Source organism: Anolis sagrei, chromosome 2, assembly GCF_037176765.1.
Source record: "Anolis sagrei isolate rAnoSag1 chromosome 2, rAnoSag1.mat, whole genome shotgun sequence".
Classification (NCBI taxonomy): Eukaryota; Metazoa; Chordata; class Lepidosauria; order Squamata; family Dactyloidae; genus Anolis; species Anolis sagrei.
Window position 1 is genome coordinate 57,548,117 of NC_090022.1, and position 144,179 is coordinate 57,692,295.

The 144,179-nt window shown below is 37.8% G+C and overlaps 1 protein-coding gene across 50 annotated transcripts; it reads right to left on the reverse strand.

Moving 5' to 3' along the window:
• Positions 1-418: 418 nt before the first annotated feature.
• Positions 419-118,036, reverse strand: SLMAP (sarcolemma associated protein). Of its 50 annotated transcripts, none has more exons than XM_060766111.2 (25): positions 117,944-118,036; positions 116,550-117,692; positions 62,784-62,931; positions 59,737-59,809; positions 59,304-59,340; positions 55,793-55,855; positions 51,827-51,922; positions 51,218-51,289; positions 49,318-49,458; positions 47,042-47,179; positions 44,355-44,523; positions 44,217-44,267; positions 43,039-43,089; positions 38,099-38,161; positions 33,402-33,458; positions 26,506-26,586; positions 26,262-26,321; positions 21,329-21,451; positions 20,664-20,738; positions 19,666-19,986; positions 15,263-15,380; positions 10,746-10,917; positions 9,161-9,295; positions 1,756-1,845; positions 419-711 (listed from the first exon to the last, which is right to left on the reverse strand). In XM_060766111.2, exons 2-24 carry the CDS (start codon positions 116,745-116,747, stop codon positions 1,762-1,764), a joined length of 2,526 nt encoding a protein of 841 aa, XP_060622094.2. In that variant the 5' UTR covers positions 116,748-117,692; positions 117,944-118,036; the 3' UTR covers positions 419-711; positions 1,756-1,761. The 50 variants fall into 50 exon arrangements, with proteins under 50 accessions (XP_060622094.2, XP_060622091.2, XP_060622090.2 ...); XM_060766108.2 differs by having other exon boundaries at positions 33,402-33,461; positions 62,778-62,931; XM_060766107.2 differs by having other exon boundaries at positions 21,329-21,454; positions 33,402-33,461; positions 62,778-62,931.
• Between the last annotated feature and the right edge of the window lie 26,143 nt (positions 118,037-144,179).

Below are 144,179 nucleotides of genomic sequence, written 5' to 3' on the forward strand. Positions count from 1 at the left end.
TGAATTGTACTATTTTCCAAGTCATCAACAAAATAGGACCTTTACTGAAGAAAAATATTTGTTTCTGTCAGAAGACTTGGAAAAAAAGAAAATTGTTCCCAATAGCTCAGTGACTCACAGCAAGTAAAAAATAAGAATGGTATGTTAATATACAAATAAAGTCAAACTGAAAGGCACTGAGCACACTGCACCTGCTTCTGAGTATTTAACGAGTATTTGGCATGGGAGTCCAAATCAGAGAAATAATGCATTGCTTTCAACCTGGCAATCAGATTTTTAAGTAAATTATCCACACACCTAACCACCATAAATAATTTGGTACCAAGAAGCCTACTTTAGGCCACCATAACAGTATTTAGAATTCAAACATACTACCTTAAGAATTACATGAAAGTGTAAGCAACAATATTGCTCACAATAGAATGAAGTAATAATTTTATTCCCTCTTTATAGACAGATACATTTTGTACAATTTAAAGCAATGATCCTACTGCTGCTCTGAAGCCAAACTCTGTGGTACTAAGGTAAAAAACGGAACAGGATGAATCTGGTTTCCCCCCCAGTATGTGAATGATGCCAGCTTCTAAAGGGAGGACGGTGTATGGATTCAACAAACAGTTCTCATGGAGAGGCTCTGGATAGGCCTGGGTACAGCACCAGGGCTGTCACAGCGACCAAAGCTGCCATCACAGGCATCCAAGGCCATTGTCTCTGTGTGGGGGTGAAAAGAAAAGAAAACAGTTAGTATCTCATTCTCTTTGGTAGATAGCACATCCCCCTTTAAGTATCCAGCAGTCCCTAAAATGGTTCCCATGTGATCTAGGTTTAGATAACTTCAACTGGATATTAAGGAGTTAAGGAATTCAATGCACACATGTCCCCATGATGTGACTTCTTCAGAGTGTTAGCTGTATGATGTCATATTTTTAATAAAATTGCTTCCAAATAAACACTTTGTAATCTAATTCACTAAGAGCATTTCTTCTTTTCACAAAGGTAAACTGAATACATGCCATGCCAAATTATGACTCCTCTAAACACCTTCCAACATCCTACAACAATACAGAGATTAATTTTGCTTGCTATTATTTAACAATACTTTTCTTGTTTTGACCTCATTTTAAGGGAGATCGAACATGCAGGAATGTTAATCTTACATGTATATTTGTCACCACAGCTGCCTTGTAACATACATTTTGACATATAATTCCATATAGAAGGCTATATTCTTGCAGAATGTATTTTCAAATGTTATTAGAAATCAGTGCAAACATCTGTTGATTTCATCTTGTCCCCTCCCCCCCAATACCTTCTTCATCTCAAAAGTGAGAAAAATAAAAAGCATTCAGCCCCAAGAGAAATATTTGAATTAGTTGAAGATGGAGAAAAGAAAAGAAACCCCAGGACCAAATGCAAATATGCAAACACCTCATGTGTTACATTTACTTCTGTTAGATTTTCCTCCAAAACCTCTCTTTGCAGCATCTTACAAAAGACAAATGTGTTAGAAGAAGAACAGTCAGAAACACTTAGGTTATTAAAGGAACACGGTTAGCACTAGCACAAGGATACCAGACAGATGTTAAATGATTAGTTTGCTTGTTTTGCCAGTATTACACATAATAATGGCTTATTAGATGAAGGATTGTGTCAGGTACATAAAGACCTGTTTTTCACCATGCATTTTTACAAAAAAAAATGGCACAAACAGGTGACAGGGACGAACATACATGGACTGAATAGTGCGTGTAGTACCTTTCTCTACCACAATGGGCTGTAACACCAAAACAGGAAAGCCAGGATTAGGCCGATGAATACGGCTGGGACAGGTGGTAATATGGAAGGCTAAAGGGAAGGGAAGGGATATTAAAATCATTTTGTGCTATAAAATATCAATTAGGTAAAAATGATTTAGATAGGGGGAAGAGTTCAAAGATCACGTTTTGTTTCAAGTGAAACACTAAAGACATCTAACAAGACACAACTAGTCTGGTATACAAAGTTAGTACACCACTGTACAAAATAAACATGGATACTGAAGATAAAGCATTTTTCTTCTAAGTCAGTCACTGCAGTATTTCATTTAGTAGTTTAGAACAAAATGAGCTTAGACTCATTTTGGGGCAGAAGGATGCCCTAGAATAGAGTACAGCTATGTATTATATGCACAATCCAATACAGAAATTCAATCTATATTCAACATATAATTCAGGAAAAAATGCTAATCAGGTTTTTCTATCCTTTTTATATGGTATCATTTAAAATGTTCTTCCTCAAGTATACCTTCTTTTCCATCTTAGAGATCTAACAGAATGCACTGTGCTTAGTATTTTTTTTAAAAAAAAAACAGGGCCATTTCACACAGATACATGTATCATCTCCATCTAGGAATACCAATAGTGACCACTATCAATTGTGAAAAACAGACACACTTACTGAAATGTCTGTGCTCATCAATGTTCTTAACAAATGAGAATGCTTCCTTTATATTCAGTACCTTGGTGTTAACTGTTTGTCAACTGACATTCAAGTTGTTTAAAAAAATCTTTTCCAGGCCAAAGAACAGCATACAATACATTATGCTGTGCCTCTGATATGCCAAGGACCACATTTATGTCAGTATCCCAATAACATTATTTTTCTGTTTGTGTACTACTTATGTCCACGACTCTATTAGCGTCTGTTTATCTGAGGCTGAGTCTAAAAGAGTAACAAATTATTCAACTAACTGAGACTACAGTAAAGTGTGAAACAGTCAATTTTTCAAAACACTCTGCTATCATCAAAAGGCTTTCATGGCCGGAATCACTGGGTTATTGTAGGTTTTTGGGGGCTATATGGCCATGTTCTAGAGGCATTCTCACCTGACGTTTCGCCTGCATCTATGGCAAGCATCCTCAGAGGTAGTGAGGTCTGTTGGAAGTAGGAAAATGAGTTTATATATCTGTGGCATGACCAGGGTGGGACAAATAACTCTTGTCTGTTGGAGCTAGGTGTGAATGTCAAGGTGGTCAGTTGAAACATTCACACCTAGCTCCAACAGACAAGTGTCTGTTGTCCCACCCTGGTCATGCCACAGATATATAAACCCATTTTCCTAGTTCTAGCAGACCTTACTACCTCTGAGGATGCTTGCCATAGATCCAGGCGAAACGTCAGGAAGGAATGCCTCTAGAAGATGGTCATACAGCCTGAAATAACCTACAACAACCCACTCTGCTATCATTTGTTTGTGATCCAACAACTCCGTCACCAGGTCTGAACCTTCCTGAGCTTTTCAACTGCTTCTACAAGTAAAAAGCTAGATAAGACATTTAAATATTTCTCTTTCACAGAAGTCAACAGGTAGTCCTGCATACCTGGTAGTCAGAATTGTTGTCCATGACAGAACTACTTTAAAAGGCAGCGGTACATGAAGTATTCCATGCTATCAGGGATAGCACTTATTATTTATTGATGATTGGTCCAAATCCTAACCTTAGCTCTTGATTACCATAATGAGCTCAAATAAAATGAGCCTTTTCAGAAACAACAGTACTCAGTTATGCCATTTTTTGTGTGGATGTTCTAATTTCCATGGTTTCTAATCCTATCTAAATCCTATCTAAATTTCTTCTAGATGCCTTTGCAGTTTCTAATCCTATCTAAATTTCAATAGAACCCCTCTGGTGGCATAGCAGGTTAAACCAGTGAGCTTCTGAACTTGCTGACCGAAAGGTTGGCAGTTCGAATCTGGAGAGCGGGGTGAGCTCCAGCTGTTAGGCCCAGCTTCTGCCAACCTAGCAGTTCGAAAACATGCAAATGAGGTACCGCTTTTGCAGGAAGGTAATGGCGCTCCATACAATCATGCTAACCACATGACCTTGGAGATGTCTACGGACAACGCCAGCTCTTTGGCTTAGAAATGGAGATGAGCACCACCCCCCAGAGTTGGACATGACTAAATTTAATGTCAGAGGAGACCTTTACTTTATATTACAAATGTTCAGTTAGTTTGAAAAACAATCTCTGTTATGTATTTTACTTTCTTATCATGTCTGTTTTAGGCCTACTGCTTTGAAGCAATTTCTGCTTTCAATTCACCATTTTGTAAAGATTTTGGATTGTGTGCTTTTCTAGATCATCCAAACCTTGTTTACCCATAAGGTGATTAATACATTTAAGAAAATACAGAAATTAACAGCATGTACAATGACAACTCTATTTTATACAGGCATGTTTATATACTCTCTGAGTAACATCCTCACATAAATACTGCCTTAAAATAATTTGCCCAACTATCATCAGAGTAACACAGAAACTGAAGTTATGTATCATAAACTCATGTAAGAGCCAACAGATCCAAACAGCAAGAAGATCTCAGATAAAGAAAAATGAACTTGCCAGCAAGACTAACAGCAAGGGATTATGTGGCATGTGGACAAAAGAGAAAGTATGGTGTAGTGGTCTAAGCATATGACTCTGAAGACCAGGATTCCAATCCCTGCTTGGCCATGGAAACCCAATAAGTGACTTAGGGTAAGTTATGCTATCTCAGCCTCAGAGGAAGACTAAGGCAAACCCCCTCTGAACAAATCTTGCCCAGAAAACCCTTTGCTCTGTCAGATTTGCCTTCGAGTCTCCATAAACCAGAAACAAGTTGAACACACACAAGTATGGAAATAACCAATAACAATTCCAGAAAAGTAGGTAATATTTACTGGAGGAATGGGCTGGATCAAAATATCACATATACATTGTAATTCCCATTCAATTTCTCTATGTTATCACCTATATAGGGAAAACAGCACACAAACTCAAGCAGGGAATTAAATGACTTGGAAAAACTCAAAGATTGCACAAGTACAAAATGAATATGTAAGAAGATTTTTTAAGGGAATCCAAGAGCAACAAGTGAAAACAGCATCCTTGGGGGGCACTATTCAGAGGGAAGCCCTTGCAAATTAGCAGTAGCTGGAGGACACATACATTTTAAAAGAACAAAAAAAACCTAATGAGTAGTATCTCGTTAGCTGGTCCACATGGCAAACTAAAATGCCCCTTAAAATCAGTGGAGAAATGCATGATTGTAGAAATGCTAAGCTACCAGCACTGGAATTCTCAGTAAGGTAAGCAGTATGTATAAGAAACCTAACTCTGTTCTTACTTGGTATGAAATGTTGGAATGTAATCCTGTTAATGTGTCAGGGGGACTTTGATTGTGCTTTCCTACATGGCAGAGGTTGGACTGGATGGCCCATGTGGTCTCTTCCAACCCTATGATTCTAATGATTCTATGAGAGCAAATGCAGTTCATTGTCTTCATACTTCAAACTGGAACAGGCTGTGGCTGGGACAGCAATTTATGACAGCCCTTCATGTCTATCATGTATATTTCATTGCTGTCCAAAAACACTAGAATGTCAATCTACCCAAAATGCCATTCCAGACCAAATCAAAGATTCAAATGTATGTAGTCTTGTGTTAAACTAATTTGCATGCAGACTGTATAAATATTCAGACACTTTAAAACAATTCTATACTTGAAGTAATACCAATTCTGGGTATTCTCCTGTCTTTGGTGATTATTTTTCAAGTGCAACATGCAACAGATGCTTACCAGGCATACATTTTGTGGTTGGGCCCTACCTATTCAGGTTGCACATGTAGGGAAAATGGCATGACTTATCGATAACAGAAAGGAATCAGAAAGCTTAACCAGAATTAATTGACTGCTAAGAAAAGAGATTGGGAAACTGAGGAGAGAGGAGTGCAGTTTACCTTACATAATTCAAATTTACATTTTGAAGACTCTTTATCAAGAATTGTGATTCCAAACACACTAGTTTTCTGTGTAGTAGAACATTTTGACACTTAGGATTATTTTTAGGAAAAAAATCTTATTTCTCCCTATAGAGTCAATGCAAATGAGCTTATTTTTTAAAAAATCAGTGGGACACTAAAGTGTCTTTTTGAGCTGCTTCCACATTTTTTCAACTGTGCATTATATACCATGTACACAGGCTGAAATGAGTATGTAACAAATGATTTGAATATGATGGATTTCATCATGAAGTAGCAGAAGTGGAAGTCAGCACAGGATGGATAAAAACATGTCTTCTGTGAACTCAGGAGTATGTGTTAAATGTTCCTTATGCATATTGCTATCTCTAGGAACTTGTCACTGGATTACAACTTTGTAGTGGCAAGCCCTTATTTTGGATAGGTCTGGGAAGGTGTAAAGTCATTTCCCAACACTGACTCCCCAAATCCTATGTCTGTTCGTCTTCCAATAATTTAACTCAATTTTCCAACCCTGCAAATCTATTTTGATTTTTATCTGAGCCTCAGGAGAATGTAGGGCTTTTTATGTGGAGGTGTGTATCATTAGCCCCTAAAACTTATTCTCAACCAAAATCAGGTTAGCTTTGCCAGCAATCCTACACATTTATCTTATATACAAGTTTTTATTCTAGATATATACAAGTCACAGTAGGTAGGTATGTTTTGTACCATAAAGACTTGTACATGGCTTGATGGATCTGGACCAAACATGGCACACATACCCTTCATTATCCAACTTAAAAGAATTGAGGGGTCTGAAATACAAAATTGGCCCCTTTTGGGGGCAAGGCTCCCAAAACCAATGAAAGATGCATGCAGTCCTCAAAGGGCCAGAGCACTGCCATGGAGACATTTGTGAGGAAAGGCTTTTCCGAGGGTCATGCAAATGTGTGGAAGCAAGGTGGAGGAGGCAACCAGATAGCAGACCCTTTGATACCCAGGCAATGTCAAGTATTATGTGCTAGTTATTTAATATAATTCAAATTTTGTTTTTGTCATGAAAGTTTAAAATGAAAGATGCACTGAAACTTCTTGTTACCATTCCTAGCATATGGAATAGTGCTAGTAATCAATATTCCATGAGAGGGATAAATATATTCAAAAGAATGAAATGATGGGGAAAAGCCAAAGATTACTTTTCTCCTTACTCCAAGCAACCAAATAATTAATTATATAATCGGGATCTTAAAGCAAATCAAAATCAAATGCCATATATAAATTTCCTCTCTTCTTTTACCAAAAGAAATACCCTTTCAACCACATGCAAGGTGTACAGCTGTACCTCCCCTCAGTTTTGATGCAAGAATTAGTGTCACATAGTAATAAAGTGGTCTTTTGAATCTATTTCTATCTTGAAGCATATTGAGAAAAACATCAAAGAGGAAGTCTTTTTGAGCTCAAGGTTTTTCAAGTAGAGAAACCTAAATGCTACATGTTTTGATATAAACTCCTAAGTTTGCTATCAATCATTATCTTATTGCTAAATATTTTTCAGCTGATGAACAATCTCCTTTATGCCTCACATTTAGCTTCTTTAAATTAGCCACTTTCTCTCTATATAACCTTCCTCATGAATTAAGTTTAATAATATAGCAATCCACATTTCAAAATATGTGTCACATTTCTACAGTCACAGGTATAACAATCACTGCCTATACTGAAATGGGATCCAAGAGAAAAAGGCAGCAGATGAGAGTCCATGCTGAAATTAATTTTGGTTATTGATACTTTAAAGGTACTTTATTGATTTATGATGACATTCATGGTTGTTCTATACCAGGCATGAGAAAACTGGCTCTTTGGGTTGCTTTGGACTTCCCTTCAATATGTAGATGCAGTGGCCCACCGCATCCCCAGACTAAGAGGAGGGCCAAGGCAGAGACATGCCTCTGCGAAGCGCTCTCTGGAGAGCACTTGGCAGCGGTGTACTTGTCCCCCTCTAAGCCCAGGAGAATGTAAACATGCCACTGCCAAGAATATTTGACAGTAGCGTGTTTATCTCCCTCCTCTGGGCCCAAGGAAGGTGGGCCACTGCCTTCCCGAGGTCCAGAGAAAAGCCGGGGAAATAAACCCGCCACTGCCAAGCGTGCTTAACAGCTGTGTGTTTATCTCTCTTCTCCGGGCTCGAGGAAGGCGGGCCACTGCCTTCCTGGGGCCCGGAAGAGCTGGGGAGAGAAACATGCTATTGCGAAGTAGCAGCAGCGTGTTTGTCTCCTTGAAGACAGACCTGCCATTTCCCTCTCCTGGCCCCAGCCCCTCCAAGGCCTCAGCTCCGCCCTTCCACCCTAACCCCGGTCCTTTTGGCCCCGCCCCCACCCCTTCTGACCCACAACCCTGCCTCTTCTGGCAGGCTCAGCCCTTGCAGCCAGATCCACAAGGCGACCCCAGGGCAAAAAAAGTTTGTCCATGCCTGTTCTATACCTGTTCATTGTATTTTTCAAATAGCAATTAGAGTTAATTTAGTGCAAAAGCAATCAAGAAGCATTTCTAAAGAAACGCTGAAACCGCAAGCTTACAGGGATGTGAAGTACATCCCTGTTCCCAAGTACGTACACAGACCTACACCAGAATACAGCCATAAGAGGACTATATTAAATCACCCATTTCATGCATCCTTGGGGAATAAAGCTCTTACTATTGATTGAATCCTCCCTGAATAACGTTAAATTGCAAGGAGATCATTCTAGATACCGGGGAGGAGTCTAGTAGACTCAGCTCTACTTTCCCTGATATAAAGCAATCACTCATTCTTCCTAGAAAGTTAAACTGCTGTCCAAGAAACAACACTGAATACATTTCTTTTTTATATCATGGTGTTTGTTTTTTGCTTACATATTATAACATCCTGTGAAGCAAAATTTTGAGTAACTGTATATAATAAATTGTACACATTCACTGGCCACATTCTTGGCCTTTACAGGGATACAGAAGCGCAAGAGGAGAAATACTGGTGAGGTTCTCCCAAGTCAGGTTCAGCAAAGAAATCAATGTGCTCTTTAGACCCTGTTTCGAAAGAGGTGAGATTTGCAAACATCAGAATAGTTTTATCTGCAAAGAAATGTTAGCTGAGTATAACTGAGATGTGTCTCTTTTCATCACCAGGGGGAAAAAAATCAGAGGTCTGTAAGGGCAAAAACCAATGAAGGAGAAAGCCATCCTCAAAGCCTTCGCTAAATTTTTCCATCTGTAACCAGAAATCACCTGATAATACTATGGTGCCTAACTTTGCAAAACAAACACACAAATAAACATCCAAATCTTTAGCTGGTCTAATATATAGGCTCACAAAACAAAAATGAAATTACCAGAATCTTGCACACACTTTACACCAACTTACATGGTTTCCTTTTTCTTGTAGCAGCTTCAGGTTTTCTTTACACTGTTTGAGTTCATCTGTGATTGATTGCTTTTCCTGCTCAGTGATTTCAAACTTCAACTTCAGTTCTGAGAGTATGGTCTGTGTCTTTTCATACTAAAAGGAAAGAAAAAAAATCTATAGACCTATTTAGAGTAGATATGTAGTTATAGCATCTTATGACTGTGTTCCTAAGCTTCTCAATGTATTTCTCAGACTGGGTTTTAAAATGGAAATTTGTGGCCACAGTTAAAAATGTATTTATTTAGAAATATGATGTCTATTTGCAGCTGGGCAATGTTGTGTTTATTAGACACAAAAGTCAAGATGAAAGCAAATGTTGGTGTATTCCCCTACATAGAGATACTGATTTGCTAGAAGTGTTGAATAAGATTTATCTCATATTGTTATTTTCCAACTCTATGATTCTATCTTATGGGGTAAATGTGGGAATTGAGTCTTACAGATGAATTTTTCAGAGATGCATATTCATATTTCACTTACTTAAGAAGGAAGTCAACAAAGAAATATAGACAAGTTCATAATCAGGTTTTACAGCGAATAAACAATACTCAGTTTTAAAAGTACTGGACAATATTTCAATAGGTATAAAAGCATGTTTGAGACATAACACAACAATCCCCTTCATATATGTTTAATCGGATTTTTAGACACCCATCCCTGGACTTTAGACCTCCTCTTTTATAATAGCTGTGACACACTACTGCTTTATTTTTTATTCTGAAAGAAGTACACTGGCATTGCTCATTTGCAGTGTTAAACTATGGTTCAAAATGGTGTGCCTAAGGCTCAGAAATTGTGTGCTCCTCCTGTTCTTGTCCTCCTATCTAGCAAGGTAATTACAAAAAGGCTGAAGGCTTCTGGTTCTACATTTTAACAACAATTACTTGTTAAATCCAAATAAAATATAGACAGACTGTAGTAAGTCTTAATCACTGTTTACTTAAACATAGTATGGCTTACCTGCATGACCTGTTTCCCTAAACCATAGCATAGTCTAACTATCTTCAAATTTCATTTTAAAAATTGAGTAACTAGGATTGAAATCAGAAACAGTAGCTTCTGAACTTTTGTTTATGATCACATGAGCAGGCTAGAATAGGATGGGAGAGTGAAGAGGCCTGGGCATGTTTTCTAAAACTAAACAACGGTTCAGTATTATACCCAGGCAATGAGCTGACTGGATAAGGAGTGTGAATCCTTACTGGATTACCACAATTTAGGAAAACAAAATTATTACTATTACTATAATTATTCAGATTTTATGACATTATATATACATATATATATATATATATATATATATCTGGCTACATTTGTTCAGTTTATTGATGTTAGGTTTAATTTGATGTTAGGTTTTATATTGTTTTCATATGTGGGTTTTTTATTTTACGTCGGTATTTGTTTGTTTTATAGAGGCATTGAATGTTTGCCACTGTATGTTGGAATCTTCCCTGTCCCCCTGGGGAGATAGGGCAGAATACAAATAAAGTTGTATTATTATTACTATAAACATCCATATAGGTGAAATCTGTTTGAAGTCAACCTCATTTTGAACATCCTTGGCTTGGTTTTCTGCCTCATGAAGAAGAGTTTTTAGACTAGTGGCATCTCGCTGATGTTCTTCTTTCAAAGAACCCATTTTATTTTCAAGCTCCTTTCGGGTCAGTTCAAGAATACTCAAGTCACTGGTAAGTGCCAGACTATGTTGCTGAGAGCTGGAAAAGATAGAAAAGAGAAAATCTCAAAGGAATTGCATGAGTAGAAAGAAATACTTTTAATTTATTTATTCAATCAGCATTTAACAATTTTCCATCCTCAAAACTATGTTTAATATGCTAAACAATCTTTATTACGGTCATAGACCAGCATAAGGGGAGAAGGGTATAGTTTCATAGAAGTATTATACATTAAAATCATTATAGTCTAGGCTAAAAGCTAAAATACAAAGGTGTATTAAAAGGCTAAAACACAAAATATTATTTAAAAGAAAAAATCATATAAGAAATGAAAAGGGAAGAGAGTCTGGAGGGAGAGGTAGGAGCATTCAGGGAGTATGAGGGAGCATAAGGAGGGAATGGTACAGTGAGGCACAGGGCTAGGGGATGGGAGGACTAAATATCTATAGTTTCAATTTACTGGTAAGTTAGAATGCTAATTTTGTATGTTTTATAACCTCTGTAAAGTACTAGGAATCCATAACAGTCCCTAGATGAAATAGAGTATTGATACATTGGTATACTTTACACAAAGGAAAAAGCAATATTCTGTGGAAGGATTATGCTTGTGACAAAGTTAGAATAGGCTACAACACTTGTTATAACAATATACATGCAGTCCTCAAGCTACAAACATTCCACTTACAAATAGTTAAGAACTAAGCTCAGGCAACAGGAAGTGAGGGAGATTGGTCTGTCAGAAGGTAAAGTTACTCCTGAAAGAGTTATCATGGGGAAAAGGTGTCTCCACTGAAGCTTTATCATCAATCTTCAATCAAGCCAACTTATTCAAAATCCAATTATATTATTGCAGGGACAGAAGATGAGGTGAAATTTGAACAGGGGCACAGACAGCAAAACAAACAACCTTCCCTATGCTATCAAAAGCTAACAAATATATATTTTTGGTTGTGAATACACTTAAAAAATGTACCTGTTCCGACTTACATGCAAATTCAACTCAAGAACAAACCTACAGAATCTATCTTGCTTGTAACTTGGGGACTGCCTGTATATTCTATGAGCAAACTTCCCATAGTAAAATGAGACAGCGTATCAAGTCATTGTAATAATTCAAAGATTATCCAACTAAAATGAACGAAGTACAAACTTTGGTTATTACTTTCAAAGGCCTATATATGTGAGTCTAGGTTACATATGGAATTGACTCTTCCCATATAATCTGCTTCATACACTGAAGTCCTCTGAGGGCATTTACTTCAATCAGCCAAGACTATGTTAGCAACTATTACCCAGATAACTTTTCTTCAACCATACTTTGACTGTGGAACAACCTGTCAGAAGAGGCTTGCCAACAAAATATGCTGCCTGAAATTAAAACATCATCTCTTTCAGCAGGACTAGCTAGCTAGATAATTTTTAAATTATGGATTTTAAATAATGAATGTTAAATGTGATTTAGAATATGATGGTTTAATGACTGTCTGTAATATTGATGTTGGAAACCGGCCTGAGTCCCTCGAACGGAGGTGAGAAGACCGGTATACAAAACTGCTAAATAAATAAATAAATAATTGACTGATTGTTTTAATATATATTTGTCTTATATGTTCATGTAAACCAGGGGTCCTCAAACTTTTAAAACAGAGGGCCAGGTCACAGTCCCTCAAACTGTTGGAGGGCCGGATTATAATTTGAAAAAAAAAATGAATGAATTCCTATGCACACTGCACGTATCTTATTTGTTGTGCAAAAAAACAGTTAAAAACAATACAATAATTAAAATGGAGAACAATTAAAACAAATATAAACTTATTAGTATTTTAGTGGGAGGTGTGGGCCTGCTTTTGGGATTGTTGGGATAGGATTGTTGTTGTTGTTGTCTGCTTTCAAGTAGTTTCAGACGTAGGTTGATCCTGAGCGAAGGCTGGGTAAATGACCTTGGAGGGCCGTATCCGGCCTCCGGGCCTTAGTTTGAGGACTGATGTTATGTGTTTTAACTGGTTCGTATGTTTTTAACTGATGTTATGTGATACATTAATCTGCTTTTGTTCACCATCTCAACCTATGCAAAATGGCACAAGTTCAGTTCTTGGCATCTCAATAAAGGTTAGGGAAAAACAAGGTATGAAACCTTGAAGAGTGATGGTCAATCACTGCAGACAGTTGTGAGAAAGAGGCACCAATAATATGATCCAGTATGAAGTAACTTCTGGTATTCCAGTTCTGATTTTCTGTAGCAGCTACTGAGTCTAATGCCCTTATAGCAATAAAGGGCCAGGCAGGCAATTCTTTGAAATGTACGCAAGATTCATATAACCTTTAAGTTATATTAAAAAAGATAGTCATATGGAAAATATTAATAGCTATTGACCTCGGCATTATTTGCATTTGATATGCTAATGTTTTATATTTTAATTCTACAAGTGCATTTGAGTAGCATGAATGATTTATTTTATTTGTCGTGTCAGGGCAACCAGTCAATTGTATTACATTTCTAACAGAACAAAACAAACAAGCAAACAGACAAAACACAAAATTTGCAAGTTTGGTAGTTGATTAAATGTCCTTTGACCAGTATCTGGCCACTTGGAGTGCCTCTGGTGTTGCTGCAAGAAGGTCCTCCATTGTGCATGTGGCAGGGCTCAGGGTGCATTGCAGCAGGTGGTCAGTGGTTTGCTCTTCTCCACACTTGCATGTCGTGGATTCCACTTTGTAGCCCCATTTCTTGAGGTTGGTTCTGCATCTTGTGGTGCCAGAGCGCAGTCTGTTCAGCGCCTTCCAATTCGCCCAGACTTCTGTGTGCCCAGGGGGGAGTCTCTCATTTAGTATCAGCCATTGGTTGAGGTTCTGGGTTTGAGCCTGCCACTTTTGGACTCTCGCTTGCTGAAGTGTTCCAGCGAGTGTCTCTGTAGATCTTAGAAAACTATTTCTAGATTTAAGTCGTTGACGTGCTGGCTGATACCCAAACAGGGGATGAGCTGGAGATGTCTCTGCCTTGGTCCTTTCACTATTGGCTGCTACTTCCCAGCAGATGTCAGGTGGTGCAATACCGGCTAAGCAATGTAATTTCTCCAGTGGTGTAGGGCGCAGACACCCCGTGATAATGCAGCATGTCTCATTAAGAGCCACATCTACTGTTTTAGTGTGGTGAGATGTGTTCCATACTGGGCATGCGTACTCAGCAGTAGAGTAGCATAGTGCAAGGGCAGATGTCTGAATGAATGATTACTTTTTCTGAAGTAAACTTAAAACATAATCTTCAAATTCTATCGCTAAATAGGTAATTTTAACGTAATTTTTTTTTAAGTTAGGAAATATTGGCCTCCCCCCAACTTCTACCTTTTAACGTTCCAGCACTTTCTGATGCCTATGAGCAACTGTCCCTTCTAGCCATTCCCTCAGCCCTGAAATGCTGGCAAGGGCAAAAAGAAGATTCGTGACGTAGGTCTGACAGAGCACATGGCAACCTGATAAAAACCCCTAAATGTCATGATATGTGCAGAATGCAGAGATCACTGTTTGGGCTCCTCCTTATTCCCACCTCCTCCAGCTAATCTGAAGACCTCCCCCTACCCCACCATCATGCTATCAAACCTCCAGGTCTTCTAGATGCCTTTGCAATTCCTGCTTTCTTATTTATTTATTTACAACATTTATATGCTTCCCTTCTCAGAGCGGCATATAAGGGGCAGCATAGAAGGGACTCACAGCAACATAGAAGGGGATTCAGCGCAGCTTACAAGTAATATGTAAATACAATATATTATTACTATAACACAATATTAGTATTATATATATATATATATATATATATATATATATATATATATATATCTTGATAACTTTATTCCTAATTCCCATCTCTTATTCACAATCCTAAAGAAATGACCAAGTTAATATTTGTCTCTGAATCCGGCTAACTCTACTAACATCTCTAATTCAGATTTTGAATTCCTAATATTGACATCCATATTTTACCTGAATTTCTCTAGTAAACATAAAGGTTGAGTTTTTTAAACAGCAGTTTATGTAATCACATACGGCCTAGATAAATGCTTTTTGTTTGTTTCTCTGTTCTTTTCGTAGAGGGATGACCAGTTTCCAGAACTGAAAGATTTCTTTTTTTAGCCATTACAACTGTCACTGTCATTAAAGAAAAAGGATCTACTGTAGCAGGCATGTAAATGTTTGCATGTAAAAGGGTTTGGGAGAGAGAAGACAGCAAAAGATTTGCAAGGATAGACTTTTTCCTAAAAATAAAACAAAACATTTCTGTGGAAGCTCCCTCTGCCCCCAATATAGCATTTAATAGATAGTGTAAGACTCTGTTTCACCCAGTCAAATCTTGTTGACTTCTCCCATTAGACTTAGAAGCACTTACTTATGCAGCTCCTTCTCCTGTCGCTGAAGTTCACCCGCAAGCAAAGAATTCTCCTTTTTTAATGAAAGACACTCAGTTTCAAGAACAGTCCACTCCTTTTTCAGCTTTTCAAGTTCACCTACAAGCAAATAATGCTACGTTATCTATTAAAACTGACAAAGAATATCTTCAAAGGTCTCCAGTTATGTGTATTTTGTAGTTTTTAAAAGACTGAATGAGTAATCAGTATCATTACCTCATGCATGTTACCACAGAAGAAATAGCACTATTATGTGCTGAACAAATTTTCCAAGTGAAAACATTTACATAGGAATTAACAATGAAAAGTTTATACATCTGATAAAAGGACATGATAAATCATAATCCCACTCTTCAAACCAATCTGAAGTGGAAAAGGTTATGAATCAATATAAGAGCATAACCAAAATAGGAAAAATAAACTATTAGTAAGAACTTGTATCCTTAAGTACACATACAAGTTGATATCTTTAGGGTTTCATCAATACTATAATAGAAAGAAACACACATTTAAAGTATGAGCTTAATGACATAAGGCAGCCCATTCTAAAACTAATATTTTCAAACAGTATTCAGACCTCAAGCATCAGTCTTCAATGCACTTATGGCATAATTCCTATGAAATAAACTACAAGAAACAATTGCAATTGATTTAATATACATAAAATGTACACAGGAGCCAAAGTATTGGAAGCTCAAATACTATTCAAAAAACACAAATCAATTTAATTTGCAATGATTGAATTTTAAGAACTCTTGAGTGTGGCTACAATTCTTGGAAAGACTCTTACAACTAATGAGCACAAACAGAATGTTATATCAAGAGCTCTAGAACAGTATTACCAATCTCAGTATGCCTTAAATCAAGAAATAGTGTTCACTTGTAGGAACACCTTAGCAAGAGAGAGTCCAAAAGTGGCAGGCTAAAACCTGGAATCTCAATCCATGGCTGATACCAAATGAAAGACTCCCTTCTGGGCACACAGAAGACTGGGCGACTTGGAAGGCACTGAACAGACTGCACTCTGGCACCATGAGATGCAGAGCCAACCTTAAGAAATTGGGCCACAAAGTGGAGTCCATGACATGCAAGTGTGGAGAATAGCAAACCACAGACCACCTATTACAATGCAGTCTGAGCCCTGACATATGTACAATGGAGGACCTTCTTATAGCAACACCAGAGGCACCCTGAGAAACCAGCTACTGATCAAATGACATTTAATATAATGCCAAGTTTTCAAACTTTGTGGGTTTTTTGTTTGCTTTTTAAATACATTACAACTGTACCATTGGTTTGTTCCTGATACAATAAATAAATACACCTATCTCAGTTTTTCTGGTGGTTTATCTTAACCAACAATTCAGAATCAAAGTACTTCACAGATTATATGAACAGTTAAATTAAGAATGCTTTGTTGCAGCCTTCTACTATAGCTTGAGTTAACATTACATGTTTTTTCATGCACCACATGGGCAGCTAGTAGAAAAAGGAGTGTTTAAGTCGACATGCATAACTTAATATGCAGTGCTATAGGTGAAAATATCTACACAGAATGGTCAGCTGGATGCCCCTAGGAAATACCTTGGTACAGGCCCGTAGCCAGGATTTCGATGGGGGGGGGGGGGCTGAGTTTGTTTCGGGGGGGGGGGGGGCTGAGTCTGAGTGAAAGAGGGTCTACCCTAGCTAACCTTTTGTATCGTTACCCCAATACATCCATGCATATGGGATATATTGAGTAGGGTGATCAGATAATGATATGAATAAACATAACAGTTTAAATAATGCACCAGTAAGGCCTTTTCGCGAACCACCATGAGAATTTCGGGGGTGGAGGGGCTGAAGCCTCCCAAGCCCCCCCCCCCCCCCCCCCCCCGCTACATGCCTGCCTTGGTAGGACATGAAGGCAGCAGTGCTATTGTCCCTTGTTCCTGGCAAGTGGAATTACCCAATATGCCAAAGATGACCAAGAAGTCTCCTGACTCCCTCTAGTATTACCTGAAAGTCAATACTGGGCTCTCCGACTCCTTTTTCTGTCTTGAAGGCTATCTTGACTTGAATTTGTACTTAAACCTTAACAAACCCTTGAAATCCTCAACCTAAAATAACCAAGTTCTATTACCTCATCTGTCTCATTAAAATCCTGATAAGTGTCACTTTCCAGCTCCTTTACACTATCTCCAGAAACTGATTCAAATTTTAACAGATCTAAGTTGCTGTCAGAAACCTCCCTATTAATTGCACAATAACTATATCCTTATCTTTCTTCTGTACTTCAGAGATTTATTAGATGGATTAACTGCATGTCTTCCTTTCTCTCCTCCTTTGAAGTCATTCTTTGTTCCTGCACCTGCAAACTCAATTGCATTTTACTATTCTCATTGAATGAACTGATTTCTAACCTATTTACATTTTCATTTAACAATGAACTTAATGAATCAAAATGAGAAATGAGATTAATCAGATCGCTTTAATTATTCATATTAGTAAAATTGTTAAAATTACTTCTATGTCATAAATTAATGTCCCTTCTTCCTTTCTTCAGAGCTGCCTGCCTCTCGGCATAAGTAAAAGGTTGTTGTGGCTCAGTTTGATTTTGATTCTGAGTCTGAACCTGAACCCTGTGGGTCTTGTGAGCGAGAGTTCGAAGAGGATGATGGGATTCAGATTTCTGGGCCTGTGTCTGTGCCTGTCTCAGACAATGCAGCAGGAGAGACAACAAGTCAGTTCTCAAGGGAAAAGAATGCCAGTGAGCTATATAACGCCCAGGTGGAGTTGTCTTTGCCTGCTCAGCCTTCCCATGGTAATTTGGTCCAACTGGACCAAACTGATAAGAAGAGCACTGAAGATAGTGAATTAATGAGCAGGCAAGAACGCTTAGATTGGAGGGTCAGGAGAAGTTCTCGCTTAGTTAGTAAGAAAGAAGCCAAGTCTGTCAAAGGTCAGCGCAATGCCTTCATGGTTGCTAAGGGTATTTAGGTCTCTAACTGACAAAGAGAAATTGTCAGTTCAACGTGGCTCTTTTCATGCAAGCTTCTATGGATTAACCTCGGCTTTAATCAGCACGCTTTTGGCTTCCTGAATCTGGGATTTTGGATCTTGTTTCATTGTTTTACCGTGGACTCCTGTTTGATCATTGCCTACAGGATTATGCTTCTTGTTTTTGCCTTTGGAACTTGAGAATTGTGTTTTTGCATTTAACCTTTGTCTTTGGAACTTTGCATTGCTTACTCTTATGTTTTGACTTTGTTTTTCTTCAATAAACTACAAAATCTACAGCTCTGGCGTGGTGGTGTTTTGGGAGCAAGATGAAGCCTACGCTGAGTTGCAACAAAGGTAAAGCTTTCCCCTTTACATTAAGTCTAGTTGTGTTTGACTCTGGGGGGTGGTGCTCATCTCCATTTCTAAGCCAAAGAGCCAGCATTGTCTATAGATACCTCCAAGGTCATTGCGGCCAGCATGATTACATGGAGCGCCATTACCTTCCTGCAGAAGCAGTACCTATTGATCTACTCACATTTTCATGTTTTCAAACTGCTAGGTTGGAGGAAGCTGGGCCTAACAGTGGGAGTTCACCCCGCTCCTCCCGGCATGGAATATGAATTTACAAAATGGCTTCCAAATTTCAAATCCATGCTTTTGAGATGCCAAGACCCTTTGCCACTCTGACTGTATTTATAAGATGTGGTTTTATTTTTAAATGTAGAGTTGTTTTTATTTTTCTTCACATTATCACTCTCGCACTACCCACTTCTGCAGAAACTGGTTCTCAGTTTCACTTACACCAATTGAAATCTTCCTTAATAGCAACTCCATCCTGAATTGGAGACATTTTGCTCATTTGGCAATTAATTTTTAATATCGCCCACATTGTGCTGCTCACTTTCCGCAATCTGCTAACCCAGTCTTAGAGGGACTTAAAAGAAATTAAATCAGGTTCCAATTGTGCCCTTCTCTTCTCAGGATGTAAGCAGGAATCTTCCTAGAATTTGTCTGCTTCCTTTTTTTTCATGTTGAATAAATCAGTAGCAATTTCTAAGTATTATCTTAAACCATAATTTGAGAGCTATAATTAATTTGAAATATAATTAATTAAAGAAAGGAGAGGGAAAGAAAATCACTTGATCAGTTGGCAAGGCAGGAATTTTAAAGCCAAGGGGAGAGAGTATTTGGAGACAATGGATTAGAATTTTGATGATCACTGCTTCTAAGAATTTGGCACAAATGACCAAACCACTCATGATGGATTGTTCCTTTAGCTTATCTGAGAATGCCATCTTGCCTCCTTCTTGATTTACACTAAAGATATAAATGAAGATAATGTCATCTGACTATTTAGTTCTGAAAAGTACATTTCATTAATTATGAGGCACCATTGCTATACCTTGTAAACGGGTGGCTTCCTCTTTCTTCTGCTCCTCGCACTGCTGACATCGTAACTGAAAACTGGCCTGGAGACTCACAATCTCTTTTTCATATTCAGAAGCCTCTTTGCGCCACCTTTCGAGCTCCACTCTTACTTTTGTAAGCTCTTCTTGTAAAGAGGTGACATCTACTTCCCTTTCTGACGCAGCCTTTTCAGCCACTTCCTGCAGTAACAGGATCTTACTCTGAGCACTAAGCAACTCATTCCGTGTACTGGAGATCTCGTTCTCCTTTTCCTTACGAACACGTTCAATGTCTTCTTGTAGCCGAAGCAGCTGAGCTGTGAAAATGTGTAAGAAATCAGATTTTATAAAGCAATCACTTTATAAAAGACTTAATTAAAAGAAAAGGGGAAAAGATCCATATAGGGAAATAAGGTGCAATGTATTTCCATTTATTCTCCCATAACTAAATTAGCATTCTTTCAAGTCGGGTAAATTATTATTTTGCTCAAACACACGTTTCTGACAAGACTCCTATGATTACATCTTCATGGTGCTGAGATTTTTCATATTGATTGACAAACTGAATATTCTTGTGATCACAGAATCATACAGTTTTGGCAGGTGTCAAAGAAATGTCACTGCTTGCCTACTTGAAGTCCTGGGAAAAGGAGCCTTCAATACTATTATAAATAACAATAGCTGTTGAGAACAATAAAGGGGCAAGAATGATATTTGCTGCCATTTTTTAAATCAGGACACAAGGAAATGTGATAATATGCCAATCTACAGATGTCTTAATTGTGTGTCTTATTACTAATAGAAAGGTATCAATACCACAAATCAGTAGGTACTCTTTTTTTTTTGCAACCACTCCTATACATACATTTGTTCAGTCATTCTTCAAGAGAAGCTTTGTTCTGTTTTCAAAACAATGTCTCCAATCCCTGACCTCTTCAGTGGCCTCAACCCCATAGTCTTTTTGTGTGTATGTATTTTAGATTTTTTTTTTTACCTTGGAGAACTTGAATTTGCTTGGTGGACTCTTCAGCTTGCAACTTGTAAGCCTTTCTTTCTTCTTCTAAAAGAGCTATAAATAAAATGAAATTATCTTAGCATTTTCATTTGTTATTTTTACTGTTAGGTATTTTTACATTAGACATTAGTTTTTAGACAAGTTATTCCAAGTTTAGTGGGTTATTAACAAAGCTAAGAGAAATAAATTAACATATTTAAATGACTGAATTATTTTGCTAGTAGTTAATAGTTTTTTTAAGTTTTCTGAAAATTAGAACTTCTTTTCTGTGCCTCCATGATATCCTTATACTATGGAACATCATAAATCTGATCATAAGAAAAGTGTCTTATGCTGTTTCTACTGCTTGCATGATAAATGCTTTTAAACTTAAATTACAGTGCAATCCTATGCATGTTTACTTAGAATTAAGTCCCACAAAGTTCACTAGGGCAAAGATTTATATGATCTGAAGAGAACCAGAGTAACTAGGACTAACTTCTAAGTAAGCCAACAAAGGATTGCAGTGTTACACTTTTTCCCCTTCACTAAAAACAGATCATAAAAATTTACTATGGAGATGAAAGCATCTGTTTCTATCACTTATGAACTTGGACATACATTTTCTGGGATATTCTGCAGATTCAAATGAATCTTAATCTCACCTTGCAGTTCAGAGCATTTTTGTTTACTTGTCCTAGCTAGCTCTTGGGCTTCAACCAGTTCCTTGTGCAGCTGTTGAATTTCTTGTTTAGTCTCAGTTTCTGATTGTGCACCCTGCAATTCATCTGCTAAAAGAACATTTTTCTTTAAAGCATCAGTTCTAGAAATTGCTTAATTTCTATTAACTTGTTAAGACAGGATCTTAAAGATTCATGCAAAATGAGTTAGCTACAAAACACTGAATTAGACAAAGGTTAAGAGATAAAATATTATTATGAAATCAAATACCCGTACATTCAAGTTCTGCATGCAAAAAAAGGTGTATTTCAGCAAGTATAATGAAGACTGATAATGCTGATCACAGTGTATTCTTTAAGATTTCATACAGATGTTCAAATTAACCTGAAAAGAGCTAATATTTCATCTCAGATGTTGAAGTTATTATTATGATCCAAAAACAGCACTAAGCATGCCAGATACCAGGGAACATCCTCTGGATTGCCAAAATAGGCCTGTTCTTCACCCAACTCCAAAATAGGCATAACACCCAATAGAAACAGTGGGTCCTTGAGGCATTTTAGAAATGTTTCCAAAATATGGAATTTTGAAATTTTGAACATTTTTATTGTGATAAGTGCATAAAAAACAGTGCAGTATTTCCATTTTGGAAATAGTACAATAACATTTCCAAAATGGAAAGACAGTGTTTTTCCACTTTTGATTAAAAAATTTAAAAAAATTAAAGTTGGGGAATACATGAATTTTAGGTTAAGTATGCATCCAAAAGGCATACTTGAAATCATTTTATCAGAATGTGTGTCACTGACTTAAGCAGGAAAAACACAGCGGAAGCAAATTACACTACCTATCCACCCCAACATCAAGTTGCATAGCTTCCAGTAAAGAAGACAGATAACAAAACAAGTAGTCAATAAACAAAACAAAAAGCCATCGAAATTTCATCACACTAGAGAATGAATCCACTTTAAATCCGGTTTTTGCCTCCCGCAAAATTCTGGGGTTTGTATAGTTTAGTGAGGTTGTTAAAAGCTCCTCCTTAAACTAAAAACCCAAGAATTCTGCAGGCGGCAGCAACCAGATTTTAAGTGGTTTCATTCTCTAGTGTGATGAGGTCCTTAGAGGGAAACTGCTATGTACTCTCATCAAGGGGGAGCAGGAATCATAAGGAAATATAATACCAATTCAAATGCATTTAAACTAGTGAAATCTACTCCCAAAGCAATGTTATTTTCAGAAGACAGCACAAAAATATTTGTCAAGCGTTGCTAAAAGCCACATCTATGTTGAAGTGATTTCTCTAATTCAGTAATCAGAGGAGGGGAAACAGTAAATCACAAAGACATTACAATTTTATTTTCAGAAGAAAACTTCAAATTATAGCTGCGATTTCTGATTACATTGCAGATCCTGCTATCTTAAATGCAGAAAGATAAACGATAATTTTAAATCTCTTCTTTGGCAACCTGTTTGGGACATGTGAGCAGCCACAGAAATCACATATCATGATCTCTTATTGCTTGACCAGGGACAATTTAGAATTAAGACAAATAGCCCTTGAGGGGTATATTTTCCAATTGTATTCCTTTAGACAAATATTTGAGAGATTTATGATGAGTTAAAATTTATATAGCTTTGAACCAACAAGACTGAATGTGAGATGAAGCTATGCAAGGAAGATTAACATTTAATTGGTAAAATGTATAAACCGTGATGGCAGTTGGTAAGAATGTAAGGTATAATGGGCACAAAACTTTGGTTACAATATGTATATTTGGAACAATGAGGAAAATGTGGACTAAGGGCCTAAAATTTATTTTTTGTTCTGATCTAAAGGATAATTTTATAAGAGGATTGGTACTTGACATTGGTACTTGACACTTCATTGGCTAAAAAACTGAAGTGTAAACAATAAGGCATGGAAAAATGGACAACAAGAGGGGATTTTTTAACCATATATGGTGGATTTGTGAAAATGCAAAAATAAAAACATACATTATTATATTATTTTACCCACATTATTTTACCCACAAGATTCTTTTAAAAAAATTCAGTTGAAACTAGAATTGTTTTCACTGGGACAGATGGATGATCAGTTAGAAAACAAATGATATATGGGCACTGCAATAAAACTAATATACATATCACAAAACTTTGAGATTTAACTCAAATGGACAAGTTACCTACTTTAATGAGAGACAAATCTTTGGAAACCTTTGTAAAAGCCTGGCCACCATGAATAGTCAGGTTTTCTTGGCAGTGTTGGATAATATTTTTATATGAGTTTTGAATATTAATTGTAATGTAAGTAGTAGACATATGAAATATTGTTGATTAGAATACAGGAAATAAAAACCTATAGCATTTGTAACTATTGCTAAAAAATCAGAAGTCAATGTTCAGGGTTTTTTTTTCCTTCTTTCTTTTCTTTCCCTTCCTTTGTATGTAGTCTATTCTACATGTTGCTTTCTGTTATTTATTTTTAATCTTTGTATCATATTTTAATATAGTTAAAATAGTTAAAAATTTTAAGAAAGAAAAAAAGGAAAAGTAAGAGAAACATCTTGGTATAAGCATACTTAGCTTTGTGTTTGTACTGAATGTTTATTTTACCAAACAAAATGCTAAGAAAAAAAACAACTGCCATTCAAAGTCCAGACCAATAATCCAACTTGGATAATGGAGTAGATGGCATGCTTATCAAATTTGCAGATGACACCAAATTGGGAGGGATATGACAGGATTCCATCCCAGAGAACAGGATCAAGATCCAACAAAATTGAGAGCTGGTCCAAAACTACTAAAATGAGCTCTAACAAAGAGATATGTATAAGACTACACTCAGACAGAAAAAAACCAAAATGTACAGATATAGAATGGGCATGACCTAGCTTGAAAACAGTCCATGTGAAAGAGATCTAAAAAATTTTAGCTCCTGAATATGAGTGATGCAGCAGCCAAAAAAATCCCAATGCAATTGTAGGCTGCATCAGTAGGAGTATAGTGTCTGGTTCAAGGGAAATTATTAGGAGCGGCTTAGAGTGCTGGGGATGTTTAATGTGGAGAAGAGAAGGTTGAGAGGAGACAAGATGGTCATATTTTAATATTTGGAAGGATATCATATTGAGGTAAGAACAAGCTCATTTTTTGCTAATCCTGGAACTGGGCCACAGAGCAACGGATTCAAACTCTAGGAAAAGAGATTTCTTCCTAAACATTAGAAAGAACATCTTGAGGGTAACAACTATTTGGCAGTGGAATATGTTGCCTTGGGAGTGTGATGGAGTCTTCTTCTCTGAAGGTTTTTAAGCAGAGGCTAGATGGCCATCTGCCAGGACCACCGTGATTCGGTTTGCCTTCACTGTAGGAGTTTGAACTGGGTAGCCCTTGTGGTCTTTTCTATAATTCTATAATTTATGATCTATGATTCTATAATTCTATAATTTAACTAACTTAACATTATCTCAGACACTAACATTCACAACCAATGCACTTTAAGGTATTCATTCAGAAGTATAAAACCTGAAAATTATCACTCATCATTAAAATGTGCCACATGCACAATGGAGGACCTTCTTACAGCAACACCACAGGCACTCCAAGTAGCCAGCTACTGGTCAAATGACATTTAATAGAATACCAAGCCTGTAAACTTTGTGGGTTTGGGAGGGGGTTGCTTGTTTGTTTTTTTATTAAATACAATACAACTGTCTGGTTGTCTTCTGATACGATAAATACATTAAAATACACTCAAAATCCAATTGGCTGAAAGTTCACAACTCCATATCAATACATACAGACAAAATAGATGAGACACAGGGGAGACATTTTTATTATCCTGGTCTCTGCTTCAAAATAAGTGAAGAAGGGGCAGGGGTTGAAGTTCCTGCATGAAGGAAGGATTTCAGTTCTTTTCCCTCAACAGCTGCAAAAGGTACTTCCACTTGCCTCCCTTTTAAAAGTAATAGAAATCTTCAAGGTCTAAATTGAGAAATGGTATATGTTAAAGGGTGAATCCCTCTCATGAAGCAAAACAGCTGCACTTCAATTTGTGCTTATTTCATTTTGCAGATGCCCTTAGGCAAAGAACAAGAAATTACCAGGGTCAATCAAGGATCTCTAAACACAAATCTTATTTGGCCTAGAGCTAACTGGTAGCTGGTACACTGAAAAGCCTTTCACAATGGGCCACCTGCTTCTGAGTTGGTGGAAATATGTAGTGGTTGAATTGAGCTTGGAGGTTGCCATGCCTTTCCTGTACTAATCATGACTGATACTATGAGAAGTGTCTGCTCTTCAATTCAAGTCTCTTGCAGTAGTTGCACATATATGTACAAATCACTTACTAGAATATAGCTTCATTACATGCTGCATTAATTTCAGCTGAACTTTTATAGGAATGGTGTGCAGCAGCACAAAATCTCAAGAGGAAATTATAGGGATTATATTTTTTGTTTGCAAAATATTAAACTTGGTACTTCAGATATTTAAATTTTATCTGACGTACCAGATAAAATTTAGTACAACATGAAATAAATATACTAATAAACATACTTGGTACAACGTGAAATAAATATACTAATAAATTGGATTTGGTGACCAAACGAGCATCCTTGAAGGACTTTTATTGATAAAAATATTAAGAAACTCTTAAGTTACACTGTAGTAAGCTGCAATCACTTTGGTTAGTGAAAACCACTTCTACATAGATTCAGCTGCTGTTTAAACCTATCCATACAGTATCTATTATACACCATCAAGAAGCAATTAAAATTCTTAATTATATTCTACAAGTAAACTGATGTTCCATTTAATAATATTTCAAACTTACTATTCTTCACTATCATAAACTGGAATATTGTATCAAGAAAAAACTACAAGAATCAATCTGAACTGTGAAGAAAAGTAGTAATTTACCTTTTAAGAGAGCTACTTTAGCAATAGGTTCATTCAGTTCTTGATCATCCATTTGAGCATCTAAGTGGAAAAATAAAAATATTGTAGCATTTCAAGTGTCATATTATTTAACACATAATAAGAAAAATAGCAACATACATGTATCTGAAAATACAGCATTTAAAAAAATTATCTGAAATTTAAAGTTTTTGTTTGTATTTTAAAATGACATCCGAGTACATGTAAACATATACCCCAAACATACCTGTAGTGTCGTCACTGCTTTTCTCTTTGCTTGGGCTAAGAGTATCTGACAATTCTGCTTCCTTAGCTTTTGTCTGATTTTCTATAAAAGAAAAAAAATGCCTCTGTTACAATACATAGACATTAAGCAGTACTCCTTGTATTCTTTCAAGTTGTATTTTCGACATGAAAAATGTAAGGTCAAAACAATATAAAAGAACACCAGTTAAAATCAATGTTTTCTTATGTCTTTCCACTCCTGTTCCCAACTGGATTAAATATCTCCAGGTCACATATTTAATACTAAACAACCCAACACAGGATGCAGTTGCCTCATGCATAGTTTAGCCTTTTGTTTAAAACTTGTACTCTGGCCAGCTGGAACCCAGTGTAAAGTTTGTTGTTTTGTTCACTAATTCAGGGAGCAAATCAGGAGAGAGGGACACTGAAAACTAGTTCCAGAACAATACAGATATTGTAACATGTGAGAAAGGAAAGGGCTATTAGAATGAACACTGCTTTAGAGCACGTTGTATTAGGTAAGAAAAGGCTTGCATAATAATAAGAGGGAGCCCTCAAGTACAGTAGCACAAAATTTAAAATAACCCAACATCTGAAGTTATGCAGAACAATATAAACAACTTTTCCAAAGGAGTGTTAATAGGAAATTGTGTTCAAATAATCCTGATAAATCAAAAACTACCTCCTTGTCTCATTCACAACTTTTTATAAGTCTTCCTGCCCACCTACAAATTATGTTTCAAAAATTGACTGAAGCACATAAGATTGATTAAATGTTGATCAATTCTGAGAGAAATGAGAACTTCATTGTGAAGATCATTTTTCATATTATTTAAGTCTATAAATCTAAATGCAGTTTTTATAGCCACATTTCCATTTAGATAGATGCTATAACTCAGCAAGTATGCCTCATCTGGGAAAACACATTCAGCTTTAACAGAGAACTCATAAATGAGTTATCTTAGTGCCTATTCAACTATTTTTTCCTTGTACATAATGAATAACATATTGTATTAATTATAGGTAGTTCCAAGTTACAGACATCCGACATACAAACGACTCATAGTTAAGAATGGGGTGAGACAACAGGACATAAGAGAAATCTACCCTAGGAAGGGAAATTCACTTCTGAAAGAGTTATCAAGTCTCCACTGAAGCTTTATCACTAATCCTTGTTTCCACAACAAGCCATATTTTTCCAAAGTTAAATTATTGTAGAGATTGAAAGTAAGCTGAAATCTTCTGAATGAAGGCACAGACAGCAAAACAAACATCACAGGGGTATTAACTCTTCCCTATGCAATCCAAAGCTACACACACACACACACACACGCTTTGGATCACATAGGGAAGAATTAACACCCTTGTTAAACTTAAACTTAAGAACAAACCTACAGATCCTATCTTGTTCGTAACTTGGGGACTGCCTCTATTTTGTAAGCCTTCTTGAGGCCCATTATGGGAGAAAGGTGATATATAAACAAATATAAAATATTAATAATTACTACTACTACTTCTAGTACTTCTTCGAATACTACTAAGAACCAGTGGCAAATTAGCCACTGTTTTCAAAGCAAGTATTTAAATGTGATGTTGATGTTTTAGAGCTAATGTTTTCATAACATGCAAACACTACATAGAGAAAATTCAAGGACAGCTGTGTTGATCTCCATTGATAAACAAAAGGATCTCATGGCACCTTGTGGACTAACAGAGAAAAAAGTTGGTAGCACAGGCTTTTGTAGACTTAAGTCTATATCATCAGGTGCATCTTCTATATCATCAGGTGCATCTTCTACTACAAGCTTTCATAGACATCAATTCTACGTCTATCAAAGCTTATACTACAACTTCTTACTCTCAGTTTCACAAGTGCTACTAGGCCTCTTTGCATTACAGTTCTTTTTTTTAAAAATCAATCTTAAGTTGTTTAGCATACCACAATTAAAAATGTATCAATTTCACTGAAATACAGAGGGGAAATAACGAAGAGGTACGTTTTCTATAGAAAAAAACTCAAAGAGAAATAGACTGATAAGGACTGTCTAGTAACACTGAGATGAGCAAGAATTGTAGCACATTTACTGTGTTCAGAGATTTCCCAGCTATAGGAGAAAAACTGTATTATTCGTTATTTACAAGAATTGAAAGAAAACATCAAGAAAAATCCTTTCATTTTGCTATATACTCTGCATCTAGTCACTGACAACATCAGATTACTACTTCTAGCCACATTAATACATCTTTAAACAACCAGCCCTTCAGCCCAAATTGAAACAAGCCCTCCCATTGAATCATAAGAATCATAAGAATTGGAAGAGACCTCACTGGCCATCCAGTCCAACCCCATGACAAAAAGCAGGAAAATCACATTCATAGATGGCTATCCAACCTCTGTTTAAAAGCCTCCAAAGGAGGAGCCTCCACCACACACTCCAGGGCAGAGAGTTCCACTGCTGGACAGCTCTCACATTTAGAAAGTTATTCCTAATATTCAGGTGGAATCTCCTTTCCTGTAGTTTGAAGCCATTGTTCCATGTTCTAATCTCCAGGGCAGCAGAAAACAAGCTTGCCCCCTCCTTTCTATGGCTTCTATTCATATATTTATACATGGCTATCAGGCTTGTCAACATCTCCCATAAATTGTGGTGCCCAGAACTGGACACAGTATTCCAGGTGTGGACGGACCAAGGCAGAATAGACTTCCCTAGATCTAGACACCATACTCCTACTTGTGCAGATCAAAATTCCATTGACTTTTTAAGCTGCTGCTTTGCATAATTCAGGTCCTGCCTATCTTTGTGATTGCATCTTCCTCTATGAACCTGCACGGGCTTTAAGATCTGCTGGGTTGATCCTTCTCCCCCTCCCTTCGTCACAAGCATGGTTGGACGATTAGACGAGGACCCACCCTGTCTACCTTCTGTAAAGACTTGAAAATGTGGATGTTTCAATGTGCCTTTGGTTAATTGGTTCTATTGACTAGGCCCCCTAGCCCTAATTTGCTGTCTGGCCCTGTAGCACTTTATTACCAGCCTCGCCCTTACAGCTGTATTGCACTAACCCTTGCCCTGCCTGCCTAGATCTGAACACGCCCATTGTTCTTGGCTACTGGTTGATGGTTATTTATGTTCTTCTGTTTTTATGATGTCTGTTGCATGGTTTTATTGTTTTAATTATTGCAATGCAATGTATTTTAATTGTGCTATATTTTACTTCTGTTTATGTTGGGCTTGGTCCCCGTGTAAGCTGCTCCTTTGGTAAGATGGTGGCAGGATAAAGTTATTGTTGTTGCTGCTGCTGTTGTTGGCTCATATTTAACTTGTTGTCCATGAGGACTCCAATATCTTTTTCACACATACTGCTGTCGAACCAGGATTCCTCCATTCTGCATCTTTGCATTTCATTTGTTCTGGAGTATCTTGCATTTGTTCTTGCTGAACTTCATTTTGTAGTTTTGGCCCATCTCTCTAGTCTGTTAAGATCATTTTGAATTCAGCTTTAATTGGTTTCCTGACCTAATAGAATTGTCTACTGACACGGCTGATACTCCTGTCAAAATGTAGTTTGTCTGTGGAATTCAGAATTGATCGGAATAACTGTAATTTCTCCTAAGCAACTAAACCTCAGATTTCCAAGGAGGGAACAGTATCCTGAAATGCAAATGGAAGAAAAAATGGGAAAGCCTCCTTTTAAAAAACCTTATTAGAGCCTCTCGTGAAGACCTATTAGGTGGCACTGACAGTGACAAAGAAACCTGGTTATCTCCAATGTGCACAGTGCTATCCACCTGATCTTTTTCTAAGCAATGGCAGGTATTCTTTATCGTGGCTCTTAGAGAAGCTCAAGTGACTTCTAAGAATATCCTTCACAGATAAAACTCTGATATTTACTCTAATACAGTTTCTAGTTTAAATTCTATATACAGATGAAGAACACTCCAAGAACTACAAGAACATTGTAGTTATGACAGCCCAAAGATGTGTTAAAGGCACTGAAAACTCATTTTACCAACCTTTTACAATTCTTTGCCATTCTGGACAATTATATCTAGCTAAGAGAAGTGGATACATGTGACCATATAATTAACATTTTTTTCTGGAGGAAGAATTGTTCCAGCAGTTGTGAAGCCTCCCTTAAAGAACCCTTCCTTGGACTGCATAAGTACTACTAACTACTGGGTTATGAAGAATCACTCTTTCTTGGGTAAGCCACTTGAGCAGACAGATCCATCTCAAAAGAATGATTTCTTCTATTTTGGTCACTAACAGACTGTGTGTGTTCCTATTGAGATTTCCTTGACCACCCAGGGCTTTTAATATTATGAAAATGTTACCCTCCTGGATCAATCCCCAGAATATTGATGTGAAGCATTTTATTCAACAGTTCTTCTCCTAATCAAGAATTGAATGATAGAAAACTATTAATTTGATGCCATGTACATCCATTTCTTCAGCATCTTCATAAACCTGCTGGCAGATGTTGTTCACAGTTTTAGAACCAGGTGAAATCAATATTTATTCATTTATTAACCTTTATGAATTGGTTGCATCTGATTAAGTTTACTAAAACAAATACATTTTAGAAGCTACCAGAAAATCAGAAGAAACTTTTTTAAAACATGGACTGGGAGATAGCTCCAGAGAGTAGGTGCTGTGACACAAAAAGTCTTGTTCTGAACCATTCTGTTCTTAGTCTCTGATATCTTCAGCACCATCTAGAGACATGGCAAACACAGCATCCAGATAAAGGAATAAGAGATAAATGATAATTGTTTAAGGCTTTGTGAACAAGTACACAAACCATAAACATATAGAACAAAAAAAATAAGTAGAGAAAAGTACTGGAACTTTAACACTCTCCTTTTCAATCAAATCCAGATACAACTGTACATAAAAGGAGACTGAACAAAGTAACAAATGGAGGGAAGGTTATCTTCCTAGTTTTTCAGTGTCCACAATTCATTAGTTGCTTTAATAGATTCGATGTTTTAAATAGTTTTAGTGCCTACCAATGACTTTTTTCCTGCTGTTTTTATTACTACCACACCCCAGTATTGCATGTTAAAATGCGACTAGATTTCTTGACAGTTTATTATCTTGAAAGTATTAATCTGAATGTAATGCCTTTTGCAGCAGTGTAATTCATATTTCCCTATATGGACAAAGAAGAAACAAATGACCTATCAGTGAGTCATCTGAGACACGGGCATTAAACACAGTGAATTTCATTCTCCTGTCTACTCATTCCTACTCCACTTCCTAATTGTGATTCTAAGCTTCAATATATATAATTCTACAGGAATTTGTATAAAAAATTTAAAACTCAGACTTCATGTCTACAAAAGATAAAGCATCCAGTTTTCAGTTTTGTTAACTATAGTGATAATGACACAAAAACTTTTCAATATATATTGGATTCCCCAAGGAGAATTTTACTGAAGTTTCCTGAATGCCAGCCCTCACGCTGCACAGCAGATAGTGTCTGAAACTAAGGAAAGTAAGAAAACAGTATGTCATAGCAATGTGCTGCTAAAGAGAATTCCACAAGACTACTTGGATGGGTAATTTAACATTTTTTTATTTCAGCCTTAGATATGGGTATTTAATATTTTTACATTTGGTTTTAACAACCCTAAGCAAAGGTTTCAAAAATGTTATAGATGTAATCAATCAAAAAGGCAGCATATTAGTGACACCACTAATTATATCAATATAAGAAAATGCTTTATCCCAAGTTAGACAATTTGCCCAAACAGACAGGCAACAACTCCCTGAAATCTCAGAAAGCGGTCTTTTCTGTTGTTTGTTTGTTTTAAAGTGAAGTGCCAGAGATTTAATCTCACATCACCCCTGCACACAACATGAACTGTTATGGTGGTACCTTTCTATGCAAAAAAACAAAAAAACAAAAACAAAAACAAACCCACAGGTTTATGTTTATTGTATTAGTCAATTTAAATAGGTGACAAATTCATTTTTTATTAGGGAAGATTTTATTTATATTTTATTTTAAAGTGAGATGCCAGGGATTTAATTTCACATCTTCCCTGCATGTTTATTGTATTAGTCAATTAGAATAGGTGACAAATTCACATTTATATTGGTTTCTTCTGTTCTTCTATTTTTGTTTCATATTAAAGTAACTGTGTTATTTTAGATTTTATTTTAAATTTTATTTTTAAACTTCATCGATGGATCTTTAGAGGGTAAATGGAATGCATTACACATCAGTGCAAAAATAGCTCACCATTCTTCAAGATAATACTGGCATGTAAGCATTGAATTACACTTGTGTTTATTGTCTGCATTCTTTTCCAAATATGGCATGCCTCCTGCACTTTGCACAAAAGGAACACACAGAAAACCAATCAAGTACAAGCTTTAAAAACTGCTATTGTCTAAAGAATAAAAATGAAAATATTCATCTTTGATTAAAATAATTCAATGAAGTATTAATAATTTTATAAAGACATACATAGAATTCAAGGAAATATTTATATTTCAAACTATATAGCAAAATTTAAAATCTTGAATATAATAAATTTCACAGTGGTTGGTAAGTTCTACAATGAGTTGATTATTTATCGGAAGGAAATTCATTCGTAGTAGGTAAATATATATTTTATTTCCATATTTAAGCCTGTAATACAGAAAGGCTTCACCTGTAGTCTCAAAGGTATGTCTCGAATATCTCTCCATTATTATTATTATTGCTATCATGAACACTGGCACTGTTAAGAACATTACTTGGAAGTAGGAGTATTTTTTGAGAAAAGGGTGTGAGCAAGTGTACCATATTCCTTAAAAAAAACTCCTCACTTTTATTAAAAAGCTCCAATGCCCAATTCAAAGGTCCATTACATGCCTCAAAAATAAGTAAATTAGGAAGGCTAACCTTTCAGAATCTTTGTTTCATCCACTCTGGAAAGATGTCCTTCGTCTATGAGCTTGTCTGCTGAATAAAATAAGGGTTACTATCCTAGCTGGAACTGTGCAAGCATTTCTTTGTACACGTCTCAACCTACATTCCATGACCAAATTTAAACAAGCAATTACCTCACACTTCTCTGTTGAGAGACTCAGTGGATTTTTTCCAGTACAATGAAACAATTATACAAAATACAGTTTGAAATCTCTAGGCAAAATAAGATTTTAAAAATCATTTTAAATGTTGTGGAAGGATTTGCAAACCAATGCTACTGAATGGAGACATGGGGAAGCCCTGCAGGATCAAATCAGAGGTCTATATAGTCCTACATTCTATCTCCACAGTAGCTCAAGAGATTGCAATAAGCAGGATGCAAGTGCGATAGCATTCTGTATGTTCCCAGAACCTGGTATATAGAAGCATAAATTTATAATCACATTGACTAGTGATTATAAACCTACATGGTTCACCGATTGGTCAAAAAGATGTAGTTATTTATGTATCTGGAGAAAATTCAACAACAAACACAATTCACAAAGAATTCATAACAAGGACATGTAATCATCACTGAAATTGTTTGAACTACAAAAAAGACAATCTCATAGACATTGTTAGTACTGATTCCCCCAGTGTCCTCCTTATTTTTGAAGCATTTTTCTAGGCGCTCAAAATAGATATACAATGTGCATGCATAATATATAGTGGTCACATTAATACATAATATGGTCACGTTCTGTTACAATGTCCAAAAACGAGCAACATGGCAAACTGTTGTGAAGACAGTACAGAGAATGGTGCTATGTCATCTAGCTTAAAACTATACAGAAATTCCGCCACAGACATAGTTCATCTCTGTAACTTTATTGCTCAATTAATACACATCTCTCCTTTCTCCTGACATGAGCTCTAGGGCAGCTAATAATATATCACATTTCTTAGATTCTAAGATGCTATCATGTGAAAGATACACACTAATTTCAGCACCACCAACATGTATGTATATATACACAACATTGGCAACCTTGATTCTTAGATGCAACCTCTTTTTAGAGCTGTTTATATAGTGGGAAAAGTGTGTCTTAGAATAGAAGAAATGGACTATAATGAACCAAAGTATACCTATTTGTCTCATATACCTCTACCACACATTTACTCCCGCCCAACTGTTTCCTCACACTGTCTAAATTTAAAGAGGAAGAGAAGAACTAGATTCCTCTCCCATGTAGCTGCCAATAAGTTGGCTATTCAGTACAAGTGCTCACTATTTTCTTGCAATGATCACTGGGAGGACTAGCAAGTGGGAATGAAAGAAGACTGGAACAAGATGTACAACTCTGGTGGCCTCATACTTTGTTAGCAAACTAATGAGGCAGGAACAACACACAGTACAAGAATAGGCAGGAAAAGAAAATCAAATTAATATGACAATGTGGAAAAATCAGACTAAGAAACCAAATGAAAGCATCAGGAGAAGGAACAAAGATACCAGAAGAGTCATAAACTAGTAGAATAAGAGGTAGCACAAGACAGATGGGGCAGAAAATGAGTTAATCACACATTCTGTACTATCTTGAAGGCAGATACCTTCCTGCTGAACAATAAAATGGTAATGAGAATGTGAAGATTTGTGGAATTCACACAAATTTCAACTGCTTATTTTTCTTATTAAATGTATTTTATTATGTCTCCCTTTTTACAACTGCAACATTACAATGTACATGTATGAACATCCTTCAGACAAAATCTCTGCCCAAATTGTTTTCAATTATGATAGCTCATGTGTCCACTTAAGTAATCAAATGCATTTTGATGTTTCTAATGCTTGTCTCACAAATCTGAACTGAACTACATCATATGTGGGTTGTTGTGGGGGGCTTTGCTAAACAAACTAATGGAAGGTTGATAAGGATAAGTAATTAAGGCAAATCCAAAACGTATGCTCAAGGATAAGACTGGAATTCCAACAGAAACTATGCAACCTAAAATTGACTTTAGATATTTTATCATAAGTGGACAAATTAAGAAAAAACTAGACCAAATATCACCCTATGAAAATCAAAACTGCTGCTTGAAGCTTAGGTTGTGCATGATATATCTTGTCTATGGAAATAGACCTTGCTCAAAATAATCAACTATGTAACATATAGGATATCTGAGAGAAAAGCACAAACTGAACACAGTGAAGTCCATTCGCTATCTGTAAAGAATTTGTATAAAAATGCTCTGTCATCTAAACACCATAACAAAACATTTCTGATCCTCAAATGGCAGGCAATAATATTTCTAAATGAAAGTATGTATATATGTTTTGCATTTTATATGTCCTCATTTATCTATTCTTTCATGTCTATACTGATATACTTTCCACTACAAAGCCATATGGCCAAAGGGGGGGTCATAACTCTGGCAGAGGCTGTGGGAAAGTACACCTCTGGACCCTGGCCAATATTTTATACCCCATTTTAATAAACAGCCTCAAGAAGGCTTAGAGTACAGCTAAAACTGGGCCACAAATCTACTAAAAGCAAAAAAACTAGAACGTAAAACATCACAAAATCATTTTAAGAAGGGCTCTGTGTTGTCAAGAAGTAAAATGTGGATTTTTATGCACCTTAAGATTTCTTGACAGTTAACAGTAAATGCCCAGTAAGCCATATCATACTCTTACATACAATTTTCAGGTATCTGTTTTATTAAGGGCATGCATAAAAGTACAGGTTCCATATCTGTAGATCTAAGTGATTAATCACATACATTTCCAAATATTATTAATATTTGCTGTATATCTATGCAGAAAACTATCATGTGTTAAGTTTATTTATTATGGACTGTCTACAAAGTAAGTCCTACTCAGACATGATTATGCTGAGTGAAAATCTAGCCCCAGACCTTCTGTATTTTAACTTGTTTTTAATATTGTTCTTAATTTGTGTTTTTAAACAGAAATGCAGCTTGTTTTTAACGTTTGTATTAAGCATTTTAAAACTATATTGTGCTTTTAAAGAGTTGTATGCTACCTTGAACCCCATCCTGGGAAGAAGGCAGGCTACTAATTGATTGATTAAATATGAAGTGTGTTCTATGCAGAGAATCATAGTTCTTAGCGATCTTAAGAAACTAGAATGAACTAGACTAGTATGTGCCTATGAATATTAAACAAAGAAAGAAAGAAGAAAAATCAAGACCTAGCTGTACAATTTGAAGATTTTACTGTACACTTGTTCATAAGGAGACAAACTCCACTGTTAACATGGGAAGGGATGCTGTAAATCTTAGGTGTCTCTAGTTAGTGTAAGAGATCTATCAATACTTTATTTCAATGTTGTTTGTTTCATTCTCTTAACTTGGCATTGTTAACAAGGTTGCAATGTCTGAGTTGTGAATAGCTTTCTACAATATTACCATCCCAATCTAACAATTTTTGGAATGTATGTGCTGAACTTATTACTGGTTATAATAAAATTGTGAATCCTTATCTTTTTGCCCAGGTATTACTTATTAAGGTTACACAGAAACAGAGAGAGATGAACAGGGACAGAAGGATAAATGACAAAGACAATTTCTGAAATTTAAAGATTAAAAATTAACATCAACTGTGTTGTGGGGAATACTGTGCCCAATACCCTGTCCAGATTTGGTTTTTTATCTTGTTACTAAAAAGTAACAAGATAAACAAGGACATACTTGATGTATTGATTTGTTTTCTTCTGCACCCTTAACAATTATTTATAGATCACATAGATTCTTCCTCTGAATTGTTCAAAAGCCCATAACCTTATCCCTTCTCATAACTTGTTAAGGCAAGATTTTCCTTTTATTCCATAAAATTTTGCAATAATCTATAAAAGTCAGGGAGGCTGATTTACTTCACACACTTTTATAATAACCTGCACATCTCTTCCAAAGTGAAATCTACATTTGTATTTTACTATGGAGGGATATACATTTTCTCTCTTCACATGCTATACTAAAATAACAGAAAGCAGATGTACAGTTGAGCAAGAACCTGAATCTAAATTTCACTGAACCTAAATGTCTAAATTTCACAACCTCATGCCAGTATTCAACAATAAGACTGAATATATAACCAGGTCTTCCCCAGTGACTCAGATTAATTCAGACACGCAAATAAAACTGCATAATCATGGTAGAGTTCATACAACTCTTTCTATAGAAAAAATATGGATTATTTTGTGCATGGAGTACTGATTCTGCTGGTTCCCAATATTCCCATATTATTGGAAAAATGACTGGAAATTTGTTCCGAAAAATAATTTTGAGGATGCAGGATAACGATTACCCAACTCTTTGAGCTAGATTTACAACTTAACATTGACTTGATAACCTCATCCCACAAAAAAACTGAGAATCTGTCCCATCCTGGATCTTTTAACGCTATTTATGATTGTAGCATCATCACAGTTAACAAAACTATATAACTAGGTATAACTATTTTACAATAGAATAGTAGTAGCTATAATTAAGGTACAGCTTCCAACATGGAAACATGTATTAAAATATACTAAATATGGGATTGATAAATTATTTTTAAAAAGCTGTACTTCTTATCATAGCTTCCAAAAGTACCACTAGAACTGCTCAGATGATAGATGGTAATCTTTTTATAGACTTTTTAGTGAATACGATGAATGCTGTGTACTCACTCTGGCACTCTATGAACTGATGAATAAAAGTGCAGTCCCCTCCACTCTTTGAAAGAAAGAGCTCTAGTAAAGAAAGAAACATCTTTAAGTTCATATCTCCATCTTTTGAGCATTCATAACAAAATTTATAAGCCTCACAGGCACAGGGGAATGGATGTTTCCTCAAAAAAAAGCATAAAAATAAAATGGAGGATTTAAAAAATCTCAATAATAGGCAGCAGTAAAATATGGAATACATTGAAGATGTAAATATACAAATTTTATGATTTGCGTGCTTACATATTAAAATTCATTAAGGCTTACAATTTACAACAATGTTTGTTTGAATTGTTGACAGTTCACATATTCCAAATACAGATTGTGTCAACGGGATACTTCTACAAGTTAGTTTAATGATAGAATATGGGAGAAATGTATTTTTGCCCCAATTCTATTTCATATGCGTAATGAAGAAATATTATCTCCAAATTTGTCATTCTAAACTGAATATTACTTCATCTCACAACAAATCAATGTTCATATATTTGGTTATTACTGGGTTTTATGTAGTAGGTTATACTGATTGTCATTGCTCTGTCCTACAACCTAACAAGCAGCTCAGAAAATAGAAGCATATTTTAATAAACTAATTAATAGTTAAATAAATTATTTCAAATAAACCCCTTCAATGCAGTCTTTAAATCATGATTCAAGAAGAATTCTGAAAAAGTCTGCTGGATATTTATATCCTGTCATCTGTTTTACAGAATATAGCAGTTGTTAAAAACAAATCTCAAGTGATTTGATTCTAGGTATATAAAACTACATGAATATAATATGTAGCTGATGTATCATATCTTCAAATAACTCCAACAATATCATGATAACATTCTCTTAAATATATAGTCTAAGACGTTTAGAGTAAGTGTAATGGTTATTGGTGTAACATTTTAAAACAGCGATGTATTGGCCCCCAGTGGCAAAGCGTGTTAAACCGCTGAGCTGCTGAACTTGCTGATGAAAAGGTTGGTGGTTTGAAACTGGGGAGCTCCCGATGTCATCCCCAGCTTCTGCCAACCTAGCAGTTCGAAAACATGCTAATATGAGTAGATCAATAGGTACTGCTTCGGCAGGAAGGTAATGGCGCTCCATGCAGTCATACTGGCTACATGACTTTGGAGGTATCTATGGACAACGCCGGCTCTTTGCCTTAGAAATGGAGATGAGCACCACCCCACAGAGTCAAGGGGAAACCTTTACCTTTTATCTTTTATGTATTGCCCCTCAATTTATTCCTTATTCATTGCCAAATATCTGCTGGCAATTCTCTTTTAAGACCCTACCTTAGATGGGATCATGTTTTCTGTTTAAGAATTGCACTTTAAATTTTCCACAAAAAGAGTGTCCCTCACTACACCCTAAGAGGGTGACATTCACTAATATATGATATTTGTATTCTTCTCTTGTCTTCAAAAATCTGTTTTAGAAATCATTTTAGAAACACAAGAATCTCATGGAGCCTGTCTGCTTCCATAAGTATAGACTTTCCTAATTTTATCAATAGGATTCACAGGTGAGTGAGATCTGCCAATTAACCACTCAGGCATCAACAAACATTGCCACTACATTTATGCTTTGAAAAGAAAAATAAACTCATTTGATCGTGACTATTAGCAACAGACAGTAACAAACACAGTTCTTCTAATGCACCACTCCAAAGAGATCCATGATATCTTATTCTCTAGTCTCTTCTCTTATAGATAGGGCAGCAGAATCTGCCCTCAAGCAAAGCAGCTAGGAAGGCAGTTGATACTATGGAAGGAACTAAGAAGAAATGTGAGATTTAGGGCAGAATCCTGATGAAACCTGGTAAAACAGGCACACCGCCCAAATGAAAAAGATAGGGGCAGTTTTGAAAGGCAAAGCTAGGATGGGCTATGCCACACTTTCTTTACAGAGAAAGACTAACAATAGGCTCTGTACTTCAAGAGCAACAAGAGAGAATAAGATTGGAGTAGCCTGCCTTTGTTCATTGAAGAATGATGGTCTGTTATAACCTGATGGAATTAGAGGGGAAAAGAAGGATGAAGAAAATACAATAAAGTTTTGTCAGGAAAACAGTGTATTTATATGTGAAGGAAAGCTGCATGGCAAAAAGAGATTCTGATGTTAAATTGTGAAGGAAACATGAAAATTAAGTGATATAAAAAGTTTACAATTATGAAAGAGATGAGGAAAAGGAGAAAAATGTGAAACTAACTAATTAAATAAAAGAGCAAAAGGAGCTTCCTGGCCAGATCAAGAGTGCAAACAATGAGTCCCTATGATAAAAAAAAAACAGACTGCTTTTATAAATGCAACTGCAATTTGGGAAAATAGCGTATGTTTGTTTGAAAAGGAATATGCCTTATAAAAAGAAGAAGAAACAAATAAGCTTCTTAAAATTATTTAACTCATTACAGCTGGATAAACGTACACTTCTTACCCTTCTTGAATAGACAATAAAGTGTATTTTTTTAAAAATCAAGGAAAAAATAATTAATTAGTGGCACAACTTGCCAATTCTGAGGAACAGATATATTATCTCCTGAGATCAAATAAGGTGATAATTGTGACCCTAGGTATCAAAGAGGTACAATTTAGTGCAGAATAGTAACTGCTTGGCTTGCCAAACAGCCTTCTAAGGACTCCATCATCAAACCCCTCCCCACAAAAAGATTTAGTTTTAAGAAGGACTATCACACCCACAGTGACCCCCACGTGTTGTAATGTTATTTTGCATGAACAGGGTGGTCCAAAAAGTCACATTACTATTAAACAAATCAAAATCATCTTCATAATAAGATTTTTTTAAAAAATCTTAGATATTATTAGCATGTCAACCCTAATAATAATAATAATAATAATAATAACAACAACAACAATATAACTTTATTTATATACCGCTCTATCTCCCCGAGGGGACTCCGAGCAGTTCCCAGGTAAAAATCACAGAATATACTAAGTAAAAACAACATAACCATAATATTAACAAAACAAAATATGCACAAAGATTGTCGCCATAACACACATATATTAAAAGTAATCCTGCCTATTCAAGGCAATTTAAAAAAAATTAAAAGGCCGGGCCAAGATTTGTGCAAACCCCAAAATTCGGGGGGGGGGGGGGGTTAAATGCAATGGATTTTTTAATGGAGAAATTTAGCATGGTCCAATGAACCAAAATTATAAAATGTTATTTTGAAAATTGACAGCCTATTATGTGTACACAAAGAGACTACACGGCTCCTCGGAGACATGTCTGGACAAACTGTAATTGTAAGAAACACAAATGTCAATTAACAAGCCAATTTTCCTGGTTTAACCTTTCCAGGTTTTTTCCATGTGGGGCTACCTAAAGAATTATTAATGTTAACAAATTTCACAATATCCAGCAGCAATGTAAAGAAAACATTCAAAAAGAAATTCATGCACCAGGACCTGAAACACTGAACCTTGCCATGAAAAATGCAAGTCAAAGGGTGCAGAGCTTGTGAGGCAGCAAATTGAAGTCACCTGTGCGACATCAGCATTCATAATTTAACTAAATAAATTACACATGTTATATTGCAATTTACAGAAACATTCATTCAAAATAAATAAATAAAAGATATTAAGAAGTTATTCTGTTTTTAAATGATAGTGTGACTTTTCAACCACCCTGTATTTCTCTCTTTTAATCTCTCACACATGCCCCACGCACACAATCCCTCTAGTTGCTTCTCATCTTTTTAAAAAAGGGATAGTGACAGCATGCAGAGGATTGGAACAGCTCATACATCCACCTAGAAGTGTACTTTGATTATGTTTCATGTAGTTAAGTTTCCTTTTTTCTTGTTTCTAAACATGTCCATTATCATCATAATTGTTAGCCCTGGCTAAAATGAAATCTCAGAATGCCCTTAAAATCACTTTGAAAACCAGGTTTCCATAAATCCCCCAAAACAAATATGGAGAGAAGCAAGAATAATTTAAATTATGGGCACTGTCATATAATATCAAACTGGAGAGGGAAGTAGGGAGAATGTAGACGTGAGAAGAGGATGCACAGATTTTGTGGCCCAACCCCTGAGAACTCACTTCTGTTTTTTAATCCTATCTGGTCTGCACTCCAACCACATCTTTACTACAGCTGATGATAAAAAGACTTTTTTTCCATCTTAAATTTGTGTCTCGTTTATTAGGTGTGGTAGTGTAATAGTAAAAAAAGTCCCAGTTGTCCAACAGTTTTCTCTGGATTCCAGGAAGAGTTGCAACGAAGTTAGGAGACCAAAGATTAATATTTTTTTAAAAGAAGCTGCTGTTTTATCTGGGCTAATGGTAACAGAAAACGTTTATCCTCAAAATCAAAACGAACATTTATATTAGTGCTAATAGGCAAACAAAGGAAAGGTGTATAGGGCTCAAAGCTAGTTGGAAGAAGCCTCAATGAAGTCAGCCAGAAATTAACTTCTTTACTCATCCTTATTCATTTTTGGAGATAGTGTCCCCCCAAACAAAATGTTGTTGGTGGTTTGATATTTTTTATAGTAGGCTTTTTACATGAATTTAAAAGGGACACCAGCTGGCATCAGATTAAAAATGTAAGTGTTACTGGGATTATTGTCCTAATTTGTCATGCAGGCTTTATCTGTCTTTTATGCCACAGTTACTTCCCTACAATCTGTCATATTATAGTCATGTAAGCATGATAGCCTTTTATTAAGACTTTTTTTGTTGTTAGAGGAAGATTTCAAATTAGACCGGTGTCGGAATGTGTAGACCCAGTTCACTAGAATTCTACATATTTATAACACCTATCATTTATTCTATAGTACCTTACTCCTTTTCTGTTTTAGAATAAAAATGAGCAAATAACCGAATATGCTCATAACTAAAAATAACATGAGAAGAAAAAACTGTTGTAATTCAGGATACTCTACCTTTTTCTGCGCTTCCATTAATTTTAGGAATGAAGTCATCAACTTGTATGCCTAGAATTAACAAATGGTATTAATTCTGAATATGTAAAGTAAGCTTACATATACAGGTGTCAACTTCCTGTACTGATTAAAACTAAATTAAAAAGCTAACTGTCTTTTGCTACCTCCATTTAGAGATGGCAAACCTTAGGGTGGCATTTGGAATATTTTCAAAGAATAATTTCAATACTAGAAATGCAAAATGTATTATGGTTCTTGTAAAAACTTGATGCTGCTGGCCTTTATTTCTTATAAAATCTACAGAAAATAGCATAATTCTAAAAGGCATAAAAGGGAAAAATGATGGACTCCTTTGCAGAAAGCGACCTTCCTAAAAATTCTCCTTGAAGTAACAGTCACACTGGGACCATTCTGAGGACTAAACTGAGTGGCTCAGAAGAACCAGTAGACTGTGTGCTCCCACGCTTCAAAATTGGGAACACTAAAATCGCTTTGTACCAAGCTTGTCTATCTACCCCAATGCTGCAATCACTGCCTGCCTACCAGTGACTCTTACCTGGAGTACCAAGTTAGGAAGTGTTTCCTAGGCCTATTTGGATAAGCAAGAGACTCACTCCAGATTTTTTTTTTTTTTTTTTTTTGCATTCATCAGCATTATTTTATGTTCTATCATTGTGCCACAGTGAACTCTGGAGCTATTTGCCTACCCAATGCAAAAGGAAAAGAAGGGAGGCAATTACACCTTCCTCTGCTGCTGCGAATCTGAGCCAAATTTTGTAATGTTTGGCCAAGTTCTAGCATGCTTTTATCATCCCATTTATTGGGGGGGGGGGGGTGCACAAGAAAACAGATATGATGAAGCCAAGGTAGAAGTCCAAACAAAGAGTTAATGACATAAAATTTCACCTGGAAAACAGTAATATTGTTGACTTTAAAAAAAATGTCCAATAAGCTCTTTATATAAAATACTCTAAAGCAGTGCCCTCTACTGGCATTTTTATAAGCATTTATTAACTGGTTTATCAATTGTATAGAAATTAAGCTACAATGAAAGGAAAGAGTATTATTAGACATCCTTGTTGCCTATAATCATTTAATGGATTTGGAATTCTAAGAAAGAGATAAAAGTTAATAATAAAAATCCAGCATTAAGCAAAGTATTGTAACGTTAGACCTACCTAAGCTGTTGTGTTCTTTAAGAGCTTTTTCTTGAAGATGTTCTAACCGGACTGTAAACAGAATTCCAAAAAATATATATATTTCACATTTTAAAGGAAAAAGGTGTGACAGAAATATGTTTGGACTACTGAACTGACCTTGCAAAGCAGTTAACCGTTCATTGGTGAAGTCATTATCTGCTTGTAAAGCCTCAATTTTTGCTTGAAGTTCCTGCTCTCTCTCTTCCATCTCTTCTATTTTCTGCTGCAATTCCTTCTTCTCAACCTGCCCCTTTTGCTGGATTTCCTCTTGTCTTCCTTCAGCAGTCTGTATATAACCCAGAGAAAACAACCCATAGATCAAATCATTTTAAGAAAGAAAATGGAAATGTATCTTGTTTCGTCAACAGCAAACTAGAATACCTGTTTTGTTATGCAAAAAATACATTTTATTCATCGAAAAGACCACTGTAGGCTTTCACGTGAACAATGAAGTGCTAGTTTTTATCTGCCCACTGTCATCTTACATCAAAAAGTGGGATATCGGCCAAAGATGTGCATATTTCATAAGGGCCTCTCACTTCAAAACTGTATAGTGGAACTGTCTAAATCAAGTATATGGAGCTTCTTTTAGCCAAATGCCTTAATTAATTTCAAATACATGAGGGGAACATTCCAGTGGTTTGCAGGGCAAAGACAAAATAAGGAATTATAATTATTAGTATAGTTTAGGTTATAGTTCTTGCTGCCTCACAACGAAGTCCTACGAAAAGATGTACTCATTTACACGACTCTAAGTGTAAATGAGTACATCTACAAACAGAATTATTTTACTCATCATATTTGTTATGAAGTGCTTGTGAAAGAAATGGACATGGCAGGTTTCTATTCAGAAAATAACAAATCAGACCCAGTCAACCTTACAAAATTATATTCTGTACACTAGCATCCCCAAACAATACTTTTGGGATATCGTATTAATTATCATACCAAACAAATGCAATGGATCCTTGGTATCCACAGGGGTGGACACCAAAATCCATGGATATTCAAGTCTCATTATGTCACAATAACATAATAAAAAGATGTCCACTATCAGTATTTGCAAACTTCTTGCAAAATCAAAGTTTGTATTTTGGATTTTAAAAAATATTTTAAAGTTGTGAATAGATAAAATCGTCAACGCAGACCTTCCTAAAATAGAAATAAACTAAATTATGCAGACCAGAAAAAGTATCAGATTTGAAAAATATATGTTCTAGTACTTTCCCAGAAACAAAATATTACATATATGTTTGTATGTAATATGCAGTGAAGTTTCCTTCTGCTCTTTGTTCCCTCAGTTCTATGATAGCTAGTGAAAGCTGTAAAACTCCTCCTAGAAAATTGTAATAATGAAAGGAAAACTATTATAAGTATTTGTATGACTGACAACTAAAAAACTAAAACTATAAAATACTCAGGTTTTGTAGAGTTTTAGTTAATCCTAACAAATGTTTTGTTGAACTTATGGATTTTTGCTTTCTTTTGTTCTAATTTTAACAATACCTTCATTTCATATGCCTTTTTAAAAGAAAATGAATTTCTGGATATTAGATAAAGGCATACAATAAAATAAACAATAGGTGAATAAATTATGGCACTCCACATGATCTGGCAACCACTGAGAAAATAATATGATTCTTATTATTTTTTAAACATATCATTCTCAAATGAACAAATAAAAAAGCATAAATTGCTTTGTGAAATGTTAGATAAATAATTGTTTAAACAGCTTCTTCAGAAAATGAATATAAATGGTTGCATAGAACTCTCACCCTTCAGAATACTGTACATGTCCAAAACACAACACAAGGTAATATATAATGGCCCTTAACCTGAATGGCTATGTGCCAAAAATCTTTTAATAACCACAACACACAAAGCTCTCTAAGCTAGGCCAACATTAGCAGTTGTATCGCTTGGGAAACATTGGAAGAGGACAGGCACTGTTGTCACTCGGCAAAAAAATGTTATGCTCCCAACCTCTTTTATTAGAATTTGTTAGATGTTCTTGAACTCCTTCACCAGACTGGCCCACAATCCTCAAGGCTCCACTACTTAGGGTTGTGAACACCACAGAAGAACTGCCAGCAACCTTTTTAGTGATTTATTGGCTTACATACTACACTTTATTAGAGATAATGTTTTTCCACAAGTCCAGTACCTATCATTCTATAACACCAATGTCTTGGCTACCATGAGAAAGGATATATTATGTACACAATAAAATAAAAAACAGTAATAATATGTATTCAGCAAAGACCTTTTTAAAAATTAAACATTTCCTATTTACAAGCTTAGAACATCTTGCTACTTTTTTTTTGAACATGACTAGAAGTTGAGTGATAATGTGCTCTAATAGCATCAGCTCCTGATTCTCATATGTGGAAGCAGGAATTGATATTAAAATGATTACTCACTAATAACTTAGGCACGCTTAACAGAAAGTAATAAAATTAAAAGGTATAGAAGTTCTAAAATCAATCTGTCAATTTTGGCCTAAATCTGAAAATAATTGTTTTGTTTTAAAGTTTAAGGCATTAACTGTCCCAAAAAGGCCCAATGGCACTTGTCATCATACCATACAGCCTTTTGAATACTCTTTTTGTTTTAACAATCACTACTAATTCAGTTTGTGGGGGAAAGAGAAGTTCATAAAGATTACGATGAAATGTAACAGTGAAAGTATAATTACCAAGATTCTCTATAAAAAATGAACAGATAGCAATGAAGTTATAACTAACTTCGAAAGCAACCTCTGCTTCAACAAATAGAAACAAACATGTGTATGTAGCCATCAGTACCTTTAGTTTGTCAGTTAAATCTTTAATTTCATTTACAGCTCCATTGTATTTGTTAGCCAATTCCTGCAGTTCTTCCTGAGTCCGTTCATTCATTTCTTTCAAGTGTGTACATTCATCTTCGGTGTTGCTTAAACTTCGCTGTAAGAAGAAAATTTTCACTTTACAACTAGAAAACATTCTAGGTCTATTTTTAACATTTCAAATAACTTAAAAAAACACTAGAGAGCTCTAAACAGTTCCCAAGGTAAATGTAATGAACAATCAAAGCATTCTCATCTCTAAAAATAACATTTGAATGATGTTGTAGCAAACCTTACAGAAAACTTCATCCATTTAAGATCAAGTGTTTGGAACTACAGAGTACTGGATTCAAAAACACTCTTGTGGACATGGGGCATTTTGACACCCTCTAAAACACTGGAATTATTACTAAGATCAGAAAATAAGCAAAATTAAACCATTTGATGAAATATTTTTTAAATAGTCTGCTTAGATGAGGACTATACAAACATGATTTGGCTTTATTATTTCCCACAGTGACTAGAAGAAAGATATACAGACCATGAGAGTTCAAGACTCACTCCCATTTTCCCTAGATACAATCATTGATGATGTTTATTTGTTCAGTCGCTTCCAACTCTTTGTGACCTCATGGACCAGCCCACGCCAAAGCTCCGTGGGCTGTTGCCACCCCCAGCTCCTTCAAGGTCAAGCCAGCCACTTCAAGGATAATATCCATCCATCTCATCCTTGGTCTGCCCTTCTTCCTTTTCCTTCCATTTTCCCCAGCATCATTATCTTCTCCAAGCTTTCCTGTCTTCTCATTATGTGGCCAAAGTACTTCATCTTTGTCTCTAATATCCTTCCCTCCAGTGAGCAGCCAGGCTTTATTTCCTGAAGTATGGACTGATTTGATCTCCAAGGCACTCTCAGAATTTTCCTTCTACACCACAGTTCAAAAGCCTCTTTCTTCCTTGCTCAGCCTTCTTTACAGTCCAGTTCTCACATCCATAGGTTACTACGGGGAATACCATTGCTTTAGCTATGCGGATCTTCGTTGTCAATGTGATGTCTCTACTCTTCAGTAATTTATCGAGATTGGTCATTGCTCTCCACCCAATTAGTAAATGTCTTCTGATTTCCTGGCTGCAGTCTGCATCTACAGTAATCTTCGTGCCTAGAAATACAAAGTCTGTCACTGCCACCACATTTTCTCCCTCTATTTGCCAATTAATAATCAGTCTGGTTGCCATAATCTTTTTTCGATGTATAACTGCAACTCAGCTTTTGCATTTTCTTCTTTTATCTCAGCTCCTGCTTGCTTTCAGCCATCAAAGTGGTATCATCTGCATAGCTAAGACGGTTAATGTTTCTTCCAGCAATTTTAACTCCAGCCTTGGATTCATCAAGTCCCACACATTGCATGATGTGTCCTGCATACAAGTTGAATAGGTAGGGTGAGAGTATACAGCCCTGCTGTACTCCTTTCCCAATCTTGAACCAGTCTGTTGTTCCATGATCTGTTCTTATTGTTGCTACTTGATGGCCTTTCGTAGGGGCCTGAAAACATGGCTCTTCGAGCAGGCCTTCAACTGAGTGTATCTTGAAACGACACTGGAATGAACTAGGACGATGAATTTTGGCTATGACCCCAGGACTTGACGAAGCGGATTTTTAGTATAAGTATATGTTATGTTGTATTGTCTGGTTTGTATTGTCCTGATTTATTGTACACTGTTCCTTTCTGTTGCTGTTCACCGCCCCGAGTCGCCCTCGGGCTGAGAGGGGCGGTCAATAAATGCAAGAAATAAATAAATAAATAAATAATAAATACTTGGTCATTATACCTATTCATCAGGGGACAGACAAGGTGACTTGTTATCCCCATATCACCAAGAACTTGCCAAATTTATTGTGATCCACACAAGCAAATGCTTTAGAATAGTCAATAAAACAGAAATAACTTTTTTTCTGAAACTCCCTGCCTTCCTCCATTATCCAGCAGATATTGGCAATTTGGTCTCTCGTTCCTCTGCCTTTTTTAAACCCAGCTTGCACATCTGGCAACTCTCGCTTCATGTATTGCTGGAGTCTACCTTGCAATATCTTGATACAATCATAGTAGGAACAAATATACTCATAGCCGTAGATAAACCACTAAATGAAAACAATAAAACAATTCCCACCCTCAAACTAACCAATGTTTTATTTACATGGTATGTAGACAAATAATTTTTGTATTCCAAGAATGTAGGCAAAATACAATTAGCAAATACCTCCACTTCAGAAAGTTTTCTGACCACTTCAATTTTTTCCTGAAGGACCCGCCTCAGGGACTCTTTGGCAGTTGTCTCGTAGTTATGTTTATCTTCTTGCAATGCTATAAGTTCCTTTCGTAAACTATCTTCTGTTTGAGTCTGTAAGCAAAGAAAACAGGTTGGCCAGGATTTAAAACTTGCAGGTTTCAATTACTTTTTTAAAAATTACTCATTTTTGTTTGGAAAATATGTAATTCTATTACAAGTTTATCATGAGATTCCTTAGAATGCTTGAACACTGTCAGGAACTGGCTGTTTTTGTAAAATCCTCTTAGTTATGATCTCTGGCAAACCATTTTCCTCTCAGGGCTTAAATGTTAAACATAATTTCACCTATAGATTGTCATTTTTCACAATTTAGTCTTCAGAATTTATCTCCCTGATTGCAGCATTTCATCCCATTTCCACGTTTTTGCATTCCCTTATTGGATATCTAGCTGATGGACTGCAAATAAAATCTGACATGTTACTAAATGGAAAAAATGGTAATTTAAAATTATTATTTAAAGATTTAAAATTTAAATTGGATAACCTCAGCAATATGGGCTAGTTAAGATTTCCTTTCTACTATATACTACAAACAGAAAGAACAAATCCCATGCTGACATTTTTAAAAGGTATTAACCAGATCATGCTTAGAAATGATGCTGGATTATGGAGGCTAAGTCGCTCAAAATACATTAAGCATCGTGACTAGAACCTCCATATTCAGACAACATACTACTGAATACCAATGCAGAACTGGAAAGAAGCTAACAATGGGCAATGCCTTTGTTACTTGCTAAGGGGCCTGCAACACTGGATTTGCCACTATGAGCAGAAGGATGCTGGAATCACGGGTGGACCCAGAAGCAGAAAAAAGGCCTTCCATTCAACTCAAACTGCCACAGCCCTAACATCTGAAGGAAAGATAAAGCAGGCTCAACTCCATCAATGTCTACACCCCAAAGCAGATGAAAAGCCATCCTACTGTTCCGGCCTTGAAGGAATTGAAAGAGAGGCAAGTACCGCTCCAGCATGCCTAGGCCCAGACACAAATGAAAGCCCTCCCTCCATCCCAACTACAACTACTGTGGCCTTGAAGGAAGGGAAGAGGCAGCATCTACTGGACTTAATCCCACACTACCATCCCCTTTTGTGTAATGTCTTAATTAGCCTGTAAAACACCACATACATCAATGGTGCTATTATATAAATAAAGAATAATAATAATGGTGTGAACAGATCTAGCAAGCTTTCCTTTTATGTGATAGGTAACTAATCAACTGTACAAATAATATGTTCACACCACAGATTAAATAGCTTTTATCATAAATGCTTTGGACCTGAGGTGTTTTAGATTTTAAGATTTTTTAAATTTTATTTTGAAATACCTGCATTGGCAAGTACATACGTGCATAATAAAGTATCTTGAAGATGGGACCCAAGTCTAAACACAAAATCCATTTGTTTTATTTTCACCTCATAAGCATAGCCTGGAGGCAATATTTTTTTATCCGTGCCTCCTATCTTTTCACACATCCTTGGTCTCTCTTCAGCCTTGCAACTTGTTTGTTTGCTACTTGTATTGGGTATGAGATAGGAAGCTAGCAAGAGACTGATGATCTGTGAAACTGTGAGAACCCATGTCTCTCATCATTTCATAGATCTGTGCATTTTTTTTCAACCTTGGGTCTCTCTCCAGCTCATCAATTGCCCACTTCTACCTTGACAGTGAAGGCAGAAAGAGTTGGCTTGTGGCAAAAAGTTTTGATTTGGGTGTCTTTCAGAATTTGAATTTCTGGATAAGGAAGGTTCAATTTATATTAGATTTTACAGGGAAGCAATACCATATATCACAATAAAGCAAGACACTTACTTTTGAACATGCTTGTAACTGGTTTCCCATAACCTCTAACCTTGAGAGTAGTCTATCTTCATCTATCAATGCCTGTTTTAAAAAATCAAAAGTCATTTTAAAATTAGCAACAACTAGCAAAGCAAAGACATACAATAAAAATTTCATAAGGAAATAGTTGTCATGTGACATATGCAAGATATTATTGTGTAACAAATTTGAGAGAGGGAGAACGTGTGTGTGTGTGTGTGTTTTGGATCGCATAGAGAAGGTTTAACACCCCTATGATGATTGTTTTGTTGTCTGTGCCCCTGTTCAGAAGATTTCGCCTCACTTTCTGTCCCTGTGAGAATTGGGTTTTGAAACATTTGGCTTGTCATGGAAACAAGGGTTGGTTATCAAGCTTAAGCGGAGACACCTTTCCTGCATGATAATAACTCTCCCAGGAGTGAATTTCCCTTCCTAGGGGTAGATTCCCTCTCACTTCCTGTTTTCTCACTTCCATTCTTAACTATGAGTCATTTGTAAGTTGGATGTTTGTAACACAGGGATTGTCTGTAGTTCTTAAAACTTTTTGAAATTAAATGTTAGACTTTAAAAAAAGTTCAAAAGTAAGAGCTCACATAATACCTGCCAACTAGTATCGGATGCCTCTTGAGTGACAGCAAGCAATCGCTGTAAGGTGGCCAGCTTCTGTTCCAACATTTGTTCCCTGTGTAAGGCCTCCTTCAACAAACAAACAAAATCAATTAATTCAAAACTGTACCTGTAGGAGTCTTAAATTATTTTAATTTTTTCCTGTACATGTCAACATCCCTGGCAGTTTAGGGGATGTAACAAATAAATAGACAAACATTTCCATTTATGTCTCAACCTTTGGTATTTTTGGCTAGATTCTTACATTTATCATACTAGTGTGAAGCTAGGAACACCAAGCAGATAGCATCATGTGCAGTCCAATCTGTGCCCAATTTGAGCAATTTCTCAGTCCACAATAGGGTGTCTGTTAGCAATAGGAATTACTACAAAGAAAGCTTTAGCTGTAGTAAGTATACGACTCCTCTGGGTCAAGTCTGATTATCTGGAGAAGCACCAAGATATGCCAAGAAAAAAAATAACAACAGTTTTTTAAGGTAACAGCTGAAATAACTTAACTCTAATAAGTAGGAAACAAGTGAACTCAGAATTAAAATAAGCTTTCTGGGAAATTGGGGAAAACCCCTATCAATTTCCCAACAAAACATGCAAAGTTTTCTCAGCAGTAACCACTAGATGGCATATTCCTTCTTTCACCTATAAATGGGCATGGCAGTAAGCAACTGTTTTATCTTATCCTTACACAAGTTTAAAATACAACTTCCAAGAAATGCCACTTGCTAACATTTTTGCACAAAGTAATACTAAAGTCAGAGGCTTACAAAATATACAGCCTCCAGGTTAGGAATAATAATGCTGAATTTTCCGCTCTTGTTCAAAGTGCAGGAAGAGATAGATCAGTTAATGAAAGTAAGACACCACATGTCCACAGGGGATCTGAAATGCATTTGTTCCTCTGAAAAAATATGTCAGAAAGTTCCATAGGCAAGATCTCACAGGACTTGTTATTGTGTATTGTGTGCCTTCAAATCACATTTGACTAGGTTCTATAGAGAGCCTATTACAGGATTTTCTTGGCAACATTTGTTCAGCAGGAGTTTGTCTTTGTGTTCCTCTACAGCTAAGGAAGACTTGCCAGTGGCCAACCGGTAGGTTTCAATGGCTGAGTGGGGAATCAAACCCTGGTCTCCCAAAGTCTTAAGAGTGTAGAACTAATGCGTTTTGATACCACTTTAACTACCACAACTCAATGCTATGGAATCCTGTGAGTTATAGTTTGAAGAAGTGCCAGCACTCTTTCGCAAGACTACAACTCCCATGGTTCCTTAGCCTTGAACCATGGCAGTTAAAGTAATGTCAAGCTGCACCATTTTGCAGAGTAGATACACCTCTAGTCCAACTCAAACCATTATATCACACTGGTAGTAGCTATAGTGGTATAGACTAAAACTCTTAATCCTATTGTCTTAGTGAGTTAATTCATTCATTAGAATGCCTGACTCTTTCACTGGCAGACTAAATAAAATCAGGTCTAAAAAAATAGAATTGGAATCACAGAAAGCATCATGCAGTTTTGTTAACAGGCCACAAAATCCGTTTATTTATCTATTTATTTATTTATTTATTTATTTATTTATTTACTCCATTTATACACCACTTTTCTCAGCCCTCAGGAGACTCAAAGCAGTTTACAATAGCAAAAATCCAATGCTTAAACATCATAAAGCAATTAAAAACCGTGGCATCAATATACAATCATACAAAGTCAGTACAACATAACTCATAGCGTCTCTTAGTTAAAATCAAGATCCAATCTTGTCGTGCAGTCGTTCCATGTTCTGATATTTGTTACACTGCCTTTTCGAATGCCTGCTCGAACAACCAGGTCTTAACCTTCCTACGAAATGCTACCAAAGAAGGGGCCAATCTAATGTCTTTGGGAAAGGCGTTCCAAAGCCGAGGGGCCACCACTGAGAAGGCCCTGTCTCTCGTCCCCGCCAAACGTATTTGTAACGCAGGCAGGATCGAGAGCAGGGCCTCTCCAGATGATCTTAGCGTCCTAGTTGAAGAGCTGGAAAGCAAAGAAAAGTTTAAACAATTGAAAAATACTCTTTCTTAGTTTTTTCTTATCTCTTCTCTGTGTTCTGTTTTCCACTAACCCATTTGTTCAAGATATCACACAATGAAAGTTTCCATTCCTTTACTAAATTCCATGCCTTCCCCATCTCTACTCTACTCAAAAGTAAATCAAACTGAATCCCATTGGAAAGAGTAAATGTTTTAGCAGATTTATCTTTTGGCTCCAACTAAGAGCCCAGTCTCACCAAACCCTGCTGGATTATTCTCTCCCCGTTTTGCTTTTCATCCACCTCTTTCTTCAGTGCATTACACACTTTAAAAGTTTTCCAACTTGGAATCAGAAGGTATCATATAGCTAATTCACAAATGATCAAAACATATGTTCTACCACTGATATTTGCAGATCACATTTTTTGATAAGATGTTGGGGAGACAGAAAAGATGCAGCGATTCAGATGTGCCCAAAGACACATCCAACATTTCTGATGAAGAATTGTCCATTCTTAATTCATTGTTGATCTTTGCAGCAGCCACACATTTCTACACTTGCAGTGAATCCTAGTCCTCTACCTAAAATTAACACATCATTCCTTACTTAGTTTAACACGGGCCCTGCAAATATGCTTGGATTACAACTACCAACAACTCCAGCCAACATAGACAACAGTGTAGAATACTGGAAGCCACAGTTAGTAACACATTAAGTACTGCATATTTCTCAGCTTGACCATCACCCTTCATTAACTATTAATCAACAAGTTATTGGAGTAACAAGTAAATATTCTACATGCTGGTGAGGGTGGGAGGAGTAGAAGACAAAATCTGAACAGGTTTTAAACTGAAACCCCATTCCTTAGGCCAGCCTTTCCCAATCTGACAGCTTTTATGTGTGTTCCATAGTCCAAGTTCCATAGTGAACTTTGCAGTTAACTAATAGAAAAACAATCTAATTTGAAGGAATACAACATTAAAATGAGAAATGGAACTCTTTTGACGATGGCAAGGACAGACTGAGTCCCCTGAAGCCAATGGTAAAAACTCCAACAATGCAATATTCTATAAATCCCATGGGTTGTACTCAAAGGCAGCATTTTAAATGGGTACATTCATTACAGCATAACTAAACTACTTCCGTTTGTTGCACTGAAAAAAATGAACTTTTGTCCCAATTTCGAATATTCAAAATATTAAATTAATTTTCAAACAGAATGTTCTAAGGCAGTGTTTCTCAACCTGGGGGTCGGGACCCCTGGGGGGTCATGAGGGGGTGTCAGAGGGGGTCGCCAAAGACTATCAGAAAACAGTATTTTCGGTTGATCATGGGGGTTCTGTGTGGGAAGTTTGGCCCATTCTATTGTTGGTGGGCTTCAGAATGCTCTTTGATCGTAGGTAAACTATAAATCCCAGCAGCTACAACTCCCAAATGTCAAGGTCTATTTCCCCCAACCTCCACCAGTGTTCACATTTGGCCATCTGAGTATTCATGTCAAGAATCGTATTTACATTTCGATTCAAAACAATAGCAAAATGACAGTTATGAAGTAGCAACGAAAATGTTATGTTTGGGGGTCACCACAACATAAGGAACTGTATTAAGGGGTCACAGCATTAGGATGGTTGAGAACCACTGTTCTAAGGTTTGCTAATCACAACTAGAATCTGGGAGGAAAGTGCCACAGATGCTTCACTATTACCTGTTTCTCCTTTCAAGGTTTGCTTGGCTGGGCAGAGGGAGGGTGGCTTTCTCAAATTTCTCAACATGTTCAACTGCACATGTTGAGGAAAGCTTCTCAATATACAATGAGTTTACCCACCTTCGACCTTTTTTTTTTTTTTTACATCATCCAAATCAAAACTTTTGATTTGTTATAAAAAGACAAACAAGTCAAATTTACACATAATGAATGAAGCACAGATTACCTGTAGATACTGAGAAAGCTGAAACAGTTCCTGAGAGTACATACTGGGAGTGTTAGCAGCAACCTGAGGAAATGGAAAGCAACTATGTTTATCCATTTTGTATCAGATTTTCAAAGGTTTCTTTAGTGGTCGTATTACTTTAAACTCATAAAATGAACAGCATTAGCAAGATTTTTCTTGGTATTTATGTTGTAGATACCATTTCTCTTAATCCATCTAAATAATTCCCCAGAACCTATCAAACTAAAGGTATGTTATTACTACTTGTTCACACTGTTTTGTAATATAATTAATACATGTACAAATGAGACTAGAACTCTATGGTGTTTTGTTTTTTTTACAAAGACTTGATAAATATATCAACATAAATATACTTTTAAGGGGAAAATGTATACAGATTTGTGTACCCTTATTTTGGACTATGATCAAAATGAGCCATCATGTATTTCGCTGACTATCCCAAACTTGTAAACTATTTAAAATGACAATGGCCTTTTGTTTTTTTTATGCCTTTTTAAAACACATCTGCTCAGACATGTTTAATTTTAATAATATTAAAGGAGGCCACTGGAAAACAGTTACTGACTCAAATACATATATAATATTATGGTCTTTCTACATTTCAGTCTTCTTCCATATATGGAAGAAATCAACCTAGTAAAAAAAATGTACTTTCATAGGGTACTTTTATACAGTATTAGTCATTGTGTTGGAATGTTTAATGTGCAAGAAACACACTTACACAGCCAATTGCAAAAATATACATGAAAATACCTGCAGGTTAAAAGCCAACTTTTAAATTAATTAGTCTTCATTTATAGGTTATCTGTAGAGTCACAATTCCTTCTAGATCAGCAGGCAGAGCTGCTTCTCTCAACACAATTGAATCCTGGCCACAATTTTTATTACCCATGCCAGAGGTAGTTCATGCTTAATTTAGTAACTTTTAACTTTATTTTAAAAATGTTGTATCAGTGATTTGCTTGAATACATTTGTGTGTGAGAGAAATAGCAATTTATGGAACACTACCTTAGTTCAATTGAGCAATCTGAAACAATCAAAATGTATTTTAGAGTAATTTGTCAATAAAGGGAGAGGAAAACAATAGGTCATCTGCCATCCAATATATCCAATCTGTTTTCTTTATATGTGAGGTATATTTATTTTAAATATGAATTGTGTCATCTTGGCACAGTTGATCAACCTCCAGAAGCAGGGTTGCTCAACTGTGCCAAGAAACCTTGAGGACTACTGTTACAAATTCCCCATAAAATGCTTACAGCTAATTTGACCTTTAATGACACCACAAAGGAATACTACAGAGGAGTCCAAAACACCATTTGGTCTTGTTTGATATCTGTTTCAGTTGACATGGTCTGAAGATCAGACAAAGTGCCTGAAGGATTTGGCTGACAATTTTGTGCTGTCTATCTCTGCCCATCTTGCCTAATGGTATATTTAGCCCGTAGGAATGATTTGGGAAGTTCTAGAAGTGATTAATGTCTTATTAATGAGGAAAAATGATGCAATATGACCTGAAGAATATGACCGTGTGATCACTACTGGTAGTCCATGAAGTGGAAGGATGAGATACCATCCTATGGAGTGATATGTTGTGATGAACACTCTTTAAGAAAGCCTCTATAAACTTAGAAGATGGCATTGTCTCAGCAAAAAAAAAAACTGATCTTGATGGTAGAATGTTTGATAAATTGATGGCAATTCGTCATCTGCATCCATTTCATTTTGGGTTTAAATTTGTGTTTGGTTCTGAATTTGCCTTTGCTCTCCTAGTGTACAACTTCTACATACAAAAGAGAAATCCAGGGACTTCACAAGGTTGGTTCTCTTTGACTTCTCAGTGGCACTGTATGTTGCAAACCTGGCTTTATCTGGAGGATAAAATTATTTTGCTTCTACCCACAAGACAATTTCTGCTATAGGATTTCCACTTGGTGGCATATATGTTATAATATCCCACAGGATTCTACTCTACCTCTTTTCATTAATATTTATATGAAGATGCAAAGCAGTGTCATCTGAGGATCTGGAATGAAGTTCTGCCAGTTCTCTAATTATGCCCCACTATTTCTCTTTGACATCAAAATTAACAGTAGTCATTACCAGATTCAACAACATGCTAAGTCCTACAAATCAAAGCTGAATCTTGACAATACAGAGTCTCTGTTTGAGAAATGGGTCTAAGTTCTGGAGAAAAGGCATTCAGATCATTTGGGAGGGCTTGCCTTCTCACTGAAAGAACAGAGAATGCTCCTATACATAACTTTGTGATCAGAAATCCAAATGGCTTCAAAGGCACAAAGCTATATTCCATCAGTTTTACAAAATTCACCAGGGATGCAAACAAATCTAATCATAGCAATCCATGCTGAAGTAAACTCCTAGATGGATTAATGCAATACTTTATGCATTGACCATGCCTGGAAGATTATCAAAAACCTTACAGAAGGAATTTGTGCAACATAATTTCAACAGATACAAACAAATACTGCCTTTAAAACTGGTCCAGTAGGGTACTGCAACTGATGGTATTAAAAGCCACTGAAAGATCAAGGAGAATTAACAGTGTTGTATTTTATCTTGTCTCCTTCCTGATGAAGGTCATCCATTGGAGTGACCAAAATTGATTGTATCTCAGACTAGAAAGATTCTAAGTACTGTTTTTTTTTAACATGAATCTAGAACTGAGTTACTACTATTGAGCAACTTACCAAAAAAAGTATTTACAACAGAGTTACAGTTATCATAAATCACAAAACCAAGAGCTTTTTCAAAAACAGGCATATTAAAATCATATTTATTGTTGGAAACATCAATCCCTTACACAAATTTTTTACCCCAAGTCCATCAGATCCAACTCGAAATCCATCTCATCAAACCATTTAACTTGCTCAAACTAGCCAAGACATTCAATACCCAAAGATAGAACATGGCAAATGGTTCTTAATACGGAACTCAAAGGATCATAATTCAAAAACCTATTATATCTCATTAAAAGGGGTTTCTAAAGCTGCCACAAGAAAAGCCCTTTTATCATGGGGATTGTTGCACTCGAAGTAGGAGCTCAGTTGCAGATCTTAAGGCAAGCTGGTATATGAAAAGAGATACTGTCAAGTATCTAATATCAAATCATAGATGCAACAACACTGACCACATTTCTTGTGTAAACATTTTATTTATTTGGTTTGCTGTATCCTTTCTTTCATACTAGAGTATGCGCATCAGGACTTCTACAATTTCAAAAGGGATGGCAGAAGCACGTGGATTATAAGGAAATATACCCATGAATCAACTAGTATAATGGGTTGTTGTGGGTTTTTTGGGCTATATGGCCATGTTCTAGAAGCATCCTCTCCTGACGTTTCACCTGCATCTATGGCAGACATCCTCAAAGGTTGTGAGGTCCTATTAGTATGATATTTGAACTACCTGCCTTATTTCTGTTTTGACTTCCATTTGACAGAAGGAAATAAATGTTCTAAGACTTACCTTATCAACAGGGCTTGGTAATGGAGCATGGATTACACTGCAGAACAAAAACATCATTGTTTAAATAGAGACCTTCTGCCATTTATTAACTGCTTCAACTGCAGCAAGTTTCAATTTCTGAAACAATCTCCTTCTTAAGTGATTACAATAATTGCAACTGATTATATTTAATGTATTCTAATATTTAATTAAATAAATATTTCAGGAAAAGAATAATCAATTTGCTATAAAATAATGTCATCCAATAGCCTCAACAGTATATAGCATTTTGTATTACAAATTAGCATTTGTAATGCTATATGTATATCCAAATGGACTATACACTTGGAGACAGCCATGCTACTGCCTTATTCAAGTTCTGATATGATACACAGAAAATATATAACATTTAAAACTTGTTGGACATTAAAATAAGTTTTAATGCTACACTTACTCTGACCGTAGCCTAGCTTCCATACCATCTGGGAGAAATAGTTTAATTGTGGACACAATACATCCATGGGTGACTGGAAAAAAATCAGTAATAATGTAAGTTCAATGTAATAGATTAGTGAGAATATATTAATTAAAATGAAAGTTATTTAAACTGTTTAGCATAGCTATAATTATGTTTTTCTATAAAGATAAAAGTAACACAATAAAAATAAACATAATAAAAATAACAATAACATAGATGCACAGGTGAAAGCAAGGGAGAAATATTTTTCTTTACATTTTTCCAACTAACTTGATGACATAGAAGCCGCTGGTTCACAAACACTTAAGTGCTGTACCACCTCCCACCTTTTGTTGTAGTTCCCATTCTGAACTGTTCAGACAGTATGCATGAAACTTCTTTCAGAAAACTGTTTATGACTAGGCAAGAAAACAAATATTAGATAAATGTTTTCATTTGGGGTCATACAGCAAATCATTTTCAAAATGCAATGATGACAGGCAGATAAAAATTAAGATCAACCAGATTGGGAAAAAATAAATAAATCAAAGTAAGAAATTCTACAAAAATCTATTTCAGACATGTTACTCAATTACTTTGACCAAAATAAATGTTGTCAAAATTATACAATACAGTTGGCCCTTCACATTTATGAGTTTGACTTTTGTGGATATGATTATTTGTGGATTCTTTAGGAATCCACTGATCCTCCAGTTTGAGTGTAGGCCAAGAAATTCCTTGGGAGGTGGTCGCATAATTTGCATTTTTACCACTTTCCTGGGAATCTTGCATCCCTAACCTTAGTGAATGTGGAAGGCAGACTGTGCTGTTGCATGGTGGGCCTGTGCATAAGACTTTAGACAGGACATAAATTCTGTGTGCCCAAAGGAGACGCCGGGGCTGCCTCAGATTAAAGGCCTTTGGATTTCCTTACAACAGAGTCTTTAGATTGCTTAAAGGTTCAACAAAGTTCTTTATTATTGAAAACAAACAGGTACTTTAAGGCTTCCTTAACAGTCTATTGGCTCTCTCAATCTTGTCCACTGGGAACAGGCACTATCTTCACAACTGTATTTCAACTAATGGGGAAATCCTTAACTTCTAATCTGGGCAGTCTGCCTCTGTTGGCATGGAGCCCCTACACCCGGTACCAACTGCTTCTGGCTTCCGCGAGTGACCCTTACCAAGCAGAGCTTTGTAGACCTCCAGGGGAAAAAGGAGTTCAGGTTTCGGTGATGGCTGGCTGAAGTCCCTCAGCAAAGGAGCTGTAAGGCTGTATGATCCTCGGCCAAGCTGTGGGCTGTATAACCCCGGCCAATCTGTGGGCTGTATAACCCCAGCCAAGCTGTGTGCTGTATAACCCTGGCCAAGCTGTGGGATGTATAACCCCAGCCAAGCTGTAGAAGACAAAGCTTTCTACAGGAGCTCTTGGCATTATGTCCTGAATGGAAAGCTTCTCTGTGTGGACTGAACCCAAAAAGGCTCCTATTCCCTCCAAAACTCAAATAGGGGGCGGGACCAGGGAACCTAACTATAATTGACAGGTGGCTTGCCCTATGATTGCAGCCAAAAGAAACCACCTATCTGCAGAGTCCCTGAAACTTAGGACTACAACAAACATTCAATTTAAAGCAAACAAAATTGGAGCTCCTGGTACAGTTGTACCTAATTTGCATTTTTTCCACTTTCCTGGGAATCCTGCATCCCTAACCTTAGTTAATGTGGAAGGCTGACTGTACATCTTAACAATGAAAAGCTTATTGCAAGAATGTTATTCATGCTTAGCTTGCTATTATGGTTTACACTTAAATAAACAAATACCTATGAGTATGTGTACAATTGTATTTTCCATGTTGCTATTGGCATCCCCCACTCCACCAACAAAAGAGCCCTTGAGTAGTAAACCAAAATGTTACTTGTTGCAAAAGAAGAAAAACTAACAAATGTCTTGTGCCCATGCAAAAAAAAGTACAGATGCACAGTATCTCCTTGAAATATACTTATAAATATAGCACCAGTGAGAAATGAAATAGGATTATCATAGAAATGTGACATTCCCAATCCAGCAACCCAACAATTCAGAGCTCACAGAAGATTTGCAAGGAAGCATTTGTGAGAATAATAGTGCAATTATCTATATCTTTCCCTTATACTTGTTAGTCCTCCCTGTAAATATGTTGTATTTGCAACTCCTATTATACCAGCAACAAGAAATTGGGATCCCATGTCAGTTGATGTAGCACCAAATTTGACCTTTATAGTCTGCAATTTTAATACTGATGGAAAATCCTAGTGCAAACATTAAGTATTAATCTGAAATCATGTCTTCCTATATGTATTCTGAATGTATGCCCCTAAAAGCAAATCCAGGATATATGATGGGAGGTACGCTGGTGCATTTTCAATTACCATAAAAAGTAATCTAATTGCCAACACTGCATATTTTATAATGTTCTGTAATATTTGGTCACACATCTAGGGTGATTATGTAATGAAAAAAGCCACATCAGAATGACCAACAGATAGACAAGCACATAGAAAAGGAGAAACAGTAACAAAACTACCAGATGTAAACAATGGTTTTCTATATTTATTTATTTGTTTGTTTGTATTGTATTTATATTATTTTTATGTCTCTGTTAATATATCAGTGCTAAGTAATAAACAAAACAATACCAAGCAATAAAGGCAGTGCAACCTACATACTATGTTAAATATTGCTTGGCATCTGTGTGCGTTTTTAGTTTTCTAATCGGCACTTGTATGATTGTAAATGGAAGTTTAGTAGCAATAATTGTAAGTCTGTGCATTACATTCTAGCCAATCATCAGTTTTGAAGGAACTGATACCTAGAGTTTAGAACTACTCAGGTATTCTTATATATGCATGACTGAGTGGACAAACAGAAGGTAGGACAAACCAAACAGAAGATAGGTTTTTAAAAGCCAGGTGAAGTTTTGCTTTTTTCCCCCTTCAGCTTACTATGAAGCTTAAAATTTAAATGTAAATTAAAAATAGAAGGGAAAAGTGATCCATACCCTTACCTTTCCGCGTGTTCTCCGTCACATCTACGCCAAATTGGATTATATCACCAGACAGAATTTCACATGGTGGACTCTCTTCAGATCCTCTGCTCAGTCTCTGACTATTTATAAAGGTACCATTACTACTCTTAGTATCTTGAAGATAGAACTGTAAAAGAGACATACAAAGGCTGTAAATCATATGCAAAGAAAATGTAAAGCCAAATTTTGGATTAAAATGGTAAACAATCCATGAATATGCAACTCAAAATAGCACATGAGCTGATGGATGGATGGACAGATGGATAAATGGATAGATATGGCAGCCTATATAGAATATCACCTTAATTGCCATGGCTCAATGCTATGGAATCATGGGGAGTTCTACTTTGATTAAACACCCATGATTCTATAATATTGAGCCATGGTAGTTAAAGCCATGTCAAAGTGCATTAATTCCATGGTGTAGATGCATCCATGGCGTAGAGATTTAAATCTTGGATTAGAACTTCCGGAGACCAGGTTTTAAATCGCTACTCAGCAATGGCAAATGCTCTCTGAACAAAGCCCCTTACAACAAAGTTGCTTTAGGGCTGCCATAAACACACAATTTCACTGCATAGTCAAATAACTTCTATCTTTATTACGCTCTATGACCATCACTATTAAGGGAAAAGCATCCAACAAAATTAATTAAAATGAATGGCCAATAAAAGGAATAAAACAGATTAAACTTCAAAGTAGGGGAGGGTGCTAGCTTGTACAAATGCTTATTGAATAGTGCATACAGCTGCGCAAAGTCCTAAACATCAACAATTATAGCATCATGATTTCTCATGTTTAAAGGTTTTAAAAGTAACTTCATAAAGTAGCTCTTTAAGTTCAAACTCATCTCTGTATCTATTACTTGCGTCTATTCTTTCATATTTTGCTGTCTAGATCCTTTATATTTTCTATCCAAATCTTTTTTTTTCCTCATCTATCCCCCTTTAAGTATGGGGGTGTTTTTAATTATTTTAACTTTCACCTCTACTTTCTTTCCAAGAGCATGTGGATTTAAAGCACCACATGTTATTTTTGAGGGAAACACTTATTTCCTTCAATTTATTCTACTATTACATGAAGTCGGGTACCATATGCCCCTTCACCTCAAGAGACTGCTAACTGGGAAAGTAGGATTACATAAGAATGGAAAGATGAGATTGGTCAAGGTCAGATGAGTAATGGGCAAAAATGTTAATGTAGAGATTTAAAGCAACTATATATATAATGCTAATTGGTGGCTCAAGAAGGAAAAAGAAACTGCATGCAGGTAAAAGAGCAGGTTGAGGAAGGATGGAGTATTCAAAATGTCTCTTCTGGTCATGAAATAAACTTAGCAGGCTGCAGAAGGATGAAAGCCCCTTCTTCTTCCCAACCCAGCAGAAGAAAGCAACACTACGTTCCTCCTCTGGAAACCGTCAGTAGGCTAATTGCAATTTTCCTTATATGGTAGTTACATCTGGAGGCTTATTTATAAGACCAGTTTAAGGAAGAACATGTAAGAGACCCGGGGGGGGGGGGGGGCTGCAGAGTTCTGGGCAGGAATGCAAGAATATAGATGCCATACTTTATCTGCATATCAAATACCCATATTTTTGCTTGTTTAGTTGACATGTACAACTGTGCTACCTGAAATGTTTACAAAATATAAAATATAAAATTATGTGCCTCCAAACCACCTGTTCACTAATGGCAAACCCATGCATTTCATAGGGTTTTTTAGGAAATGGATAATTCAGAGGTGATTCTGCCAGTTACTTCCTCTGAAATACAGTACCTGGTAGGTTAAAGGTAAATGTTTCCACTGACATTAAGTCGATTCTGGGGGGTGGTGCTCATCTCCATTTCTAAGCCAAAGAGCCGGCATTGTCCATAGACGCCATCAAGGTCATGTGGCCAGCATGACAGCATGGAGCACCGTTACCTTCCAGCAGAAGCGGTATCTACTGATCTACTCACGTTTGCTAGGTTGGCAGAAGCTGGATCTAACAGTGGGAGCTCACCCCACTCCACAGATTCGAACTGCCAACCTTTTGGTCAACAAGTTCAGCAACTCAGCGATTTAACCTGCTGCAACACCAGGGGGCCCTACAGTACCTGGTATCAATGCAAATTTGTAGGCATGGGCAATCCATGGTTCTAAATGGTACTCAAATACTTACAAAACTAGGTGCTTTGCTTCTAAGTGTTACTAAAGTTCTGGTGGTGAAAATTTCAGAACTCTAACAAAACTTTCAAAATTTTGTTATAAATGGCAGTTCCTAATTGGTTATGTCATAAAAATAACCAATAATGAAATAATTAAATTTTGAAAGTTTTGTTAGTTCTGAAAAATAAGGATGCAAACCATAAATGTATTTTTTTTTAAAACTTACATTTATTTGGGCAAAAATGGTCACATGCAATAACAATCAAAGTTCTAGACTAACTACATGTTTAAATAGAAATTTGACACTAAAAATATTGACTCCTTCAGCAGTGTATTTCTATGCGGCACATTATCTACAGGTAGCAAACATATGGTCTAGGCATACCCCAGTTAACAAAGAAGTACCTTTTTTTAAAGAGTATTTTTATACTCACTGAGACCCGGTCCATTTAACTTCTCAAGCTTTGTTTAGCAGCACCGCCATTGGGAAAATGGTGAAGGGGGATGGAAGAGCACTATTGCTGCCTATTGCAGCAGCAGATTTGCAGCAAACTTTGCACTGGGAAAGAATGGGATTCTGCTCTATCTGATTTTACTGTGGATGTGTAAGCATGCCTACAACAGGCAAGGTAAGCAGCATCTATTTTCAGAATCCCCTACTAAGCACTCATGAACAATAAAACAGATAAAAGAAAAGAGTAGATAAACCTGCCTCACCAGCTATCATCATGTTAAGAAATATCTATAATTTTGGCCATCAAAATAGAAATCTTAAGAAACACTGAGAAAACTGTTACTAGATACATTTTCAAGAACCTTTCAAACAGCACAGGCAGCACTCCACATTCGCTGAGGTTAGAGGCACAGTAATCCACCAAAGGTTTTTAAATAATTAATTAAAATATTATTTTTTTACATAGGAGAACACATTTCTAAGAATCTTTATGTTTTCTAGTGAAACTCAATGGTCAAGCTCTTGGAATCTCCAGGTCATTCAGCACATATTTATAGTTCACATCTGGTGGACTGTACAAGTGCACTGGAGTACCTAGAAATTCGTAGATCAAATTAATCAAATTTGCAAAAGTCAGAATCTCAAATGTGGAGGGCCAACTGTATTTAGAAGGTTCAAAATGGTTTTGTTTGCATTTTCAGTATTTATCTGATCTGGTTGTTTCATTTCACAAGCCTCTTTCTTTTATATTAAAAAGTTTGCTGAAATATATCAGCTGCTCTTATTTTTTGTAGTGTAAACACATATTCTTTCTGTGATATTTCTGCCTTTTCTATCAAATATTCTGTTAAAGAGGTAATGCCCACGAACACATCTACTTAGATAATAGGGGGATATCTGATATACCTTAGATGTGAAATCTCTTCCGTCTTGTAGTCTCATCCATTTTTTTTCATCCATGTTCCTCAAAGTTATCAACTAAAATTTGTCCTTGGGAAAATGGTGAGGGGGGGGGGATGCTCTGAATCTCTCTCACTCTTATGGATCTGCGTGTTCCACAACACAGGTGAGCAAAACACATACACCCAGCGGCCTTTATATAGCATTCCAAAGTATGCTCAATTCAAATGACAGAAAAACAGAGAAAAGGGATAAGATTGTTTGATGACTTCATCAGGAATAAGAAAAAGGCTTTAGATACTTCCACAGGCTTAGTAGATTCATTTCTAACGTGGCAAGAACTAAGAGAAATGTATTAATATACTTAAGGGGTGGGAAAGTTATTAGAAACCCTTATAAGAAGAACCCTTATTAGTTCTGCCCCTCACTCAGGATTGAAAAAATATAGTTTTTACAAATGTATAGTATATGTATAGTATATGTTTATATAACTGTAATTTTTTCTCAAATAAAAATATTTTTTTAAAAAAACAAATGCTTGAATAAAAGTGCTGAATACTTTTAAATAACTCAAGAATTTGGGTGGAGAAACTGATTTTTTTTAAAAAGAAATGAAATGTATGTAACACAAAGTACTTCATTAACCAAGTGAAGCAACTGCCATTTTACTTAAAGATTATGGAATTGACTAACACTTATTTACCTACATGTAAAGCACCTAAAAAACCACACATCTAGGGTGATTATAAATGAATACTTGAGAATCATGGCTTCAGCCCTATATCAATATAACAAAAGGACACTGTTCTTTAATAATAAAGATTACTAGTTTAGATTTCTAAAGCATTTGAATGGTTTTTGTGTGCAGTGTAATAACGTTCCTGGGAGTCTTTCAAGCATTACTATAAATTGGCAAACAACCACTTTAAGAAAATGTTCAAATGCCACTCCAATCCCTCTTCCTTACTGTACTCATACATACTGTTGCTTCTTTTTCAGTGCTGTGGGTCTTGTTATTGCGCCTGACACCTACTCACTCCTAAAGGTTTTCAATATTGCTAAATTTGTTGTGTTCTCACATATGAGCCAGGAAACACAGATAATATAAACATATACCCAAAAGTAGCATCAAGTGAATAAGCAGGAAATCATAACATTTGTAAAATATGCTTCCTTTCATTATAAAAGAGTAAAACATCTTAGTAGAGCAACTCATAGGATTGGTTTATAAATCATTCTTATATCAGATTACATCATTGGGTTATGGGCTCATTTATAATACCAAAACAAACTGTTTATCTAATATAGATTTTAAAAACAATCATATACATAGGTTCCATTCAATTATCCCCAGACATTTTGCAGAATGTTTTAATTGTAGCAAGGACTATAATTCACAAAATCAGACTTCATTCTCACCCTAGGGTGGGGAATCTTTGAAAGCAAAAGGGCCAAACTCAATGTCAGAGTTTCTTCAAGCATGCATTCCAGTCATGGGTGGAACCAAAGCACAATGGTACACCCAAAAATACCAATGTATTTTAATTTCAAGCTGTTACTAGTACTAACTAAATCAAATGGGAGGGATTTCAACTTTTTAGAATGCCACTAAAGGGCTTCACGGGGAAGGGGATAGAGGTATCTGGGGAATCAAAGGAGCAAAAACCCCACATTCACTGCTTTAATGTAAACAAATTCAAATATGACAGACAGTCTATTAGTGTCCAATGTTGCAGGTAAGCTTTCTTATCTCCACAATAGCTCTTTTTTAAGGCAGAGTATTTGAGTGATTTTTTTCTATAATAATTTATAAGGAGCCATAAATTTTCTGCTCCATAATCTTACACACATCAGTAGTTCTTAATCTTTGGTTCTCCAGATTTTTTTGGAGACTACAATGTCTAGAAGCCACTGATATAATGGCCAGTGACCAGAATTCTGTCCCAAAATCTAGAGAACAGCAAACTGAGACCTACATCCTGAAGATATTTATGGAACTCAGTTTCCCTGTATCTTACATACCAGCATTCAAATGTTGGAAGGTTTGCTAGAGCCAATTAGAATCTTTTATTATGCAACTTTCTCCAAGAGTATATTTCTAGTATGATCCTTCTCTAGAAAAGGGAGTGGGTTTGTGCAGTTAAAGTAGGATTTCTAATTTTAGAGACAAAGAGAGTTGTGTGTTTTATATATGACACACTCTGCCAAGTTCCTTGTTTCTATGTAGAAGGGAGGAACACTGAGTGAAAGGGACAAAGCCCTGTTCATCTCTGGACGTTGTGAGCCAATGCTGCTCACAGAACTTAGAAACACATCTACATATAAACACACACATTTCTGTCACATCTAGCTGTAAATATATGCCAAGCAACTAAAATTGGGTTAAACAAAATACTTTAAAAAACTCTAAGGGACATTAATCAACCTTTATTTATCTTTAATTTATTTAATTTATATTTATCCCACCTTTCTCCTGATATAAGGATTCAAGATGACTAACAACAACATGACACAATACAAATTAAAAATAGAGTCGATGAATTAAAATATTAGGTTCTTGTGGGTTTTTTCGGGCTATAGGGCCATGTTCTAGAGGCATTTCTCCTGACGTTTCGCCTGCATCTATGGCAAGCATCCTCAGAGGTAGTGAGGTCTGTTGGAATTAGGACAATGGGTTTATATATCTGTGGAATGGCTGGGGTGGGGCAAAGAGCTTTTCTCTGCTGGAGCTAGGTGTGAATGTTTCAACTGACGACCTTCATTAGCATTTGAAGGCCTGGCTGAGCCTGGGAAAATCTCTTGCTGAGAGGTGTTAAGATGTGCCTGGTTGTTTCCTCTCTGTTGTTTTGCTGTTGTAATTTTAGAGTTTTTTAATACTGGTAGCCAGATTTTGTTCATTTTCATGGTCTCTTCCTTTCTGTTGAAATTGTCCACATGCTTGTGGATTTCAGTGGCTTCTCTGTGTAGTCTGACATGGTGGTTGTTGGTGTGGTCCAGCATTTCTGTGTTCTCAAATAATATGCTGTGTCCAGGCTGGTTCATCAGGTGCTCATCAGGAACACTTTTCCTCTGTAGCCACGAGAGTAAAGATGAAGATCCACCCAGAGGAAAAGTGTTCCTGCCATACAGCAAGGGAACCACTGACCGCATAGGGAAGCTGATGAGGAAACGCAACATACAAACAATCTACAAACCCACCAAGAAAATCCAACAAATGCTACGTTCAACAAAGGACAAGAGGGGTCCTCTCACCTCTGCAGGAGTCTACCGTATACCATGCAGCTGTGGACAAGTCTACATAGGGACCACCAAACGCAGCGCCCAAACACGAATCAAGGAACATGAAAGGCACAGCAGACTACTTCAACCAGAGAAGTCAGCCTTAGCAGAGCACCTGATGAACCAGCCTGGACACAGCATATTATTTGAGAACACAGAAATGCTGGACCACACCAACAACCACCATGTCAGACTACACAGAGAAGCCATTGAAATCCACAAGCATGTGGACAATTTCAACAGAAAGGAAGAGACCATGAAAATGAACAAAATCTAGCTACCAGTATTAAAAAAACTCTAAAATTACAACAGCAAAACAGCAGAGAGGAAACAACCAGGCACAGCTTAACACCTCTCAACAGGGGATTTTCCCAGGCTCAGCCAGGCCTTCAAATGCTAATGAAGGTCGTCAGTTGAAACATTCACACCTAGCTCCAGCAGGGAAGAGCTCCCTGCCCCACCCCAGCCATTCGACAGATATATAAACCCATTGTCATAATTCCAACAGACCTCACTACCTCTGAGGATGCTTGCCATAGATGCAGGCGAAACGTCAGGAGAAATGCCTCTAGAACATGGCCCTATAGCCCGGAAAAAACCCACAAGAACCTAGTGATTCCAGCCATGAAAGCCTTCGACAATAAATTAAAATATTAACATAAAAATTAAAAAAACAATTAAATTGTGTGTGTCATGTAGTTTAAAGACTAAAACACAATTACAATACATTGAACTACATTTAAAAATTACACAGCCCCCCAAACTCCCACTCACTTCATTCCCAACAGACAAAGTCTTTCTGCAGTCTGGCAGAAACAGTACACTAGCTAGAAAAACTAGCTAGGAAAAATGGAAATGATTCAACACAGAGATTATACATGAGACTCGTGTGCTCTGCATGAGTTGAAATATGTGAGGGGTTGTATGGACATTCAGGTTCTACTTCCAGCCATTTCATGACAGCTATATTTCCCTGCCATTCATATACTTCAATGGTATAAGCAAGTACCCCATGTACAGTAAATGTACAAATAGCCCCCGGGTTACATACTAGATTCTGTAGGTTTGTTCTTAAGTTGAATTTGTATTAAAATCAGGGGAGGGGAGCACCGCAGAGACAAAATGTGCACTCTTTGTAATTTGGCCAAAACGAGTGCACATTACAGTTGCTGCGTGCTTATAATTCCTTCTTTAAAAACAAAGGTGTTCAAACACCAAACTTTCTAGCAGTGGGCAGGAAAACCAAAGAAATAGGTAACCCTTCCCTCAAGGAGCCTCTCCTGTTTATCCAGCCTCAGCTTCCCTGGGTGCATCTATGCTGTAGAATGAATGCAGCTTAACACCACTTTAACTGCCCTGGTTCAAGGCTACGGAATCCTGGGAACTGTAGTTTTACAAGATATTTGGCCTTCTCTGCCAAAGAATACAGCTGCCTCGCCATACTACTTATCCCAGGACTGCATAGCATTGAGCCATGGCAATGACAGTGGTGTCAGACAAAAAGAAAAACAAAAGGGGGTAAACAGATATAGATACGAATGAAAAAGGAAAGGGTGGCGGAGAAATATAGATACGAAGGAAAAAGTTATCAAAAAAGGAAAAGGGGAGAGATATACATTAAGAAAAAAGGAAAGAGGGAAGAGATACAGAATGTTTTAAAGAGTGAGCCAGGAAGGTGCTGTAGGATATTTTATTATTTTAACTATTTTAAGTGTTTTAAATTATTTTAATTGACTTTTATGTTTAATTCTATTTTAATATTTATATGCTATGGATTTTATATTGTATTATCTTTTAATGTTTTTATTTACTCTATTTATACCCTGCCTTCTCATCCCGAAGGGGACTCAGAGCGGCTTACAAGAAGGTAACAAGTCAATGCCACCTAAAAAGACCTACAAATAATAATAATTAATATATACATACATACATACATATATATATCATAAAGTTAAAAACATCTAAACATTAAAACCAATTATTAAAATCACACAATCCGAAATCATAGTCCAGGAGCCATCCCGGTCGTAATTGCTATTATTCCCTATCACTTATTGCACTGAATTTGCTGTCCAAAGGCTTGGTCTCACAGCCAGGTTTTAACTTTCTTTCTGAAGGTCAGGAGGGAGGGAGCAGATCTAATTTCACTGGAGAGGGAGTTCCATAATCGAGGAGCTACCACTGAGAAGGCGCTGTCTTTCGTCTCCACCAACCGCATCTGCAAGAGAGGTGGGACCGAGAGCAGGGCCTCCCCAAAAGATCTTAACCTCCAAGGTGGTTCATAGAGGGAGATACGTTCGGACAGGTAAGCTGAGCCTCTTTGCATCTTTATCAGTAGTTAGAAACAGGATATAAATGTAGCTATCATCATCATATGCAGAAATATGTATCACACTGCAATAAGTTTGCATCCACTAGCCTCTTGCCCCATATGAAAGATTAAATGCAGTTGCTAAACCAATCAATCAACTAGGGCCACATCTATACTGTCATATAATGCTGTTTGAATTTGCATTTTATGGTCGATGTAGACTCATTGAGCTGCGTTATATGAGTCTACACTATATATGGCAATATAGATGGGGCCTAGGCGTATGTAAGTGCTGACTTATCATTCAACAATTGATTCAATGTACTATTCTATTGGGAACTAACAACTGAATTTAAGTCTACACATTAACAATGTTGAACTTTATTCCTTTCCTTCATCCATGTTTCCTCTATTTCATCTTTCTGCTAAACCCCTCTATGATGTTTCTTCCATGCTGACACTTGCCACCTTGTGAATTGACAGCAGTTAGCTTTATCCACTGCTATTTTAAAATTGTATTATATTGATTTTATGCTACATGTGTTGACGAGGATTGTTATAATTTTATGTGACTTGTTTTATACTTTTGTACCATTTAACCTGTTGTATGTTATATGTGCACCCTGGAATGCCATGTAAGCCACCCCAAGTACCTTCGGGGAGATGGTCACGGGATATAAACAAAGAATATCATTATTATTAGTAGTAGTAGAAGTAGTAGTAGTACAGTATTCCTGCGCTACTTCATGGTTCACTTACTGCGGACTCTCTATTTCGCATATATATATATATATAAGTAGCGAGGGAATACTGTAGCAAGGAGGGAAGAAGAGCTGCCCCCTCATCCTCTTTACCTTTCTCTTCCTCCTCCTTGCCGCTGCCTGGGCCTCTTGCCGCTACTTGGGCCTCGTGCCACCTCTGCCGCCTCCTCAATCATGGGGTCCAAGCAACGGCAAGAGGCCCAGGCAGCCACGTGGAGGAGGAAGAGGAAGGTAAAGAAGGGGAGGAGGGGAGGGGGCATCCCTACTTCACGTTTTTTCACTTATTGCAGTTGGTCCTGGAACGGAACCCCGTGATAAGTGAGGGAACACTGTAGTAATAAAATCATTACTACAATACAAAAGATCTTAGCACATTCTTCAGAGCAGGTACTAAGTACTTTGTGGTTAGTAGTTTAGAACAATTTCTTCTAGTAACTTTAGAAAAAAGCCAGAGAAAATTGATTTTAGATTGAAGCTTCAAAATGTTTACATATTATTCCTGTTGTCTTTTGTTTACAAAACTCAGTAATAACATTTTCTACAATTATTTTGTTCTACACTCAAAAACAATTCCCTCTTTTAACCTAGTGACCCATAATCTTTCTTCTTTTGGGAAGTTTCCCAGGAACTGAAGTACAGTTACATAAGCCATTCTGAAAAGAACCAAATATTGATAACAGACTAAAATAACCATGCCTATTCTGCCAGAAAATCCTCCAGTTATCCTGGTGCAGGAAAAATCTTACATTTCTATATTATTCAGACATACCACTAGAGCATAACATTTGTTGATAACATAGCAAAAGAAATCTTTTTATCCTGTCCTTGGATGCAAATTACTAACCTATGCTTCCTGAAGTTATGAAAGGTTTATGAGAATTAAATATGCTGCAATTAAAAAGTTTGCAGCTGTCCAATACTTTGCAAAAAACCCAAAGCATGAGATAAGCACAGAAATAAGTCTGTACAGAGCATTTCTATACCATAATGATAATCTCTATGTATGGAAATAAGACAGAGTTAAAATCCCATTCTGCTTTTCAGAAACTATATCACTGTTATCATATGTATTCCTCTAAAACACTCCAAATTCTACTTCATTCATTTCTATCTCCATCCACCACATGCAAGCCATCTTAAATTCTTCTGAGTAGATTCATTCAAAAGACTGAGATAGGAATAAAGCAGCATAATGCAATTTACCATGACAAAGTACAGTTTGAAAAACACTACTTTTGAGGGATTTTACAAACCGAAACAGAAATCCACAAGCAGCACCCAATGCTCTGCCTGCTATGATGATTGGTTGAGATTTTGAAAAATAATGTATGGGACATTTTTAACATAAATTGGTTTTACACAGAAACCTAAATATCAACAATTATATCAATTTCTTCTTGCCCACAATGTTGGCATGGCCTCATCATAAAATGTTTTTAACTGTTTATTTTTAATACTTTCAATGTTTAATCTTATTTAGTGTTTGTATAGATTTTGGGTTTTAAATTGTATGTGGTGTTGTTTTTAGTGTTAGCCACTTTGAGTCACTTTTGAGAGAGATAAAGCAGCCTAGAAATAAATAAATAAATAATATTTAAACAACCCCCTATTGATAGATTTTGGGAGAAAGGCTCACTTATTCTAATATGCTTAGTGTATCTGTTGCTATTTAATCACCAGGAAAAGTCGGTTAGATCAATAAAATAAAATATAAAATAAAATAAAATAAAATACGGTACCAAACTTAATTCACTGGCCACGATAATAACGACTATTCCGGTGAACATTTTAACATTCACATTAAACTATTCCTAATAGTGCAGGGTTATATATTATCTTCTATATTATCATTCCACTGTACAACCAACAGCTCACGGTAATTTTTTACTAAATATATCTCTAAATCTACCACAATTATATTTGCCAATTTTGCCATTTCTGCTAGACTCAGATTCTCAGCAAGTGCTCAATAACTGTTCAGAGTGAAGTAGTACAGCAGACTCTAAGGGCCCTTCCATATAGAGCCCTATATCCCATGATCTGATCCCAGGTTTTCTGATTATCCCAGATTATCTGGCTGTGTGGACTCATATAATCCAATTTAAAGCAGAAAACCTGGGATCAGATCATGGAATATAGGGCCTATCTGGAATGGCCCTAAATTATCTGGTAGATGCCAGATAAATTTAGTTTCTGGTTGCTTGAGAGTAACTATTAAAAATAGTTCTAACTAACACTATACCCCATACTATGTCACATTCTCTCGGTACCATACCATAAATGCTGCTCTCGGTACCATGCCATAAATGCTGTATTGATATTAATATTGAAATTAAAATTAATAAAAGCGAATTAGGTCAAATAAAGGCAGATTTAATTTAATATAACACAGTTTTACATTTCACTAAAAATGTAATTTTTATTTAAAATATTATTTCTTCAATGTTGGGATCAGTTGCTTGAGAGTTGCTTGAGTTCTGGTTAACTGAGAGCCTGATGTAGTTCCTCCATATTTGCATTTGTAACTTATAATCAACATTACTATTGTTAACTGAAGAATCGCTTTCAAATTTTTTCAAAGTGCATTCAAAATCACAAAAACTTACTTAAATTTGATTTTGTTTTGCACAACATACAAAAGAAAGGCATATCTGAAGATATTTGTCAACAATAAAGCATCACCATATAGCATTTTAGACATTTCTATTTCATGCATGGGTTTGATCAGATCCTATAATTTTTTGCAATTTCTGATGCACACCAACAATAGTAATGTTGATAGACACCAATCTATCCCTTGTTTACTAAAAACTTACATTTGCAGTGAGTTTTAATTTTACAGGCATATTTGAATACATGACTCATACAAACATAGCTGGTGTGGTCCATTCTTCAAATATATTCTGCTGCATGTACAGACAGGCCTTATGCAATGCCTCTTACCATTAATTAGACAGGTGCTATGGACAAATTCATATCTGCATTAGGGCTGTATGTTTGTTCATCCCAATCTGATGGCTCTTCAAAATGTGATTTTCTGCTCATTAAATGGAACTCAATCAATGGCTTGACAGTTGATGCACAGCAGAGGTTGAGTGGAAATATGACCTGGTAGTCTGGTTTTTAAAGCTTAAATATACTCAAGGTTAATCAGCAACAGAACCCTGGCAATATTTTTGTCCAACTAAACATCTTTATATTAGTCTTACACTTTAGAAATCTCTGAACACTTCTGATTTGTTCGGCTGTGTTGCTTTCTTACCATTAAAAGTCTTACAAATCTTTCAAGACTAAAGAAGGGACACAAACCCATCATGAAATCAATTTCTTTTTCTAGTCCAGGAGCGGGCAAAATGCTCTACAGCTTCACGTTAAAAAAAAAATCTCTCACTTCTCCCTTATTCATCTTTATCTCTCTGTTTATCTGTCCTCTTTAATACTTCTTTAAAAGTTCCAAGTATATGCTATTTCACAATTGTTCTTTTTGCTGTAATGCCACTTACCTCCATGGAACTTCTTTCTTTCTAACTTATTATTGGATTATATTTTTATTAATTATGCTTGAATTTCTTAATTAGCCATCAAGCTGTTACACCTTACTGTAAAGATTATCTCCAGCTCTCGCCTCAGCCACAGAAGTGAAACCGCCTTGAGTCGCTGATTGGCTGAGAAAGGCAGTATACAAATACAGTAAATAAATAAATAAATGTAACGCCTGTTCTCCTAGCCCCGTTTCCTTCACAGCCCCATCTAAAAACTGCTCTAATCAAGCCACTCATTTTGTACTTCTGTTCTCATTTTTGTTCTTCTTCATATGATAAGCATTAACATGCAGGGACTTCTTAAAATGTTCTAGTGAGTTTGTGCAGTATAAAACTGGTATAAATGTCAAAGTAATAATCAAATACCTATCTTTTATTTTATCTATCTAACTAACTAACTATATATGTATATGTATATAAAAAACAAATATACACACACACATATACACACACTTCACTTTTGGGTAACCTCCTCCAAAGTGATGTATAGAGGTACTTAAAAGAGAGAAAAAACATAATGAAAAGATTACTAAAAGGAGATCTAAATGAACAACTAAAGCTAATTCACCCCATACATAACTATGCCAATAGTTTTAATTAATTATAGAGCAAGATATACAGAGGATCCTGCGGATCCAACTGAATGTCTGCAATGATGGAGCTTGCTGCTTAACATCTGTAAAAAAAAATTAAGGTACTGCCAAGGTGACCATTTCCCTTGTACCTCCCAGCCTAATTGGTTTCAAGCAGTCATACAAGTGGGGCCTCCTATAGTGACATCAGAATTGGTATAGTGAGTTGGATCCAAATAATTTTGGGCTTTAATGGCAAACACCAGAACTTAAACTTTTGCTTGAAAATGCATTAGCAACCCATGTTGCTTTTATAATAAATATACCACACAATCTAGTAGTAGTACATGAGCAGTCATATTCGATATTGGATAAGGTTGCTTAATGATATTAAAGAACTTAGGAACCACACCAGCTCTCCAAACTTTTGGGGAAAGAAATGCTGAACCACATTATAATCTTCAGAACCATGTTCTATGGAAAATAAGCACACATCAATGTCATTTAGACAATGAAACATCTGTGAAATTACAAAAAAAAGTTTTAAAAACTCAGAGATTATAGTTTCAATTGAATCAGCAAAACTGGCTGAACTGATGAATAGAAATGCTTACTGACATTTTCTTTCAAAGTTTCAGAAGTCTACCTCAGTAAAGAAATGTGATTTGAAGTAATTCCATGCTGTCCAGAAAATATATATGATTTAGGGACTTGGGAAGGGTAAATATGTATGTAATCATCATTATACTGTCCATTATTTTCTTATATGTGTCCAAATTCATTCATAACTCCAACAACATAAAGCCAGCCAGCTGCTAAACATCTCTTGACATTGTTGTTGTTCATTCGTTGAGTCGTTTCCAACTCTTCGTGACTTCATGGACCAGTCCACACCAAAGCTCCTTGTCGGTCATCACCACCCCCAGCTCCTTCAAGGTCAATCCAGTCACTTCAAGGATACCAACCATCCATCCATCTTGCCCTTGGCCAGCCCCTCTTCCTTTTTCTTTCCATTTCCCCCAGCATAATTGTCTTCTCTAAGCTTTCCTTTCTTCTCATGATGTGGCCACAGTACTTCATCTTGGCCTCTACTATTCTTCCCTCCAATGAGCAGTCAGGCTTTATTTCTTGAAGTATGGACTGGGTAGATCTTCTCGCTGTCCAAGGCACTCTCAGCACTTTCCTCCAGCACCACAGTTCAAAAGCATCTATCTTCCTTTGCTCAGCCTTCCCTATGGTCCAGCTCTCACATCCGTAGGTTACTACGGGGAATACTATTGCTTTGACTATGCAGATCTTTGTTGCCAGTGTGATGTCTCTACTCTTCACTGTTTTATCAAGATTGGTCATTGCTCTCCTCCCAAGAAGTAAGCGTCTCCTGATTTCCTGGCTGCAGTCTGCGTCTGCAGTAATCTTTGCACCTAGAAATACAAAGTCTGTCATTGCCTCCACGTTTTCTCCCTCTACCTCCCAGTTGTAAATCATTCTTGTTGCCATAATCTTGGTTTTTTTATGTTTAACTGCAACCCAGCTTTTGCGCTTTCTTCTTTCACCTTGATTAGAAGGCTCCTCAGCTCCTCCCCGCTTTCGGCCATCAAAGTTACAAGTAAAGAACTTAACACCAGAGAATATACAGCATCTCCTTGTCAGTTATTGAAGTGGAATGTAACATGAAACTAGATCTTTAAAAGGGGTAATTAGTGCAATGGTCAGGAGCTAATGTTTTAACTTAAGGCCATCTTTTTAATGAGAAAGAGTAAAGGGCTGACAACACTGTTTTTCCCACTGATTCATGTACCCTAAGGCCTGGGGAAAATACAGAGAAATACCTCCCTTTCCTCCACTGTGGAAGCTTTGGCCATGTCCTTTCCCTTTTGCACTGTTTTACATTCAACTCAAAAACTTGATGATCAGAGTTAGGGTGGAGCATGTCCTACTGACCTCTAGTATTGCGTTGATTATGGGGGATGTGTTCATACTGGTCTCACAGGAATTATGTGCTTACTGAACATATCTGCATATCAGCACAAATCAAGCAAACTCCACAAATCATTTCTAAATGCTGTCCAGCCCTTCCCGTCTGGTCTACATGAATGTCATCATGTCTACTAATTAATACTTACAGAGTTTTCTTTTCTTAAAGTTTGTCACAATTGTCTTCATCAAAATTGACATCATTCTTATGTCATACATTCTGGACAGCTCTAATATAATTGCACCTCTTTGATTTTTCTCCACCACAGTTTGAAACAGAACAAATTTTTCATACTTCAAATATTATGATTTCTTTATCAACAAGGGAAAAAACGCATGCTGCCATTCTCTTCAACAAAACACTAAATAGCCCTGAATAAATTTATTTTAAAAATTAGCTGAAAAAATACTTTAAAATGACTTAGCAAAAGAAGTCTAGCTAGATTAACTAGATTTTTATGAATCCCCAGATGGAAAGCAATTAGAATCTCATTAGCTACTGGCATATTTAATTCATAAAATGTATTTATTTATTTTATTTACTTCATTTACTCCACCTTTCTCACCCAAGGGGACTCAAGGCAGCTTGCAGTTCTGGCAAGAATTCAATGCCGGTAAAACATTGGTGGAATCGACATTTATTATAAATGTTTATTCCATTACAAAGAATAGCTTTTTAACAAGGTGTGGTAATTATGTGACCTTTCAGTGGTGATGGACTGCAACACCCAGCACTCCTCAAAATTGACTATACCAGCTAAGGCTGGTGGGACTTGCAATCTAAACATCATTTGAAGGGCCACATGACCCTCACTACAGCCTAAGCAGATTTCAGCTCAAAATGCCCTGCCATATTTTGTCTTCTGTCTTCACCTGTACATCCAGTGCCACCTAAGCGCTGTTCTAGCTGACTCAACTCAGGAAAGCAAATATTGAGGGAAACAGAACTAAGGGGAAGGAGGACATATAAGTTCTTTACTTGTAAACTTTAGTTCTTCAAATGATCATATGTGAAATCTCACAAATGAGTGTCTGCACTTGCATAGTACCTCATTCAGAATTTTCTAGATTTATTACATAAGCATTTTGGCATTTCCTTTACCACTCCCTGTGCACTACACCAGCATGCTTCCCACTGAAACCCTTAGCTCTATGGAAGCTGATGCAGCCAGCCCAAAAATCTAAGAGAAGGCAGGACATGACAAGAAGTGAGGTGTGAGTTAACCAGTGACCACTTGAAGAACTACAGTTGCAGGTAAGCAATCTGTCCTTTTTTGTGGTCTCTGACCCACAAATGGAAGACTGTTAACCTATTAAACATAGAAAGAAGCATGTCATGCCAAATAGGAAAACAGCACAATCCTCCCAAAAGTGGTATCATCCCTAGACTCAAACAGGCAGGTAGTTGGCAAGACAGAAGGAAAAACTTGCTTTGGAATAGAATTTTCTCTCCATATTGTCAATTTTTTTCACTTTCTTGCCTGATGGTGCTGAATAGTTTCTGGAAAGACCTGGACTGGGCCTACCAACAATTGCTGAGTGGGGCTCTGAGTGATGTACTATACGCTGAAACTCAGTCTCAAGAACATGATTCAGTCCCTAAAGCTTTTTTGTTGTAAACAGAATTGATTATATTATCAACCAATAGCTCCTAGATACCTGTAGTATGTAGGGTAAAAGTGGAATTGATGCTGGTGTAGGCACTTGACTCTATAACTTGCATGAGCCTTCAAATTGCCTTTCTCACTCATGCAAGGGATATTCAGAAGTAGTTTTACCAATTACTTCCTCTGAAAGTTACAACACCTCACATTTGTCAGCAGTCACCATCCAAGTATTAACCAGGGCTCACCTTGCTTAGCCAAAGTGAATCTGGTGCTTAGGGTAGGTCACAGACTATGTTGAATTGTTTGTGATTTTATGAGATATTCATTGAAAAACTATAGCAAAATGTGCTGCAAAATGTCCCTAAAAAACCATATTTTTTTGCAGTTTAAAAAACTTTTTCCATGTTTTTATGACAGAACCAATTAGGAAATGACATCTATAACCCAGGAAGAAACATTATGTTACATAGTGTTATTAATGCCACAAATAATGCAGAGGCATTATTGTGCTTCCTTTGGATTCAAAAACACATTTGGGGTGACATTTTATTATTCATATATTAAACAGTGCATTATAGCACTCAATATATTTAAAGATTGTATTACACAGGTTCAAATTTTGAAAGATAATCAAGAAAACTGCACACGTCTATTGAGAATATAAGTAATTATTCGGAAACAAGGCCAAATGAAGGGAGGATGCAGTCTTTCCAAGAACACGGATTTCTATTTATAATGCAACAGTATACTTTATTACTGTTTTTGAAAATATAATAATTTGCCTCAGCCAAATAAGATCTGTAATATGTAACAGCAACATGACCTAGTAAATGAAAATAAAATTTCCCAAAACAAGTCCTTCTTTAAATGCACAAAAAAACCCATAAATTATAATTCCCTGGCAAACAGCAGAGGCATTATTGTGCTTCCTTTGGATTCAAAAAATAATACAGGCTAACACTACAGTCAGCCCTCCATATCCACAGATTTCAGTACATGGTTACAATAATCCGGGCTTGAACATTTTCTTAATCTAAAAAGAAAAGCTTGATTTTACTATTGTATATAATAAACTCAGTTTATTATACTATTGTATATATTGAGATTAGCGCATCCACAGGTTTGGATATCCACACAGAGTCCATAACTAAACTCTAGTGGATACCAAGGGCCCACTGTATGTATTTGTTTATGTATTTATTTAGTTTTCTACACCTTCTCCCAAGTACTAAAGGCTCCCAAAGGAATAAACAATTAAAATAAATTAAAATAGTGCTAAGATTAAAACATTTCATGAACACATAAAAACTCTCTTTAAAAACACAAAAAGCAGTCTAAAAACAATCCTAGAAGCCAGCTTAAACAACTATTACAAACCCTGAATGCCATACAGAACAGCATGGTTTTGGCTGCCCGACAGAAGCTTAAAAGAGATGGAACCAGTCTAAATTTCCTTGGGTAAAGCATTTCACATTAGAGGGGCTACTATTAAAAAGCCCTGTTACATGTACACACCAAAGTTTACAGGATGTTGAGATACACAACAGGGTCTCTTTAAATGGCCATCTACTATTATGAATCAAAGAGAATATCGAATATGTTGTTCCACTCATGTACTTATGTGAGATAACCATTTACTCCAATTCTTACTAACTTTCGGTTTTCTAATACTTGTATGTATTTATGTGACTTCAAATTACCCATTGACTTGTGATGACACCATAAATGTCATGGGGTTTTCTTAGGCACTGTTACTTCTCTCAGCTTTCATTTTCACCTTTCTATTGCTGCTTGGATACAAGTAATCTTGGTTGTTCCATGTCATAACCTACAATCATAATAAGATCCTGGTTTGCTCTCTTGCTTCTTCAACAGATTGCTTGTCCCTAATCCAATTCTCCAACAAGATACATCAGTTTGAAGAAATTTCCCCACTTTAGTGATCTACCTGGATCTCTTATTTTATTTCCTCTTACTCATTTTTGTGATATGTATATCTTCAGCATTCCTTTCTTTTATCCTCATAAGAACATGAGAGATAAATAAGGCTGAGGGAGACTGACTGGCACAGGGTCACTGAAGAAGTTCCATGACATAGATTAGAATCTCGTTATTTATGAGTGAGTCCAGCACTTAAGGCAACATCATGGTCTACTTCAGTGGTTCCCAACCTGTGGGTCCCTGGATGTTTTGGCCTTCAACTCCCAGAAAGCCTAACAGCTAGTAAACTGGCTGGGATTTTTGGGAGTTGTAGGCCAAAAACCTGAGGACCCACAGGTTAACAACCACTGGTCTTCTTGACCCTATTCTTCTCAATTGTTTCTTCTATTAACAAATAAATTCAATCCGAACCCAAATAGGTTTTTTTTTTAAAGCTCGTGATAGATTTGTTTGCAAAAGATAAACAATAAAGCAATTTAAAAAAAAAAGAACATGCTGATAACCGCCCTCTTGCTTTTACCTTCCTACTGCTAGATAATCTGTGAACCTTTACAAGACCTCAATCCAAAGCCAAGAATACATTTGTGTTCTTCCATTAATCTTCAGTCCACAACTTAAATTATAAAGTGAAAACCACAATCTTTACCAGGACTTGGATTTATATTTTTGTTTCCAAGGTGAACAGATTGAATAGAAGAATTAGAATGTACTGGGGGAAAAACAGTGAAAACTTAAGAGCTACTTTATAACTTTTCAGGACATTTTCTTTAAAAGACATTCACATATACACTGATCTCAACATCCATGAAGGATGCATGCCAATCCATTGCATCCTTCTCATATGCCATTTGTACAACACAATTGTACACTTTACATTGTATACATTGCACCTGCCATATGAAAACAGCATAACACCATGTGCATGCCAATCCATTGCATCCTTCTCATGTGCCATTTGGACAACACAATTGTACACTTTACATTGTACACATTGCACCTACCATATGAAAACAGCATATCCACCATTGCAATGGTGGATAATGCATAATGCATAGCAGCATTACAGCATATTGCTTCTCCAAACTGTATTCTAAAATCCATACAGTTATACCCCACCGGGTGTGGCCCAAACATGCTGGCTGACCTACATTATCAGCTGCACATAATAACATCATAAGGTTTTTCTTTTAACACACACACACTGGATCCTAATATAACTTACTGTAACAGACAGGCCTTCTAATAGTTGAATAGTTGAAAAAAATCTGTATGACAGAGTTCTAATCGAATACTCAAAGTACTTTACTGATGGTAGGAGATTTTAGATGACATGCAATAACATATGAATACACTTATGCATCCATCCAAAATGGAATGTAGGACCACATAAGTCACTAACAGGATGTCAGCTAATATGGGGGGGGGGGGGGGGGGAGACTATTTCCCAGTGTGTGCATTCTATCTCCTGTATAAAGCAATCAAAAATGTAAATCTGGAAATATGTTTCTAGTTGGTGAACCTAACAACTTTTTAATGATATGCCTATACATATTATATATAATATAGCTTATAATTTTATGGAAATTAAATAAAAGACAATGGCTCTTTGATGCTTAAAAACTACTCATTTCACAAAAACATTAAGACAGCATTAACTAATTTCTTTTTAATACAAACATTTCACAAAATCATTTCAGCTCCAGGAACTAAGGCTCTATTCTTGAAGAAGTATTCAATCAATCCAAATAAGTAATAAAATCAGATACAATTGCAGAGACCAACCTTTTTGTCTTAAAAATAGTTCCCAATCACCCCATTTAACCACAATTTTCTGCATGCAGACAGATCTGCATGTGGTGAAGAATTCAAGACAAACCATCTAAGCCTACATTTCTAGCTCCTAATATGAAGACAATTCTACAAAAGAAAACAAGGTTACATTATTTACACTAAAGATTCTTAAAATGCCACAACTAAGCTTGCCCAGTTATTATAATAGTTCGAAGAATGTACACATTTTTTTTAAAAAAAAGTCTTTCTGATAATAGTTTTACACAACAATTTTTCTTAAGCTGTGGTTCTGCCCAAATGGATCTGTTGTATCATAGCTCCAAGAGAACCATGGAAGAGTTATCTTTCTTGGTTTAACAAACAATGTAATAATAATATATAATAAACTAAGGTTGTTATGATATGAAACTTTGCTACCTGTCCTAATGTACCAAACATAAACTGTGGCATCTCATTTGTTTGTGCTTTACATAGCTCAGCACATAATCTGTTAATACCATCTCCATGCCTTCTTAAAATAAGTAGCTTTATGTTGAGCTGCTTTAACAAGCATTTCTCTTTTAAATGCCACATTCTTCAGTTATTATGCATTACATTTTCCCATAGCTGATGGAGTGATCTAGTCCAGCCTATTTATTAAAAAAAAACCCTTTAAAATAAAATGAGATTATACCTCTAGTTAATTTGTCTACAGCCTTCCTGTTCTTGCCATCAATTCCTAATCTAGCTCATATGGGGCCATCTTAGTTAATCAGGTAAGTTTCATATCTGCTTAAAAATATTTATAACCCATTTTCTATTGGCCTCCTTACTGTCTGGACAGTGCACCAGATTGACTACAGCTGCATTTGACAGTATGGAAAATTTGCATCATCCCTATATCTCTTCTCCTTACAAAAGAAAAAGAAAAAAAGAAAAAAAGACAATTTCCTTTTTTCTTTCTCAAACTGAACTACAAATACTAACAATGGTTAGTGCAGGTCCCTCTCCCCCCACGATGCATAATAATGGTATATTTATATAACTTTCATGGACTTACATATCATATATTCACACAGCCAACCTAACAAGCACGTTCTAGCCCAGCATCACATTTATATAGGAAACTGAATATATGTTTCATATTTTCACTGAAATCAATGTATTTAGGATTCCCTAGATATAGGCAATTTTGTGTGGCAGCAATTTCAAAATGTTTCTACAAAGTGAAGGAATACTGTTCTAGTTCATGTAAAATCATCATAACTATGAACAGTCAATTTTATCCTCTGCAACTACCCTAACAAATCTACAACACATAAAGTCAACACTAGCCATCTTAAGGATGCAATTCCAAATGCACATTTTAGTGGACAAGCCCCCAAAAATGCAACAAGACTTACTTCTGTTCAAACATGTGCACAGGGCTATGCAGCAGATTCTATCAAAGAACAATTGTGGCTTCATTTTATACATATACAAATAAATTCAGACTATATCAAAATCCACATCCAGAGGTTAAGCCAAAAAAAGATTAAAGTCAATTAATAGTATATGAATCACCAGAAATTAAACCCTCTATTGAGTATGTTGTCACTTTATAGTAATTTTGGATAAGTTGTACCTTCAATCCTTCCCATGTTAAAATGGTACAGAAGTGTAAAAATGGCCATCAGAAAGTTCATTCACAAAGCACCAAATTATATCATGGAATTATGTTCTTCACTAAGGATATAAACAATATAAATTGTATCACCTATGACAAAAAACAGTGTTTCAACATGTGAAGACATCTTGTCAACAACAATAATCTCCAATTATTAATATTATTACTTTTTGCAAAACTGTAGAAAAAGAAAGTAAGGAAGACAGTGCAGAACAACTCTTGTCAAAAATTCTCACTTAGCCTTTTTTGTTCTCATGTGGAAGAACAAATGAGAAATAGAATTAATAGGATCCTGAAAGATGCAAATTATGACACTTGCCCTAAATTTTCTAAGGGATGCATAAAGTCATATAGGTCTTTAGATCTTTGCAGTGTTCTGTTAATATTGATGCATAAAAGCTACAAATCTGCTTACCTAAAGTGAGTTTCCTTAGGTTCAAATCCTTTTCTGAGAAGATTCCTAGTGAAAACTCATTTATTAAGGAATGTAGTGTGGCATATACTTTTTGCTTTTGTTCATGACAACTTGCTCATTCTCTTTAATTTAGTGTAAAACTAATACACATATAATTGGGTGGCAGGGAACCCACTGATCACCTCCTTTATTAATTGAAAATATAACAAATGAACAAATATTTTTTAAATCAGATTTCCCCCAAAATGATAAATATTTTAGTTCTATCAAAAGTTGTTCATTTTAAGCTCTTTTTGAGTCATATACTCAAACGTTTCGTCTTCTAATTTCCCCCTATCATGATGCTACTCTTTCAAAAGCTATTCAGCTTTCAAGCAAATTCTCAAATCAAAATGTATGCAAATTATACCTGTCACCAAAGTGGAGACAGCCACAGAATTATAGCATAAGTACAACTTATTTTTAGCTGAAGGAAAAAGAATTTTGTAACTCTTGACTCACACTGAATACGTAAAGTAACTTTTAAAAAGTGAGTATAGCTCAAGTTAGCTTTTAAAATGTATTTTCAATAATATGATATATTTGATGTTTTATTTTTTTAAAATGTCTAGAATAATAAAAATATCATTCAGGAATATGTAATTCAGGAATATGTAATTCAGAACACAGTAAAAGTGAATAAATTATAAATATGAGTGATAAAAGTAGAACTGAGAAGAGATGCAGAACTGGTAATTTCTGCATATACAGCTATTGGAAATGTTTGTGGATTATGAAAAAATATTAATAAGCATTTCAAAGAGAAGCTTCTGAATTTAACTACTGTAGAATATAGCAAGAACTACAAAGCAGAGTAGTCCTCTTAGTAATTTTGCAACAATTCTATGAAAGTTTTCCTGAGAAAAAGCATAACAGAACATGTTTCACTTTTTAAAAAAATAAAATTATTTTACTGGGATGTGAATTTACATCTCAGGGTTACTGTCTGCAACTCCCAGAACTCCTGACTATGTTGGCAATCACTGCCAAGAGTTGTTGTCTAAATGCAGTTATCACTGACATCTAAATGCATTCACCCATATACTGTAATACATTATACACAAATCTTTTGAAATGTAAGAAAGATAGCATTACCTGAATTATAACTTGGTCTCTGCAAATTCTCCACATCAAAGAAGAACTCTGCTACTAAAACACCTAAGCATGATCAGTATTTAGTAAGCAATGAGTTGAAATGAGGAAGTGATTGTGCATTTTTGAAGTGTTCTGCAACTCTAGGATGTGCAATATCTCCCGCTGATTACAACTGTGTAGACCTGGAATTCTCACACTTTGTGAAAGCTGCCTGCTGTAAAATTAATCTGCCTTCTTGGATGTGCAAACATATGATCTGATATTTATGAAAGTACATATTTAATTTGCAATTACTTATATAAAAATAAAAAGTAGAGTAACTACTTATGCATATATGGTAGCAAAGTTTTTCATTCCTGTATATTAAAAACAACAACAATGTATAATCGAATTGTCCTCGATCTCTAAAAGTAAAGACAGACTCTAAGGAGACCTTGGAAATCTTGTTTACCCTGAGCCCAAATTCCAATTTAAAAATGGTCTCAGGGGGGTCAAATTCCAACCCTGAACATGACTCATGACACAGAGTGGTTCAAGGACAGAGCAGGACCGGATTTCTATATATTAATTGATTGACTGAATTCATATTCCTCCTTTCCTGAATGAGATCCAAGGAGAGTTTTGAAATTTAACTAATTAAACATGCATAGTCATATATTACAAATGCTAGGCATGTCAAGAGTAAGCCCATGTGAAAGTGTTTCTCACTGCAAACCATACGGTATTTAAGTCCAGGTGTTTTGGACTTCTACAATTCCTAACAGCAGGAATTGTGGGAGTTGAAGTCCAAAACACCCGGAGGGCCAAAGTTTCCCCATGTCTGCTCTATAGCAAAGGTAGGAACACTGTGGCCCATAAACTACATGCAAGCCCAAGGAGGAGCCATTGAAGCTCCCCAAAATCCCAACCATTCACAATATTGATATGTGTTGCTACTTTAGGCACTAGGAGAAGAATATGCAAGAGTTTTTTTATTTTTTTATCCCTAAATTAACTCACAATATTGTCACTAAACACCAATATCATAGATTCCCCAGTGAAGAGATGTAAAGTTTTACAGCTAATTAAATCCAACCACCCAGGTATCATCCTACTGCAGGAGGACCACAAGTACAGTAGAACCAATCAGAATATACAATCTCACAGCTGCTTAAGAAAACGGTTCTGAACATGTAGGTCATCCAAAGCAAGAGAAACAGTAATCCTTCTTTCCACAGACTGTTCAAAGACACTTTGATCTTTCAGAACCCAGATGGGTGATCTGTCTGTGTAAAGGGCACTCTGCATGGCAGGACACCTGCATTTTATTCTTATTATGCTTATTATGCTTCCACACAGGTCAAATACTTTTTTATTCATGTCTTCCAAGTTAGAAGACTTTGTTGAGGAGGGATTGTTATTGGTTGGTGACTCAAATATAGTGGTGGATACCAAATGAGACAGAATGGCAATAGGTTCCTTTTTTTTTTTCATGTCAGGAGCGACTTGAGAGACTGCAAGTCTCTTCTGGTGTCAGAGAATTGGCCATCTGCAGAGACATTGCCCAGGGGACACCCTGATGTTTTGATGTTTTACCATCCTTGTGGGAGGCTTCTCTCATGTCCCCACATGGGGAGCTGGAGCTGATAGAGGGAACTCATCCATGCTCTCCCCAGATTTGAACCTCCGACCTATTGGTCTTCAGTCCTGCCGGCACAAGGGTTTAACCCATTGCACCATTAAACAACAATTTGTCTCTCTAAAATGGTCTCCTCTTACTATTTGTTTGAGGTTTAGATGGATAGGCATCTACTGAAGAGGGATTGTCCTTATTTTTCTGCAAGATTTAATTAATATTTCTGGACAGTTCAAATTCCCCCCCCCCCCCCCCCAATATGCATTCAACTGGGAAAATTGTACAGGAGTGCCCTGAGTGTCAAATCATTCTCCTCTCCTACTAAATAGTGGTGGAACATGGTGGGATGTAGGACTCATATGAGGAGACTGGAAACAAGTTTTCTGTCAAACCAAACATTTGTTTCCAAAATCAAGAAATATATTAATTGTTTTATAGACAATGCACAACCAGGAATAAGCAATGCTAATATTCTCAGAGGCAATGAATCAATATGCATCATAAATACAGAAAAGTATTGAGATGAGAACAGTTCAGTCCAAACCACATAAGAACAACAGTAGTACCAAGCTAGGTCTGACATTCTGCCAAAAAGCTAAATTGATGGCATTAGATAGAGATCAAAACCATATATAATTGGTCCGTCTCAAAAGAAATTATTATAAACTTGGGAAAAATAATCTAAAACACTAGCTAGTTTGTCAATAATTGGGAGGGGGGGAGAGAATGGAATAATACTGTAGCTATAAGACAACAATGGAAGCCCTATATTTCATTCCAAAACAATCCTAAATATTTTAGTAAGTTTTATAAAAATAAAAAGTAAGTTTTATATTCGCCTCTGAGTGAACATAGGAGGAAGACATTGAGTACAATATGTATTCTTGGCCACGGTGGTTTATGCGTTAGTTACATCAAGATTATATTACTGTAATGCACTCTATGTAGAGCTGCCTTTGAAGACGGCTTGGAAACTGCAATTGGTGTAAAGATTGGCAGCCTGGCTATAGGGAGCAAGCTATAGGGAGCACACAATGCCTCTACTAAAACAGCTCCATTGGCTGCCGATAAGTTTCCGGTCCCAATTCAAAATGCAAGTTATCACCTCTAAAGCCCTAAACAGCTCGGGTCCTGCCTATCTTCATGATCACATCCCCTCCCATGAACCAACACAAGTGCTAACATCTGCCAAGGAGGGCCTCTTCTCAGTCCCACCACCGTCACAAGCGTGGTTGGTGGGGACGAGAGAAAGGGCTTTCTCGGTGGTGGCCCTATAGCTTTGTAACTCCCTCCCCAGAGAGATTAGACAGACCCTCACACTGTCTTCCTTTCATAGGGACTTGAAGACATGGCTCTTCAATCAAGGCTTTGAGAATGTTTCATCCCTAGTTGTCCTGCGTAGTAGTCTCACATCCTGCACTTTATCCCATGCCCTCTTTCCATTACTACATGTGGCACTTATTTTATTCCTTATGTTTACAGCTTGGCCATGTTCACAGCAATTTATCACCACGGTTAGAGGACCGCAGTATGATTGAGTCTGAGTTGATGTTTTTATATTTGCATCTGTTTTATTTTATTGTATTTTATATTGTGCTCACTCCTATGTTTTGTTTTTAGGCACTTTGTGCCGTTTGTAAGCCACCCCGAGCCCCTTCGGTGAAATGGTGGCGGGATATATGAATAAAGTTATTATTATTATAACCAAACCCATCCGCACTGACTATAGAGAATTGCTAAATAGCCCAGGCAGCCTAGGAGAGGTTATTGCTGCAATAAAAAGGTTGAAGAACAGTAAATACCCAGGATTTAGAGGTGAATTTTACAAAGTCTTTTAGGAGACTCCAACCACCTACTTAATAATGCTTTGGAAAGGAGATGCATTGCCCACTCATGGGATTTGACACAAATTGTGGCAATTTTGAAACCTGGGGGCGACTGCTCACAGTGAATAATTATAGAGCAATTTATAAACTGCTTGCATTAATAATGGCAAAAAGGTTGAATTGTTTTACCTCAAAGTACGTCTACAAAGTTGTTTTTTTTTTGTTTTTTTTTTGTTCTGGGCAGAAAAATGTCAGATTTTGTATGCCTTGCTTGTAACATAATAAATCAGGCAAATATTAGAAATCACCAGTTGTCATTATTATTCCTATATGCCATGAAAGCATTCAATAAATTGAAATCAAGTTGTTTTGCTAAGACTACTACATAAACAAGAAATAGGAAGAAAAAATGTTAACCTAATTCAAAATTAGTAAACTGAAGCAAAAACAATTATTCATATCAAAAACCATGTTTCAAACTTATCAGAAACTTCACATATCAGACTTCAAATTTGCAAGGGTAAGGCACCTGATTAACATATATTCAGATTATATATTTCTATTCCTAACAAACCCTCAGATACTGCTTTTCCATCTTTGAAACAATAGCTTTTCTCAATACCTCTGAGCTATATTGTGGTTTTAAGATGAACTGTATCAAGTCCAAATGACTCTGTAAATTTGTCTTCAGAGTCACAACACAAAGTACAAAAGCAGATTAATTTATTATTGCATTTTTTCTTGCCTTAACTATCTCAGAGTACTCATAACAAAAGAATGGTCATAATTGGCAATGGGAAATTACAAGACCTTTGGTAGATGGTTGAAGACAAAACTCATTTAATGAAAGCATTTGAATTTATCTTTATTAAAGAAACTGAGTCTGACTAAAATGTTTTTCTTCCCAGAATTTATTGTTTTATTTCAGGTGCTTCCATTGCCCCCCAGACTGAAAAAAAAAACTAAAGCTATGGCATAAGCAAATTTAAAACTTCATAGGTAGTCAAAAGACATTAAGATCTATTCATTCACCAAAAGAGACACAATCTAGAAAGGTGATTTTCCAGTCCTAATTTGACTCTAGTTTTAAACATTTTAGTTAAAACAAGCCACTCTCCTTATTAAATTGGAGGACTATCCCAAACCAATCATATAGACTTTGACTATAAGCATGGATTAAATAAAGATATTTTCTCTCCAAAATTAAACAAGACAGATTTAAGCAAAACAGAGGATACTTTTCTAATAGAAACCTTAGTTATCTGGCAATAGTGGGCACAATTGATAGGCCAATTGTCTTTTTTGCTCAATCATTCTCTTTCCATTCTCTGTCCTCTTACAATGTTAGTTTGGAGCCCTTAAAAACCCAATTTTTAGATGTTTAATTACTTGAGTCATAATTGAGAGCATAGGCATACCAAAAACATTCAAACTGTTAATATGTTTGCAGCTGATTTGACAACATGTGGACCTCCACAGCCATTCACCCAGTTCAAACAGTTCACCGCCATATTAAATATGGTGATTGTGTTTATGGCATTTTTTCTAGGCTGTATAAGTTTGTATGGTAACCCAACTGGAGCAAAATATGCCTAGGAAATTGATCTTGTATAGAAATCACAACGAAAAATGGTCTAGAATTTAGTCCTCACTCCCCTACCACTCCACTTCCTCCAGCAGCGCAGTGTCTACTGAAATTAGCCCACAGGTGGCACTGAACTCCAGACAAGCCTACTAAGATCATTCCTCATGTTTCTCCTTTGTGCTAGATCAGAGGTGTCAAAGTAACTTTCATTAAGGGCCACATCAGCCTTAAATAACCTGAGATACCATATCACACACCATCCTTATCCATTGATCATGTTCTGAAAATAATGACAAACACTACACAAAATGCAAGCACAGCCACTTCAAATGTATTCAGATTCAGGTTTACTGTTTTCCGAGATCTATGTGTCTATGCCTCACAGGCAACATAAAATGCTGTGGCGGGCTGGATTCAGCCCTTGGGCCTTTATTGATACATGTCTGCTAGAGGAAATATGGCAACTAAGTAACTTAAAACATTTGACTGAAGTGCCCAAAGATAAGCAGATTCTGGAATGAGATCATACAGGTAAACCAATCAAAATGTCATGGTATAGTACTTTACGCCCATTATCTGTCTGGGTGAAAATACAAACTTCATCAAAAGGCCACAATATGCTTTCTGTTTTAGGCGGCACACATGGAAATAGCCCAACACTGGAAGACACTCAACAACGTATGCAGTAGGTAGTTGTAGTAATTTTGCTTTTGTACAATTTATTCTTTTCTTGCACAGTAGTACTATACTCTGAAAGACAGCTAAGACATCACCCCTTTGCTCCTTAATATTGTGTGGTTTTTGTTTGACATAAGACCTAGTGAGGTGCTTAATGACAGTAGAATTTTCTCAGTAGTAGTTTGTTGGTAGACTTCAATAGTGCTTCTTTTTCCCATGGAGAAAATAATACACTAGTTGTTCTGTTAGAAATCACATAGATTGAGTCCCTTCCTGCAGGCTGAAATGAAACATTTTTCTTTCTTGTCCTTTTTACAGAATAAATGCATCTATAGCTGTCTTCCTGACTTTCCTTTTTAATAAGAGTTTTTGAGGGTATGTAGAATTCCTTAATTTCTTCTTTTGTCTTAAACTGGAGTGCAACTTTCAAGTTACAGCTGCCATACAATTTTGCATTTTCTGGTCCTTTGGTATTCAGTTTTCTTAATATTATGCCTTCAGTCTGCACAACTTTTCAAGGAGACCATGGCCATTTTATCTATTTGTGAAAAATACTTGCTAAATGTTCCCAATTCCTCTTAACCAAGTAAACCAACATTTAATAAGATACAGTTGTACTATTTTATTAATTCCCAAATTATCATTGCAGTTACCCAAACTAGATCAAATATGTTCAGAATCTTTTGGTTCTAATGTGGTGACAAATACGTTCAGAACTAGATAGGTGCAAATATACTGAAACTTAATCTAGATCTGAGATGCTCCTGGTCAGTCGAAAGGCAAATCAGGAAACAAGGATCAGTGCTAGTATGGATGGAGCCACACTTCCTCCAAAGACATAGGTTTGCAACTTCAGTTTGTCCCTGGATTCAATTCTAAGCCTGGAATACGAGGTTTTGACAGTTCTTAGGAGTACTTCTACACAATTAAACCTGGTGTGACAGCTATGCCAGTTCCTTAAAAAGTAATATCTGGCCACAGTGACACGTGCCTTAGTTACATCCTGGTTGGATTATTGTAACACACTCTACGTGGGGCTTTGAAAAGTGTTCTGAAACTTCCAACTGATCCAAAGAGCTACAGCCAGATTGCTAACTGAAGCTGCTACAGGGAACACAATTTTCTTGTTGCAACAGCTCCACTGGCTGGCGGCCTATTTCTGAACACAATTTAAAATGCTGGTTATGACCTTTCGAGCCCTAGTGGCTCAGATCCAGGTTATTTGAAGGGCCATATTCTCCCTTAAGAGCCAGCCCATGCTCTGAGATCTGCTGAAGAAGGCTTTTGCTCTCTTTCAACCCTTTCACAGGTACATCTGGGCAGAACAGGGAAAAGGTTTTGCTAATGGCTGCTATCAGGCTCTAGAACTCTTTTCCCAAAGAAGCTAAACTAACACTATTACTAGTTTCTTTTCACACTCAAGTATAGACTTTTCTATTCAGACAGGCATTTGAAATGTGACTATATAAGTCCTGTTTACACAACTGTTGTGCTGGTGTGGGTGTGTTTTTATCAATGCCTGTTTCAACATGGTTTTATTATTTATTGTGTAATTATGTTTTAACTTTTGCAGTTCATTAATTTTTAACTATGTCTTTTTAATTGTAAATCACTCTGAATCCCAAACTGGGGCAAATATGAGATAGAAATTGTGGTTATAGTGGAAATAAGATTAAGTAAGAAATTCCCTAAAATCAGGATTCCCAATGGTCTAGTTCTTTTGCTAGCTGTTTAGTAGAGCTGTGACCCAAACCTCAAAATAACTCCACAGCTATATCTCAAGACCGAATTAGCTTAGAATATTGCAACCTTGCTACCCACATGACAGGGACATTCTGTACATTTGGTGAAGTTTAAAATATGCCTAGTACCTTGCCCCACAAGCCTCCTTAATTTTAAAGGAAATTATTTTTAAAGGGATTTGTGACATGGTACATCTAATGATTTTGTCCCTCTCCCCCTCTATAACGGAAGAGTTTTGTATTTTTATCACTGAATAAACACCATTAATCTCCAGCTCTGGTTTTCTAGAAAAAAATGTATGCAATTTTACTAATATATTCTACTATTTTAATAAAGCTTATTTCCAGAAACAAACATACAGGGTTAAAGTTTTTTTTTCTTGACGCAGCTTAAATCTACTAATGAATATATTTATATTTTAATAACAGTTACTTGATTTTAACAAATCTGAGCTAAAGACATTTACACTGAAAACATACTATAAATGATGATATTCACAGAAAGGTAGGGAAACAAGATATGAAATTCCAATAATCATAGAATCATAGAATCATAGAGTTGGAAGAGACCTCATGGGCCATCCAGTCCAACCCCCTGCCAAGAAGCAGGAATATTGCATTCAAATCACCCCTGACAAATGGCCATCCAGCCTCTGCTTAAAAGCTTCCAAAGAAGGAGCCTCCACCACACTCCGGGGCAGAGAGTTCCACTGCTGAACGGCTCTCACAGTCAGGAAGTTCTTCCTCATGTTCAGATGGAATCTCCTCTCTTGTAGTTTGAAGCCATTGTTCCGCGTCCTAGTCTCCAAGGAAGCAGAAAACAAGCTTGCTCCCTCCTCCCTGTGGCTTCCTCTCACATATTTATACATGGCTATCATATCTCCTCTCAGCCTTCTCTTCTTCAGGCTAAACATGCCCAGTTCCCTAAGCCGCTCCTCATAGGGCTTGTTCTCCAGACCCTTGATCATTTTAGTCGCCCTCCTCTGGACACATTCCAGCTTGTCAATATCTCTCTTGAATTGTGGTGCCCAGAATTGGACACAATATTCCAGATGTGGTCTAACCAAAGCAGAATAGAGGGGTAGCATTACTTCCTTAGATCTAGACACTATGCTCCTATTGATGCAGGCCAAAATCCCATTGGCTTTTTTTGCCGCCACATCACATTGTAGGCTCATGTTTAACTTGTTGTCCACGAGGCCGCCAAGATCTTTTTCACACGTACTGCTCTCGAGCCAGGTGTCACCCATTCTGTATCTTTGCATTTCATTTTTTCTGCCAAAGTGGAGTATCTTACATTTGTCACTGTTGAACTTCATTTTGTTAGTTTTAATATTTGGCCAAACTTGCATAGAGACACAGGAATTACTGACAGAAGCCAAAACCATGTCAGGAAATCATGCTTTTCAGATTCCCATTCACCAGACTCAATGCACTACAAATATCCTTCCAAAGCACTAGAGTAAGTAAGGATTATCCAGGACTGAAAAGGGACTACAACTGCCAATTGTTTAGGAACCAATTAGCATCAGGAAATCAATTAGCTCCCAAGCAAATTAAATGCTCCCTATACATCTTGTTTAAAGGTTACGTAAAGTATCTCTAAACACAGAGTTTTTAGAGAACTGGGTTTTGTTAATTGTTGTGCAGATGTGTACATACAGATAAATGTATGTTTTTAATTACATATCAAGACCTATCATGATAAAGAATGAGAAAGTTGACATCTGACTCAATTGGCTGATAAGAGAGGCTCTTATTAGGTATGCATTAATAGTGCTAGTCATCCATACATGCAAATACTCCCTTATGTAATTAATCACTAACAAGCTCCTAGCTTATCAATTGACTTAGCCAATGCAAAGCCCCAATGAGAGGAAATTCCATACCTAAAATATTGTTACTGTTGGTAATCACAAGAAACAATAAGGTTAAGCATCTACAACCCGCGTTTGGAAATGACAAAGTAAAGCTCTGCACACTATTCAAAAACTTCAATTTTCTTTTCAATTTCACAAATAATCCTCATTGTACAGAACAAACCTAGCCAAGTTCTCACGTACCCTCACTGGTATAACAAAATCTTCCCTCTCCAGCAACCAAATCTGTAAAATGATTTTCAAGTTAAGTTCTCAGTGTTGGCCTGACTATTGATCTGCTGCTTCACCTCTGTATTCCATCCAGCAGGCAGCAGAATCTACCTTCTACTTCAATTCATTTATTTTCTTGATCACTTTCCCACTTGCTCCTTTCCTCATATGCATTTATTATGTTGCTCTTAATACAATTAAGCCTTTTGGGCAGGAGAGTTCAAGATAAATTCTACAATCAATCTATGGGGCTGCCCTATAATTCACAACAGCAAGAATATAATAGGGAGGGTAAACAATGCTGGAATACAAGGACCTGCTCTACACTTTACATTACCTCTGATCTCCTTCAATAGTCTTAATTTCAAAAGATGTTAGTGATTTACTTGGTTCATCTGCTTCATTTTCTCACTGCATATTTCTTAAGCAACCAGTGGTATTCAGGTGCTTAAGACAAATATGTGGACCACTGATTTCCCTCAAACAGAAAACTCTTCTTAGAAGAGTATAGGTTTTACTAATATAGGTTTTACTAACATATATATAGTATTGTTGTACACTTTTTTATCCTCCTGCTTCTCCCTCCCCACTATCAAACTTCAGCCTTTTCTATTTGAACTACCTCAAACAAGTGTGATGTAGTGGTTTGAAAACTGGACTACAACTTTGGATATCAGAGTTCAAACCCTACTTGCCATACTCTCTGTCTCAGAGAAAGGCAATAGTGGCAAAGCCACTGTAAAGAAATCTGGAAAAAAAATCACACCATTTTCACACGGGAATATATATACATAGCTCTGGAAAGGAATATATAAATGGCTCTGATAACATAATGTTAACTTAAAATGTAAAGGATATTATATTCTGAAATATTCAGAATATATAACTAGGACAGATCATTTCCAAATAAAGTCACGAGATATGGCATTCATTTGTGAAAGAAACAAATTTTATCTTCACCCAAACAAGGCTTTCCTATATCCAAAACTGAAGTTTTCGGGATTTTCAGTAATGATGCAGATATAGTGTAAAGCACGGGTCCCCAAACTAAGGCCAGCAGGCTGGATGCAGACCTCCAAGGTCATTTGCCTGACCCCCACGCTAAACTTGACTTAAAGTCTCCCTAAGTCTGAAACAACTTGAAGGGCACACAACAACAACAATCCTAATTAACTTGACTATCTCATCATCCAAAAGCAGGCCCACACTTCACATTGAAATAGTGTTTTCTTTTGTTTTCTATTCAAGGCCATATAATATAGTTCAGAACCGCATATATAGTCAGTGTAGACTAATATAATGTGGTTTAACTGCCTGGAATGTGTTCTGGATTATGCGATTTTAAAGGATGTCTTAATGTTATGTTTTAATTGGTTTAGTTTTAATTGATTCTGTTAATTTACCAATGTATTGTATGTATGGCATAGAATTGTTGTCTTTGTAAGACCGCCCTGAGTCCCCTTTGGGATTGAGAAGGGTGGGATATAAGTGTGGTAAACAAATAAAATAAATTCAACCAAGTTATATGGCAGTGTAGATCTAGGCAACATTTTGTGTTGAAGCCTTCTTTATTCATGCTATATGCCGTTGGAAAAAAGATCTATCTCCTATTTTTTCCATTTTGCTTATACAATATATCATGATCAAGAAATGTAAGATACTACAATTTTAATTAAAAATAGATATAATTTGGCAAATGAACTCACATTCACCATATTGCATAACCATTGAAATAATGAGCTATAAATAGAAAATCAGTTCCTGATTCAAATTTCACCTCAGTCATTATGTCACCCAATGATTTTAAGCAAGATCTAATTTCTCTAACCACAATCAAAATGTCTAACCTTAATTTTGTTTTAAGAATCCTGTCCCAAGCATAGTACTTGGAACATTTGCAAATATTAAAGCTGTCTCATCATGCAAGTTATCTGTTACTGAATGTTAGAAATAAACCAGAACCTGATAAATGTTAAATGAAAGTTAATATTTAAAGCAGATGTTAATTTACCAATGAATGTTAACAAGAGTGCCCTATATTTTCAAAAAAATCAACTTAGGTCTACTTTTCCATGGATAAACGTAAATACTGTACTTTAAATGTTATAAGAAAGGAAGTATCCCCTTCTCTGAATACAGCAGCAAAAAGCAGAAGTTTAATCCATCCAAGGAGAACCAAAAAGAATCCACTCTACTCTCCCCACCATGGATCCATGGCTTTTGCAAATGGCTGGGAAGGGAAATGGCGGCAGCGACCGGGGGTAGCTGTCCTCCTAATCCAGAATTGGGTTTTTCCCCTCTCCATAGAATTACCCTTGATTTATCCACAAGTCATATCAAAATCCATAATTTTGCCCAAAACCTGCCCTTGACTTATATAAGAGGTCAACTTGTACATCAGTATATATGGTAGTATGTGATAAATGATATTAACCATCCTAAAATTGTTACAAATTTACTTTTAAAAAATCAGAAACACGTTGCCTTCAACTAATGGTTCCTTAAGTTATAAAAAAATCTTGTAAGAAAGCTAAAAGCATTATTTTAAGATGAGCAAGAAAGTAAGGTTGCTTACCTGTAATCATGTTTCTTCTAGTGGTAACTGTGAAATTCACACCTGTGGTATTTCCCTGCGTCCACGCAGCTGACTCGGATCTTTCTTGAAAGCTTTTCCTAATTAGGGACTCCAGCCCCGCCCATCTACTCCTAATAAAGCCAGGCAGCGGGGCTTGGAGCCTTAATTCCGTACCGCGAAAGACAGTCGGAGATAAAAGGCATGACAGAATGTGGGGAGGATGGGCGGGTTGTGTGAATTTCACAGTTACCACTAGAAGAAACATGATTACAGGTAAGCAACCTTACTTTCTTCTGCGTGGTACTGTGAAATCCACACCTGTGGTAGACTAGCGAGCAGTCCCACGGATGGCGGGTGTCATGCTAGTGCAGAAAAAAGTACTGCTCTACCAAAAGCCGTCTCCTTCTTGGCAGCTAAATCCAATTTATAATGGGAGACAAAAGTATGCGGTGTTGACCATATGGCCACTCGACAGATATCATGCAGAGGCACACTGTGCAAAAAAACCATGGAGGGTGCCAATGCTCTAGTGGAATGAGCATGGATCTGAACAGGTAAGTCCAGTCCTGCCATTTCGCAAACTAGCCGGATAGCTGCAACTATCCAGGCCGCCACCTCTGGGTAGAAACAGGAAGGCCCACAGTATCCCTACGGTACTTAACAAAAAGTCGTAGGGACTTCCGTAATGGAGCTGTGCGGTGGACATAAAAAGCAAGAGCCCTCCGCACATCAAGAAGGTGCAAAGACTGCTCCAGTGGAGTAGAAGGATTTGGAAATAAGGTTGGAAGGACAATGTCCTGAGACATATGAAACTATGATGCTGCCTTAGGTAAGAAGGAAATGTCTGTGCCCAGCATGACATCCTTATGAAATTTCAGGTAAGGACTATCGACTCAAGAGCCATAAGCTCGCTAGCGCGACAAGCAAAAGTAATAGGCACTAAAAATGCCGTTTTCCATGATAGATGGAACATGTCAGAAGTGACCATTGGCTCAAATGGTGGTTTCGTAAGGGCGAAAAGAACAACCTCTAACCTCCAAGGGGGGCACAGGCCTACTTGAGGCCAGAAATTTCTAAAGCCTTGCAGAAATCTCTTTACAAAAGGATCGGATAAAGGAGAGGGAAGAGAATGCTCGCTTCTAAACGAATCTATATTTGCCAGATTGACCGTCAAGAATGATAATGAGAGTCCTGAATCTGACAGAGAGATCAAAAAATCCAGGAGGGAAGTGGAAGCAGACAGAGGCTGAACCCCTTGCTTTTGTGAAAAAATGCAAAAATGACACCACTTACAAATGTAACAATGTTTAGTGGCAGGGCTCAGGGCAAGGTCCAAAATGCCCTTTACTGGTTGAGAGAGGGCTGAGGCTGGAGCTGCCACGCCGTCAACCGGAACTGAGTGACCTGGGAGTACGGGACTGGGCTGTTGCTCATAGCCAGCAAGTCTGGTCTGAGTGGCAACTGAATGTAACAGCTGCCTGCAAGTTGGAGCAGAATGACAAACCATGGCTGGCGGGGCCACCATGGCGTGATGAGAATGCAATCTACCTGCTCTGCTTGAAGACGAGAGACCACGCTGGACAGCACTGGCAATAGTGGAAAGATGTACAGGTGGGTGGATGTCCAATCCAGGAGGAAGGCATCTCCCAACAGCCTGTCTGGTGGAGGCAAGACGTGCTCCAAAGACAAACAAGTCCAGAAGGGGAGTGTGCCATCTGACAAAGAGTTCCCATGCCTGGGAAGGATGAAGGGACCATTAGTGGTCAGTATAAACTGTCTGACTGAGGGAGCCAGCAAGAGAGTTCTTGATGAATGGCACTGATGGTTATGGTATACCAGTCCCCGATTCTGATGATGAGGGCAAGCAAATCACAATCGTGGTGGTGGTAGTAAGGTGGACAATACTGTCCATGAGCAAATGAGAGATAAGGTGCAGTGCCATTTGTACTGCGAGTAACTCCAAATAGTTGATGTGCTCCATGCCCTCTATGGCCGCCTAAGGACCATGGATGGTGTGACCCTCGAGGTGAGTGTCGGTTGCTAACATCGCCCACACAGAGATTGGAGCGATGAGTCCACTAGTTGAGAGACCTGTGGATGGCTAGAGGGACAATGACACATTCATTGGGCTCATCCTGCATGGGATGAAGTGCCCGAAGAAACCAATTCTGGAGAGGCCGAAGGTGCAAACAGGAGAAAGGAGTGGCAGCTGTGGTGAATGCCATGTGTCCCAAAAAGCACTGGACATCCTTGGCATGGATGTATGGCTTCTGCCAGACTCAAAGAGCTAATGAATGCAGATTCAGAAACCTGTCTTCTAGCAAGTAGGCTCTTGCATGCCAAGAGTCCAATACAGGCCCCATGAATTGGTTGTTTGGATAGGCTGAAGAAGAGATTTTACCTTGTTGATAAAAAGACCAAGCGTCTGCTATAAAGAGAGTAAAGTGAATGTTCCTCTGTAGATACTCACAGGACTGTGCACCAGCAACCAGCCATAAATATAGGGGGAAACTACTACCCCGTGCACCCAGGGATGAGCCGGCATACAGCCATCTCCTTAGTAACACCTGTGGAGCTGTGGAGATACCAGAATGAAGAACTTGAAATGAAAAAACCTGACTGCTAGTAAAAAGTGACAAAAATCTACCGTCTTGTGGTCTAATACCACATGAAAAAAGGCATCCTTCAAATCAATGCTACTGAACCATGTCTTGCTGGATAACAGAGGGAGGATGGTTGGTAATGACAATACCTGAAATTTGCAATATGCAATATATGCATAAAATCCTGTAAGGTCCAAACCTGGCCAAAGCCCACTGCCTTTATTGGAAACCAAAAAACAGCTGGGGAAAAGGAAAAAGAAGGAAACATAGAAAGATGTAAAGAAGCTACTGCTCCTTTGAAACAAGTAATTACCTCCTGCTATAACACAGGAGGAGGAGTGGCCCGTAGAGTCCCTACTGGGGACAGGTTGAAAAATTCAATTGCATAAACATGCTCTGTAATCTCCAACACCCATGAGTGAGAAGAGATCTAATGCCATGCATCTAAAAATGATGAGGTGGAGCTCCAAAAACTGGAGCTGAAGGGTTGGAGGCTATTAAAGAAGAGAAAATGCATGCGAAAAAACTATTGGCCCTGATCTTCTTTCCCTTTAGTTTGTTGTCAGCCCTGGATAATTAAGCTGAGGGGCTGGCCACCACAATCTAGGCTAGATTGTGGTAAAAAGCCAAACTTAGAAGCAGGCTATGTTCTGCCATGGGCAGTTATCCTGCCATTGCTCTGCCTACTTTGGAGAGGGTAGAGGATCTACACATGCTGGTGGATGGCTGCTGCAACAGCAGCAAACACCTTAGTACTGTATCGGTGCTGTGCTTAGCCGTAGCGTTGTGATGAGAAGCTAAGGTGAGATACTACTGACAGAAAGCCTTTGGGATCTGTTGATGTTGTAGGGGAAGAAGATCCAAAGAAGGTGCTGAGCTACCTGAGAGGCTGCCAGACAAGCATGGTAATGAATCATGCAAGTAAGTAGGCTAGCAGTGGGGTGGATCTTCTTATCACAGTGGATTAAACAACTTTGACCACAATAAAGTTCAGTTTAGTAGGCTTAACTAACCACTCTGCTGAAAAGGTGCATATGCAGTAAAGTGCAGTTACAAACTTAGAAATTCCAGACACAGATACAGGAGTTGCCCTTTGTTTTTCTCCAAGCTTAAGCGAATATGCAAGTACTGGGAGAACTGTACTTGGAGCTTGTTTCTGCTGTTGCTCAACTGAGAAAAGCAGATCCTCTAAGCAATCAAGGAGAAAAAATTAGGTAACACATCCCCTAAGGAAGCTGGGATGGAAAAATCCTCCTCAAGAGTAGGAGAAATCTGCTACTCATAGGAGTCAGAATCTACATAGACTCATTGACTGGTTGCAGCTGAAGGAAGCACCAGAATGAGCTTAGGAAAAAGTTTTAATAAACTCCTGAAAACCAAAAGAAGGGACTACAAATCCTTGAAAAGGAAAGGAGGGTGCAGTTTGCCTATGCAAAAGAGTAGCAACCTACCTGTTGAGGCATGGGCCAAGTGGAGATGGGGTCCAAAAGACACAGTACTTACATTCTGAGCCGTCACTGAAGCTCCCAGGCAGCATGACACAGAGGGAGGATAGTAGCCCGAAGGCCCCTCCAAGGAGTTATATTCCATGGGCTTAGACCCAAAGCCTTGGCAGCCATCACTCACACAGGTGGCGTGGCTGCCTTGAGCCTCCCCTCCCCTGAGGGGGGCAAAAACATGGCAGGAATTGTTGCAACCCAAAGGCCCCTCCAAGGCGTTATATGCCATGGGCGTGGAGGCAAAGCCTTGGCTAGCCATCACTCACACAGGTGGCGTGGCTGCCTTGAGCCTCCCCTCCCCTGAGGGGGGCAAAAACATGGCAGGAATTGTTGCAACCCAAAGGCCCCTCCAAGGCATTATATGCCATGGGCGTGGAGGCAAAGCCTTGGCTAGCCATCACTCACACAGGTGGCGTGGCTGCCTTGAGCCTCCCCTCCCCTGAGGGGGGCAAAAACATGGCAGGAATTGTTGCAACCCAAAGGCCCCTCCAAGGCGTTATATGCCATGGGCGTGGAGGCAAGCCTTGGCTAGCCATCACTCACACAGGTGGCGTGGCTGCCTTGAGCCTCCCCTCCCCTGAGGGGGGCAAAAGCATGGCAGGGATCGTTGCAGCGTCCACTGCCTGCTGGGGTAAATGGGGCAGAGAAAGCACGGGCAGTGAGAGCAAGCTGTCCTTAAAAAACAGATACAGCTGAGAGGCGTGGCTGCAACCCAAAACAAAGTTATTGGCACAAAGCCACAGTGGCAGTTTGTTGCCACAAGCTCTACCAGTTCCTGGGTCTGGAAGGGGTGGTAGGCTGGTAAAAATCTTCTTCCCTCCTGCTTTCTGAGCGAGGGGAACAGAAGAAAAAGAAGGTAAGTTACTGCCCATTGCCAAAGGCAAAAAAGCCTGCGCCTCAGAGGACACGGCATTTTTTTTTTTTAGAGGGAGGGAGTGGGTTTGTCCTCCCACTAGCCTAAATAGGATAAACAAAGGTCCCAGAACAAAAGTTGGAATTGCTGTCTGTTAGAGTAGTCAAACTGGAGTCCTTGAGTCAAACCAATAGTTGTTTTAGGAGAGAACACCGAGTTGTTGCTGCTTTCGCGGACAAAAGGAATTAAGGCTCCAAGCCCCGCTGCCTGGCTTTATTAGGAGTAGATGGGCGGGGCTGGAGTCCCTAATTAGGAAAAGCTTTCAAGAAAGATCCGAGTCAGCTGCGTGGACGCAGGGAAATACCACAGGTGTGGATTTCACAGTACCACGCAGAAGAAACCTCAAGTAAAGCTAGCAAAAGAGTTTGAAAGAAGAGGAATAACGCCCTTGGAGTTTACCTAACAGGATAAAGCATTACTAGTTATAGCCTGACCACCAGGATCATCCATGGATACTACAAAACATGGATAATAGTGAACCCTATTATTTTCAATATACATGGGCCAGAAGTATATCACAGAATCATGCTGGAGGGCCTAGAGAAGTCCACAAACACTTTCAGGGGATGGGTTTTGGGGGTGAAAGGATGGTTAAGTGGAACCATGGATATGGAATCTGTGAATAGTTTATGTACGCAATAAAATCATCCCTGCAGTTACATTCCTACATACCGTAAATACTTCAGAATGCTAAGCCCACCCTAGTGTGCAGTCAAACAACTTAAAAAGTTACAGCTACATGCATGATTTATTCTGAAATGAAAAGACCCAATTAATATATGCCTTAGTCATTTTTTTCACTGCAATATTCCATTATGCAAATATAAGTAAAGCAAATTCATGTTTTAGTTTTTAGTTTTAATAATGTTAAGCTGGCTTTATTGTTTCTGGGCCCATCAATGTTTTGTGCACATTCTTTACCTTGTGCCCTGTCTGACCAGTTCATAATTACCTTTCCTAAAATGCTATTCTATTGAACTTGAGGAGTAATTTTATGATACCTCTCACATGCCGTGCTCTCTGAAATGAGTCATAGTAATTAACCTGCAGGTACTTGTACAATTCTGGTATCTATCAAGATGGAGGGGCAATTACACAAGCTTACCACCCTGCAATTAGGCCCCAATATTACAAAATCTTCAAGGTATGTGATCTGCATTGGCAGTTGCGATGGATAGAGGATATTTCATCTGCTCCTGGGCCTAGGCATGGTGGAGTTATGGCTGCTGCTGCTGCTGTTTCTCTCTCTCCAAGACCAGGGCATTAGAAGTGGCATGGATGGAGGACATTTCATCTGCTTTTGTGCCTAGCCATGATGGAATTGTGCCATTTCCTGTCTTTGTTTTTTTCTGTAATATATTAGTTATAGGTACCAGTCTTGTCTTGTTGATTTGTGATTTTTTTAAACCATTCATATAGTTGGTATTGTAGATTGAAAAATGTTGACTGTGATTATAGCATCCTTGTCTTGTGGATCTGAAGAGATGTGATTGTAGAAGAGGTCGAAGTAGGGGTTAATTTGTAAAGACTCAATTAGCCATATTTTTACTGCTTTTAGGCATGCTTTACATATGCAGCCAATGAGCCAAAGAATTTAAAAAGCACAGCTATAGACCTTATAGAGAAGCATATGCTGTTGATGTAAAACAGTTCTAGAACAGGAGACTTGGAAGACTCATGCATTTAGTCAGAATGACAATTCTTCCACATTCACATATTTTGGGGAAAAAATCTACACATAAAACATTAGAACGACATGTATCACACTGTCCTCCATTTCACTTTGTAAGACAATGGCAGAGGTTTCATTACCACATTAAACTGTTGCAGTGTCTCTTCATTTTTTCCCATTTATGGCAATCTTATGGCAAACCTATCACAGGGTATTATTGGCAAGATTTTTTCACAGGCCTTTTCACTCCCTTTTTCTGAGGCTGAAAGAGTATGACTTGCCCAATGTGACCTGGTGCATTTGAATCCTCGTCTACCAGAGTTCTAATCCGGTAGGTTTAGCAGAGGTTTAGCACAGCTGGTAAATCATCAGCAACTATAAGATCTATCAACCAAAAGGTTGCAAGTTCGAACCCCGGGTCAACATGAGCGGTCGACCGTCAGCCCTGCTCACTGTTTACCTAAGCAGTTCGAAAACAGCTTTAGCTCTAATTAGAGAAATTAGGTACTGCTAAAGCGGGGAAGGTGTTTTACAACGTCATAAAGAAAAAGAGGATCAGAAAATACTGGAATGAGGAAGTCCTGATGGCTCTTCGTCATAGAGGATGGAACGACAGCACCCCCTGTGGACTCAAGCCCAACTATCCATGGAATCAACACAAAACCTCTTTCTGTTCTGTCTGTGTACTGTCTATACAAACGGCATTGAATGTTTACTGTGTATGTGTACTTGTGATCTGCCCTGAGTCCCCTACGGGGTGAGAAGGGCAGAATTTAAATAAAGTGTTGTAATTATTATTATTATTATTATTATCATCCAACACTCAAAACACAACAAGCTGGCTTTCATTATATTATCAACCCAATCTATAGACACTATGAGCCAGTGGTTCTCACCCTGTGGATCCCCAGATGTTTTGGCCTTCAACTCCCAGAAATCCCAACAGCTGGTAAACAGGCCAAAACACCTGGGAACGCACAGGTTGAGAATCACTGCTATAAGCACAGCTCCTGGCTGCCATATGTTTCACACTACATACTGCTAAATACTAGATTTGGAGCTCTCCTTTTAGCCCTAACAAAGGGGAAAGTGCCCATAAACTCAATTTAAGGAGAGAAAATTCCAGCTATCAATCATATAAAATGGGGGTCAAGGAGTGTATTCTACCCTATCCATTTTTCCAATCAGCTAATTGACTTTAAAAAAAAACAACGTTCCAGCTTCATGAGGGCCCATGTGGACAGTTTATCATATCTTTGTTCCAGTTCTCTGTCAGCATCATATCTCGTTGCAATAACTCCCTCAACAATTCATATGGCTATCTCCTCACCCTGGTTTTAGGAAAGAATTTTCCTTCTGCCTTTATCCCATCGATTATCATTACATCTGAACTTGTTACTTCATCACCATACCCACGAGTTTTGCAAATTTTATGGCACAACAGACTATGCACCTGTGAATATTAAGCTTACTGAAATCAACTTTCTTAAAGTCCAGAGCACATATCCAGCCACATTTCTTTTGTCGTGTCAGGAGCAACTTGAGAAACTGCAAGTCGCTTCTGGTGTGAGAGAATTGGCTGTCTGCAAGGATGTTGCCCAGGAGACGCCCGGATGTTTTGATGTTTTACCATCCTTGTGGGAGGCTTCTCTCATGTCCCCATATGGAGAGCTGGAGCAGATAGAGGGAGCTCATCCACGCTCTCCCCGGATTTGAGCCTCCAACCTGTCGGTCTTCAGTCCTGGCGGCACAAGGGTTTAACCCACTGCGCCACCGGGGGCTCCTTCCTTGTATCCTGATAATATAAACCAACACAACTAGGTCTTTGAATTCCGTTTTGGAAAGATGGAAAAATCACAAAATTGGAATACAAATTAATAGTCAGCAGCTGTAAAAAGATGCGGATCCAAGTAAAAGAGCTTGCACAGTCAGTATGAGCAATGTCCATTTGTCCTTCTATGTCTTGCTCCAAAAGACAACACGATTATTTTAAATTCAAAGACATAGTCATGTTAGTGAAGATCAGTATGTAAAGGGATACTATGGTACTTTTCAGACTAAGTAAAATAAGTTTTTTATGTAAGCTGTTGTAAACTACTAGGTAGACTCAAGTCTACCATAGTAATGTTTTTAAATTGATTTTAACCTAACATTTTTATTCATGGTGTAATTGCCTTATTATATTTGTTTCTGTATGTTGTGGCATCGAATTGTTGCTGGTTGTAAGCCACCCTCAACCCCCCCCCCCTCGGGGGTTGAGAAGGAGGGGGTATAAATGTTTGAAATAAGTAAATAAATAATAAATGAATACCAAATTCTATGCTACAAAGTTCTTTCTCCAAGTTAGTCTCAAAGATGCTATAAAAATTCTTTCCATAATCTGTTCTAAACATCTCTCCCTAATTGTCTCTCAGAAGTACAGGTTTTATTAAGCTTAGACTGCCAGTCTTAAGCAAGAAGCCATACTCTGTTAGTTCAACCTCACGGAATCTGCCTAGCAAGGACTCTTGACTCCAGCCACTATTAATTGTTTCTGATTGTGGGACTTGGTACAAAAAAGACCCTGTCATACAGTCTACCAAAGCTGCATCTGACTTGTGCTCTCTCTCTCTCTCTCTCTCTCTATATATATATATATTCCCCAGCACACTCTATACTCACATCTGGTGCTGAATTCCAATTTCAGAGTCAGACCTTTCTCCCTAATTTCAATGCTGTCACTAAGCCCTCCATTAGTTAAAAAAAATCTGCCATACTTGAGAGGGATCCCATTTTGAAAGTATGCCACAACATTTATAAGGCTATGAATATATCTGCAGTGAGGAAAGAAATTACATAAAATCTCATAGCTATAGATTTAGCCAACTTGATTTATCCCTCCTGCACCCAACCATAGAGTCTAGGGTATTCACTGAATTCAGGTATTCACTGAATCTTGGCGCAAGTACTCCAACACCTAACTCAATTCTTATCCATGTTTGTGTTTTCTGAGTTCCCCCTACGGAACTTTCTATTCATTTTTTTCTTTGGTTGAGTTCAGATTCAAGAAAAACTCTTCCAAACGCCTCCATTCACGATTCTATTTTTGAACTGTAGTGCAAGACTCTGCAGATCTTAGGCAACCATTAGTCTTCCTACCATTACCTGTACCAACTGGATCTGAATGGGGACTGAAAACTACAGGCGATTAACCACACTTTTTGGCTCAAAGGCTGAGCAATACCAGGACACAAGAAATATCTCAGTAATAATGAGCAGCCAGCAGATTAAATGGTTCCTCCTCTGAAGCAAGGTAAATATACGTACTCTGACTATTTTATCTTAGTATGTATTTGGAACTATTTATCCTGAACAGAAGCACTTATACATGCAATATTGTATTCCAAGTCCCCCTTCTCTCTCTTAACTCAGAAGCCATTAATGTGTTACAACTGCTGTTATCATTAAAAATCCTGACCTTTCTTCATACATGAAAAGCATTAAATTCTAGTTGTTGAGTATTTCATCTGTATTTCCATCATTCAGTTTAAAGGCCAGAAATTATTTTTGAAATACCTTGAAATATTATTCAATCACTAATGGTCCCGGTAGCAGACACCATTGCACTAATCAACCAGAGGTTCCCAGAAGATAACACACCTCTGTTTCACCATTGCCTCACCACCACCTACTTTCAGTGGGACAATGAGTTCTACAAATAGAAAGATGGAGTAGCTATGGGGAGCCCTCTCAGCCCAGTCATAGCTAATTTCTACATGGAACACTTTGAAAAACAAGCCCTGGAGACAGCAACAAAAAAAGCCTACAATATGGTTCAGATATGTGGATGACACTTTCACCATTTGGAGCCATGGAGAAGAAGAACTCAACAGGTTCCTGGACCATCTGAACAGCATCCACCCAAACATCAAATTCACCATGGAAAAAGAAAATGAAGGAAGACTGCCTTCTCTAGATGTCCTAGTCATCCGCAAACCAGATCAACAATTGGGTCACACCATTTACAGAACACCCACACACACAGATAGATATCTACATAAAAACTCCAACCATCACCCAAGTCAAAAAAGAAGCACCATTAAAGCCTTGGCAGACAGTGCAAAAAGAATCTGTGAACCCCACCTCCTTCAAGATGAACTGAACCGCCTCAACTGGGCTTTACAGGCCAATGGATACTCCACCTCAGACATCAGAAGAGCTGCAAAACCAAGAACAAGCCACGAGAATAAAGATGAAGATCCACCATACATCAAGGGAACCACTGACCTGCATAGGGAAGCTGATGAGGAAACACAACATACAAACAATCTACAGACCCACCAAGAAAATCCAACAAAGGCTACGTTCAGCAAAGGACAAGAGGGATCCTCTCACTTCTGCAGGAGTCTACCGTGTACCATGCAGCTGTGGACAAGTCTACATAGGGACCACCAAACGCAGCGCCCAAACACGAATCAAGGAACATGAAAGGCACTGCAGACTACTTCAACCTGAGAAGTCAGCCATAGCAGAGCACCTGATGAACCAACCTGGACACAGCATATTATTTGAGGACGCAGAAATGCTGGACCACTCTCACAACCACCATGTCAGACTACACAGAGAAGCCACTGAAATACACAAGCATGTGGACAATTTCAACAGAAAGGAAGAAACCATGAAAATTAACAAAATCTGGTTACCAGTATTAAAAAACTCTAAAATTGCAACAGCACAACAACAGAGAGGAAACAACCGAGCACAACTTAACACCTCTCAACAAAAGATTCTCCCAGGCTCAGCCAGGCCTTCAAATGCTAATGAAGGTGGTCAGTTGAAACATTCACACCTAGCTCTAGCAGAGAAGAGTCCTTTGTCTCACCCTGGTCATTCCACAGATATATAAACCCTTTTGCCTAGTTCCAACAGACCTCACTACCTCTGAGGATGCTTGCCATAGATGCAGGCAAAACGTAAGGAGAGAATGCCTCTAGACCAGGGGTCCTCAAACTATGGCCCGGGGGCCGGATGCGGCCCTCCAAGGTCATTTACCCGGCCCTTGCTCAGGGCCGGATAAATGAAACGAAAGCACACAACAACAATCCTATCTCATCAGCCAAAGGTAGGCCCACACTTTCCATTGAAATAGTAATAAGTTTATATTTGTTAAAATTGTTCTTCATTTTAATTATTGTATTGTTTTTAAGTGTTTTTGCACTACAAATAAGATATGTGCAGTGTGCATAGGAATTCATTCATATATTTTTTTTCAAATTATAATCCGGCCCTCCAACAGTTTGAGGGACTGTGACCTGGCCCTCTGTTTAAAAAGTTTGAGGACCCCTGCTCTAGACCATGACCATATAGTGCGAAAAACCTACAACAACCCATTATTCAATCACTATTCTGATAATACTATCTTAATGATAAATGAATTTTTCTAACCAAACTCAGAGAGCAGTGAGATGGCTATTTGAGTTGTAGAATTCAATTTTAAGAATGAATGTTGTTCTAGTTATGAAAAACTGAAGCAATGTGATTATTATTGGATCAGAGTCAAGAAATACAGTATTAGCTCTGCAGCACTGACTACATTTGGTTTCACTGCAGGAAAATCCTGATCAGTAGGCAATAAGATCTCTTACCTATTAAGTGCTGGAATCTCCTCTCTTCCTGATTCTAAAATAAGATGCTGCAATGATGTTTATTTTAAATCAATTAACATACATAACTATCCACACTCTATCTCTATACCCAAAAACTAAATGTCTGAAACAAAAACAAAAAAACCGTAGCAATAGACACAATCAAAAACATATCAAATAATTGTATAGACTTCTATTCAGCTATTTCACTATTCTTTCACTTGTAATAATACTGACAAAAATAACAGAAATTTACTAACTTTGTACCCTGGTCTACATGGTTTTTGGGGATTCTTAAAGAACAGAACTACAGTATTAGTGCTGAAATTCCCCTCTACTTGTTTTGAATTTTCTAACATTTCATTGTATTTCCTTTAATGCTGAACACTCATACATCTTTAGCTTTTGAATATTTTGTAGTTGCTGAAATTTGTTGTCTATTATCAATGGATTTACCCTTCACAAGCTCCAACATAAGACTGACATACATTGGGGCATCGTCCTGATGATAATCTACTTAAGCGTTCAAGACAGGTTAGAAAGAGTGTAATGTTTTCTAGCTGCCAAATGATGTTAAAGGATCATTACAATAATGATAATAAACACGTGCCTAAGGCCACATGCATATCCGCAGGTATACAATCTGTTTTACTTGTTCACACCTCCTTCACTCTTAATGAGCTCAGTAGTATCTCTATAAAATTCAAAGAAGCCACAGAAACAGGTATCATGACTGTTTTCCCTTGATATCTCTGAACCACAAGAGAGAGTGAACATTACATTATTTCACAAGACCAAAAAGTAGCCAAAGCATCAACAGATTCCCAAACAGCAGAACAAAATCTGTTCTGAAAAGTTTTAAAAGACGTCTAGTTGTATGTTTGTAGTATGCTTACTTCTATGTGCCTGTTCCAACTTCCATTAAGGACCTTATTACGCTAACCAGTGATTCTCAACCTGGAGTCCCCAGATGTTTTTGACCTTCAACTCTCAGAAATCCTAACAGCTGGTCAACTGGCTGGGATTTCTGGGAGTTGTAGGCCAAAAGCATCTGGGGACCCCAGGTTGAGAACCACTGCGCTAGACCTTAAAGAGTAGGTAAAGAGTATGCATCCTATTTGAAATTCGGTGGATGCCTTCTGCAGAATTCTGGGGTTTGTAGTTTAGGGAGGGGTTTTAAACTGCTTAGCTAGCAAGGTCCTGGGCCTCACTAAACTACAAACCCCAGAATTCTGCAGGGGATAAAGCAGTAACTGCTGATGTATCAAACATGTGTTTTCTGTATGTAAGGTCACCAAGATCTTGAACTGGGCGCTCTGCCAATGTTCAATTACCTTACACTCTATGCCACTATGGTGGCTTGCCAGAAGAGCAGATGACTGGCCTGGTCTCTGTTCTCTTCAGTGAGATTATCATGAACAGTCAAAGGATGGTGCAGCAATTCCCAATACTGAATGGGTTAGGTGACAGAAGGGGACCAACAGGGCTCCATGTGGTCTGTAGAAACACTGCTAATATTGGTCTGGCTCCTTGGTCTGAGCAACTTGTTGCCCAGACACCCAACAACTCTTGTCCCCTCTTACCTGTCTTCCCAGCTCAGCCAACAGCTTGACTCAAACCCATCTGCTCTATTTTGATACAGAGCAACACCCTGGCAAGCATACATATGGTTGTTTCCCCTTCAAAACCTCCAAGAGCTAATGGCTCTTAGAATGGAAAAATGGAAGAGCTGTATACATGGGCATTAGAGTTTTGCACTAGGTGGAACATAGTCAGTGCCATGAGAATGCACATGTAGTTCTTCCTCAGCCAATCACTACAAGTTAGAACATGTGTCTGTACAAGACAAGCGGAGAACAACCTACTGTGGAAACATCTGCATGACTGTGGGGTGAGAGGTAGCTACTTGGGCAGGTAAAACAGAAGATATATGATCTCCACAGTATTTAGTTCCAAAACACTATCTTAAGCTATCTTAAGCTTGCATTCTTGTTAAGTAATGTGTTGTCGGAGGCTTTCATGGCCGGAATCACTAGGTTGCAGTGAGCTTTCCAGGCTGTATGGCCATGTTCCAGAAGCATTCTTTCCTGACATTTCGCCTGTATCTATGGCAGGCATCCTCAGAGGTTGAGGGGTCTGTTAGAAACTAGGCAAGTGAGGTTTATATATATGTGGGATGTCCAGTGTGGGTGAAGAACTCTTGTCTTCTTGAGGAAAGTGTGAATGTTGCAATAGGCCACCCTGATTAGAATTAAATAGCCTTGCAGCCTCAAAGTCTGAATTTGAACCAAACCTCTCAACCTTCGAGGATGCATGTCACAGATGTGGGCAAAACGTTAGGAGAGAATGCTTCTGGAACTTGGCCATATAACCCAGAAAACTCACAGCAACCCAATAAAATTTCACCAGTAGCTCCATTGTTCCAAGGTTTAATTAAATGCCATTAAATATAACAAAACAAATCAGAATTCATTTGAAAACTAATAATTTTAGACTCAAATTTTTGCCTCTGTTTTCAAAGTTTGCTGCCATATAGTTGGACTGAAATTTTGGTAAATCTTAAGGTATCTTTTAAAAAATGATCAATTATTCACTATATTTTTTCATACAAATCATTGGATAACTCTGGCCATAGGAGATGCAGCACACCATGTACTAATCAGAACCATAACTAACTGTTTTAGTTTATTTCAATCCATTCTTTTAAGATGTAAGGTACATCTTTCAGGTAGCGTTAAATGACTTCTGCTAACAAATATAGATCTTTATTGTTACAAAGGAAATCAAATTCTCAGTTTTGAAATGGCTTCTGTTCTTTCCATATATACAAGATATTGTATGTTACATTTCATATGAAATCCATGTTAGGCCTTATGAAACTCACCTTTCAGCTTGTCCCATCATGTTTTGTTATTGCACAATACGGATTAAGACACAGAACAAACATTCTTACAATGTCCATGACACACTGTGCCAATTAAGCAGTCAAGTGGCAATTTTGCTAATATATTAATCATTAGTCTTCCCCAGAACCAGAAATATTTACACAAAATAAAGAGCGTAAAGACAGGACCTTATAATTAACATGTTTGGTAGTTAGTGGTCTACTTAGATTAATACTTCAATTCTAAGAAAGCTATTTAGATAGTTAAAGCAAAATTGATTTAAGTGTCCCAGTTTAGTACCTGAGGGACAGACGGCAACACAGGAAAGCCTGTAACATTTAAACTGCAGCTGTTCTTACTGGAAAGACCTAGCCTGAGCTAGGATGACATATAATGTATATGCACCAATTCTATCTCGCTTGGGAAGAACTATGTGTGTGTTTTTTTTAAAAAAAACTCAAATCCTTCATAGCACCTGATATGATTACAGTCATTCAGAAAATACTGTTGAGGCTCTAAATTAGGTTAGTTGTCGTAGTTAGGCCCCAATGAAATCAATAAATGTGAAAAGCTAAATACAACTTATGTCAAACAAATAAGTAAGTAACCTAACATGGATCCAAATCCAATAATCATAGTTCAATATTGTACTGAGAAAAGCTTAAAACAGCTAGGACACCTTTATCCATATTTATTTAGTAGATGCCATTTATTAAATGTTAATTCTGAGTTTTAGTCTATGAGGCTCAAGCAAGGCCAACCAGTTACGCAGTCGTTCTTAACCTGTGGGTCCCCAGGATTTTGGGGATACTTCTAGTAAGTAATAATAATATTTATTTATTTATTTATTTATTTAAATCAGTGCTGGGCTGGGAAGAAATCCCTAAATGGATGGCCCTTGGTTTACAAGCTGGATGGCCACCTGCCAGGAGAGTTTTGATGGTGCCCTTCTACCTGGAAGAAGGGAGTTGGGCTAGATCAGTCGTTCTCAACCTGTGGGTCCCCAGATGTTTTGGCCTACAGCTCCCAGAAATCCTAACAGCTGGTAAACTGGCTGGGATTTCTGGGAGTTGTAGGCCAAAACACCTGGGGAGCCACAAGTTGAGAACCACTGGGCTGGTTGTCCCTTGGGGGTCCCCTCCAACTCTAGGATTTTTTGTGAAAATGAAGAATTGGTTAATATTTCTTTCTTCTATTAGTTAATATGAGAGACATTCAATGTTGTAGCTATTTTTTAAAAAAGGTTTTTGTCAAAAAAATTCCTAAAATCAGTAGATGTATGAATATTTCTTAAAGTTGAGGAAAATGATCCCCTATTATTTTGGGTCACTGTATAGACAATTCAAGGAGATAGTTCTTGCAGCTTTTATTTTTAAATGTTGTTCGTAAAATCTTTGAAATTTCCCCAAAATATTGTGGTTAAGTGAAATGTTCTGACACTTGATGGGCTAACAGTGGTAAATGTGTTCTACCATTGTAGCAAGTTCCTCCCCAACAGCTGTAAAAATGAGGGAGAAATGAGCCCCTGAAGTTCCCCCACTTGTGTAATTGCTAAAACTACAGGAATTGAACAGGAAGACATAGTTTTATAATTTTATTGTTTTTATTGCTTTTATGGTTTTTAATGTATTTGATGTAATTTTTTGCTTTTAACTGATGTATGTATTTATATACGGCATGTAATTGTTGCCGATTTGAACGCCGCCCTGAGTTGCCTTCGGGCTGAAATGGGCGGGAAAAAAGTGATGTAAATAAATAAATAATAAATAAACAAAAACTCCCATGAATCTACTAAAACTCCCAGGAATCCCAGCTGTTAAGATTTATGGGAGTTTACGTTTCAAGTTATGGGAGTTGAAGGCCAAAACATCTGGGGACCCACAGATTGAGAACCACTGCCCTAATGAAAACAAGGAAATGCAAAGTTTATTTTACTTCTCTTGGGGAATGTAGGGTGTCTTACCTTTCCTGTTTTCTGATCAAACCAGACAAGCGCATGGTTCCTAGACAGGACCTTGCAGTCAAAGGTGGCATTATTCTGAGCGGGTCGACATCGAGCCACTGAGCGCCCAATTTTGACAGGCTCATCCAGGTAGACATGGCGTTCTTGAAACGGGTGAGAGTTCGGGCGGCAAGTGAAGATAGCCAAGGCTGAAGGCATCGAGGAGAGATATGCGGTGCCACACCAACCAGGAAAGAAGAGAAACTCTTCTTGACCCAAGCCACCCTCCACAGTTGATGAGCAAAAACCTCGCAACACTTCACATTAAAGCAGGGCAAACATTATCTGCCAGTGAGATCTAACAACGCATACTTTCAGTGTGTGAACCAGTGCGGGCAATAATCCAGCAAAAAAGCCCCATTGTCTCCGGCAGCGAGTCTGCAAAGTTCCACTTTAATCCATGTCTGTCAATAATGAGGACAAGCATCTGAAGAGGAACAGAGCTTGTTAAATTAAGGTGGGGATGGCTATAACTCCAAGCGAATGACTCACGCGAAAATTCCTGTTTGGGATGTAATCGCGCTTTTCCCTTCCATCAACAGGGCCCAGGAGTTTCCCTCGCGCGGGGCAAGATTCAGGGAGTGGGGAAACGGGGGAAGGAAGGGCCAAAGGACTGCAAAACAACCCAACGTGAGAAAAAGGTGGTCAGCCCAGTCCAGGGGTGAGTCCACGGCTCGTCTTCCTCGGGCATCAAGGCAGAGTGAGGCACCTCAAGGCGAAGGGAGAAAGAAGCCTGTCCTCCTCCACCACCACCTCCTCCTCCTCCTCAGGCCCAGGCAGGAGGACTCAAAGGGCCGGCCGCCCAATGCTCCTGGGAGGCAGGGGAGCGCTCTTCCCGGCCAAGAGGGCTCCATGCACCTGGGAAGGCATCCCAGGCGGTGGCCTTTCCTGAGCAGGGAGGCAGATCTGACAGCAGGCGATGGCCAAGGGGAAGGAGAGGGGCCAGGGCACTGCAGGTGTCTCCTGCTGCTGCTGCTGCTGCTGCTGCTTCTTCTTCTTGGCTGAGGTGCAGGCCTGGCGCCTTCTTGCCTGCCTTCCCAACCTTCTCTCTCTCGCTTTCTGCCTCCCTCAGGAGTCCGTCGACGAGGAAAACTTTCCTCCGACCTGTGGGAAAAAGAAGAGAAGAGAAGCGTCAAAACAAACGCCGGGGAAGCTGAAGCGGGGAGGGGAGGCCGGCCCAACCGCCGCCTTCCCACTTCAGGAGAGAGCGAGCGAGCGAGGGAAGGAAAGAGGGCCGCCCTTCGCGGAAGGAAGGAAGGACAGCCAAGCGGGAAGCTCCCCTCCTTCTTCTCCTTCTCCTTCTCCTTCTCCTCCTCCCCTCCCTTCCCTGCCCTTCCCTCGCCAACCGCTCTTACCTTCCCAGCCGCAGTGGGAGCCGCCATACTGACTGGAAACCTACCCGGTATGGCAGCAGCAGCAGGAGGGAGGGAGGGAGGGGGAGGGGGAGGAGGGAGCCGAGCAGGGGGAGGAGCCGAAAGCAAAGCTCAGGGACGCCCGGGTTCCTCTGCGCAGGCGCAGAGCCGCAGCGCGCCCGGGCAGCGCATGCGCGGAAAGGGGACGCGAAGCCTGTGGCTTCCGGCTGGTTGCCCTGAACTAACCGGGCCGCTTCCGGATCTCTTCGGGAACACAAGAGGAGGTTGTTGCCCTAGTTGAAGTTCAGTGTTGTCCTTTATCCAGAGCGAGCGGGGAAAGGTCTTCTATGGGAAGGCGGGCAAAATAATGCTCTCGCTGTCCTCAGGGGAACTAAAAAGTTAATTCAGAATGTTTCAAAGATCAGGACTGCCCCACAGCCTGGATCCATGACACCTGTGTGGTGCCAAATGCCCTCACCGAAATCCCATCTGGTCTTGGAGGCCGAGCAGGGCCTGTCCTGGCTAGTTTTGGGGCCCTTCCACACAGCCCTATATCCCAGGATATCAACCCTAATGAGAGCAAATATGATTTGGGCCCCACCTACACTGATCATTTAATACAGTTTCAAGTCAGTATTGAAGAAAGTGGTTTCAATGTTCATATGATTACCTAGGAAAATCCTGGAACCAGTTGAAGGCCTGGGTGATGATTCCCCAAACCACAGAGCATTGATGCACATTAAGGGCTTTTAAAACATTTTTGTGAAGGTTTATTCTCTAGCCGCCACAGTTTGAAGCTAGCTTTGAACTGCATTAAATGGTCAGGGTAGATGAGGCCTTCGTTCATGGCATTTTCTCGGATTTTACAAATTAACCAGCCCTGGCTTTTGTAATTGTATGATATTGTATGATCTGTATTTTAGTGTATTTTGTATTAATGTATTATGATGCTATTAATTAATTATTTTGTAATAATTGTGCATTGTAATTGCTTATTGGTAATTTATGGATAATGTGTTAAGTCAATTGTTATATGTTGTATGGAACCACTGCTGTTTCTACTGTTTTTACTGTTTGTGAACCGCTGTGAGTCGCCTTCGGACTTGAGATACAGCAGTATATAAGCAAAGTAAATAAATAAGTAATAAATAATAAATATTATGTTTGCTATATTTGTGTTGAATTTTCTGCTGTTAGCCGCCCTGAGTCCCTCTTCAGAGGTCAAGAAGACCGGGTTATAAAAGCTCTAAATAAATAAATAAATTTCATTTTCGAAGGCACTAATTAACAAACCACAAAATTGCACATAAAAACACAATAAATGTGTCAGATTTCAAAACATGATAAAATCTTCCCCATGCCTTCTTCAGCATTTTACCATTTTCAGTAGGTCTCACTCCCAGTGGCCAAGTATTTTGCAAATAAAGGCCAATTCTTGTCCTTGCAATACTTTTATGCCACTTCATGATGTCAGCTGTAGACAATCTTTTTGTGTATAGAAATACAGTCACTGGATGTTGAAGAAAAAGCACCATGTCCGAGGGCAAATTTGAATAGTTTGGGGTTGAAAATGGTCCAAAAATCTGAAAACTTCAGGAGTCCTTCCACCCAGCCCTATATCCCAGAAAATCCCACATTATCGGAGTGTGGACTCGGATAACCTAGTTCAAAGCAGATATTGTGGGATTTTCTGTCTTGATATTCTGGGATATAGGGCTGTGTGGAAGGACCCCGAGTCCACACTGCCATATATTTAAGTTCAAAGCAGAGATTGTGGGGTTTTTTGCCTCTATATTCTGGGTTATATGGCTGTGTGGAAGGGACCTTGGATGGGAGGCTGCCAACTAACTCCAGGCTGTATTTCTGAGACAGGATCTGGGAAAACTAACACATAGGCCCCTTCCACACAGCTGAATAAAATCCCACGTTTTCTGATTTGAACTTGGATGTATGGCAGTGTGGAGTCATCAATAACTAGGCAGATAATCCACAATATCTGATTTGAACTGGCTTATCTGAGTCCACACTGCCATATATCCCAGTTCAAAACAGATATTGTGGGATTTTCCGCCATGATATTCTGGGATATATGGCTGTGTAGAAGGGCTCTAAGTGTCCCTTGCCTGTGAAAAAAATGCCTGTGTTCCTTCAAGATTTCTGGCAGTCATCATTGCATTAACATTGGATTTAAATCCAGTGCTGGCACCATCTAAAGTGGAAATTGATGGGCCTTTTTAGTCATGTTGTGATCGAGTTAACTTCAGCTTACGGTGGCCCCATTAATGAATCAGAATCATAGAGTTGGAAGAGATCCCAAGGGCCATCCAGTCCAATCCCATTCTGCCATGCAGGGAAAGCACAAACAAAGCACCCCCGACAGTTGGCCATTCAGCCTCTGCTTTAAAACCCCCAGAGAAGGACACTCCAGGCAGCATATTCCATTGCCAAGCAGCTCTTATCATCAGGTAGTTCCTCCTAATGTTTAAGAGGAATCTATTTTCCTTTGGTTTGAATTCATTGCTCCTTGTCTCCAGACTAGCAGAAAACAGGCCTGCCCCCTCCTCAGTGTGACATCTTTTCAGGCACTTAAATATGACAAACATATCTCCTCTCAATCTTCTCTTTTCCAAGCTAAACATATCCAGCTCCCTCATAGGGATTGGTTTCCAAGCCTTTGACTCTTTGCTTACCGTCTCTTTGAATCCATCCACCTGCAGTCTTTTCATACTATCCTCAACCAAGCTTTGTCATTTTTTTCCTAGTGTGTCATGTCTTCTCATGCTAAGTCCAAAATACAACAGTCTCAGTTTAGTCATCTTGGCTTTTTAGGAGAGTTTAGACCTGATTTATTATATAATTAATTCATTTGTCTTTTCAGCAGTTCACAGTATCCATAGAACCTTTCTCCGCCACATTTCAAATTATTTCATTTTTTTTCTTATCAGCTTTTGTTGCTTCTAGCGCTCACAACCATGCATAGAAATTGGAAACATGATGGCATGGGCAATTCTAATTTTAGTATTTAATAATATATCCTTACAATTCAGGATCTTATTTAGTTCATAATTTCCCTTCCAAGCCTTTGTAGCTCCCTACATGGTTTGGGTCCAGGTTACCTACAGGGTCACCTTCTTAGGACACTGAGGTCATCTGGTGGTCAGCTACTCCAACCAACCAGAACCTGACTGGCAACTGTCACCCAGAGGACCTTTTCATTGGCTGCCCCAAAACTCTGGAATGATCTGCCAGAGGACCAACAAATTTAAGAGCTGTCCAAATTTAAACCAAAATTAAAGGCCTATCTCTTCGGTCAGACCTACCCAGTCAACTTTGAAACATGAATTTTGGATTTGAATTCTATTACTGCTATATGTTCATCTTTGTACCCTGTATTTGATGTATGTTTTTATAATGGTGCATTTCTATTGATATATTTTATTATATGTATTTTATTTTCGTATGTTTTGACTGTTAACCTCAAGCTGTTAGGAGAACCGAGTAACATAAAATGTATTATTATTTGTCGTAGTAGTCTTCTTCTGATTTCTTGCCTACAGTCTCTGTTCTGATTGATGACTGGACGAAGTTATGGAAGATACTGACCTAGTTCAATGTTTTAATTATCTACTTTAAGATTATTTAAATCACCTATGGTCATTTTGTTTTGTTTTAGTTATCCTAGGTCCTCTTTATTTCAATAAATATTACTAGCATTAGATTTACTTTAGTGCTGCCCAGAAGTAAATTCCATTTAACTCTTTGACTGTTTACTCAGAAGTAGGTTTATGTTCATGGAACTGTTAAGTTCCATGAACATCACAGTAACTCACAGTTAAGAAAGTAAGATACTTGCCAATAGCCCTTTTTTTGCTGGAATTTTACAGGGTCTATAGAGACTGTTGTTCTTCTAAGCCTCCTTTGTTTTTCCACTACTAATTACATCATCTTTACCACATGGAATATATTAAGGAGAAGTGGAAGTACAACACAATGCTTCAGGCATTTCTCAATGTAGCACTTCTCATATTAACAACTCAAAGGAACTGTACAGCTATTTCATGTTTTTTTCCCCATAATGGATTTTCTGTTGTATTTATTTAATTCATATCCTGCCTTCCTTCAAATATGGGACCTAAAATGACTAAAACAAAACATATTTGAAAGTTGTCATGTGGAAAACAAATTTAATTAATTAATTAAATAGTTTTAAATCATTTTATCAGTAAAAATAAGAGCAGTTGAATCTGTGAATGCAAAATCTATGGCTAGTCCCAAGCAGAGTAGTCTCTTTCAATCAGTTGTTGAATGGTGAGACAACACATCCTATAGACATAATTGGTCTACTCTAATGAGTGTAAATATGATTTGGGCCCCACCTACACTGACAATTTAATACAGTTTCAAATCAGTATTGAAGAAAGTGGTTTCAATGTACATATGATTACCTAGGAAAATCCTGGAACCAGTTGAAGGCCTGGGTGATGATTCCCCAAACCACAGAGCATTGATGCACGTTAAGGGCTTTTAAAACATTTTTTGTGAAGGTTTATTCTCTAGCCACCACAGTTTGAAGCTAGCTTTGAACTGCATTAAATGGTCAGTATAGATGAGGCCTTAGTTCATGGCATTTTCTCTGATTTTACAAATTAACTTTCCATTTTCAAAGGCACTAATTAACAAACCACAAAACTGCACATAAAAACACAATAAATGTGTCAGATTTCAAAACATAATAAAATCTTCCCAATGCCTTTTTCAATGTTTTACCATTTAAATAGGTCTCACTCCCAGGGGCCAAGTATTTTGCAAATAAAGGCCAATTTTTGCCCTTGCAATACTTTTATGCCACTTCATGATGTCAGCTGTAGACAATTTTTTGTATATAGAAATACAGTCATGGGATGGTGAAGAAAAAACACCATGTCTGAGGGCAAATTTGTATAGTTTGGGGTTTAAAATGGTCCAAATATCTAAAGACTTTAGGGGCCCTTCCACACAGTCCTATATCCCAGGATATAAAGAAAGAAAATTACACAATATCTGAGTGTGGTCTCAGATAACCCAGTTCAAAGCAGATATTGTGGGATTTTCTGCCTTCATATTCTGGGATATAGGGCTGTGTAGAAAGGCTCTGGGGGACATAAACATGGGACTGGAGCTGTTTCATGAGTCATACCTTCTCCACCCTGTACAGAATTACATACACCAGAAGGACATAACGAAGAGGCAAATTGATTCATATCAACAGATCTTTTTATTTGTAACGTTGGAGAATAATGAAAATGCAGGTATCATCAGAAATCAGACTTCTACAATAACCAAGAGCCTATGCACTGGGGAAAGTGGTGGCAATGAGCCCGAAGCCTAGGAGAGGTCTCTTAGCAGAACAGCCTCTCCTGCGCTTTGGGCTCAATGCCATAAGGGGGTGGTAAGTGGGGAGAAAGCTAAATTGTAGGTCTGGTTTGGGGGAGTTCATGCATACTAATTTGCTGGAGCCAACTTGAGTGCTAGAACCGGACAAGCAGCTTGCTGCACCAGGTTTTCCTCCAGGACAGACAGACCAGGTGCTTCTGCTGTAACTTCAGAACTTGTACCTCAGTTAAGGAAATCAGTGTGGCATTACTACTTGAACAGAAATACATGGAAAAATAGAGGTAGTTGTCTACACAACAAAAATAAAACCAGTTCAGCATGTTTCAGGAGATTTAATAAATCACCCCAGCCTTATTTTATTCATAAAATCATCATATTTTTTTCTCTCAAAAGTAAAATGTTTTTAAACTATATTTTAGAAAACATGTTTTGGAAGACTTTTCATTCACAGTAACAATATGCACATGTGATGTGAAAAGCTGGTCCAGAAAGGTCTTGCTTGCATAAGGAAACAAAAAACCTGTTAGAGACCATTTGAAAGCTTCTTCCAAAATGCATCCAAGGATGACTTTTTCTTTCAGCAACCTCCGTGTTTCTTATGGGCAAACCTACATTATGTGTTCGACATGTTAGGGAGTAGACTAGCTGATGATGCAAACTTATCAACTCATCGCTTTGCTCTGCTTTCCTGTTGAAACATGTTCATTAAGAGGTTCTGTATCTCATCAAGTAGGATATAAATAATAATGTGATAGTAATTCTGAATGAAGTGTGTGTTTATTTTGCCCATTGTAGGCAGAGACACACAGCTACAGTAGGATCAACTAGAATAGGACTCTGCTCTTTCCCCGCTCAAGCTTAACCACATTGTTTACTGCAGATACATTGCTGCAATGTAACACTGAATGTCTGCATTTCTTCAACCCTTCTTCCCCATTCTTCCAATGCTAATGCTGCTAGTAAACCTCCAAATAGAAGATGAAGAGAAAAAATGAGTTGGACAGGCGTAAGAAGCCTTTGTAAATAGGAATTTCTGTATTAGAGCCTTTATTAACTGATATATGTCTGTATTGAGGCCACATGCCTCCTCCTCCTTATGCATCATGCTTTCTGAAGATTATATGTCCCAGAGATGTGAAGATATTCTGGTATTTCCCGAGTATATCAGGAACATCCATCATAGTGTAGTAAGAGACATTGAGATCACAGAGACAGTGGTGCTGGCAGATAGCATGAGTGTGAGCAAATGTGTTAGGCCTCTAATTTCCAGAAGGCATGGAAGATCTGTCAGTAGAGGGCAAGGGAATAACATGAATATACTGTCTCTGAGTACAGTGAGTCTCCTTCTTTGGAAGATTTTAAAGAGAGGCTGGATAGCATTCTGTTGAGAGTGTTTTAATTGTGTATTTCTGCATGGCAGAACAAGGTTGGACTGGATGACCCTGGTTGTCTCTTCCAACTGTATGATTCCATGAACCATGCTGTTGCTTTGAAATGAAAATGCACGCATACTTCAAACATACATCCCAAATGTTTGCTTCTAGACTGTCAAATAGTATTTTCTGCCTGTGCTCAGAGCTCACCTTCTGTCTGTGTCTGCTGATTGAAAGAGCAGTTACTCATACAGAAATATAACATACAAAGAAATTTTACGGCAGCTTTGAGCCCGAGATAAAAAAATAAAGTTTGCAGCATAAGCTTTCACAGACGCAGGGTACTTCGTCAAAGACAAAAACACAGCAGGCTTTTTTCCTGCATGATACAGTTCACCAGGTGAAGAGAAATTACAGAAGTGCAGTGCCTTGCAGAAGTATTTGCTTCCACTTTTCCACATTTTGTTGCATTACAATCTGGAATTGAAATGGATTTAATTGACAGTGTTACCACTTATTGTATAAGGGGATCAACACTGAAGTTGCAAAATATCTCTATTGCATCACAAAATTAAGTAAATGAAAATAAATTAGCATATATGGGTTGCATAAGCATTCATCTCCATTGTTGTGAGACACCTCAATAAATTGATGCAACCTACTGCCTCTAAGAGAGAAAATGGCATTCACTTCTGTGCAGTTTCTGCCATTTGATATCAGATTAAATATATGTTTCTAGAATGCTCAAGATTTATTTTTCAATAGCTTGTCACTTGTCATCAGTAGCTTGTTTTGAGTTAAATTGTTGTTTTTTTATGCTATATTTATTTTATGCTTTGTTTTTGGCACTTTTTGCAGTATGTAAGCTGCCCCGCATCCCTTCGGGGAGATAGAGGCAGGATATAAAAATAAAGTTATTATTATTTTACTGACACAAAAACACAGTATGTCACAGCAAACAAGATCTATAGGCTGGATTTCATATCACATAATCACAAGTCGAACACTTCCCAAGTGTCTAGGACTTTGTGATGTATTTTCGAATTATGCACGCAGATCCAAGTAAGGTGGCCTTTTGCAGTTGACAGATCCTGATTTTGTCAATGTTTATTGTTTCCAAATGCCGGCTAAGATCTTTTTGCACAGCACCCAGTGTGCCAATGACCACTGGAACCACATGTACTGGTTTATGCCAGAGCGTTTGCAGTTCGATTTTGAGGTCCTGATAACAGCTGAGTTTTTCCTGTTGTTTTTCCTCAATGCGACTGTCACCTGGAATGACGACATCAATAATCCAATTTTTTTCTTTTCCACAATCGTGATGTCTGGTATATTGTGTTGCAAACCTTTGTCAGTCTGGATTCAAAAGTCCCACAGTATTTTTGCATGTTCATTTTCCACTATCTTCGCAAGCTTATGATCCTACCAGTTCTTTACTACTGGCAGGTTATTATTATTATTATTATTATTATTATTATTATTATTGAGTATACTTTTAAAATACATTGATAAAGACCAAGGAGCTATCAAAACAAAACAAGTTCAGGAACAAGCAGTGCAGAGAGACAAATTTGTGTGTTTATTTCTTGTCTCAAAATATTAAAAATTAATACAGCACTATCAAATCCATCATCACAACATTGAGAGAATAAGGGTCAACCAGTGCTCTGTCTAGAGCACTCTGTCTGTCCACTTTAACTACCGTAAGTGATCGAGTAAAGAGGACATTTGTCAGAGAAACAATTTAAAGTCCAAGATTGACTCTGATGAGACAGGACAGATCTGCAGCCAGGATGGGATAAATTATGTGTAGACTGTTATCACTAAGGTGTTACCAGAAAGTTGGTCTTCATGGAAGAAAGCCAATGCTGAAATAAATCCTTTGAAGTTTGCAAAAATGGATGTGGGAGATAAAGAAATAAGGTAAAGGGAGATTATCTGATAGGATCAAAATGTAATTGTCTGGACTTGATCCAAATGGTATGTGTGACTAGAATTATAGAATCATAGAGTTGTAAGAGACCACAAGGGCCATCCAGTCCCTGCCATGCAGGAAAAGGCACAACCAAAGCACTCCCACAAGTTCCAGCTTGTCAATGTCCTTCTTGAGTTGTGGTGCCCAGAACTGAACACAATGTTCCCGGTGAGGTCTGACCAAAGCAGAAGGGAGTGGGACTATGACTTCCCTCAATCTAGACACTAACTAGACTCCTATTGGTGCAGCCTTGAATTGCATTGGCTCTTTTAGCTGCTGTGCCCCATCGTTGACTCGTGTTCAATTTTTGTCTACTAAGACTTTTAAATCCCTTTCACAAATCCTGCTAAAAGCAAAAGTATTTATTGCCCTGAGAACATCATCAGTGAAAAACAGATATGGCTGTCGGGACGCAATAATGACCAGGCGGGAGACAGGGCGTCAGAGTGAATGATGATGGCTTTTTTATTGTTGTCCAAGCAAAGCTTATATGGGTTCTCGTGCTCTTTGCAAAGCTTGCCTGGTAACAGTGGGTTGGATAACGTAATTGCAGAGTGATTGGCTAGAGGTGAGCTCATCATAAGGTGAGGTAGCCGGTAGCCTACTACCAGTCCCAGGTCATGATGCCCTTGTATACTTTGCCAGGTGTGAAGCGTAAGCGTCAGGGGTCTGGAATTTACCATGCGCATCCGAACCAGCATGGCTTGCCAATACTATTCCAGAGGCGCATTGTTATTCCTGCATAAGGGACATAATTATTTTGTCCCTTCAGATGGCAGAATCATGTTATTGGGATGCTTTTTCTCAGGGTCTGGAAGCCTGATCAGAATTAAAAACATAACAGATGGAACCAAATACAATTGTAGCTAAATTTCTGTCTTAGTCTGCAGAGGTTCACCTTTCAAACTCCATGGAAGTGACTCTGGAGTGGCTTAAAAATAAGAACTTGTGTCTTAAAATGGTTCTGAAAAATCTCAGACTTCCATCAATTGAGAGTCTATGGAAAGATGGTAAAGTGTTCACTAGTGGTTCTTATTCATCCAGGCAAAGCTGGAGCAGTTTTGCTAAGGAAAATGGCAAAAATTACAGGATCCAGATGCACAAGGCTGAGAGACACTGATCAAGAAGTCTCCTAACTGTCAAAGGTCCTTCTGCTAAGAGCTGGCTCAGGCAGGCAAATCCTTATGCAACCAAGGAGTGCCAGTTTGTTTTTATTTTGCTGAACTTTTGTTCCATTACTTTTGTAATATTTGGTTCTGTCCTAGAGCAAGTGGATAGGGACTGAAACAATCCACGTTGTACATTTGATCAATAGTAAAATAGCAATGGTGGCAATCCCCTGGTGGCACAGCAGGTTAAACCACTGAGCTGCTGAACTTGCTGACAAAAAGGTCAGCGGTTCGAATCCAGGGAGTGAGATGAGCTCCCACTGCTAGGCTCAGCTTCTGCCAACCTAGCAGTTCGAAAACATGCAAATGTGAGTAGATCAGTAGGTACTGCTCCAGCGGGGAAGTACTCCATGCAGTCATGCTGGCCACAGGACCTAAGAGGTGCCTACGGACAACACCAGCTCTTCGGCTTAGAAATTGAGGTAAGCACCACTCCCCAGAGTTGGACACAACTAGATTCAATGTCAAGGGCAAACCTTTACCTTTTAAAATAGCAACAAACACTGCCATATTTAGAAAAATACTTGAAAACCCCAGATGTGCTGGTGGCATATATTTGAATGTATGCCAGGATGAAAAGGAGTCCCACTGTGGTAGTGTTCTCTAATATAAATTATTTAATTTGTATTAAAATGGGGGAGTGTGACCTTAATAGGGTCAAAACAGAGACGGATACTGTGCACCAGAGCTGAGATACTGTCTTTCTAGTGTATTAATCCTTAGATATTTTATCCAGCAATTGGGTCTTCAGGAGCAAACTGCCTCTAAAGGTAGAGGTAGTAAATAATTGCTCTGACTGGAAGATGATAACAATCTTATCTTCTATTAATTTGTGTAATTTCCTTTTAAAGCCATCCTTTACTATATCTGTCAGAACACCATGCAGTGTTGGTTTCTCAGAGGTTTTTCTAACTTATATGCATGTGAAGTAGACTTTATTTTTGCCACTGAACGACACTATGCAGGCAATACGCCATGAAACTTAAATAATTTAAGATCATTCCTCCTTTTTATTTTCTGCTACCGTTCTAGCTTTAATGGCTGCTATCTGGTGCAGAATGCTCTGGTTTTAAGATGACAGCAATTATCTATGACCTCTTTTCAACATACATGTGTTCCATTAAATTTTTTATATGTATTCTGCTTCTGCTTTCAAATCGGTAAATAATTAGCCAATAATCTCATTGCCATTATTCTCAAGCACTTCCCTAAAAATATGCCATGATGGTACAGTTTGTACCGTATGTTTTAAATATTATCCATTCACTTCTGCCTTAATGAAAGATGTAATCGTGTGCAAACATAGGTGTGTTTCTGTGTATGGAAAACTGAAAGGCCAGTTCTACAAATATGTACTCACTAAATTGCCTAACTCTGACTTGTTCAGTTGCTCCCTTGATACAACGAGATCATATGGCTTGATTATGTAAGTAACAGCTTTTAAATTTGTATTATGAGCAAAGTAAAATATTACAAATAAAATGTTTGCACATGTCAGGTAATGAAAGAAATTAGAAAGTTACAAAAGGCAATGATTGTATGGAAGTCATAATATGCAATGGCAAGAAGATAATTAATTGTGTATGTTTGTTTAGGGACTGGATCCCAATATCATGTGTCAGAAATGTCAGGAAGACAGGGGTGGAGGAAAAGCGTAATATAAAATCTCAGAGCAGCCAGGCACAGCTTCATTGTTCTTGTCCCCAGCAGTTTCTAAGAAGAACTCCATCAATCCATCCCAATGGCTACCTCTTTGGCCTCAGAGGAAAAGAAGAGCAGGTAGTATCTGTTGGACTTAATAGTCCCCTCCCACTTGCCACCCCCCTTTCCTTTTCTAACACGTCTACATCAGATTGTGTACCTGTGGGCAGGGAACTCTCAAATTACTGATTTGTAAGTCATGAGCCCTTGGCCCCTTCCACACCGCTGTATAAAATCCCATATTATCTGCTTTGAACTGGCAATGCACTCTACCTGGGGCTTCCCTTGAAGATGGGCCAGAAACTTCAATTGGTCCAACGTTCGGCGGCCAGATTGCTAACTGGAGCGAATTACAGGGAGCAATCTACTCCCCTGTTTATGGAGCTCCTTTGGCTGCCGTCCATTTTCCGGTCCCAATTCAAGGTGCAGATTATCCCTTATAAAGCCCTGAACGGTTTGGGACCCACCTACCTTCGCGACCGCATTTCCTTCCATAAACATGCACAATCTCTTCAGTCATCTAGGGAGGGCCTTACTTTCACTCCCACCTATATCACAGGTGCATCTGGTGGGGACGAGGGAGAGAGCCTTCTCCGCTGTGGCCCCTCGGCTTTGGAATTCTCTGCCTGATGAGATTGTCTTTGTTATTGTCATTTTAAAGCTAATTGTATTGTTTTAATCTGTTTCTGTAAACTGCTCCGAGCCAAATTGGGAGTAGCGGTATACAAGTTAAATAAATAAATAAATAAATAAGGCAAGCTCCCACTCTGGCAGCTTTTAAGAAAGACCTACAAACTTGGCTTTTCCAATGTGCCTTTGGCGAGTGAACATCTATTCCATATTTCGCCTGTTCCTACTATGGGTCCGTCCTCATGATGCACCCTCCACCCGTCCTTTGCAAAGGTCTGACCCCACTGTTTTTACCCCTGTTAGCTCCTCCCTCTGAAACATACTTTCTCACTACTATCTCAACCAAGGTTTTATCAGTTTTATCCTGTACATTTGGCCCGCCCACTGTGTCTTATTGCTTTATCATTTTACCATGTTATTTAGCAATTGTTTATTTTAGCTTGTTATTTTATGTATTTTTATTTTGATGTTAGCTGCCCCGAATACCCTTTGGGGAGATGGTGGCAGGGTATAAATAAAGATGATAATGAGGATGAGGATGAGGATTATTATTTGGCAGTGTGGACTCAGATAACCCAGTTCAAAGCAGATATTGTGGATTATCAGCCTGTGTGGAAGGGTCCTTTGAGACCTAAATAAATAGCTAGGTCTCAGAATGATTACATGCTTTTATTTGCATTTAATATGTATATTTTACATTGGCACAGATATGCATTTGTTTATCACTGTCCCGAAACTCAAAGCAAATAACTAAAGGTAAAGGTCTCTCCTTGTCTAGTCATGTCCGAAACTAGACACCTCCAAGGTTATGTGGCTGGCATGACTGCCTGGAGCACCATTACCTTCCTGCCGGAGCAGTACCTATTGGTCTACTCATATTTGCATGTTTTTGAATTGCTAGGTTGGCAGAAGCTGGGCCTAACAGCAGGGGCTCACCCCACTCCCCAGATTCAAACTGCTGACTTTTCAGTCAGCAAGTTCAGCAGCTCAGCGATTTAACCTGCTGAGTCACCAGGGGCTCTGTAAAAAAAATCAAAACAATATAAAACAAAATACACCCACTAGACGTGAATCCTGTGAGACATACATTTTTAAGTAATCAGTTAAATTATGTAAAAAATAAATACTATTCAATTATGTTGCCATACGTTACCCACAAGGCAGATGACTGACAAAGGAAAGTATATGCACAGTATGTCATTACTATGGACCCTTCCACACAGCCATATAACTCAGAATATCAAGGCAAATAATCCACATTATCTGCTTTGAACTGGGTTATCTGAGTCCACACTGCCATATAATCCAGTTTAATGTGGATTTTATACAGTTGTGCGGATGGGGCCTATAAATATCTCAGTGCTATGATGGCAGTGGCAGAAAATTCATTAACTTTAGGGGTTCTTTAGACTAGAAGGCAAAGGAAAATGTTGTAGAAAATATATAACATGGTGTAAAAATGGTGTAATGGTGCTCCAGGCAGTCATGCCAGCCACGCGACATTGGAGGTGTCTATGGACAACGCCGGCTCTTTGGCTTAGAAATGGAGATGAGCACCAACCCCCCAGAGTCAGACACGAATAGACTTAATGTCAGGGGAAAACCTTTACCTTTACCTATGGATTGTGCAGAAGATGATGGTCACACACTTCTGAAGTCATAATAATGCAGACATATCTCCAGCAAATGCTCCTAAATACACAAGGTAAAGCTAATGTTGTGTAAGCATAGTGACACAATCAAGCCCTTTACTGACAGTCCCCATATGTTCTTATCAGCAAGTGTTCAAACCCCCTTATTATTTTCCCAGCATAAAAAACTAGGTTCAGATGAGCTTACTCCCAGTGTATATATAATTTCAGCTTTAACAATTTGGTTTCATTACTAATCCTGCCATTGTTTATCTTTATTTGCCTTGGAAATTGATTCATTTTGAGAGAGAACCAAACAGGAATATGGAATATATCATGTTTTATACCAATAGTTATTGAGATCAAGTAATGTCCCCACACACCAATCTTTTAAGGATAGGCTGGGTGTGTGTGTGTGTATAAATCCAAGAAACAAGCCTTATTTTTGCCATTTTATATAAGGCACACTATTTTTACTGTCCTGTCGTGTATAAAACGACTTGAGCATCCATGGATTTTGGTATCCACGGTGCGGGTTTCAAATGGAACAAACCCCCAGGGCTGACTGTACGTGTTTGGGTGGCAGAAGACAAACTAAAGATTTAGACCAAGGGTCTTCAAACTTTTTAAGCTGAGGTGTCAGATTGTAGTTTGAAAAAACATAACGAATTCCTATGCATACTACACATATCTAATTTATAGTGCAAAAACAAACATGAAAGACCAATACAATATTTAAAATGAGAAATAGTTTTAACCAACACATAAACTTAATAGTGGAGCCCCTGGTGGCGCATTGGATTAAAGCGCTGAGCTGCTGAGCTTGTTGACCGAAAGGTCACAGGTTCAAATCCGGGGAGCGGCGTGAGCTTCCGTTGTCAGCCCAGGCTTCTGCCAACCTAGCAGTTCGAAAACATGCAAATGTGAGTAGATCAATAGGTACCGCTCCAGTGGGAAGGTAACGGCGCTCCATGCAGTCATGTCAGCCACATGACCTTGGAGGTGTGTACGGACATCGCCTCTTCGGCTTAGAAATGGAAATGAGCACCCCCTCCCCCAGAGTCAGACATGATTGGACTTAATGTCAGGGGAAAACCTTTACCTTACTAAACTTACCAGTGTGGGAAGTGTGGGCCTGCTTTTGGCTGATGAGATAGTCAAGTTAATTAGAATTGGAGTTGTTGTGCCTTCAAGTTGTTTCAGACCCTAAATCTAAGGTTAGGGCTGGGGTTGGGTATATGACCTTGGAGGGCTGTGTTCGGCCCGCAGGCCTTAGTTTGGGGGCCCCTGATTTAGGCAAAGGATACAAATGAGATAAGAAATGAGAAAGAGAAGGTTGAGGGAGGGTGGGTTGCCCAGGTTCACTCACTGGGTTCCCACGGTTCCCCAGAGTCTCAGCAAACTCCATTGCCAGTCATTGTTTATTGCTCTGTACTTTTCATACCACGTTACTTGTTACTTTCCCTTGCTTTTTAGTTTCTTTTTTCATGTATGCAGACATGCACTTATCAAAAAGTAAAAGGAAGGAAGTTACAGAGGCAAATGATTAGTGAAGTTTACTCATTACTTCAGGGCAGGGAATATTATCAGCCATGATGCCCTCCTCAGCCCCAGAATCATGACACAGTTGACAGTGCCTTCATAGCTATTCTAAGAATCTTGACTGTAGTCTCCATTACCTAACTTTCCAGATTCTGCTTGTTTTGCCTCCTGATTGCAAACAAATGAACACAATAATTGGTTTGAAAAGACTTCCCTATTCTCCTAAAGGATGCAAACTGTACATGTGAAAAATAAAATCATGATATGACCTTTCATATGTAAACATTTAGAATTTAGGTTCAACTAAAACCAACTGCGGAATTGTATGAAAAATGCATTATCTTATTTATTTATTTTATTTTTATCCTGCCTTCCTCCCTATCTAGGGACTCAAAGTAGCTAATGGTAAATATCACGCAATGCTAATCAAAAACAATGTGAATACATTAAAATATAAATATAGACATTAAAAAACATACCAGTTATGTTATTAAAACCATTAAACATTAAAATATTAAAATGTATTAAACTTTATACACACACCTTAAAATCATAATCACACTGCCTTTATGTTATTTAAAAATAAAGTAGGAATACACTGTTATGATCATAAAACGTATTCAACAAAAATAGACAGCTGTGAATTGTAATATTTAAATTGCAGAACAATCTTGCATAAGACTTGAGCGAATCAGTGGCCCAGAAAGGAATGTTGAATTTAGACAATAATTTATGGAAAGTTATGCAATGAAGCAACCAGTTCTCGCTGCATTAATCTACTTAGGCTTTACTGCTTCTTGGAACATTGCCACTGATTATCAGCATTTTTGCCAGAATGCCTTCTATCACCCTTTCATAAAAACAAACTAGATAAAATGCATGTGCAAAAATGTTTAAGGAGAGAGACACAGCTGTCTACATTTACAAAAGAGATACACACACCTTGTCGTTGCACACAGCTACACTGAAAAAGTAGTAGGAAGTGGTTTTGTGGAATACAGACTCAAATTTTAAAATTAAATTGATTTATCGGCTGTGATTCTGTACTTAGATTTAGCTATCAGCTGTGTATGAATGGACATAATGTGCCCACAAAGAAAAAGAGAAAAAATAATTTGGAAAAAGAGTGTTTTGTATGTCTTTCTCTCAGTGTGTGCACAAATTTGTTGGGGTCTGAAATTGAAACTATTATGAAATATTTTGGATTGTTGTGTGTTGTTGTGTGTTTTCTGGACTGTATGGCCATGTTCCAGAGGTCCTCACAACCTCTGAGGATGCCTGTCATAGATGCAGATGAAACGTCAAGAGAGAATAATTCTGGAAATTGCCATACAGCCCGGAAAACACACAACAACCCAGTGATTCCACCCATGAAAGCCTTCGACAATACATGAAATAGTTTCTTTTACAGTATGATGAGAATTTTTTTTATTTTAAAAAGGTTTTAAAATAATCTTGTTAAACTGAGTAATTCCTGCTTCAAATAACTCAGATCTAAAATTCAAAAGTTGCAGTGTAGGGATGCTAGTTGTCCAACGATGTGTGATTGGATTACTAAATAATAAATTTGCTGCTCTGATAAGGAAGAGATTATACATTTTCCTTCTGTTTTGATCCTTCAAATATAATTTGCCATGATCCCTCCCTTGCTGAACAACTCTAGTCACGACATTGTTCATGTCCTTGAACTTCCTGAAGGCCATTGTAACCCAGCAATGTAGAGTTTCATCTCATCCCTTTTTCTCATTCTTTCTCCAGAGTAAATATATTAATTTCAGGAAAAAAAATGCCGGGATCAAAGGTTGAAATCTTCCCCAATATGTTCCAATCCAGATTGGGCATCATACGCTTATTTGAAAGCAAGGAACCTGAACCTGTTGGCTGCAGTTGGGAGGAGAATGTAGGAAACATTCTTGCACTTTACTTCCTGCCATTAATTTATCTTAGAATCTAAACCGACAACATCACATTTAGAAGGGCAGGGAAAAAACACCAGCACAAGCCATTCTAATATGTAATACATAATTATGTGTTGTAAATAAAGTATGTCAAAAGTCTTAGGCTGCAATCCTGTCTGGTCACAATGCTTGCATAAAAAATACTGCACAATATTGGTGTAGGTACACCCCTGAGTTCATCCGAGTGCAAACAGTGCTCTCTTTTGCTCTTTAAAAAATATTAAAATTATAACACATCAACCATTATTACAGAAAGGATAAACAACAAAGACATGAAGGCCTACACACTTGATAATCTCTGATCAAAAAGTATTGCCCCCAGATTTTTTCAGAGAGTTAACAGAGCAGAAACAATATAGTTGTACAGGCAGTCCCCAAGTTATAAACAATATAGATTCTGCGGGTTTGTTCTTAAGTTTAATTTGTATGTAAGTTAAAGCAGGTACATTTTAAAGTGTAACTCCAGCAATACACACACACACACACACACACACACACACAAGCTGTTGATAGCATAGAGAAGGGTTAACACCCCCGTTGTGTTTGTTTTGCTGTCTGTGTCCCTGTTCAGAAGATTTTACCTCACTCTCTATCCCTGTGAAAATTGGATTTTGACAAATTTAGCTAGTTGTGGAAACAAGGATTGGTGAGAAAGCTTCCGTTGAAACACCTTTTCCCCATGATAACAACTCTTTCAGGAGTGAATCTCCCTTCCTAGGGGTAGATTTCTCTCACTTCCTGTTGTCTCACTCCCATTCTTAACTATGAGTCATTTGTAAGTTGGTTGTTTGTGACTCGGGGACTGCCTGTACCATACTAATTCAAAATGCTCTGCATTATTTCATATTTTTAAAAGCCTTGGTTTCCTTATCAGTTTGTCTGTTGAGGCTATAGTCCAGAGACGCCCATGAAGATGAAGCCTTCCAAGGTTTTCCAGTGTGCCACTATCTCTATGTGTGATACTGTCAACAATAGGCAAATAAAGTCCTTGTTTTCTAGTGTGTTGTTTCCATTTTGCAATCTTGAGCGCAAAAGCAATGCATCACATTTGACTAATACATACTATCCTCTAGAATTTCTATTATCTGACTTCAAAAATGAGTAAACTATTGGGCAGATAAGCCACATATGAACAATAGTTCCCAGTTCTTGGCATCCCTCCAACAGTATGGGCCCACATTTCGCTCCATCCTTTCTAGTTTTACAGTGCTCTGGCCTCAACAGACAGTAAACTATTTAAGCAAATAAAAAGCATAAAAAATACTGCACAATATTGGTGTAGCAGGTCGAGTAGAAGGATGAGTGGTGAGATGAACTAAAAAAGGAGATTTGTGGACAAGAGTCTTCAGGCAGTAAGAAAAAAAGCTAAAACCGAAGAAAAAAAGCCAGAGAAAGGAGATCTGTAAGGGACAACCAAGCAACCAACCTCCTCCACCCCCAGCAAGAAATTAAGCCAAATCTGTTGGCAACAAATTGCGCACAATATACTTAAGACAATAGAACACAAGAAAAATGCTCTGTTAGGTCAGAACAATCAGTACTACCTGCCAATAAGGTTCAGAGTTATTTATTTTAAGTGTACCAATGTTGTTTTGCATGGGAGAGCTTTTTCCAGCCATATTCCATTATGCCTATATTGAAGTCTTATCACAGTATCACTTGTGCCCTTTTCATCTCACCATATTTCATAAACATAATCTATTCATATATTTTTGAGACTTCTTGTTTGTTTCAAACAAACACAGTTGTTCAAATAATGTTAGACCCTGCGATAGAGCAGTTTAGAAAAGGAAACTCTGTCCCCTGTGAAGTCAGTTATGTTTCAGATCTTGCCATTTTTCTCTTCTGTATAGTAAGTCCTCTGATGAAGATTCCTCAGGTCTACTTCATATCATCCCACACTTTAAATTGGTCCATATGGGGCAGGGTTGTGGTTGAACATAGTCAATCAAATGTTTAAATGATTGGTCATTCCATACCAATAATGAGTTAATCAGCAATGTGTTTTGTTCTGTTCATGTGATAAAATGCAACATTATTTTAGTTCACCAGGACCTGATGTCATGTCTCATAGAATCATAGAGTTGGAAGAGACTTCATGGGCCATCCAGTCACACCCCCTGCCAAGAAGCAGGAATATTGCATTAAAAGCACCCCTGACAGATAGCCATCCAGCCTCCGTTTAAAAGCTTCCAAAGAAGGAGCCTCCACCACACTCCAGGGCAGAGAGTTCCACTGCTGAACGGCTCTCACTGTCAGGAAGTTCTTCCTCATGTTCAGATGGAATCTCCTTTCTTGTAGTTTGAAGAGTATATCTTCCTCAGAAGACTTAGAGTACATCTTCCTTAGAAGACTTAGAGCAGTTATGTCTTCCTTTAGCAATTCATCAAAAATTGGAGCTGGATGAGAAACATCCAAGTTCTCATGAGAGAAGATGAATAAACATTTAATGCAGACCCTCAGATACGGCAAAGGCCATGGGCCCAAGGCAGTGAAATGCAGTCTCTAGAAACTATCAGGAACATGGGAGTGGGCTGAGTCTCCTTAAAAGGTCTCCCTTGGTAGCTACTGAAAGCAACTTCAGACCCCTTCATAACAACTGGACCCTGTTGTTGGAAGCCTTGGGTTTATGATCATCCGATTGTTCACTGACTTCTCTACTTGGATTGTCTTCTGCTTTATGACTTCTTTAACTTGGGACCTCAATCACACTAGAGAATGAATCCACTTTAAATCCGGTTGCTGTCTCCTGCAGAATTCTGGGGTTTGCCGTTTTGAGAGGAGCCTTCAATAGCCTCACTAAACTACAAACCCCAGAATTCTGCAGGAGGCAGAAACCAGATTTAGAGTGGATTCATTCTCTAGTGTGATGAAGTAATTGGACTGTTTATCATTGTAGAGTTCATACTTCGGCTCCTGTAAGAGCAGGACACCTGAAACAACATTCAAGCACTTTAAAGAAAATTGTGGGCATAATCTAAGAGCAACTGTCAACAATGTTTGATCATTCTTTTGTGGCAGGAGGGGTCCCAGCATGAGGGTAAGTCTTCTCCTCACTTTCAGAAAGGGGGACCGGAGCAACTAAAAAAGTCAACTGGATATCACTACCAGGAAAGGTTCTAGAATAGATCATTAAATAGCCTGTGAGCACTTAGAAAGGAATGCTATTATTACTTAAGAGCCAGCATGGGTTTCTTCAAAATAAGTCATGCCAAACTAATTTTAGTTCTCTGTTTTTCACAGAATTACAAGCTTGGAAGATCAAGGGAGTGCAGTAGATGTAATGCATCTTTATTTCGGTTAGGCTTTTGACAAGGTGTCCTATTACATTCATGCAGACAAACCTATTAAGTGTAGTCTAGACAATGTTATTGTTGAATGGTTTGCAATTACTGTACTGGATGGGCCAAACCCAAAGAGTATTCGCCAATTGTTGCTTTTCGCCCAGCAAATAAGTTATTAGTTGGATGCCACTGGGTTCTGTCCTGGATCAAGTGTTGTTCAAAACCTGTCTAAATATCTTGGATGAGGGAACAATAACGCATGTTTATTAAATCTGCAGATGACACCAAATTATGGGTCAGCTAATATCCCAGAGGACAAGATCAGAATTTGAAATCATCTTGGCAGATCGGAGAGCTGGGCTAAAACTTAAAAAAAATAGTTTCAACAAGAATAAATTACTACACTTAGACAGGAAAAAATGAAAGCACAAATGTAGGATGAGTGTTACCTGGCTTGAAAGTGGTACATGTGAAAAGGATCAAAGGGCATCAATAAACCATAAAATAAACATGAGTTGATGATGTGGTGGCCAAAAAAGCCAATGCAATTCTAGTATGCAGCAATAGAAGCAGTGTCCAGATCAAGGGAAATATTAGTTCCACTCTATTCTGCTTTGGTCAAATCTCACCTGGAATACTGTGCCCAGTTTTGGGCGCCAGGGTTCAAGAAAAATATTGACAAGCTGGATCATGCCCAGAAAAGGGCAACCAAAAGAGAAGCCAAGCCCTATGAGGAATTGCTTAGGGATCTGGGTACGTTTAACTCAGCAAAGAGAAGAGTAATAGGTGATATGTTAACCATCTTTAAATAGTTGAACAGACCTCATAGGAGATGGCACAAGTTTGTTTACCACAGTTCCAGTTATTGGAACACAAACCAGTGAATTCAAATTATATGAAATAGATCATAGCTGTTTGACTATGAAAAGTGGTACACTTTAAGAAGGTGGTACACTATCCTTCGTGAGTCTTTAAAACAGAGATTAGATGGCCATTTCCAGGCATACAGTATTTTACATAGGTTATGTATTCCTACATGGCAGGGGGTTGGACTATGATCAAGCTGTTTTGAGGCCACGTGGGCCTATTGCACCCACCTTACTTCCTTTGCCTTTGTTAGTCACCATGTATGAGCTGTCAAGATCATCACCTGATGAGTCAGTTCGTTGCTCCTTTGCATAAAAATGTTATATTAAATTACTGTCAAAAGCTACATCTGTTCCACTTTTATTTATGTTGCTAAGGTTGAGTTCAACTGTTTCTTTTTAATTTAAAATGTGATTTAATGTGATTAAGGGATGCAGACATCCTGCAATACAAGCCCCTGTCATGCTTTGAGGGAAAGTAATTGACTGGTGTATAGAAAGTGAACTCAAGCCCATTGCACCATAGCTATAGTGGTGTATATGCACACATATACATAGAAGGAATAAGTCCAATTGATCACTTGCTTTGTTACTTTTGAAGAAGACTTTATATTAGGAAAAATATTTGTAGTCTTGGAGTTTGCCAAACATTTTGCTCTCATAACAAGGTATAACACTGCATATTTTCTTCCAGTGTGCCAAAGACTGGTGCCGTATTTGTGCCCATTGACAACTATAGTTTTGTTCCTTGAAACTTAACGACCAGCAGTTCCTTTGCTGTTCCTTTGACCACCACTTTAAATGTTTTAAACAATGTGGTAGCTCTCACCTCTCCAAGGATCATCTCACACGACTAGTTCCTGTGTAGGCTATATTTCAAAGGAGGGCACTGGCAAATTTACTCTGACTATTCCATCTCTAAGAAAACCCTACCACATTCATGGATTCACCACAAGTCAACAGGCACCTTGAAGGCATATATACTCATGTAAATATGTTTAGGAATATAGTGTTCCCTCACTTATCATGGGGGTTCCGTTCCAGGACCACCCGCAATAAGTGAAAATCCACAAAGTAGGGACACCATATTAATTTTAATATTTATACATTATTTTTGTTGGGGTTCAGCCTGATCCTGATCTGTGTGAACCAGATTCTCTGATAGTTTTTCCAACTGAGCAAGCTCTCCCTGACCCTGACAGTGTGGAATCTGTTGTTGATGCAGAGGTCAGTGGCGATGAAAATGAAACTCAACAGCTGGAGGAAAATGTTTTGGAAGCTAGCCGTGATATCTCTCCACCTGGGTTTTTTAATGAGGACCGAAGAGAACAGATAGTTAGAGACAGAAATGTTTCCCAGTTTCTACGAAGGTCACATCATTTACAGGATAGACAGGCCCAGGCTTCAAAGTCAAGGGGCATTTCAAAGAATAGCTTCTTTGGTTTAAGAGGCCTCCTGCCGGGTGCCTCTTTAGATCAAGCAACGTTTGGGACTGTGGCTGTGCCTTGGCAGAATTCCTGTGTTTCATGGCCGGTAATCCCAGAGGCTTGTAGTTATCAAGTTCATGGTTAGTAAAAGGCTAACAGGTTCCTGGTTCTTGTATTGTGGCTTTTGCAATTTTGCTCAAGTTCAGAGATTCTACTGACTGCTGTGTTTTTCTGTGGCTTTTTGACTTTGCATTTACCTTTCTTTTGTAACCAATTTTTCATCAATAAACAAGGATTGCTTTTCCTACAGTCCAGTGTGGTGGATTTAATCTTATGGTCTCGTTTCTTGAACTGGGATGCAACAATTTTAGATATTTTATATATTATTTTCTTACCCGTGCTTCCTTACCTGCCTCTTGGCCCATCCCAAGGGCGCCTGCCTTCCTCCCTGATCTCCACAGATCCCAGCAGCGCCTCCAGAGCCACGCAGGCAACAGCAGGCCAGGGAGGCAGGCCTTCCCTGCCACACTTCAGGTCGCCACAATTCTGGGGTCCCTGGCCTCCACTGGACGTAAATATTTTATATTTTATATTAATATTTTCAAAAACCCGTGAAACAGTGAGTCTGGTAAAAGCGAACCACAAAGTAACGAGGGAACACTGTATAAAGTTAAATGGTTCAATCTTACAAACAACAGTGATACGGTCACTATAGTAAATGACTTGAAACCACACAACAACAATAAGAATTTGAATATAAAATCTAAATTGGCTAGAATTTACATTTTGATAAAATCCCTCACTTCTCTCCTTATGTCAATTAATAGCAACACCCACAAGAGACACATTCCAGATTAAAAGGCATTATTAGCCTCATGCATGAAACTAGCCGTTGAATACATTGTATAAATGTATACAATTTAGCATCCATTGATGCTTGAAGATACTCATAATGAAAACCAAATCTACTCATCATCTAATTACTTTTTATCCAGTTAATGAACATCAGAATGCAATAAATATTTATAGAATGCCTGAGGTTGCCAATAGCTTAATCCCATAAGCGGGAGAAAAGGAAACTGCTGTGAGGCAGATCATTGCATGTGAGCAGTTTCCTGCTTTCTGGTGTGTATTTTTGGTTCATGGGAAACGGGCCAGCTAATGACATGTAAATATAACAGACACCCACACACACACCAACACACCCCTGGACACATTTGACTTTTTCTCTTGGCTTAACTTATCTCATTAGCTTCCCGCCCTTCCCAACATCTGCTTTCTTGGAAAATGCTGTAGAGCTGATCTTAGAAGCTCCACATGAAATGCATAATGCAATGATAACTCTTCCATTAACGAACGCAGAATTTCAAACTTCTTTTTGCCAACATGGTTAGTTAGAAAGCTTTTTTGATGTCTTAATGTATGGTGCCGTGCTTTCAGCTATGTGCTATAGTTAAAGGGGAAAGAAGCCTCAGGAATCCATCTATCATTTCATAAAGGATTTGCATCCAAAGACTTTATCACACACAATAAAATCAGTGCTTCTGCACAGTTAAGAAACGGTTACTGACAGAGCCCATAACATGATGCAAGCTCATACAGTGGGTTCTAGGTATTTTGCAAAATGTGGGGTTTTTTTTCCTTTGCTTCCTAAATTGATTGATAATAAACTTCTTTTTCAATTCCTCATGTAGAGACATGGAAAACACCCAATTTACCATATGATGGGAATTCCCCCTTGCCCACTTGTAAATATAACAATGACGTCATAATGGAGAGAGGAGCCGAGATGGGCAGTATTGATTCTTTCTTCCACCATTACCATTTTGGGACCAAGGAGGAAAGATTAATAACATATCTTTTTAAACATGAAATAACTAGACTTACGGTTTGAATTGAGAGCTATCTGTGCTTATTTCATCTGTACTTTGAATGTGCTTTTATTATATATGTATGTTTTACACAGAATTGTTGCCTATATATGTAAGCAGCCTTGATTCCCCTACTAAGTTGAGAAAGGTGGGGTATAAATCTTTATATATAATAAAATCTCAGCCTGTGTGTGTTTGTGTTTGTATTCACAGAACTCAGAAAGTGGTCAATTGATTGACTTGACATTTTAAAACAATGTTGCATTCCAATACACGTGTGCTTTTATAGTAAAATGAAATTTTGACACAATGTTGCATTTGAATACACACGTTTATCTAGCATAAAACTAGCAGTCCGAGAATAGACAAAGTAGATTCTGTGATGTCCAAAGCAACCACTCACAGCCTAGCTTTCATATTACCTCAGCAGTATAAGAAATTAAAACTGAGCACTATCAACCAATCGCTGTGCAGCTTTCCTTTTACCACAGCAGTAAAAGAAACAACCACTCATCACTGCAGCTTTCATTTCACTTCAGTAGAAGAAATAACACCCAAGCACAGCACAGCTTTCCTTTTACCTCAGCAGTATAAGAAATTATAGCTGAGCTGTGATTGATTGCTATGGGCATACTACTCATTCCGACCATCATGGCATTCGAGTACTAATGACTTCAATTTCCAATATGCCTTGCATTCACTATGACTATCAATAAAGCGTAGCAAGTGTGCGGACTGAAATTAAGAAAACAGTTGCTTCTCTCATTGGCACTTATAAGTCACATGCTCCAGAATCGGTAAACTGACAGAACTTTATGTTAATGCACAAAACAGACAAATCAAAAAATGTAGTCAATCCACTAGCTTTACAATTAAAAAAGATTTCTGTTAAATATATCTTATTCTTTCCTTTCCTTCCACATAGACACAGCAATGCAAGGCAGGGTACTGAATTGAATAATGTGTTTTCTCAGTGAATCTATGTTCGCAGCAATGCTTTAACTATCTCATTGATTTCATATCAGACTGAGCCACAGCGAAACATGGTCAAGTTTAGCTAGTAAGGTAAATAAATAATAAAAAAAGGAAGGCAGCATCAAGCCCTCTCCAAACTAATATTGGCAAGAAAACCCCATGAGAGGAGCACCATAAATCAGGAACTGCTTGAAGGCACACAACAACACAGCAACTTTCTCAAACCAGAGTTATAATTGATTGGCAACTCCTTCCTCCCAGTCAATGAGCATATTTTGACTTCAGCAAGGAGTAGAGATTCACTATTAAGGCAAGGCAAGCTTCAGAAAAGGAGCTCTTAAACCTTTTCTTTCACCTCCAGAGGACACAGCAATTCTGCCAGAATTTTCTCCTTTTTATACCTCTCAGGTTTCATTTCCATTTGTCTTGGCTTTTGGCTTGTGAATGGGAACAAAGACTGGGAT

Excerpts from the sequence above, each read along its gene's own strand:
- SLMAP (XM_060766101.2), bottom strand. The coding sequence starts at position 116,747 with ATGCCTTCAGCCTTGGCTATCTTCACTTGCCGCCCGAACTCTCACCCG. Across the intron at positions 59,341-59,736 it reads GAAGCTAGGCTACGGTCAGA|TGTAATCCATGCTCCATTAC; the intron begins GTAAGTGTAGCA and ends TTTGTTCTGCAG. Across the intron at positions 43,090-44,216 it reads TAAAGAACACAACAGCTTAG|GCATACAAGTTGATGACTTC; the intron begins GTAGGTCTAACG and ends TGTTAATTCTAG.